General features: G+C 38.4%; 16 protein-coding genes across 37 annotated transcripts; 7 read left to right on the forward strand and 9 right to left on the reverse strand.

Annotated features, from left to right (window-relative positions):
• Positions 1-3,131: 3,131 nt before the first annotated feature.
• Positions 3,132-10,266, reverse strand: LOC110171849 (NF-kappa-B inhibitor delta). Of its 2 annotated transcripts, none has more exons than XM_020937645.2 (12): positions 10,076-10,266; positions 7,174-7,298; positions 7,074-7,104; positions 6,557-6,738; positions 6,295-6,476; positions 5,149-5,254; positions 4,913-5,059; positions 4,773-4,821; positions 4,486-4,631; positions 4,203-4,337; positions 3,928-4,092; positions 3,132-3,810 (listed from the first exon to the last, which is right to left on the reverse strand). In XM_020937645.2, the coding sequence occupies exons 1-12, from the start codon at positions 10,089-10,091 to the stop codon at positions 3,739-3,741; spliced, it is 1,356 nt and encodes a 451-aa protein (XP_020793304.1). In that variant the 5' UTR covers positions 10,092-10,266; the 3' UTR covers positions 3,132-3,738. The 2 variants fall into 2 exon arrangements, with proteins under 2 accessions (XP_020793304.1, XP_055020091.1); XM_055164116.1 differs by having other exon boundaries at positions 6,295-6,479.
• A 3,045-nt stretch (positions 10,267-13,311) lies between these two features.
• hcst (hematopoietic cell signal transducer) lies at positions 13,312-14,398 on the forward strand. 2 transcript variants are annotated; one of them, XM_055164120.1, is made up of 5 exons: positions 13,312-13,470; positions 13,685-13,752; positions 13,903-13,923; positions 13,997-14,131; positions 14,207-14,398. In XM_055164120.1, exons 2-5 carry the CDS (start codon positions 13,710-13,712, stop codon positions 14,248-14,250), a joined length of 243 nt encoding a protein of 80 aa, XP_055020095.1. In that variant the 5' UTR covers positions 13,312-13,470; positions 13,685-13,709; the 3' UTR covers positions 14,251-14,398. The 2 variants fall into 2 exon arrangements, with proteins under 2 accessions (XP_055020095.1, XP_020793309.1); XM_020937650.2 differs by having other exon boundaries at positions 13,313-13,470; positions 13,900-13,923; positions 14,207-14,391.
• Positions 14,399-15,140: 742 nt separating this feature from the next.
• tyrobp (transmembrane immune signaling adaptor TYROBP) lies at positions 15,141-16,640 on the forward strand. Of its 2 annotated transcripts, none has more exons than XM_055164008.1 (5): positions 15,141-15,286; positions 15,361-15,381; positions 15,892-16,044; positions 16,132-16,184; positions 16,252-16,640. In XM_055164008.1, exons 1-5 carry the CDS (start codon positions 15,250-15,252, stop codon positions 16,303-16,305), a joined length of 318 nt encoding a protein of 105 aa, XP_055019983.1. In that variant the 5' UTR covers positions 15,141-15,249; the 3' UTR covers positions 16,306-16,640. The 2 variants fall into 2 exon arrangements, with proteins under 2 accessions (XP_055019983.1, XP_020793311.1); XM_020937652.2 differs by having other exon boundaries at positions 15,910-16,044.
• Positions 16,641-20,064: 3,424 nt separating this feature from the next.
• Positions 20,065-24,338, forward strand: LOC110171496 (casein kinase II subunit alpha). The gene is made up of 15 exons (XM_020937207.2): positions 20,065-20,173; positions 20,934-21,024; positions 21,206-21,277; positions 21,361-21,489; positions 21,571-21,682; positions 21,753-21,854; positions 21,934-21,984; positions 22,059-22,118; positions 22,204-22,287; positions 22,557-22,667; positions 22,738-22,839; positions 22,919-23,019; positions 23,103-23,251; positions 23,335-23,424; positions 23,505-24,338. The coding sequence occupies exons 4-15, from the start codon at positions 21,389-21,391 to the stop codon at positions 23,618-23,620; spliced, it is 1,179 nt and encodes a 392-aa protein (XP_020792866.2). The 5' UTR covers positions 20,065-20,173; positions 20,934-21,024; positions 21,206-21,277; positions 21,361-21,388; the 3' UTR covers positions 23,621-24,338.
• Positions 24,339-24,881: 543 nt separating this feature from the next.
• LOC110171411 (serum paraoxonase/arylesterase 2-like) lies at positions 24,882-27,876 on the forward strand. Its single transcript, XM_055163838.1, has 9 exons — positions 24,882-25,116; positions 25,209-25,279; positions 25,347-25,402; positions 25,801-25,966; positions 26,049-26,175; positions 26,361-26,564; positions 26,655-26,736; positions 27,095-27,223; positions 27,299-27,876. Exons 1-9 carry the CDS (start codon positions 25,040-25,042, stop codon positions 27,458-27,460), a joined length of 1,074 nt encoding a protein of 357 aa, XP_055019813.1. The 5' UTR covers positions 24,882-25,039; the 3' UTR covers positions 27,461-27,876.
• A 546-nt stretch (positions 27,877-28,422) lies between these two features.
• Positions 28,423-35,037, forward strand: LOC129407183 (serum paraoxonase/arylesterase 2-like). Its single transcript, XM_055163736.1, has 10 exons — positions 28,423-28,617; positions 28,752-28,951; positions 29,051-29,121; positions 29,188-29,243; positions 32,667-32,832; positions 32,906-33,032; positions 33,392-33,595; positions 33,686-33,767; positions 34,123-34,251; positions 34,327-35,037. Exons 2-10 carry the CDS (start codon positions 28,875-28,877, stop codon positions 34,486-34,488), a joined length of 1,074 nt encoding a protein of 357 aa, XP_055019711.1. The 5' UTR covers positions 28,423-28,617; positions 28,752-28,874; the 3' UTR covers positions 34,489-35,037.
• Positions 35,038-35,112: 75 nt separating this feature from the next.
• kcnk5b (potassium channel, subfamily K, member 5b) lies at positions 35,113-37,791 on the reverse strand. 2 transcript variants are annotated; one of them, XM_020937522.2, is made up of 4 exons: positions 37,584-37,791; positions 36,821-36,932; positions 36,530-36,696; positions 35,113-36,225 (listed from the first exon to the last, which is right to left on the reverse strand). In XM_020937522.2, the coding sequence occupies exons 1-4, from the start codon at positions 37,611-37,613 to the stop codon at positions 35,374-35,376; spliced, it is 1,161 nt and encodes a 386-aa protein (XP_020793181.1). In that variant the 5' UTR covers positions 37,614-37,791; the 3' UTR covers positions 35,113-35,373. The 2 variants fall into 2 exon arrangements, with proteins under 2 accessions (XP_020793181.1, XP_020793180.1); XM_020937521.2 differs by having other exon boundaries at positions 37,411-37,786.
• Positions 37,792-39,625: 1,834 nt separating this feature from the next.
• LOC110171719 (uncharacterized) lies at positions 39,626-63,883 on the forward strand. 15 transcript variants are annotated; one of them, XM_055163722.1, is made up of 35 exons: positions 39,626-39,706; positions 46,317-47,710; positions 48,161-48,424; positions 48,506-48,610; positions 48,701-48,819; positions 48,907-49,125; positions 49,197-49,284; positions 49,553-49,705; positions 49,836-49,933; positions 50,135-50,307; positions 50,410-50,481; positions 50,978-51,130; positions 51,223-51,345; positions 51,424-52,170; positions 52,247-52,474; positions 52,604-52,708; positions 52,800-53,018; positions 53,095-53,163; positions 53,534-53,713; positions 54,346-54,576; positions 54,656-54,811; positions 54,898-54,975; positions 55,439-55,576; positions 55,656-55,847; positions 55,921-56,100; positions 56,598-56,803; positions 57,101-57,166; positions 57,286-57,330; positions 58,083-58,145; positions 58,995-59,174; positions 61,071-61,436; positions 61,872-61,991; positions 62,135-62,252; positions 62,327-62,403; positions 62,477-63,883. In XM_055163722.1, the coding sequence occupies exons 2-35, from the start codon at positions 46,325-46,327 to the stop codon at positions 62,504-62,506; spliced, it is 6,747 nt and encodes a 2,248-aa protein (XP_055019697.1). In that variant the 5' UTR covers positions 39,626-39,706; positions 46,317-46,324; the 3' UTR covers positions 62,507-63,883. The 15 variants fall into 15 exon arrangements, 13 of the variants coding, with proteins under 13 accessions (XP_055019697.1, XP_055019698.1, XP_055019696.1 ...); XM_055163723.1 differs by having other exon boundaries at positions 39,627-39,706; positions 54,931-54,975; positions 55,653-55,847; XM_055163721.1 differs by having other exon boundaries at positions 39,628-39,706; positions 55,653-55,847.
• A 101-nt stretch (positions 63,884-63,984) lies between these two features.
• LOC110171735 (casein kinase II subunit beta-like) lies at positions 63,985-65,596 on the reverse strand. The gene is made up of 7 exons (XM_020937507.2): positions 65,494-65,596; positions 65,153-65,225; positions 64,881-64,983; positions 64,690-64,805; positions 64,541-64,616; positions 64,269-64,458; positions 63,985-64,165 (listed from the first exon to the last, which is right to left on the reverse strand). Exons 2-7 carry the CDS (start codon positions 65,222-65,224, stop codon positions 64,075-64,077), a joined length of 648 nt encoding a protein of 215 aa, XP_020793166.1. The 5' UTR covers position 65,225; positions 65,494-65,596; the 3' UTR covers positions 63,985-64,074.
• Positions 65,597-65,778: 182 nt separating this feature from the next.
• LOC110171655 (allograft inflammatory factor 1-like) lies at positions 65,779-67,253 on the reverse strand. Its single transcript, XM_020937409.2, has 6 exons — positions 67,099-67,253; positions 66,945-67,006; positions 66,776-66,842; positions 66,653-66,694; positions 66,416-66,581; positions 65,779-66,178 (listed from the first exon to the last, which is right to left on the reverse strand). Exons 1-6 carry the CDS (start codon positions 67,112-67,114, stop codon positions 66,091-66,093), a joined length of 441 nt encoding a protein of 146 aa, XP_020793068.1. The 5' UTR covers positions 67,115-67,253; the 3' UTR covers positions 65,779-66,090.
• Positions 67,254-67,610: 357 nt separating this feature from the next.
• Positions 67,611-69,624, forward strand: LOC110171759 (junctional adhesion molecule-like). Of its 2 annotated transcripts, XM_020937535.2 has the most exons (8): positions 67,611-67,762; positions 67,848-68,165; positions 68,262-68,525; positions 68,607-68,642; positions 68,714-68,881; positions 68,950-68,991; positions 69,342-69,398; positions 69,490-69,624. In XM_020937535.2, exons 1-8 carry the CDS (start codon positions 67,705-67,707, stop codon positions 69,492-69,494), a joined length of 948 nt encoding a protein of 315 aa, XP_020793194.2. In that variant the 5' UTR covers positions 67,611-67,704; the 3' UTR covers positions 69,495-69,624. The 2 variants fall into 2 exon arrangements, with proteins under 2 accessions (XP_020793194.2, XP_020793193.2); XM_020937534.2 differs by lacking the exon at positions 69,490-69,624 and having other exon boundaries at positions 69,342-69,406.
• On the reverse strand, positions 68,988-72,513 carry LOC110171758 (uncharacterized). 2 transcript variants are annotated; one of them, XM_020937533.2, is made up of 8 exons: positions 72,365-72,513; positions 71,489-71,755; positions 71,122-71,403; positions 70,832-71,050; positions 70,499-70,762; positions 69,807-69,905; positions 69,700-69,725; positions 68,988-69,630 (listed from the first exon to the last, which is right to left on the reverse strand). In XM_020937533.2, exons 1-8 carry the CDS (start codon positions 72,429-72,431, stop codon positions 69,529-69,531), a joined length of 1,326 nt encoding a protein of 441 aa, XP_020793192.2. In that variant the 5' UTR covers positions 72,432-72,513; the 3' UTR covers positions 68,988-69,528. The 2 variants fall into 2 exon arrangements, with proteins under 2 accessions (XP_020793192.2, XP_055019710.1); XM_055163735.1 differs by having other exon boundaries at positions 71,489-71,758.
• Positions 72,514-73,807: 1,294 nt separating this feature from the next.
• On the reverse strand, positions 73,808-77,760 carry LOC110171770 (uncharacterized). Its single transcript, XM_020937548.2, has 7 exons — positions 77,620-77,760; positions 76,744-77,013; positions 76,377-76,658; positions 76,087-76,305; positions 75,754-76,017; positions 74,575-74,688; positions 73,808-74,501 (listed from the first exon to the last, which is right to left on the reverse strand). The coding sequence occupies exons 1-7, from the start codon at positions 77,684-77,686 to the stop codon at positions 74,470-74,472; spliced, it is 1,248 nt and encodes a 415-aa protein (XP_020793207.2). The 5' UTR covers positions 77,687-77,760; the 3' UTR covers positions 73,808-74,469.
• A 4,180-nt stretch (positions 77,761-81,940) lies between these two features.
• On the reverse strand, positions 81,941-85,500 carry LOC110171734 (steroid 21-hydroxylase). The gene is made up of 12 exons (XM_055163982.1): positions 85,383-85,500; positions 85,121-85,309; positions 84,954-85,043; positions 84,505-84,656; positions 84,332-84,427; positions 84,105-84,215; positions 83,945-84,031; positions 83,803-83,868; positions 83,364-83,477; positions 83,128-83,294; positions 82,862-82,965; positions 81,941-82,669 (listed from the first exon to the last, which is right to left on the reverse strand). Exons 2-12 carry the CDS (start codon positions 85,212-85,214, stop codon positions 82,422-82,424), a joined length of 1,329 nt encoding a protein of 442 aa, XP_055019957.1. The 5' UTR covers positions 85,215-85,309; positions 85,383-85,500; the 3' UTR covers positions 81,941-82,421.
• A 1,230-nt stretch (positions 85,501-86,730) lies between these two features.
• On the reverse strand, positions 86,731-92,661 carry tnxba (tenascin XBa). Its single transcript, XM_020937491.2, has 14 exons — positions 91,398-92,661; positions 91,212-91,313; positions 90,164-91,135; positions 89,970-90,092; positions 89,453-89,596; positions 89,256-89,375; positions 89,028-89,183; positions 88,844-88,953; positions 88,625-88,757; positions 88,101-88,252; positions 87,933-88,029; positions 87,688-87,849; positions 87,130-87,293; positions 86,731-87,037 (listed from the first exon to the last, which is right to left on the reverse strand). The coding sequence occupies exons 1-14, from the start codon at positions 92,659-92,661 to the stop codon at positions 86,939-86,941; spliced, it is 3,798 nt and encodes a 1,265-aa protein (XP_020793150.2). The 3' UTR covers positions 86,731-86,938.
• Positions 92,662-96,343: 3,682 nt separating this feature from the next.
• Positions 96,344-111,044, reverse strand: c4b (complement 4B (Chido blood group)). 2 transcript variants are annotated; one of them, XM_055163676.1, is made up of 41 exons: positions 110,921-111,044; positions 110,661-110,850; positions 110,417-110,591; positions 110,279-110,349; positions 108,919-109,007; positions 108,117-108,199; positions 107,934-108,027; positions 107,715-107,826; positions 107,500-107,641; positions 107,299-107,411; positions 106,732-106,881; positions 106,486-106,647; positions 106,228-106,419; positions 105,918-106,061; positions 105,719-105,842; positions 105,542-105,610; positions 105,244-105,456; positions 105,050-105,164; positions 104,742-104,812; positions 104,434-104,573; positions 102,442-102,657; positions 101,662-101,713; positions 101,488-101,577; positions 101,216-101,422; positions 100,896-100,980; positions 100,589-100,781; positions 100,423-100,518; positions 100,195-100,354; positions 99,975-100,114; positions 99,744-99,899; positions 99,609-99,668; positions 99,450-99,540; positions 99,215-99,374; positions 99,050-99,140; positions 98,886-98,960; positions 98,713-98,815; positions 97,232-97,321; positions 97,047-97,154; positions 96,892-96,975; positions 96,681-96,813; positions 96,344-96,604 (listed from the first exon to the last, which is right to left on the reverse strand). In XM_055163676.1, exons 1-41 carry the CDS (start codon positions 110,983-110,985, stop codon positions 96,469-96,471), a joined length of 5,040 nt encoding a protein of 1,679 aa, XP_055019651.1. In that variant the 5' UTR covers positions 110,986-111,044; the 3' UTR covers positions 96,344-96,468. The 2 variants fall into 2 exon arrangements, with proteins under 2 accessions (XP_055019651.1, XP_055019652.1); XM_055163677.1 differs by lacking the exons at positions 96,344-96,604; positions 96,681-96,813; positions 96,892-96,975; positions 98,713-98,815.
• Positions 111,045-111,675: the final 631 nt, after the last annotated feature.

Raw genomic sequence — 111,675 nt, forward strand, 5'->3', positions numbered from 1 at the left:
ACTGCAACAAAGACACCCACTGGATTTACTATGAGTTAAATTATATACTTAACTGCCCCCATTGTTAAATTTTGTCCTCCTTCTGGCCCATTTTTCAATGCTTTTGGGATTAACAAGTCATGGGCAATCACAGGGTTCCATTTTATATGTCTAGACAGGATTGTGGTCTCGAGTACCAAGATGGAGGATTATTCAACTATGCATGTTTTAGGTTGATTGGAAGAGTACCTAAAGGAAATTCTACTAGACACAGTAAGAACATGCAAACTCCACATTGAAAGGCCTCACACAATCTGGGACTCAAACCAGGGACGTTGCGATTGCATGGTGTAAGCAATATGTCACAATACTTTTAAATATACAAATTTACCCAGTAGACTATTTTTAAATAATTGATACGGGAGCACTCTAATATATATGCATCAGTGTCAGGGTGAAAAACAATAGCAGCAAATAGCTTCACTCAATTTGTCAATAAAATGCAGAAATCCACTAAATGTTTGATACTGTTGTAGTATCTCAGAGCAACCACCAGAGGGAGCCTTCCGGGTTCATTGAGGGTCTCCGCAGCAGTAGGAGTGCTTGGGTCTTTCTCCATTCTTACTGCAGTACGTCAAGTGCGGCCAACGACCTGCTAAGTTTCTTCAAGACCAGGATCCTGATCCTCTCCAGTGTGCAGCTATGACCACTACAGGTGCGTCCCACTCATGCTATAGTAAATTTAACTGAAACAAAAATATGTAGATCTGGTAAAAGGCTACAGAGTAGCATTGGGGGCTTCAGATTTTGCTACAAAGATGTGTGACATGTCTGTATAGTGCACAGTTTTAACTATTCAAAAATGTCTAATTCAAAACCTGTAGTTTTTTTATTTAACGTTGTGTATATGGAAACTCCAGAGACAGATCTTTATACTGCTATCTCATGTGAAATAAGAGAAGTCAGCAACATGTAACTGCAGTATTGATAATTGGCTGCAGGTAATACTAATATAAAATAATATTTTACAATCAAAAACTTAAAGTGTATGTTTTTTTATTACGTAATATTGCCTAAATATTGGTCTTGTGAATAGGGATATGGTTTTAACCCACTTTACCTCAGTGCATGTTATTCTGCTGAGCCAAGATGCTGCATCGAGTTGCTCATTGGGGAAAAGACAGAGGAGAGGAGTTATGAGCCAAGACTGCAGAGCTAAGGGGCTGCAACGCCTAGTGCCCACTCTGCTAATTGAAAGCTTTTTGCAGTCTACGCTTAGTCATGTGGTCTAACGCTTCAGTCATTTTTGCAGAATCCATGTTTCCAGACCGCAGTGACTTTGATTATGGTAAGTTTGTTTCAGCATATTTGTATTTTTGAGCGAAGACTCAAGAGCAAAAAAAAAAAAAAAAAAAAAAAATTTAAAATAAAGATAAAAAAAGTTTAAAGATGCACTGCATAACATGAGAGAGGAGAGTGAAGATTTTCATCACCTGATGTCTTCATGAAAATGTTATTGCTTTGTGTAGAATGTCACAAGGGAGACAAGCAAGTTACAGCAATACGCTACATTACAATTCAGATCTGTGGAGAGTCGGCCCTATTCAGTGGGGGAATTATTGTATTTCTGAGCTATAGAAACACCCATAATGAATAAATGCTAGATGGATAAGTCTTACCATGGAACATTCCAGGCAAAGCAATACATCAGCATACACCAACTGATGTAAATATTACACAGTTACATATTTATAGAACTGTACCAATTCAACCCATTGTTTTGAATATAGTGTTGTCAATGCTCTATTCCAAGATATATGAATGAAAGCTGACTGATAATACTAATACTTTTTGTCCATTACAGATTATGAAACATTACGAACCACTGGACTTATCCTCGCTATAGTGATGTTTGTTAGTGGCATTTTAATAGCTCTAAGTAAGTTGAAAATTCAGTCTTTTACAATGTTGCAAATGTTGAAAAGTTAATATATTACATTGTTCTCCAAACAGGTAAAAAAATCACAAAATGTGTAAGGCCCTCATCCAAGTAAGACATGTGCAAGGCAAAATGGATAAACTGGCTGCATGCAGAGTTTTGAGTGTGGAAAATGCATTTAATCTCTTAAACACATAAATAATATAATAATATTTTGTTTAAAAATCCCAAATTATAATGTATTACAAAAATCCCCCCAAAACAAACTTCCAACACATAAAGGACTTGGTGACTCCAATATTATCAATGAATCTGTTCTTTTTGTGTTGGTAGTTCATGTGTATTTAAGCTGACTGCATGCCGCTTGTCTGGCAAAACACTGACCTGCTGTTTGAAGACACAAAAATGCATCATGGTCCCCCAGAATGCAAAAGAATTTTAATACATGCTTTTAATAATCATTCTTTTGTTTAACATTTTCAGCTCATCTGGCATCCCAAGTGCAAAGACAGAAGGTGGGCATATGCGTGCTTGATATATATTGGTACAGTAAATACTATTCTAACCGTTTTTACGATTGTTTTTCTTTGCAGTTCCACCTCAGACTGTATAAAGTTGAAAGCTTGCACAGATGTCTCTACAGGGTCAACACTGGAGTCTACACACATTTTCTATGGCTTTTCCACACCAGCTCTCGCTCAGTCACTTCTATATCAGGGACTAGTGTGCTGAATGTAATGTTTAGGTCATGGATGTGTAAGCGCATGACTTTTATTTTAAGATGTTTTCAAATGAAACTGTAGGAAAAAGCATGTAGTATCTTACAGCAGATTTAGCCATTTGTTTGTTCTTTTTAAATTAAAAAAGACTCTAAATTCAATCTATATTATAGACTGTAAATGTATTACAGAATCTAGAATAAAGTTTTCTTTCAATTTGAATTACTATTTTGAACTGTGATTATACAATTGTATATTTACATGCTGAATTAGTTTTGTGTGTATCTAGTGAAGATTGCTTTGTGAAGGAAATAAATATGGTTTATCAAAGACAATTTCAGAAGGTGACACACCGTTGCAAAAATAACTGAAGTCACTCTGTGGCTGTTTGTCCGAAGTGTGGGTGGGGAAAATGTGTCAAATAAATTATTCTTTTAAATGGGCAACTTGGTATGTGACATCATGTTTAAAATGATAATCCACACATCAAAGCATTATGGAACTCAAGGTGAGTTTAATGAGATGACTCATAACAGAAAAGTACATTTTATAGCATGTGTCACACAACTTACTCAAAACAGACTCATTTTACACAGTAAATTATGTTTTTCAATGACAATGAATTGATCTGATATTATAAGTATGATACATACAGAAACAAGTCACACCAACCTGGACTCAAGTCAAAACTATGACTGAAGATGGAATTTTGACAAAAACAAATGAGTTTGAGGAACATAGTTCCCAAATTAACGATTTCACAGAAATCAACAATAAGTGGGAGTGTGGCCTTTCATCAAAAAGCAGCTCTTCAATAGAAGCTTTATAAGTCTAATGCATACAGTCTTCATATAAGATGAAAAAATAAAAGGTGAATCAGGCTGATCTCGCCTGCAAATATATAGTCACAGTGTTTAAATAAAATAAAAAACAAATGACATAAATATGTAAATATTGCTAGCCCTTGAGTAATGTGATATAAGGCACTACTTGTTTAATCCAATGTGAATTAATGTCTATGCTTTTGGTAAAAAAGACCAAGTACTCCCAAAAACATCTCTTCCCAACATAGGAAGTATGTGTTAGATTCAAATGAGGAACTCATTCTGGGTCCTGTAAGGACAATACACGGCGCCGAGAAGAGGTGTTGCGTCTCTTTAACAAGACCTTGAGCTGTAGGAGAACAGAAGCCATTAAACAAATATCAATCTACAGATAACCCTCACATGTTTGAATACACAGGACTACATCATAGAAATCTCATCTATTGTGCAGATGTGTTCAGCTCACCTGCTCTCCCTCAGGTCCTCTCTGTAGCAGGTGTGCCGCCTGGACATTCTCCAGGTTACGGATGCTGGGATCAGCCCCGCGGCTCAGCAGCAGCTGCATCATCTCCTTCTGATGAGGGTTACCATGGAGACCAGCCGCCATGTGTAAAGCCGTGTGTCCATGGGCCTATGGCACAGAGGGAGCATGAGTTTAGCCTGAGCTGCTGTAGGTGTTAACACTTACACTAACACTACAGACATTACATCATGCTTAACTGTGACTCACGTGGGACTTACTTTCATATTGACAAACTCTTTCACATCAACAAACACTTTCATATTGGCCAGTGGATTCCTGAGCAGAAAACGGACCAGAACAATGTTCCCCTCCTTCACAGCTAAGTGCAGCACAGTCTTATTACTCTTAATTTCCTGAAAAAAGACAACACAAACATAGAAATGGATAGAGAAAGCTATTTACATTCAAGTGGGTTAATTCTGTAAAACCCCAGATCAAGGTGTTGTTGTATTGTTGGAGCTTGTAACTGTTTTACTATTAAGTAATTAGAAAGTACCAAACCTGACTGAGCAGAGATGCCCCAGCAGTGAGTAGCAAGTCGACACAGGTCAGTTTCTCTGTAGCTCTTCCATCTGACAGTCCACCAGTATATATGGTTTTCATCTCTGCACAGTGGGACAGGGCTGCACAGTGCAAAGGTGTCATTCCTGAAACAAACATAATTATGTATATATATTCAAATCCAAATCCATGTTCTTTTTAAAGCACATTTTATAAGTTTCCAAATATCCGACCCAAACTAACCAATCTGTTTGTATTATTGATGCACGTAAGTAAGACAAATTTACCCTCAAAGTTGCGTGCCTCTAGGTTAGCAGAATGCACACTTAGTAGGACCTGCAATGAACAAAACATTTTTATTATATTATATATGTTAGAACATGTATTTTATTTACATGGGTTACACCAAAATCTGATATTATTTTACCTGCAGGACCATGCTGTAGCCATAGTGAGCAGCCAGATGAAGAGCAGTCTGCCCATTTATGTCACATGCATTAATATCTGCCCCCAGTAACAGAAGATCATGTACAATCTCTGGATGATTAGCAGCTACTGCCACCAGTAAAGCTGTCTGCAGATACATGCAAAATCAAATATTTATTCATGGTGAATGGTTTCATGTAAATATACTATATATTTTTTAATTATTTGTACACTGACCTTGCCCTTGTGTTCTTTTGCATCCAGCCTTCCCACTGATCTGAGTCTCTCTGCAGCAGCGTAGGCACACTCCCGGAGGCCTTTGGCAGTGTAGATATGCAGCATGCTAAAAGTAATGGCACGCACTATTGTTAGCTAGGGATGTAACGATATCCAAATCTCTTGGTATGATATTTTCATGATATACATCTCACAGTACGATATTTATTGCGATATTTTGTGGTGGCTAACAAAACTTTTTCCTCTTAAAAAGCCCTGACAAGGCTTAATCCAAAGAACTAAGATTTAAAAGTACTTATAACATTTATATCTTCATGTAGTCTAGTTTTTAGCTATTGCTGCACCATAACTATTAATTTAACCAAAGAGACTTGTAATTTGATATATTGTGATGGCTCACGATAATTGTGAGACCTTTGAAAATATGATATCACGATATTTCCATTATTGTTACATCTTCTGTTGACTATGAATGCCATTGTTTGGATAATTGTTATACAGTCATACCTTACATATAATTGTAATAAACATACTCTCAAAAAGCACGGACAACCCTGACATTTGATTGCCACAAAGGCAGCTAACAGATTACATTACTGTAAAGTTTAAACCCTCTCATCTAGGCCAGTCACAATCATTATTATATTGACTTTTTCAATCAATGATGGAACTATATTTTTTGGGACGGATGAACATTTACCCTCTGCACCTTTTCTTTGCACCACTGGGGAACTTTAATTTAAAATTAGGATGAATAAGAACATTTAAGCAGAAACTGAATAACTGAGTAACTTCTATGACTCATAATAGATACTTACTCACATCTTAAGGGTTTCATTCTGCTATGTATTTATTTCAGCTCATGTTTTTTATTTCACTAATGTGGTACATTTAAAAGAGGGCTTTCTGGGATTTCCCTGTTTTAGAGTTACTGTGTCAGTGGCCTATAGTAGTTTCAATATTAGTGTGATATTTTCTTTAGCCATATTGTATACCATTATTTAAAATTTGTTGTTGTGACAGAACGGTATATTCCCAACCTGCTCTACATTGCTAGACAGTTTATTTTTCTATTAACCTGAAATGTTACAGCTATAATTAGTAAGGCTTAATTTCAATGAAATTGTTGAGCAAAACTATACTCACGTGTCCCCATCTTCATCCTGCTCAGTGGTCCTGCTATAGTCCATTCCACTGATGAACATCGTGGCTTCTTGCAGTTTGTTTTCATCCAATGGAGTAACAAAATTCAATACTGAATTCTGGCTGGAACCCACCCCAACTACTGACCATGGTGAACTTAAATTCAGGTCTGTCATCAAGGGTTCCTGCTAAAAATATGACTTATCAATAACACAAATTTCCAAAATATTGTTAAATGTTATTATAAGAATGAGTATAATTTTACATATGGCTGAGGCTGTGTGTTGCCAAAGGTTGGGAGATGGGACAGTGGTTCATATTCTGGGGTGCCTGACAGACTGTACGAATGGGTGTAGCTTGGTCCTGGTTGTGATGAGGGGTAACTGCACTGTGCTGGAGTCCACATCTGAGAACTCACTGCCATTTCTGACTGTATGTTTGATCCACCTAAATCAAAAAAGAAAGAGAACTATTGCAATTGTATAGAGAAGAACTGTGTAATATTTCTTCTTTCTAGTGATAAGTGATTATCAACCATAATGGCCATACATGTGTGATTTGTTGTGGAATTCTTTCACATAATAACTTAATAATACTTCAACCCCCATAATCATCTACAGACTCAGAAGACATCACCAAAGCAGTAGTTTTGGAATTAGATTTGTGCAAAAATTAAAATCTCATTATCTTTTCAGATTCAGGTTCAGGTACTGCACAAACATGAATGGCCAGTATCTCCAAAACAACCATTGCAATATTATTATTATTAAGTAAGTATTTACCTGGACAATCTGAAGGTTCTCCTTCAGACAGCTAGAAAAAAACATAAAGGTCATCAACAGTTAATATTATTTGAAACCTGAGCTGTATGTGATGTCTTACTGTGTAAGTTGGAGGAGCAAGGCTGGAGTGGGAGCAAGATGGCAGCACTGAAGATGTTTCCCTCTTCCTCTTCTGCTCCAGGAGTTTCTTCACAGTGGGCTGAGTGCACGGCTTCTCCTTTGACGCTGAGGAAAAGACAAAGATGACATAGGTTTAAATACTATTTAGACAATGATAGTGGTGCAGTGCTGAGACTTCACTTTTATATTACACAATCGTATTTATTATTTCACAGTGGCTTAACTTGGCATGGTGCTGTTTAATGTCATGACATAATGTTCCAACAACATTAACACTGACAACTGACACTCTAAAACCTACTCCAGCATGTCAAGTGTTAAAGTTAAATAAAGCACATACAAAAATATCCTGGTGATAAAAAATACCATTTCCAGGTAACAGGAAAAGGAACTTAATAATCTTACATGACAGAATTCTAGTATTTCCATGTGACGAGATATGACCACAGATAACACTGTCAAAGTCAAAGATAAGACTTATTTCCACTGAGAGGATGGAACCAGCACCAAAGCTCTCTCTCCATTAGGAAGACAGAATCTGTGGCTGCCAAATCTTCAAATACATTAGAAAAACCTTGTGCCATGGGATTACCACTGCTCATTTTCTGTGACACCTTCCGCTCCGTTACGCTTGCACACAGACCAAACCACATCTTCCTGTCTCCGGTGAATCAGACTCGGCACTTTTGACACGTGATGCTGTCTTTTGCTTTCTGTTGCAATGGGGACACGAAAAGAAGACAACTTACTACTAGGTGATTTCTGCTTTCACTATTATCGAACACACCCACAGTGACGGGCAGATGGATGCATTTTCAAAAACATATGCAAATAAAACAAATGAGGCAAGGTTTAGATTTGTGTCAGACTCTTACAGTGTTGTCTCAAAACAAAAAATTCAAACTCAATTTTGTTTCAGTGAAAAAAGCTTGATATTAAAATGCAGTACAAGTACACTGATGTATATATAATATATGCATGTACATATTTATATATGTGTATAAAGGTGTGCCTTGTGGGATTATAATTTTAAATTGTGGAAAAAATTTAATTGAATTGAACTGATGTAGTCCTATAGTAAACTACCATATACCATACCGTATGCCATTTTCAACACAAAATAAAAGTAATGTGGCCAAACCTCCTTGTCAAAGCCTGATCTCTTCAGATCTCAGAATCTAAGCAAGGCTGATTAGTAACTGGATGGGAGACACCCCTGGGAAAATCAGGAGCCACAGCGGGGCACCAGTCGCTGTGTCCTTAGGCAAGGCACTTCACTTTTTCAGAATTGACACCTACTTGAATTAGTTAAACCTTTAGATTTAAATTTCAGTGTCATTTAGTATTTTTTTCCTGACAACCCTTGATAAACCCTAAATAAATCTTGCTATAAGTAATTACACACACACACACAAAACTATTGTAAAGACTCTAACCAATGTACAAAGGTCACAGTGAGAATAAATGAAGTTTAATAAAAGCCACAAAGGTTATCCACTTTTGATCTTTGAAAGCAAATGTCACCTTTGACTCAGATGATGTAATGCAGGTTTCACTTTTCTGCATCAGCTGAACAAGGTGGAAGTGAGCTAATGTCTGAGCTAGTGGTTGGCTATTGCAACATTGTTTTGTGTCACTGTATATTTATCTATTTAATAGTTTTCTTGGGTCACTATTTTTAACTATTTTGAAATTCAATCATTTTAGTATGTAATTATTAAAAGTCTGGCGCAATCAAAAAAGCTAATTTGTGTGCAAACAAAGATCAGACAAACACAAGTGCTGAATGATCTATCTGCAATATATATTTACAAACTTTTGATTGGATTTTTTTCTCTTTGGACAGGTTTTATCAACTGTTTTTATGCCTCTAAATCCCCCTCTTAGTGATAAATTCTCCTCTTTCTGTCTGGTTTTGAGTTAAATCTTATATCTTCTTCTGAAGAAAAAAGTTGTCAACATTGTCTGGAAAAATATGAATACTATAAATAGCTTATACTTCTAAAGTATTTGAAAGTAGTTTAATAGATACTTGAGTAACCATTTCTTCTGAAATAAAACTATATTGGGTATTCCTGCACTGTCTGCTGGGTCACTGCTGTGCTACATTCAAATTGGCCGGTGGAAAGCCCTGGATTTGACTCATGTGCGTGGGAGGGTGGGGATTCCGACGACCTTTCTCTTTTGGCTCTCTCCTCAGAGAAACTAGTGTGCCAGCCCTTCCTCTTTTGTGTTCAACAGAGACAGCACAGTATGCAATATGTGACCAGTAAAGCATATCATGATGTCAAAACGCTTCATGTTTAGGCATTAAGTAGAAGGAAGTGAAAACAAGAGAAGATGGGCGGAGGCTAAAGAGGGTTTCCCCAAGTGATAACCTCCTGGATTCACCAATAGCGCCAGTCCATGCAAATTATTAGACCTACAGTGTGTTCATACTGTGTACAAATGTTTTAAATCTATAGTCTGTTCTGTAACACAAAGAAATAAAAGAAAAGAAATAAAATAAAGATAGGCCAACTGATCCCTCATTCCCTAGTAATAAGCTTCAATTAATTCATCACATAGTATTGTACCATTTTAAATGGTACAAAACTTCCAAAAAGTAAACAAACCTTTAAACCAACACATACCCTATGCTTGAGTGAAATTAATGAGTTTATGAATGGATTAAATTTTCTAATTCATGCTTCTTTTTCAGATAATACTAATGTTAACTTACCAGTAAACCTAACACTGGCATAGATATAGATACGGATAAAGGTGAATTAGAATTATCCTACAAGATCAATGCTGTTATGTACAGTAGAATCACTAATTAGTAAATGAGACTTCAGAACACTCGCCATACGAAGCGGTATTTGGAGGGTTAAGATACTCACTTTTCTCAAAGTGCATGTCAGAATCAGTTGTGCTCTATAGTTCGTCTGCTTTGGATTATCGCTGGTATCGTCAGTGGACTTGTCTTCTCTCCGCCACAGTCTGGATGTCCCGGGTTTTGTCCGTGAGTGTCGCTGCTCCGGGCTTCTACCGCTCTTCTTACGCTGGCTCCGGTTGTGCCATTGACTGTATATAAAGAGGGTTGTACTGTTTATGAGGAGGGTTGTACACACAGAGCACGTTGTTCTCGTCCCGCCCCGCTGCTCCGCGGGCCCCTCCTCCCTGAGGGAAAGCCTCTATGTCACAACAGCGCGAAAACCACCTTAAGAGGAACTTAAGTCTTCTTATAAGGGCTATTATTATAGCCTACACAGATTACCGCATTTGTTTTATTTTTGACAATCAAAAAGCGTTCCCCTTTTTCTAACGTTATACATGAGAGGTCATCAATGACAAGTTACTACTGTAAAAGATCCAGGTAATTTTATGTAGACTCAGGTAAATTTAGTAAATCAGGGAAATTGAGTCATCAGATAAAAATAAGGCACATAAGTTTGGGTGTGCTCTTTAAATAGCTCCACTCTGAACCCACTCTTAAGTAGCTCTTTAAATATTAAATATTCACTGCCAGTGTATGCAGAGGGTCTCAATGTATTGCTTCTTCTCTAATCTACTAAACATTTGATTGGAGTGTGGGGATTATTGTGGGAGGGGGCATACTTCACATTCCGTCTACAGAGCAAAAAAGTGCACTGGCAGGAATGTCTAATTTGTAAACTATAAATTTCATAACGAAATATAACATGAATTTACAGCTACATAAATTATACAAATACATGTTGAGACTGTGTGTACTCATAACTGGAATTTACTCTGTCTAGCTCAGTCGTGGGCCAAACTAAATATTTACTGAAAAATTTCAATAACATCTGCATGTTTTCTCTTCTTTCGAGATATGTAATATTAAACATTTTCTTATTAAAATAAATGTTTAATAATAGGTTTGCTTAAACATTGAATCCAGAACAAGCATAATATAAAATAATAACAACATTTTAAATAAATAATGTCTCTATAGCCTTATCTGTAGCCGGCGGGCCAGCTCTAATAAATATTCAATATGATTTCAAGGGCCAAATATAATTATATCGTGGGACAAATTTGGCCCCCGGGCCTGAGTTTGACATGTCTGCTCTAGCTAAACCAGATCAGATCTATAGTTTTTAAACAGAACATTCTGATGGTAGCTCAATTTATCTTAATGGTATATTGCATGAGATTTCTTGCGGAGGGTCTGACACCTGATCTTTCCATGAAATGTTACAGCTTTGTTCCAGTACAGATTAAACCTTTCTATCACAAGAGAGACAAGCAGGTTACAGCACTACGCTATATTCAGATCTGTGGAGAGTCGCCCCATTCACAGAGAGAGTTATTGTGCTTTTGAGAAAAAGAAACACCTGTTATGAAGAAATCCTAGATGGAAATGTTTAAATGCACACCATGGAACATTTCAGGCAAAGCAATACCATCTCCATGGAGATAAGCATAGCAGAACCTAAACCAGAAAAGTTACACAGTACTTTTAAAGTCTTAAAGGGGCACTTTAAAGGTAATTTGAACCATGTCTTTCAGCTGAAATGGGCCACCATTATATAAAAGGCTTAGCAAATATTTTAATGGTTATAATTGTTTAAATAGAATGTATTGCAAATATATGAAATTTGTATAGCATTTTACACACATATATATATACCCAGTTGTAAATAATGCAGTACTTTAAAATCAGATTGCAGCACCATGATCATAGTCACATAGAGCTGTTTTGTTGTCATATTTTTGAGATTTCGCTCCTTTTCTAACTATTTTGACTATAACCACTGAAATCCAAAAACACTTTGTTTATATAGCACATTTTACAAGCAAAGCAGTTTCCAAAGTGCTGCACAGAGATCATACAATGAAGACAACAAAAAGACAACAAAAAGGAAAATTGCTAAAATTTAGTCATACCAGTCCTAAAACAATAAAACCAGTAAAATCAAATAAAAGCAAAACCATAAAAATCATAAATATAACAGTAAATAAGTAAAATAAATAAAATGAATAAAAGACACAGAGGAACACACAACTCATTTGGGGTTAAAAGCCAGACAATAAAAGTGTGTCTTAAGACAAGACTTAAAACACTCCACCATGGGGGCTGTTCGGACGTGGGAGTGTTCCAGAGCTTAGAGCCGGCCACAGAGAAGGCCCTGTCTCCCCGATTACCATGACTAAAACAGTTGTCCACAGAATCAGAGAAGCATCTTCATTTAAAAAAAAAAAGTTGTACAATACCTGCCTCCTGCTGCCTGTTCCAGTCGGTGGACAAGGCATACGGGAAATGTGTAGAGGTGCCCTGCACTGTGTTCCAGACAGTCTCAGGGCTGTTACATCCATAAACTGAAGCACAGGAGCTCTGAGGTTAGGTGAGGAGGACAAACATTTTCCTAAAAATCACTTTGACTCACTTAAGCTGTGTAATATTTTCTCAATTTCATCCCAAACTATAAGCAATAATCTTTAGTACCTATAATGACATTACATACAATTATTGTCTCAGGTGATTTATTCTACATTCTCGGCCTAGTAAACTGATTCTTTTTTCTTTTTTTTTTATCTAAGAAAAGAAAGGCCTTTAGCCTATTTAGAGCTCATTCTGCCAGTCCAAAATACATTAATGCAATGACATTTGTCTTGGTTCAAAAGATTAGGTCTTGGCCATAGTCCTATGAGTTTAGTATCCCGAGCTCAAGGTTAAATATAACCCCCCTTCTCTCATATTCAATTCTACTAAGATAAAGAGATATTTAAATGTGACCATTTAAATATCTCTTTCTACCTCCAATGGGCACTCAAAGCGCTTTACATCAAGGAGCTACTATAGCCTTCACCTTTGTACACAGACTCAGTGTCTTGCCTAAGGGCGCAACGAGAGAAACAATAGCTCCCATTTTATTATTAAATCATATTATTTTATAGCCTTTAAAAATGCCACAGGGTGATGTATGCAGTTCAGCCTAACACATAACAAGTCTGCAGTGAGATTGTCATGGCGCATGGCTCCCTCTGCTGGTACACCTGCATAAGCAAAATCAACTGAAAAAAGAATAGAGTAGACTAGTCTGCTGATTCAGTCATATCTCATCATGTTAAGGGTCAAATACAAACACACACACATCCATGTTTTCCTTTTTCAAATTAATATTTGAAAGAACATGTTTAAGTTTAATAATAATAATAACAAACTTCCTCCAGTAGGCTATAGGACCACCTACAGCAGAAGGCGGTACATTAAGTGAAACCTTTGCAGAAACTTTCTCATTGTTTCCAAAGACCTCAGAAGCTCAACACGGTATGAAGACTTTATGACAAATTTTTCTACCTTAATCTTAGTTAGATGAGTAACTGTTTTGGTAACTCAAGATACATACAACGCTCATTTCGAATGTCATTGCTTTCAGCCAACTACAAATATTATAGTGTACATACATTATTTAATTACTTCAAAATATTTAAGAATGTTTCTTATTAGAGACATTTTGTAATGCTTTGATCTGTTTTTTTAGTGAACACATTGAATTGCTTTTTAAAATGGCAATCAGCAAATTCTACTTTCTTCTGTTTTCTATATGCAGTAAGTATTAATCTTTTCTTGTTTTCACAATTTTCAAGTAAGATGGGCATACACAGGAAATGAAACCACACTAAATGTTAACAGGATGGAAACTAAAATGCTGCAGCATGAACAGTGATATTTTCTGTTTTGTTTTGTTTTTTGTAGCAGATGTGGCTGTGGCCGTCTCAGGTATGATTACAGGAAGTGAATACATTGTCTAAATAACTACTGCAAAGCCTCTCTGTGTGTTTGTGTGTGGCAGAGAACTCTGGGTCATGCTATAAGATTGAACCTGGGACAGTAGCAGGCATCATCTGTGTGGACATCGTACTGACCCTTTTAATAGTTATGGTAACCTACCACTGTGCCCGAAATCAGCTGCAAAGGAGTTATAAGGGTAAAGTCTTTTGTATATCTAAAATAAGTAGAACAATTATATTAACAAAAATCTCTCTTTTATTTTTTTTCATAGCTGAGAAAGTTTACATGAATGTCCCGGCGAAATGCAAGGCCTAAACTGATCACAAACATAACTTTTACTGTAGTTTTATAACATTTTCTCTTATGTCCTCATTTTAAATGTTTATGTTGTATTATGATATGGATTGCTTAATTACAACATATTCTGTGTCATCTGTGAATACAAATTTAATAAATAAAAAAAAAAAAATTCTCAAGTCTGTTTGTTGTGTTTTAAAGAGGTTTTAAAGTAAGATTGTAAAATGCTTTAAAACAAGCATAGGGTCACTGCTATTGTTTTGCACTGAAACAAGACATAGAAGGAGGATGGAAGAAGAAATGATTAAAAATTTCCAACCACTCATAACCACTCATGACAAAACATCACAAGCCTAGCCTCATTTTTTGTTTCAATCTTTAAAAACTAATATAGGCTTATAACATTCTGGCATCTTTTTTTTTTTTTTTTTTTTTTTTTGCCTGTCTGGTGTATCTGTGTGCAGTGGTCATTTTTGTCTCTCAAAGGTGGTTAATGAAGCAACCAGTCTTGAACCAATGAGGAGTTTTATGCTATAATTCTGATTGTAGTCTAAAATTTGATGGTCACAACGGCTTTCATTAGTTAACTTTCATTTTACTGATTATAACAGGTCTGAGGTCATTTTGTAAACCGCAGAGCATGAGGAAGTGTGGTGTCTTTTCTGAGATATGGGCCATAGCTGTACAATATGCAGGTGTAATGAACAAACAAAACCTTTTAATATTCAAAAAGTTTAAAGGTAAAAGCTGCACATGTATTCGTACATCATGCATTTTCCCATTTATATTATAATGATGTGAGGAACTAACTTGGATCTCTCACATGAATATGATACATGAAACAGGGACACTTCCTTTTTACTAAACTCCCCCTTCTGCTAAAACAGTCACATGATTTCATACCTCTTGCCATTGCTTGTGGTGGACAGTTAGTTGTCGCTTGTTTACCATTAAAAACAAGAGAAGAGAAGAAAACTTGGACCAAACATTTTCTCCGTCTGCATATACTGCACTACGATGCTGCCTGACACCTTGTGCGTTGGTTCCTTGTTTGGTATGTTGTGTACTTTTCTCTTCTATTGACTATTTGGATACCTTGAAAATTAACACTTATTTTTTTCTCTTTAGGAAGCACAGAGGAACAACAAGGTAGACACTGTTAATTTAAAGGAGCACTATGGAACTTTTCTGGCTGGGGGTGTGGCCCATGCTTATTTCCAAGATGTTATTGCTTTGCCTGAACATTTCCACAGTGGCTTTAAACTCTTTATCTCAATTCAATTATGGCTAAAAATACCTTGAAAAACACATTATTACTGTAAGTGGGCTTGTCTCTTAACAGATCTGACCTGCAACTTGGCCTGGTAGGGTCACATGCTTGTCTCCACTGAGATAAATACATTTAATGCCATAATGTGGACCATTCTAGGCAAAACAATATAATTTCCATGAAGACAAGACGGTGGTGGTCTAGAAAAGTTACATAGTGTACTTTTGGTAGAAATGGTTTCAAGGGAAGTAACCTAGACATGTTTAAATCAAGACGTTGTCCACCTACCTTTAAAACCTTTAGTACCTTGGACCAACCCTGGATGAATGAAGGATTGCACTGACTTTTGAATAATGCCAGTATATTTTGTTGCTGATTCTCAAATCCAGTGTGGATGTTTGTTGCAGACTGTGGCACCTGTTACCACATTAATATGGCTGTGATCATAGGGATTGTCATATGTGACATTTTACTGACCATCTTCATAATTATATCAGTAATTTGTTTTGTGAGATCACACAGGCAACAGGATTTTCATGATGGTTAGTATTTCTAGTATTTTTTTTAGTATGGTAACTACTATTAATAATTTTTGGGTGGAATAAGCAGTAAGTATTATTGCTTTACAGAAAGAACAGCACAATCTTCTGAATCAAAAGACGTCACAGAATCGCCCTATCAGGTAAAACAGTTTGCAAACATTAACATAGACATAAGGCTAATAGATTCATACATTATTTGTTTTACAGGAATTACAAGGCACCCAGTCTGATGTGTACAGTGAACTTAACCACTTTAGGTAGTAGAGTCAAGATAAATACTATAATGCACACATACTGTATACTAACTATACTGTATGTAACTAGTATATTATGTGAATTTTTTTTTTTTTTTTGGTAATTTTTGTCTTGACAATGGAGATAACCTTAATTTCAGTCAACAGTGGTTTCCAAGAATATGTACAAATGTATACCAAGCTATGTACTTTATAGGCAGTAAATCATAATGTTGTGCTTAAATAATATATTTAATAGCACATGACTGGAGTGTATGGTGAAGAAGCTATTTAAGGAAATGCATTAATCATATGTTTATTGTTAATTTACACTAATAAACATTAAATTACAACCACTTTCAATATTTATCTCACATATATTTTTTACAATTTGTTTTAAATGCAAATTCTCTTTATATACAATACCAGTCAAAAGTCTGGACACATCTACTCAATGTTTTTTATTTTTTCCTACTACAGAATACATAAAATATATGAAGTGAAGATAAAAAGGTAAATAACTCCACTAAATATTTTATATATATTTTATATACGCTATACCTTGTCGAAGAATAATTTAGTTGAGTTATTTGACTTTTTTTCTTCACTACATACTGTAATTAGATAATCTTGCTTCATATATATTTGATGTCTGTGATGTATCTAAAATGTAGAAAGTAGCAAAAATAAAGAAGAAAAATTGAATGACTGACTGAATGAAATGGTGTGTCCAAGTTTTTGACTGGTAGTGTAAATTACATGACATGATGTTTAGAATAGTCACAAAGGATCTTTTTTTAAAAATCCCAGCACGTGGATGTGGAATCAGCTTCCGATGAGTCAGCCACTGGGGGAAGAATTTACAGAACTTGGTGGAAAAAAATAAATATTGTTATTAAGAGTTTCTTATTATAATTTTACAACATATTTAAACTGCAGTAAATGATAACAATATTTTTATTAACCTGCTCAAACATGGGTTTAATACTTACAATATAGATTACTGCATTTTATGATTTTGCCAATGATTGTGTGTTCGACGATACTGGCTTGGTGGTCACTGCTACAGAGGGTAGGCCTTCTGGAAAATATAACATTAAAAATAATTAATAGAGAATTAATTAAAAAAAAAAATCTTGAACACCACTCCTACCCTCTTGAGGTATTTCATCACTGATAGCTTCTGATGTATCTAAGGAAATACAACTTGTTAAAATTGCGTTGCAAAATTAAGACAGTATTTAGTTTTCCTTTTTACCTTCATCCTCAAGGTCATCATATGTGTCATCGTTTTTATCTGAGCTGGTGCTGGCTGCCTCTGGTATGGTTTCCTCTGCACTGTCATCCTCCACTGACATGCTTTGGCTTGGCTCCTGCGTATCCAACTCCACACTACTTGCAATAGCTATTTTCTGTTTCCTGGTATCAATTCCTTCTTCACTATTAAGATTGTTGGGATGTTGTTTATGCTTTGGAGTCCTCTGTGCTGTCTGCTCTTCACTCACAGTCAGTGTATTTTCTGCATCCTTTGTATCTGGTTGCTCCTTGCTTACCTGTTCAGTATTTGGTGATGTTTTCCCTGCTGGCTGCTCCTCACTTGCCTGTTGAGTATCTGGTTTAGTTTCAGGTTTTTGCTGTTCTTCACTTGCAATTAGTTTTTCTGAAATCCCAGTTTCTTTCTGCTCTCTACTGACTGCCTGGTTCTTTTCTGCATTAACTTGCTCTGTGCTTGTTTGTTGGGCATTTGGTGAGATTTTGTCTGATGTTGTCTCCTCGCTCATCTGAGGAATTTTTGATAAGACATAATGGACATTTTGCTCTCTACTTATCACTTGGTCAACTCCAGGATCTGCTTGCTCAATGCTCGTTGGTTGTATCTTTGGTGTGATATCATCTGCTATCTGCTCCCCACTTTCCTGATGAGTATTTGGTGAGACTCTCTGTAGTATTTGTTCTTCACTTGCCTGTTTATTGTTTGCGGTGGCACCATGTGGCAGTTCTCCACTTGTTGCTTTTTTGTCCACAGTGTCTGCTTGCTCAATGCTTGCTAGCTGAGTCTTTGGAGAAAGACTGTCTCTTGTTTGTTCCTGCCTTGCTTGTTTTATACCAGGCAACGTCTTGGCTCCAGTTTGTTCCTCACTGGCTGCTGTATTCCACACTGCCCTGCGTACTGCCACCTCCCAACTTTCATGTTGAGGAACTTGTGGGATCCCATTCACAATTTGCTCTGCGCTGTAGACATGGACAACAGTGGGTGAGCCAGTGCCTGACGCTGTGTTGTTAGTGCTTCCTATTGCTTGATTCGCCAAACCAGCATGAAATATTGTGATCTCATAGCTTGCTGGATCTAGAAAACGTTTAAGGAAAGAAAGAAAACACTAAATGCATATGAACTATATTTGCTTCTATCAACTGGCTACTCTGAGACATTAAATCACATCAGATTTGAGGGTTACTGTTCTAATCCTAATAATGGTTTAGTTGAACATAAGATGAGTTTGTAGACTACATATTAAATTAATATAGAAACAGGCATATATTACCTTTCACTGGAACTGTTGCAACGAAACTGCGCCATTTCAGTGCCACAAATATCACACCACAGATGAAGCTGTAATAAATAAATAAAGCTCTATAAATTGACATATATTATCACATAAAATATAATCACTTACATGTTCATTGTTGCAGTTCGCCTCTGAGTCTAACAGCACAGCAGTGATTTCAGGTAAACTCTAGGAACGCACTGCTTTTGTACCTCTATTAAGTCTTGCCAGAGTTAATTATAGTTTGTGATGATGTATCAGATTTGGTTGTCGTCAAAGACTGTTGTTGTGTGTAACCATGTGTAAGACAGGTCAGCTGCTGCTCAGTTTACACTCAAAAGCCCATTCACTATTTCTGTTCACTTTTGAGGTTTCTGTTCACTTTTGGACAAGACTGAATAGACTTTTGTCTCTTTGTTTGGTAATTACAGGTGTCTGTGGGTTTTCTAGAAACAGGAGCCTTAAAATCTGAACACTGTTCCTCAGACATATCCAAAAGTAACACAAGAGCAGAGCCAACTTGTAATTTAATTAGAGTTTACTGAATTCTTCTTTGTGAGAAAATTTAGAAAACATATGTTGTTCGTTTACATTACAGAGCCACAGAAGTTAAACGTTCACTTTTCAACTTCAGATCAATCAAATAAAATGTGCTTTACCATCTCAAAGGGAAATTGGCAAAGTGCGGCGCAATGGCAGAACATACAACACACAGGGCAAACAAGACAATATTACAGTAAAAGACAATATTACAGTAAGCCTATTGCCACATATGGCGGAAGGTCTTGTTTTCACAATTATGTTAATATTTGCCCAGAATGTTCCTCAGTATGGCATAAAATGTTCAAGCCAAGTTATAGGTCAGATGTGTGCAGTGGCAATCCCTTGATAATAATGCAATGCATGTTCTTGAATGTATTTTTTTTAAAGCAATGAAAACACCCATATTTCAGGCAGCACACCCCCACCCAAAAAGTAACCTTTGTGCATTGTGCATGTTTTCACATAGGTCTTATATTGGAATTTAAGGTTTATTTTGCAGGGAGCTCATACCAGTTCATTCTAAAGAGAGAACTAATAGCCTAGGAATCAAATCAGATCTTTTCTGGAGTGATATCCCGTTTCCCTTTATGGAGCATGTGCTGTAAACCTAATGATTTCAGATACAAACTGTTAAGCAGTGTACTTTGAACATCCATTTTGAACTTTTTCCACTGACCTGTTGGTTGCTGCAGATTTCAGGTCTCCCCATCAATAGGAAAAGCACAGCGCCCTCTTTCGGAGAGGCTCTTCGCACTAAGCTCTTGATCCCAAGCTTCGCCATATTTGACGTCCTAACAACGCTGAGAGGTAATCGTGTTATTTACTCTAAATCGACGCTCTTCTTGATCCCTTGGTTGTTATTTACGTATGTAGGCAAATAAGGAACGTGTAACCCAGCTGGACTGGCGTTTGGCTGCCTGATCAGAGTGTTTGTTTGATGTTTTTTCAAGGCGTTGTCAGCCTCGCCAGCAGCAAGCTATTCCCACTCGTAGCTGCTAGCTTAGCACACATTTCAAAGAATTATTTCAGACCATTTTCTTTTATTATAGGCCGGTAGATAAAACTGTGCCTATGAAATTGATTAACTATTTGTTGTGTAGGACATGGGTGTCTTATTCGACCCTCAAGTACTCTATTGTAGCCTACAACTAAGTGACTTTCTACCCGGCTTTTCTCTATGCTAGCCAATGCTAATGCTAGTATTCTACAGTCCCATTTCATTCTACTGAAAGCGCTAACTAATGGCTAATGCTAACTAGGTAGCAGTGTAACCAGTGACCGGTTCAACTACCTGGTGGCGATTGTTAGCTTACATACTCATGTATCGCTACGGGCCTTTGGCCAGTGAATAGCATTCGCAGTAATTTATTTTGAAATGTATTTTTTAATGTTGCCAACTGCCTATATCTTTATGGATTAGCAATTCCTTCACTAAACTAAAATTATCGAACTGTATTTTGTAATTACAGTGGCTGGCACACTATCTGGGATAGTTAAGCTAACACATTGCTGCTTTACTCACAACACTGATTTTAATCAGCCTACATTCTGTCCTTTTATTCAACAGGAAACACTGCCGTTGTGTAGCCCCCAGTAATGACTGCATTGAGCCCTGTACCTCCTGATTAGACTGGTTGGATGCCCCCATTATCATTCAGGTTTCTCCATTTCACACTTCAACATATTTATAGACACAACTTACTTAACAGAGACATCATAACTATATGCTTGTTTACAAGTAAATAAATTAACATTCTCATTAGGCAGCACTTTATGTGTATTGCAGTAGGGACAGTAGATTATGTCTAATGTATCATTTCAATATCTTTGCCTATTTAGCCTCCTGACAACAAAGGCACAACTTTTACACAAACATCAGCATCTCTCATCATCCTGGAGGCCAACTGCCAGGTAATAAAATTTTATCTCTGATAGTTTATGTGGAAGATATTTTGTGAATAAGGGTTAACTCTGTTAATTCAATTTCCTTTTAGGACAATTAGAGACCTTTGTGCATAGAATATGTCTGGCCCTGTTCCAAGCCGCTCTCGAGTTTACCCTGATGTAAACACACAGAGACCTCGGGAATACTGGGACTATGAGTCCCATGTCGTTGAGTGGGGGTAAGAAAAATTTTACTATTTGTTTTTATTTTTTTCCCTTGTCAACAAAGCCACTAACTCACTTGTATTATCACTTTGCAGAAACCAGGATGATTATCAGCTTGTCAGAAAACTGGGTAGAGGCAAATATAGTGAAGTGTTTGAAGCCATAAATATCACAAACAATGAAAAAGTGGTTGTTAAAATACTGAAGGTAAGTGATTTAAAAGAGAGGGGTTCACTTGTAACAATGAATCGCTGATCTATTTTTATTGTGTTTTTAGCCCGTCAAGAAAAAGAAAATCAAGAGAGAAATAAAAATCCTTGAAAATTTGAGGGGTGGTCCAAATATCATCTCACTGTTAGATATAGTCAAGGATCCTGTGGTTCGTTAACCTTTTGTTTAGACCCATTTCTAAGTTCCACTTATTTCAAATGTTAAAATAAACATGCTTTCTATTTTAGTCCCGAACCCCTGCCCTGGTCTTTGAACATGTGAACAACACAGACTTTAAGGTAAGTATATTTTCTTCTTAGGCTTTTTTTTTTTTCTCCTTTACTGTACCTAATTTCATCTGCATCTCTTATAGCAATTGTATCAAACCCTTTCTGACTTCGATATACGGTTCTACATGTATGAAATACTTAAGGTAGGAGACTAATGCTCTAAATGTTTTGTTTTCTATTGTGGTAGAGCTAAATAACAACATAACCTTTTTGTCCTTTTTGGTAAAGGCTTTGGATTACTGCCACAGTATGGGGATTATGCACAGAGATGTCAAGCCACACAATGTAATGATTGATCATGAACACAGAAAGGTAGTGTCTTTAACTAAACAACTACTCCATTGGTTCTTGTTAGATTTTAAACTGTGATGGTGTCATGTTCACAGACGAGGGTCAGTTTTATGGATTGTCTTGATTATCAGTTTTATTATTTATGCATGTCTTATAGATGATTAATTACATTGTTTCAACTGCATAAAATTTTCTCACTTATACAATATTCACTGTAGTTGTTCCCCATCTCAGAAACACAACTTCTGTATGTGATGGCATTCAATTAAATTGACTTTTTTTGCTTCCAGCTCCGTCTAATTGACTGGGGATTGGCAGAATTCTACCATCCAAACCAAGAATACAACGTGAGAGTGGCGTCTAGGTACTTCAAAGGACCTGAGCTGTTGGTAGACTACCAGGTATAAGTTGCTGCAGTTTATCTTGCTGTGTAAAACGCTAGATGTTACATTTCCCGTAATTGTTTCACAGATGTACGACTACAGTCTGGATATGTGGAGTTTGGGGTGCATGTTGGCCAGCATGATCTTTAGAAAGGAACCATTCTTTCATGGCCATGACAACTATGATCAGGTGCAGAATCACTTAGTTATTAACTATAGTTATTATTATAGACTGTTTTGTGTTAATAACATGTTTTTTTTTCCTATAGCTTGTGCGAATTGCTAAAGTACTTGGCACAGAGGACCTGTATGACTATATTGACAAGTACAACATTGAATTGGATCCACGGTTCAATGACATTTTGGGGAGGTAATATTATCAACCCATCAGTTCTCCATTATCATTATCACATTGTGTATGAAATAACATTTGTATTTTTGTATTTTTTACAGACATTCACGTAAAAGGTGGGAGAGGTTTGTGCACAGTGAAAATCAACATTTGGTTAGCACAGAAGCTCTAGACTTCCTGGACAAACTGCTGCGCTATGACCATCAAGCCCGTCTCACAGCAAGAGAGGCTATGGATCATCCCTACTTTTGTCAGTGCACAACTTATCCGTCACATGTTATGAATATATTATTTGTAATCATTTGTTGAAGTCTGGCATGTTCTGTTGTGCAGATCCCATTGTCAAAGATCAGGGAAGAGGGGCTACTCCTGGAGGTATGGCTGCCAGTTCTACACCAGTCAGCTCCTCAAGTATGATGGCTGGTAAGCTCAGAGAAAATACCTACATTTATAACAGTTGCCTCAAACCTTTTTAATCCACACTGCATCTGTGTCTCTTTCAGGCATCACCTCAATGTCCTCTGCACAGCCAATGGCTAACATTGCTGGATCCCCGGTCATCTCTGCCCCCAACACTCTGGCCACACAGGTCCCTGCAGCCACTGGGGCTCAGCCCTGAAGCCTCTCCCTGTGTCTGTGTGCTCATGGCCATGCCTGCCTAGCCCCACTGTGGCCTAGGGCCATGGCTCCCCTTTTTATGTTGAAAATAACAAAGAAGATTTAAATTGCTTTTCACATTCAGTTATTTTGACACCTGGACTTGACAGAAATGTATTGTTGCGCCTGTCAGGATTATTAGAATTAATTTGGGTGTGTATTTGACAATGCTATTGTCGAGAAATTCTAATAAGATGTAGACATGAAGAGAATGGATAATAAAATTTATTTTGTATGTTCCAAATATACAGTCTTGCTTGAAACTGTTTGATGGGGATCCTGCTGTATTACACTGTGAACCTAAACACAACTTCACAAACTTGAGTCCGGAGTGTGGTGTGCCCTGCCTACAGTGCTCAATGGTTGCACATGATGTAACAATGCAGCAGATGTTGGTGTTTTGAAGTTGTTAGATGCTATCATTCATTAATTGGACTTTGTAGATATTCTACAGTTACTGTCAGGTTGCATGCACCCAACGCTGAGTATCACAGGGTCAATAGTTTGCCAATTTTATGTTTCTTTCACTTCTGTATGTGTATGTATGTGTTCATGTTTGTTTTTTATGAAGTCTCTTACACATGATTTTGATTACATAGACAATTTTGTAACTTTTGTTTTATGTTGGAAAGACTCATCAACTTCAAAAGCAACTTCAAAAATAAACAATTTAAACAGGGTTTTGTAGGAAGGACATGTTATTGCATACCCTCTGTTTGCGTGTCCGAATAAGTTAAAAGCAACATTGGATAGTGCTTATAAAACAAACTCCTTTGGTGTTTGTGAAATAATAAGATGTGTTTCGGCGCCCAAAACGTTTAAAGTTGCCCGTGAGTGAATGTACATTTGTAACAGTCTTGTAAAATGGTTTTACAGCTGTACCTGAGCGGGAGAGGAACTTATGCATAATTATGCAAAATACTTTTTTACACAGTTGGTACATATTGATACATAGTGGCGTGTAGAGTGATTACAATAAAGTCCATCATGTGGAAGCATATTCAGTCTGTGTGTGGAAGCAAACACTCTGATTCAAGTTTTGATGTGTGCTTAAAGCACTGGCTGAGTGGGAGTGAATTTTTGGACAATTTGCAGATATTCTGACATTAATCTACGTGTGTTGTTTTTCCCCCCTAATTTATAGTTAAGTAAAATATTGTGTTCTTGTACACCATTGATTATTATCATTCATTATTATTATTTTAAGAAAGTTACAAACCAAAGGATTTTTTTTTTAGTCCGACAGTTGTGAAGGCACCAGAGGCCGCGCCTGCTAGAGCACTGCCGGGGCACGCAGCGGGCACGCCTCGGTGTCGGTTCCAGCAGCAGCGCGGTGAGTGCTCCTAAATTGAACTCCTGCACGAAGTTTTTCAGTTTTGAAATGGGCAAAGTTGGCTTTATCTCGCTTTTAATCGCTGCCATAGCAGTGTTTCTCGGAGAAAGAATTGTCAATCTAAGGTAATGCACAAACTCGTGCACGGTTTCTTTCGACATGAGTGGCAGACTACATCAAGTTTTATTCGTCCTTATTTCACCTCTTATTACTGCAGGAAAAGGTCGCTCGCCACCCGGGAACTTGAGACGAACCACCTCCCCAACTGTGTTTTGCTTCCAAACTTGAGTAAGTAGTTCTATAACTTAGACTCTCAAGAAGTGAATGCTAAAAATGTAAATTCAACTCTTATCAGACGATGGCTCCGAGGATATCACGATACTTGGGAACGGCCTTGCTTTTATCAGCTCGGTAAGAATTTTAAAGCAGCTACTGGAAAAATCTAATCAGCAGAATCTGAACCATTTTGGACCGGACTGAGCAGTTTAGGGCGCAGTAGCGCGAGGCCTAGTGTTAAGGGCTTGATTTGGACTTGGTTAAATAGGAGACTAATATAGGTGTGTCCCATCTCTTGGAGGTTATTTATTTGTTTATTTACGTGGTCAGGATTAAAATGCTCCATGCAGGCCACCTATCCAGACTGCATGAGAAACCGTGTTGAGAAAGCCTACTGACATATCAGATGTGATGTCATATAACATAATGGGTTCATCATTCAATATGACAGATATTGTTGTAAATTTACAATTAATGTTTGAGAACTTTCTTTGATAGACACTATCACTGCATGCATTTCTATTATTCACTAGGGTCTCAGGTACCCTGGCATGCCCATCTTAGACACTGTGGTGGGAAAAATATATGTTTTGAATCTTGACGAACCAAGAATTAAACCAATAGAGCTACGAATGCCGAGGAACTTTGATTTGGAGTCATTTAACCCTCACGGCATAAGTGTATACACCGATCCAAATGGTAAAATACTTTTGCATCCAGAAATAATAAAATGTGGTATGTCTGTTTTATTTTTCTCGCTGTAAACTATGTGTTCTTGCAGATGGCACAGTGTATCTATTTGTTGTTAGTCACCCAGAGCACAAAACGCAAATAGAGCTGTTTAAATTTGTGGAGGAGGACTACTCTCTTGTACACTTGAAAACAATCAAACATGAACTTCTGTACAGGTAAATGAGAATACCACATGATGGGTTGTTAACACTATTTGGTTAATTATGATTAGCGTATTTATAGTCACAATATAATCTTAAGACCTAAAAACAACAGTGCAAACTAAACTGAGTAATTAAAATTCTTGTTAAATTTACAACTATTTAATAATATGAAGTAAGATCTGATTTTCACTTTCTAGTGTCAATGATATTGTTGCCGTCGGAGTGGAAAGCTTCTATGCCACCAATGACCACTATTTTGTGAATGAGTTTATGAAAAGCACCGTGGAGGTAATTCTGTTACAGCCCTGGACCAACGTTGTATACTACAGTCCCGAAGAAGTGAAAGTTGTCTCTGATGGATATTACTTTGCAAATGGCATCAATGTGTCACCAGACCAAAAGTATATACTGAAATTTTTTAAGTTAAGTAAAAACAAACACCACGTCCTTTGACTGCTATTAATTACAAGTCTGTTTTATTCATGTTACAGATATGTGTATGTAGCTGATATATTTGATCATAATGTGCATGTTTTGGAGAGGAAGGAAGATAATGGATTGGCGTTTGTGAAAGTAAGTACTATTACACTCCCACATCAACTACCTGGATAACCAGGTTAATGGTGACAGGCTCCTGTTGGATAATTATTGCATGTTCAGATGTCAGCAGCAGAAGTTACCCATTTATTTCAGCCCAGGCAGTGTAGTATTGGATGCAGTAATGTATAACAAAGTTGATAAAAAGACTAAAGATTTACTTAAATACTACAGCCACTCTGACAATTGATCTCACTTGTTTACAGCTTTGCAGTCTAATCATGTTTTGTAATTCCTAGTATAAAGTCATATTACTCCCTACATTTGAGGATTTAAGTATCACTAGCTTTATTTAATAATGTATGCAACCTATTTTTTGTCAATGTAACTTCAGAGTGTGGCTGTGGGATCTCTTTGCGACAACCTTGAGGTGGACCCCAACACTGGAGACGTGTGGTCAGGTTGTCATCCCAATGCATGGAAGCTCTTTCTTTATGATGCCAATAACCCACCAGGATCAGAGGTGAGTAGTAATACTTTACTTTCTTTGTCTTACTTTCTATAACCTGAGGAACACTGAATTGCTTTTTGTCCATAGGTTATCCAAATCCAAAACATTCTCTCTGATGAACCAGTGGTAAAACAGGTGTACGCTGATGATGGTAAAGTCCTCCAGGGATCATCGGTTGCAACTCCTTATGGGAACAAGCTTCTTATTGGTACTGTGTTTCATAAAGCATTGATCTGTGATCTGAAGTAGTGCAAATGACTGTGAACCTGTTCATCAAGCTAAATCAAAGTGACTCAGGTAAAAGATTTCTATTTCAAAATTCAACCACTACATAAGATGAACAGCAAACAGATGCAGGTTGTAAGAGAAGTTGAGTGAATGTGCTTTTCAAAATGCATGTTAGGGACCTACAGTTTTGTGTCTTGGGGTTTGGTTGGTGTGACATGTTAGGATGTTCCTTTTTTGCATATAATGATCTACTGTGACAGACAAATGGGCATATATATTAAAAACGGTTATTATTGTTAAGTGGGGGTTGGTGACGTGTGATCTGTTACCATTTAAAGAGAATGTTTGGGATGGATGCTTTTGTAATTTACACATTTTAGATGTTAATTCTTAAAAATATGTTGTATGATGTAATAAAAGGCTGTACTTAATATAAACATGTTTCCGTTATTCACAAATCACCATGTCAGCACTTGCTTAGTGTGTCCTTGAGCACACAACAAATGTAACTGTAAGGGAAACATACTGCGATCTGTAAATGCAAAAAACTGCTACCTATAATCCTGAATTGTGGATTTATTGTGACCTGATTAGCCAAAAATACTGTTAAGTTTTCTGTAAATAATTTCTGTAGATACTAAGGCACTATACCTCACAGCTAACCTTACCAGGTAAATCCCCCTCCCCCACCCGATACACGCATGCATACACCTTGCTCCCATCTTTCTGTCAAAAATAGTACACATCAACAAGGGCATTTATAAATAATGGAGAATGAATGGTCATCTTTTTTGGTAATCTTGATATTGTTATTATGAAATTAGTGTTAATGATGAGTTATGTATGGCCATTTAACATTTTCAAATGAATAACATCAATTTATCCCCCACTAGTTGTGAATGGTTGATGCTCCTGGGCATTGTGCCACTGTTCAGTATGGATAATCCAGCCTTGGAAGAGACTGTCAAGAAAAAGAAAATCAAGAGAAATAAAAATCCTTGAAAATTTGAGGGGTGGTCCAAATATCATCTCACAGTTAGATATAGTCAAGAATCCTGTGGTTCGTTAACCTTTTGTTTAGACCCGTTTCTAAGTTCCACTTATTTCAAATGTTAAAATTACATTTCAGTCCCGAACCCCTGCCCTTGTCTTTGAACAGGTGAACACACAGCTTTAAGGTAAGCATATTTCCTTTTTAGGCTTTGTTTTTCCTTGTTTTACCTAATTTCATCCGCATTTCTATTATTGTACTTTTTTTTAATCTTAAGAAAGCTACGAACCTAAGGATCTTTTTATTTATTTTTTTTTAAAGTCCGGCAGTGGTGAAGGCACCAGAGGCCGCACCTGCTAGAGCACTGCCGGGGCGCGCAGCGGGTACTCCTCGGTGTCGAGTGCTCCAAAGTCGAACTGCTGCACGAGGTTTTTCAGTTTTGAAATGGGCAAAGTTGGCTTTATTTCGCTTTTAATTGCTGCCATAGCAGTGTTTCTCGGAGAAAGAATTGCCAATCTAAGGTAATGCTTAGACTCGTGCACGGTTTCTTTCGGCTTGTGCGGTGGACTACATAAAGTTCTATTGGTCACTTGTCCTTATTTTATCTTTTATTACTGCAGGAAAAGGTTCCAGGCCACCCAGGAACTTGAGACAAACCATCTTCCCAACTGTGTTTTCCTTCCAAACTTGAGTAAGTAATTATATAACTTAGACACTCAATACTGAACTCTAAAAATGTAAATTAAATTCTCATCAGATCATGGCTCTGAGGACATCACGATACTTAGGAACGGCCTTGCTTTTATCAGCTCGGTAAGAATTTATTACCTGGGGGCCACTAGAGGTAAAAGTCTGGGTGAGGCTGGGTCGCATCAAGTAAGCTATTAGACAAAATATGATTTTAAGTAAATAAACAGAAAATCACAGTCTTCTCCAGTCTTCTCAATCTTTAATAAGACAGTTCAGAACATGAACATTTCTTCAGAATATAAATTTAAACTACTACTACTACTTCTACTTCTTTCAGGCTACCTCTTGCTGCCTGCCTCCTCTCTTGCTGAGATATTTGGCTTACAGGAGGAAATAAATGAGATCCTTAGTATAGTTTGAAGATGTTCATCACTGAATTTGGACCTGTATTTGGACTTACTAAAGTTCATGGTGGAGAACAGCTTCCTGTCCCTCCCGCATACCATTAGATTTTTTTCTATACCAGTACTTTAACGATACCTGCTTTTCGATACCAGTTCCTGAACCGGTTCTTTTTTTCGGTGCCTGTATTTTTTTTATGGAAATGAAAGACCAATATTATTAATAAAGTACTTTTCAATCTTTGAATTACTTTATAACTATGTTAATTCCTATTTTAAAACAGAGTAGGCTACTATAGATGTTCAGTTATAACTCCATACAAATGTGCATGCAAATGAACCAGAGCACACAGCTGATCCTCCTGTGGACTTTCACGAGCTTAAGTTTCTCTTTTGTTTTCTTGTATACCTCTATCAAAGGCAGCGCACGAAGCACGTGCTCTTTGTTTTGATAAATTCACTTCACGATTTTACTGCGCCGTTAACTGGATGGAGGAAGAGGACTATGGAGAACTTACACGCACTGGTTTGGTTGCGTCTTTATACTCACGGTGCCACAGTGAATATACTGTATACACCATGTTTGTGAATTGCGTTTTTACCAGGTTCGACGAGTAGGGGGATTTTGGCGGAGTTTTGGTTCATATTATCAGTTTGACTTCAACTATATGTGTTTGGCTGCATCTTTATGCAGACTACTCCACACTGGATATTACCATATTTATTTGGAAATTACGCTTTTACCAGGACCAGGAGTTTGGTTCTTGTTATCTGTTTGGCTTATATTTTATGCGGACACTACATACTGAAAAGATGTGGATTTATTATTATGCACTTTGACTTTGAGGCACTGTAAAGGACTGGATGTGTTTTCGAGTGGATCTAAGTTTCACACTGCATACTATTTCTTCATTTCTTCTATTTTACCGGTAAGATGTGACACCGCGCTTTGTTTGGACACATGTAAAACTGTTAAAACGTGAGTGCTGTTTGTCCCTTTGAGTTTGTTTAGGGCGCAGTCGTGAAACGTGAGCACCTGCACTGTTGTGAAATAGCTACGGTGTCGTGTGTGCCTCCGTGAAGGCAAGGCAAGGCAAAGCAAGGCAAGTTTATTTGTATAGCACAATTCGTACACAAAGTAATTCAAAGTGCTTTACAGAATAAGAAATACATTAAAATCCTAATAAAAACAAATCAAAACATATTAAAATTAAAAAGAGAGACATAAATTGGAGAGAAGAGTGCGGAATGAAAACCTTTCAGTTATATGCACAGTTAAACAGAAATGTTTTGAGCCTGGATTTAAACAGCGTCACAGAAGAGTCTGTCTCACATGTTCAGGAAGACTGTTCCAGGTTTTAGCTGCATGAACCTGAAACGTTGACTCCCCTTGTTTAGTCGTGACTCTGGGCACCAGCAGGAGGCCGGTCCCTGAGCTCCTCAGAGTGTGAGATGGTTCATATGACACTAACATGTCACAGATGGACTTTGGTGCTCGGCCATGGAGAGACTTGTACACAAGCAGAGCTGCTTTAAAGTCTATTCTCTGAAGCACAGGAAGCCAGTACAGAGACCTGAGCACAGGACTAATGTGCTCATACTTCCTAGTTCGAGTAAGGACCCGAGCTGCAGCGTTCTGGATGTTCTGCAGCGTCTCACAGCTCGTTTGGAGAGACCAGTGAGCAGACCATTACAGTAGTGTAACCTACTGGAGACAAACGCATTGATAAGTTTCTCCAAGTCTACTTTAGACTGTAAACCTTTGATTTTTGCTATGTTTTTTAGATGGTAAAAGGCTGCAGATGTTATTGATTTGATGTGGCTGTTAAAGTTCAAGTCTGAGTCCATTATTACCCCTAGATTTCTTGCCTGATTTGAAGGTTTTAGAGAGAGAGACTGGAGGTGACTGCTGACACTGTCCCTTTGTTTCTGTGGACCAAACACTATGACTTCAGTCTTGTCAGAGTTTAGCTGGAGAAAGTTGTTTTGCATCCACACACTGATCTGTTGGATGCAGTGACCAAGTGAGTCCACTGGTCCATAGTCTCCTGCTGCCAGAGAGACGTAGATCTGAGTGTCATCTGCATAATTGTGGTAGGACACGTTATTGCTGCTTATTAACTGACCTAATGGCAGCATGTAGAGATTGAACAACAGGGGGCCCTGGATTGACCCCTGAGGCACCCCACAGGTCAGGGCCATGTGATCTGAATGTGAATACCCTGCAGTGCGCTCCATTCATTAAACTCATGAGGTAGGATTTTTGCTGGATGGAGCATGGTCTTTGTCTTGCCAGCCAATTACGCCCAGAGAAGGGGCTGCATTGAGCACGTAACCGGCTGTCTGTGACCTGTTTATTACTTATCAGTCCCAAGTGTCCCATACTTATGAATGAGGGATTTTTGTCTGCACCTCCGTTGCGCTGTAGGCAAGGCCTGTAATACTTTCTGCACTGATATCATGGATGCAAGAGCAAAATGGTGCAAGGCGCAAGCAGAAGCACATGTACTAGCAAGTGAAAGTTGTTTAGGTTCTTCAGTGCTGTCTTATGTGCATGTGCACACGCATAAACAGATCCACCTGGACTCATAGCATCACAACTGCTGAAAGTTGAGTTTGGAATGTAAGGTGCGCAAATCTGCTTATGTAAAACTGCAGGGGTGCTGATCTGCAGCTTTGTCTGTCAGTGTGGCCCCCTACCGCAGGAAGCACTAAACTTTGACATCAAGTAGGGGGCCGCAAAATCATTCCGCGGGCTGCAGTTAGCCCTCGGCCCGCGAGTTTGGGACGCCTGATCTAAACCATTTTGCCAACATCATGGAACTGGACTGGACTGACCAGTTTAGGGCACAGGAGCGATAGGCCTAGGGTTATGGGCTTGACAAAATTCAGTAGGAGGCTTTAGGTGTGTCCCAACTCTTGGAGGTTGTTTATTTGCATTTTTTATGTGGTAAGGATTAAAATGCACCATACAGGCCAGTTATCGAGACAGCCTACTGACATATCAGATGTGATGTCATATAATTATCATATAATTATTATTATTAAATTTGGCAAATTTTGTAGCCTATGTGTTGTAATTTTGCAATTAATGTTTGTTTCTTTGATAGACACTATCACTGCATGCATTTCTATTATTCACTAGGGTCTCAGGTACCCTGGCATGCCCATCTTGGACACTGTGGTGGGAAAAATATATGTTTTGGATTTTAACGAAACAAGAATTAAACCAATAGAGCTACGAATGCCGAGGAACTTTGATTTGGAGTCATTTAACCCTCACGGCATAAGTGTATACACCGATCCAAATGGTAAAATACTTTTGCATCCAGAAATAATAAAATGTGGTATGTTTTTCTCACTGTAAACTATGTGTTCTTGCAGATGGCACAGTGTATCTATTTGTTGTCAGTCACCCAGAGCACAAAACGCAAATAGAGCGGTTTAAATTTGTGGAGGAGGACTACTCTCTTGTACACTTGAAAACAATCAAACATGAACTTCTGCATAGGTAAATGAGAATACCACATGATGGGTTGTTAACACTATTTGGTTAATCATGATTAGCCAATATTGAGACCTAAAAACAACAGTGCAAACCAAACTAAGTAATTTCAGTTCAATCTACACTCCAGAAAAATAAACCCAAATGTAAACTTTTAAAATGTGTGTCACATTAACTTATTTGATTTATGAAGTTTCATAACTGGTGACATAGTAGAGGAATAGAGACGTATTTGACAATAGGAATGAAAGGGAATATTGGAATTATGTTTTGCGTCATAGTAATTGTAATATTACTCAAATTATAATTGTGACATCCTACATCTATTTAATAATATGAAGTATGATCTGATTTTCACTTTCTAGTGTCAATGATATTGTTGCTGTTGGAGTGGAAAGCTTCTATGCCACCATTGACCAGTATTTTGTGAATGAGTTTATGAAAGGTATCGTGGAGCTGATTTTATTACAGCCCTGGACCACTGTTGTATACTACAGTCCTGAAGAAGTGAAAGTTGTCTCTGATGGATATTACTTTGCAAATGGCATCAATGTGTCACCAGACCAAAAGTATATACTGAATTTTTGAAAGTTAAGTAAAAACAAACACCACGTCCTTTGACTGCTATTAATTACAAGTCTGTTTTATTCACTTTACAGATATGTGTATGTAGCTGATATGGCTGATCATAATGTGCATGTTTTGGAGAGGAAGGAAGATAATGGATTGGCGTTTGTGAAAGTAAATACTATTACACTCCCACATCAACCACCTGGATAACCAGGTTAATGGTGACAGGCTCCTGTTGGATAATTATTGCATGTTCAGATGTCAGCAGCAGAAGTTACCCATTTATTTCAGCCCAGGCATAGTATTGGATGCAGTAATGTATAACAAAGTTGATAAAAAGACTAAAGATTTACTTAAATACTACAGCCACTCTGACAATTGATCTCACTTGTTTGCAACTTTGCAGTCTAATCGTGTTTTGTAATTTCTAGTATAAAGTCATATTACTCCCTACATTTGAGGATTTAAGTATCACTAGCTTTATTTAATAATGTATGCAACCTATTTTTTGTCATTGTAACTTCAGAGTGTGGCTGTGGGATCTCTTTGCGACAACCTTGAGGTGGACCCCAACACTGGAGACGTGTGGTCAGGTTGTCATCCCAATGCATGGAAGCTCTTTTTCTATGACGCCAATAACACACCAGGATCAGAGGTGAGTAGTAATACTTTACTTTCTTTGTCCTACTTTCTATAACCTGAGGAACACTGAATTGCTTTTTGTCCATAGGTTATCCAAATCCAAAACATTCTCTCTGATGAACCAGTGGTAAAACAGGTGTACGCTGATGATGGTAAAGTCCTCCAGGGATCATCGGTTGCAACTCCTTATGGGAACAAGCTTCTTATTGGTACTGTGTTTCATAAAGCATTGATCTGTGATCTGAAGTAGTGCAAATGACTGTGAACCTGTTCATCAAGCTAAATCAAAGTGACTCAGGTAAAAGATTTCTATTTCAAAATTCAACCACTACATAAGATGAACAGCAAACAGATGCAGGTTGTAAGAGAAGTTGAGTGAATGTGCTTTTCAAAATGCATGTTAGGGACCTACAGTTTTGTGTCTTGGGGTTTGGTTGGTGTGACATATTAGGATGTTCCTTTTTTGCATATAATGATCTACTATGACAGACAAATGGGCATATATATTAAAAACGGTTATTATTGTTAAGTGGGGGTTGGTGACGTGTGATCTATTACCATTTAAAGAGAATGTTTGGGATGGATGCTTTTGTAATTTACACATTTTAGATGTTAATTCTTAAAAATATGTTGTATGATGTAATAAAAGGCTGTACTTAATATAAACATGTTTCCGTTATTCACAAATCACCATGTCAGCACTTGCTTAGTGTGTCCTTGAGCACACAACAAATGTAACCGTAAGGGAAACATACTGCGATCTGTAAATGCAAAAAACTGCTACCTATAATCCTGAATTGTGGATTTATTGTGACCTGATTAGCCAAAAATACCGTGAAGTTTTCTGTATATAATTACTGTAGATATTTAGAACTTGATAAAAATAAATTTTATTTAAAACATCTATAGAAAACATGATATACATATTTTAGTACTTTTAAACAATTTGCAACAAAAAATAAAATAAAACTAACAGTTCTAGTTGATCTTGTATTTTCTGAAACATGCAATGAAACTGTAAACTAAAGATTTGAAATGTCTAGTTAAAACATTGTTGGCACAGGATACAAGTGGTACCAAACATACTGCTTTGGTTTATCATGGTTACTATATTCACCTGCTTTATTTCACATTGTCATCCTTTTCCTTCTTTATTAAGTAACAACTCAGTTTCAGCTACTTTACTGATTATAAACCTTGACTCACCAATACTAGGAGATTGTATCTTCTGTGTTTTTGAGGGCCCTATAATGGTTGGCACTGTAAAAAATATGCCCTCATTTTCCATATCTGATTCATTATTGTTACCTTTGCCATTAAAATCTTTATTTTCACCATCTTCCTTGAGGTCCTTGTTGGCCTCTTTTTTTGGTTTTACAGACTGTGGTACATTAAGAAACAGCTCACTTATGCTCTTCCTTCGTTTCTGTCGTGGAGACTCCTCAAGAGTCTGGATGTCCAAAATGTCACTGCAACTTTTAGACCGGTTTATGTTCTCTGGAGGTTTGGGTTTCTTTGCTTCTATTGCAATCTGCCTCATAACAGTGTTGTAGTCATCCTCATTTGTTTCAGACAGAAAATTGAAGATATCTATGACAGTCGGCCTAATTTCTGGGACTTGTTTTTCTTCTTCTGGTTGTTTTTCCTCTTCATGGTGGAGGCGATGTCGATGTCTGCGTTTCCTCAACACTTTGTGGGCCTCTACGACCATGTGCACATTCCAGCTGAAGAAGAGGGAGAGCCAAGCCAGCCCCATGTAGATCCACACCTCAACAAGCGCTCTGTACAGCCGCGGATACTGGATGTTGGGATTGACGCCTGCAACATAGTCTCCAAAACCAACGGTGGTGAGTGTGATGAAAGAGAAGTACAGGCCTTCCAGATAAGTCCATCCTTCCACTGACATGAACACGAACGGAGGGATCACCAAATGCACAATAAGGCCCCAGAGCAGAAAGCACACTGTGCAGGTAAACTGAACCTTTTTCTGCAACACAGTCATAACATAAATGTTGAAATCGTGTACATTGTAAAAATACATTTACAATAAATCATTGAAAAATACTATAATAGGCCCATCACTATTGCCTAAACGATGAAACTTAGAAAAAAGGCAAAAAAAAAGTTGTAAAAGAAAATATAGAAAACTCTACAGTTTTTTTTTTTTTTCTCAGAACTTCTCCAGGCTTCTCATCTTTTTGGTGTTAGTGTATTGCAATATCAATATGCATTAGGAATATATATGAATACATAAGAATATAACTATAGTCCTTAATATAACAAAAACTTACCACTGAGACCCCTTTGCGAATCATAACCTGGGACAAACGTCTTGCCCGATCTCCAAAGAAGGAGCCCAGCTGACTAATCCAAACCAGACACAGGGGGATGCCGCACAAACCGTACAATATGCAGAACACACGGCCACGCTCCGTTTTTGGTGCAACATTTCCATAACCTGGATCAACAGAAGAAGATGGGGAAGGAAAGTGTTGTCAGTGTGTTGTAATGACAATAGGCTATAAATTGAAACAATACTAGACTGAGACTGAGTGATTCTTGGAATCTGAAATTCCTCTAACCTATGGTGGTGACAATAGAAGCAGCAAATATGACAGAGTTTCCCCAGTCCCATGAATCCGGCTGCCTGTCCCCAGTGATGGCCACTCCTTGCCCTGCAGCTTTTGCAACTATCTGAAAAAAAGAGAAAACAAAGTAGGGTATATTAATTTTCTTGATGGAAGATTTTCTGTCCTGTAAACCAGAGCAACAACATGACACACCTAATTCAGACATTTAAAGTGGGTAGGATAGGGTTAGGCATGCGCACTCTTGCTCAAAGCTCAAAGCATTTAACTTGTGTATTTAACATCTAACATCACATTACACTTCGCTTGTGGCACAAGGGCTTGAGATCTGGGTCTTTGTTTTCACCCCTGCACCAGTAAAACTGGTTTTGCAGTTTTCGGAAGCCAAGAAATGTTGTGAATAATAAAAGTGTTGGCTGCCATGGCCACTTCAGTCAAAAAGCATGGCCTACTGTTTGGCATTTTTGTGTTCATTAAGGTCTCGCCTACAGACTTCAGTGTTACATTTTGTGAACTATTAAATCTGATGCGAGATGGCGCGCTCTCATTAAATCCATTTCCGTATAGTTATGATTTACACCTACCTCCAAAATGTCATCTAGAGCTTCTTTGGTCAAACAATCGTATTTTCTTAAGATATCTTTCTTGTCAAGTATATACTCGTCTTTTGCTGAATTCCAGTTTGGCTCTTCAAGAATCTGAAAAATTGCGCCACCAATGGATAAATAAAAAATAATACATGCAGTCAAAAACGGACCTTTATCGGCCATAGTCTAACTTCAGTCATAACTTTTGTTCCGAGGAGGTCATATTCCCACACAAGACTCGCGTCATCCAGCGCGTCGCTGTTGCTTCCTGGTACAATGGGAGGTTGTGGTTGGGTGTCTCCAACTTACGGGTAGGTTGGGACTAGCGCTGAAGTACCCTACTGTTTCTACGTGGTAACTTTGAATAACAGCTGTGGAAACTGAAGTTTTAGGGACAGATCCTAAATGTTGGGAGTGCAATAACAATAAACGTGGGTGTTCCCCTCTGCTTTTGCTTTCAGGTTACTGATTCTGGTCGACTCATATAACACAAATAAATCAACTTTTTGTCCTTTTTTTTTTTTTTTTTTTGGACAAAAAAACAAACAAAACGTGTTTATGCTTTTTCTACAGCATCAAGCTTGCTTGCTTGTGTAAACGTTGCATTACCAGGAGCGTGGTAAATAAGATTATGTTGTTGCCAGCCTTTCACATTTTGGTCAATTTTTTCACACCACTGACCCATCCGCCAGTCGGTAGGCTTCTTGATATGTTTTTTTCATACATATCCCAATACATCTATGTATTATTGGGCAGATTAGTTTATAACCGAGTCCACATCTTGGGCTACACAGTGTTGTAAATTGCCTTGGTTACTCTGCATTATTAGTCTGAAAGTTTATGAAGAATGTGTTTTACACACGGCTGTGAGGGCATGTGCTGCCTTGTGTAGATGCTGACCGTTGGCCTTATCTCAGAGTGAGGAGACTCCAGAAGTGTGCAGTCAGACTAATCACTCAGAAGGGTGTTTCCTCGGTGCACTTCTTGATAAAGCGGGGTCCCCCTTGCAGGCCCTTTGTCATCATCTGTGTGCCATTACTTTCTGTGTATTAAGGACTAGCTGATACAAGAGACCTCTTGGGATTTCAAGAGCATTATGTTATGCAAGGCATAGTTAATTGTACATCTGAAAGGGCGATGTAGCCTACTGATGTTCTGTTACTCAAAGCTCAAAAAGAAAACTGTAGGATCCTGAGAACTCTTAACTCAGAAGTATAAGAGCCATGCTGTAACTGTGTCTGAAGTTCAGTAGCGCACTCTAGTGGAGACAGTGGGTTGTGGTAGGTCTATAGATAATATGTATTAAATATCGCTGGGGAATTATGAGTATTGTTATAATTACGCGATTTGACCTATCCCATGATTCCGCTTGGTTGTAGTAAGCGCAGCCACAGGTGAAGAACACCTGTTCAAGCTTAAGCGTTTAAAGAAAGGTGATTAAGGTCAAAACCATTAACAGCATTGGCCCACTGTATGTGCGACCTTATTGACATGGATGGGCTATTTGTCCATGTAAAAGTTTAACTAACAGGCCTACAGTAACAGCATTTGATACAAGGTGTTGCCAGATATTTCTTTTTGGCCTTTTTTGCAGTGTAAGAAGGCGGAGGACTAACCGGGTCTCCACCCAACACTCAGGAGCTTCGTCACTGTGGTGCGTCACTGCGTCAGTCGGAAACCTGCCGATTACCTGCAACTTCAGGATGAGAACGCCACACCAGAAAATCCTATCAAACTAAAGGAGAAGAATCACTGAAGGGCTGTAGTAGGCACAGGTAAGAAAACTTAACTATTAACAATAAAAAAAATTTGCATGTCAAGGGCAAATCCAGGTTTACGTAGTCTAGTTGTCTCTAAATTTACGACATCGCACTTGGCAGGATTATTTTCAATTGCAGTAGGCTGTGTGAGGGATATTCCTGCTACATCCTCACAAAATTTAATAACTCAATAAACTGTTTACAAACAGGATAGTTTTGTCCATGTTATGTAATGACAACATAAAATTGACATCACAACTTAAAAGTAGGCCGACCTGTCAGCATTTCTGTCATTCCGTCTACACTCAGTAAACCAATTTAGCTTCTAAAGGGGTATAAAGGAAACATGTTTTTATTCTACTGTTGTCATGACATCCGTTTTGGCCGCTCAAATATTATAAATCTTTGTAATATTGTTATTTTCACTGACCTGTTTTATGTTTTGTTGTTGTTGTTGTTTTTTGTTGTTTTTTTTTGTTTGACCTGGTCACATCTGGGGCTCCTGCTGCTGCTATGGCCTTCATGGACATTATGTGAGTATCTGACTTTATTATGAGGGATAAGGGATGCTGGCGTTTTGCATTTCACCACTGACCATTAAATTACAATTTTATATCATGTTGTGTGGTAGAGAGAGAGATCCTTTTAACTCAGTAATTGCTATGGTAATAATACATTTTGCAAAGCTACTTTTGTAACACTTAAGACTGTGGCTATTTTTGGGAGGAGTTGATGAACTGCTTCTTCTTAAGGTTATCTCCTCCAAACACATGCTCCCAGCATGCATTGCTCTTGTCTGCTCCACCGTCAGTAAAATCTTGAGAGATACACTTATTCCACGTGATATATGCCCCCAAATGTGTCATTTACTGCATCACGTGGTAAGACAGTCCTTCTATTAACACTATTGGCTGTTAAGTCTCCCAAACGCAAGACGTGTTTATTCTCCAGTAGGTGGCAGTGTAGACCAAATGAAATTTGTTATTTAGACTGGATGATCAAACACAATGTAGCATGCGCTTATGTGGCCCAGAATGTCCAAGTTAATTTGTTCTGTGTTGTGAGTGCCTTAGGGGTTAGCACCGCCTGCTTCAGTGTTTCTTTCACAAATGGCATCAAGCGAAAATGCTGGATCTTAAAGTATCTCCTGTGATCCTCTATGTGACCGATGACGGATAAAACCTATAATTAATTAATAAGTGGATCTTTGTGTTTCTTGTATCTATGTTAAACTGTTTGTATTTTATAATTAGAAAGACCATAAGGACATGAGAACATAAGATGTGTTTGTCAAAAACAAAAACAATAAAAAAAAAAAAAAAAACTGAGCGCAACAGCAGTGGTTGGGGAAAAAGCAGGAGTGGTTCATAAATTCTTCATAACATAATGGGGGTCTATGAATATTTATGCAGTTACCATCAATTCTGCAGCACGTCTTGTTCTGTGTTGAGCAGCAGCTAGCTTAGCATTTTCTTAAAATTCACATATAAAAAGACCTCGATCGTTCATAGAGAATTTAAATTAGAAGTGTGGTATATAAATTTGTGTTGAAAATCTACAGCAAAATGAATTGTATGGCAGCACTTGGGCTGTTATATAATCACAGAGGGATGGAGCCAGAAAGGGATAAAGATGTTCCAAACAAACATAACCCCATGCACTCAGCTGGAGTAATGCTTTGCACTGTGATGCGTGTTTGTATCTGCTTTGAACAAACGAGAAAGAGTAATGAGAAAGAGTGATGAAGAAAGAGACATGCGTCAGTTGTTGGGTGTGTCTGTGTTCAGACTGCCCCTGTCCCCAGGGACAGAGCTCTCCTCTGGGGTCCAGCCTCACACCTGCTCCAGCAGTAGGCATGGGGCAGGAGCTCCTAGGCAACTGGCACTAACCTCTTTGTTTACCTCCTCACTCTTCCTCAGTATGGACCTGTACTTTGTCATGACAGAAAGGATTCAAATACAGCTCCTTTCTGAGCGCTTACTAGAGCTGTGGTAAATGTTTAACAGTACCATGGTAGCCTGTATCTTGCCTGATGTGTGCTCTGTGATCAGAAAGTCTAAAGTCTAAAAGCAAAAATGTGAATCGACTGTTACTGTGGTACACTGGGTGTGAGTCCCATGGATACTGCACCTGGCTGTTAGGAGCCTTTTTTTTTTTTTTTTTTTTTCTTTTGGAGATATCTTGTAAACGGGTAAGAATATGTTTATCATTTTTGACAGACTTCTCAACATGATCAGAGCACATGTGTTTACACTGGAGAGACTAATAAACCTTTCTCACCCCCTGTGCTCCATGTGGCTGTAATGAGGTCAATCAGAAGGGTGGACCCCAAATCAGGGTTCATAAAAAGAGCCTATAGAAAATGGCATTTTATGGCATTTTCATTGAAGCTGCATTGGCAGATTCACTTAATTGTCTATTCACAACAATTTTGGGTGTGATTTTGCAGTCGTGCTCAAGCGAGATTACAGATTCAGTCACTGGATGTTGCGCTTGTGTTGACATTGTTATATTACTGTAGGCCTATGCCTTCTTTGCCTCCCGTATGCTTGCTGTAGGCCTATGGGCTAGTCCATTTTAAACGAAGACCTGTTTATTTTAGGTTCAGCCATATAAAGAGCTGATGTTGTCTATGGTCGTGTAGACCTATAGGTTCTGGGCCTATGCAGGAAAAGAGCCTGTCAGTTGTTGGATGTGTCCCGCTCCGCGCGGCGCACGCGGTTGTGAGGCGTGTTCGTGGCTCGAGCTGAGCCTCGCGACAGGCTCCGCCCCTTTACAAGCGTCAGACACTTGAGCACAACAAAGCATGTGTCGCTCCGCTACGCTCTGACTCCCATCGACATACGGAATACGCGCTTTTATCGGATTTTGTGTGTTTTTTCTTCTACTTTGATGCAAATCTTAGAATAGGTAAGATGAATGTGTGGCCTATGTTCCTCCAGTGCAAGAGATGCTATTTATTTGTTTTGCGGCTCTTTCGGCGCCATTTTCATTCACAGATTGTTTAAATACCCTGGCACGCTCGCTCGCCCAATCCAGCCCCTTGTGGTTTTGCGGTTTATTTGAAAAAGTTATACATTTTTTCTGTTTGGTTAAAATGCATCCGGCCATACGTTTGAGAAGTATGTAAGCCTTATTGAATTGAGTCTGTCTGAATCTATAACATTATTGAACCGGGCTTAACAAAAGCCGTCTCGCTTAGCTTCCTCATCAATCACAAGTTGTCGTTTTATGTGTTCTCTGATTGGTTGTGCATGAATGAAAAGAATGGATAAAGGTGGTCTACTGCTCTCTATGAAATGTTGCAAGTTACTCTGGCCCGGGGCATGTTTTATAGGCTTCAAGTTCTGAAATTGCATAATTTAAAGAATGAAACACAGCCTACATTATTTCGACTTGATTGTAAAACGGCAGCAGTTAGTTCCGTCTAGTTTCAGGCTGCATGCGCCCAGCTGATAGTTTTACAGACTGATGCTTCTAACTTTAAAACAACGTATCCAGTGTGACCACAGTGCTCCCCCAACCTCTGAGGTGACAAAAAGCTCGTGGGAGTGTAATTATTAGTGCAGACTGTTGGTCACATTTGTGTTCGACTAATTCAGAGTTGGCACAAATTATCCACGGATATTAATTATTCAAAATCTCCAGAATGTCTTTGCAGAATCAGTGTGTGCTTGTGTGTACTTTGCTGCTGTGCATCTCTGGGAGTCTCATCCAATAAGCCTCATCTCCATTGATACTGCTGCATATAGTAAGATAATCTTTTATGGAGAGCGCAGATGTGACATAGAAAGGATGAGTTGAGTTGATGACGATGTTGAGTAAACATTACACTGTAGTGAGACTTGGGCTGAATTGTTTTGTTGACATTTCGAGGTGTGGAGGCGGGGATGCTGAAGGAGGATGTTTTGGATGTTTGTTGTTGTGAGAGTGAGGTCACCCAGGTCCCAGAGGAGCTGGCTGATGCTAATCCTCTTTTGGGAGTTATGATGCATTCATGCAGCTACATCACTACTCTGTTTGGTACAAGAGATTCATATCTCTATGCTCTTTTTACCACCACCAATGCCAGACAAACAAACCATCATATCCTACATATATATTTAATAATATGTCATATAGTTTCATGTATTATTTTACATCTTTACATACAAAATTTAAGAACACATTCAGCAATATCTCTGATCTCTCTTTTCTTTGCAGTGTGTTGAAGCAGTGTGATAGTATTACTCCAATTGGCTTTGGCTGTGAGGATATTGAAAATGGGTTTTGAATTGCTTTCAGGCCGACCGCAGTAAATCAATGAAGCTACTTCATTCTTTTCCCCAGTCGGTTCATGTTTCAGCATTGAGCTCTCAGACCATCTGCGTGTATTGATCTCTCCAGATCTTGGTTTGGAATAGTTTTACAAACCTGTCTGAAGACTAAGCTCCTCCCTTTGATCACTTAAGATACAGACTTATTATTTGCCTCAACAGTTAAATGTGCATTAGTTTTACTGAAAATTGAGCAATGATATGACATTTATCACATCACCTAAACTGTGGATGCTTATGATGAGGTTGCTAGGCAGGATTGTTAGCGTGCACATGTTAGCCTATGCTTTGGCATGTGTGTTTGTGTTTATTTAGGGAGGTTAATAGTGCAGAGGACTGATACTGGCCCTGAGTTCATTTCTGTTGATTTGGAGCCAGGTGGGCGGAGCACCCCATAAACCCATGAATCAGCACAGGCTACAAACAGAGCAGTGAAGGGAGAGCCATGGTAGATACTGCAGGCAGGTACATGAAGATAATCTCACTTGGGACCTGATTAACTCTAAACTCCTTCTAATTCCTTAATCCTACTCTCTGTATCCAGGAACTGTGGTTTCTGTGTGTCCTCTTAGTGTTCGACAAGGTTACACTATTTTAGGTGTTGTGTTACTCCACTGGGGGTGAAAGAACAAGTCATGAATTGGCCCAAAACTAATGTTCCCCATCAGCTGTGGCAGAGTGAATTTAACATGGAGAGATGGATCTGTGCAAATGTGCGTGCATGTGCAGTGCTCTGAACAAAAATAGATGTGAGCTGTAAATGCTAACTAATGAGACCATGTATCCTGGGCACAAGACCTATTTTTATACCACACCTCCTCACTGTGTTCTATGCTGGCTCATTCACTCCATCACTACATTTTAGATGCTTTCACAACAGCATCACTGACTGTCTTGTTTGCCATCAACATAATTGCTCAGTGCTTTCAAACAAGGCAGCATTTGATCACAATTTCAGAGTGAGAAACCTATTTAAATAAAATGTTTATTTTAAAATAAGCCTGTAATGTATTGGTTAATTTTGCCTGGTTATCATTTCTCTGCCATATTTACTGATGATCTGGGCCGGTCCTGCTCAGCTGGCAGATAGCAGAGATGTTCTTTGGAAACACAAAATGGAGGAGGCAGCAGACCCAACCTCAGCTGGTCCATTAGGGGCATGTCTGTTTTCTGACAATCACAATTGAGATGACAGAGCATTAAACAGCCCAGAGGAGCCCATGGGCACTGAGGCATACTTGTGTGTGTGTGCTGACCCAGGCAACAGATCTATGGGGGGGTCTGTGGGGGGAAGGGTGCGCTGGATTAGGTTGAGAGAGTCGCACAGTTATTGGTCACTGGACACAAACAATGGGAGGGCTAAAGAGGATTTGGTTTGTGTGTGTACCCCCCACCCCTCCTCCTGCTGTCCCGTACCACCAGTGGGAAGTGTGCAGTGAGGAGGCCAAGCTTTACCCTTTGGGACAGCCCTGTACATCTGGAAGATTGGCCTGTCTGTGTCTCAGGCCCCTCCCCCACCCTGTGACAGCCAGGCGACTTGAACTACTTATGGAAGGGCAAATGCAACCATATTAGTCACCAATTAAATCAGGTCCCATTCGTTAGCATGCTACTATACAAAAAGGATGCTTTAGTTAATTGGTCCAACTGAAGCTACAACAGTCTATCTAAAGTAGCTAACATAGTGTCTTTAATATTTGATTATTTAAAAGGCCTTCCAAAATCTCTCATAGTAGGGCTGTATGCATATGTCTTTAGTTGTTTGCTCCTAATTATTGTTTTTAGTTGACTCGTGATTTTAAGGATTAATATGGAGAACAGCAGAGTGGAGAATGCATGGAAGTGACTGAATATAGCAGCATTTTCACTTACAGTTGTTTTTTTGTGTGAGCTAAACAAATTTGAGAGCTTTTGCTAGCCCCCACCACACCCCCTTTTAGTCAATTAATTGATGCCCCAGTCATGTCTTTAGTCGCCCAGTATTTTCCTTGACTTTCCCTAACTCGCAGTTGCATTTATGTTGTAGCTGCGTAATAACTTTAAACCACTTTCCTGTACTACCTCTCAGTGTTTTGAGTGCCTCAGATGACCTGTGAAGGTTGGGGCGTGAGGCGTGCAGCGAGGCATGCTGGGAGATGTGGATCTGAGCAGTGCTAATGGGCAGCTCAGGAGGAGAATGGTCCCTTTGTGTGCGTGGACTTTAATGAGTCTCTCATTGACAGTGTTGTGAGTTTGCGGTCATATGTCAGTATAGACAATGACAAACTGCTATTGTTATTGCTGACAATGTTCGTGTATGTGGCATTTTAAGAAGAGAGAGTTTAATAGACATTTAAATTGGATACAGACTTTTAAGTCAGTATTATTTTTACTTCATTAATAGCTCATGAATAATTAATAAATACAAAATATACTACTAAAAATTACACCCAATTCATTATGATGATGCAAAGAAAAATACCATCTCAAAACAAAAAATCAAGGGCAAATAAAATGTACCCAGATGCGTATAACTTGCCTGAAGTTAAGCTGTGAAATTAGTGAATGAAAATAAAATGCACAGTGACATTAAATCTGTGGTTAACAGTTAGGCTAATCACTTGTCATTTAAAATATTAACTGAGTAATTTATGAATTAAATAAACAAAATATATCAGAATGTACACCTCTATCAAGTTTTGTAAGCCCCATTTATGCCACGTGTACATACATTTCCTGGTTAAATAAAGGTCAATAAACAAATGCACTGTATTACTATTGCTTGCTACCATTGCCTGTTTGTTTATGTGTTAGCTTGTTTGACCTTCTCTGCCTCTGTCTCCTCCAGTGGCTGCCATGACGACAGAGGCGAGTGCTCTGAGTGAAGCGGACACTGAGGGGAAGCAGACAGCCAGTCCCACTGAACCTGAACCAGAGAACAAACAGAACCCAGAGCCAGAGGAGGGGGAGTCCTCCGCTGCCAAGGCCCAGGCCCAGGAGCAGGCCTCTGATCCTGGGCACGCAGAGGCAGCAGTCACCCCCGAAGAGGAGCAACTGAAACCACGCACCAGGACCTCTGCTGGTAAAGGCCTGTCCAAACTCTTCTCCAATTTCCTCAAGCGACGCTCACAGTGCTCAGAGGGAGACGGCTTTGAGGTGGAGAAAGCCAAGGAGGACAAGGCTGACATAGAGGCAAAAGTTGAGAAAGTAGAAGAAAAAACGACTGAAGAGAAAAACGAAGAGAAGGAGAACAAAGCACAAGAGGCAGCGGCCGAGGTGAAAGAAGAGAAAAAAGAGGAAAAGGTAGAACCTGCAGAAGACAAGAAGAAAGAGGTGGAAAAAACTGAAAAGAAAAGCAGCAAGAAAAAGAAAAAAGAGGTCAAGAAAAAAAGTGAAGACAAGACGAAAAAAGTAGAGGATAAGGTCAAAACAGAAGCTCCAAACTTAAAAAAAGAGGATGCAACCATAAAAAAAGAGGATGCAAATGTAAGAAAAGAGGATGAAAAGGTAAATCTAGAGGAGGTAAAAGTAAAACCAGAGAAGGAAGAAGCAAAGGAGGAAACAGTTGCTGAAAAAGTAGAAGAAAAAGTAGAGACAAAAGTAGAAGCTGAAGAAGAAGGGCCTGCTAAAGAGGAAACAAAAAAGAGTGAGATTAAGAAGGAGGTAAAGATCGACAAAAAGGAGGCAAAGAAAAAGGAAAAGGAGGAAAAGGAAAAGAAGAAGGAAGAAGAGAAAGCAAAGAAAAAAGAAGAGGAGAAGGCACGGGAGGCTGAGAAAGCTAAAAAGAAAGAGCAGGAGAAAAACAAGAAGGAGGAGGAAAAGGCAAAGGAGGCCAAAAAGAAAGAGGAGAAAGCAAAAGAGGAGAAGAAGAAAGAGGAAAAAGTAAAGGAGGAGAAAAAAGAGGAGAAGAAGAAAGAGGAGGAAACAAAAAAGCAAGAAGAGGAAAAAACAAAAGAAGAAACTAAAAAAGAGGAGGTGAAAAAGAAACCAGAGGAAAAACCAAAAGAAGAGACTGAGAAGAAAGAAGAGAAGTCAAAAGAGGAGGTGAAAAAGGACGAACAGAAAACTGACAAACCAAAGAAAGAAGAAGAAAAAGGGAAGAAAAAGGACAAGGGCAAGAAGGGTAAAAAGGGGTCTGCTGTAGAACAGGTCAAAGCGCCCATCGCAGATCCAGAACCAGAGCTCAAAACTGAACCAGACATTGAGCCAGCTCCAGACCAGCGCTCTGTCGGCAGTGCAGAGGTAAGACACACTGTATATGTAGTACTATATACACTTGGCTGTAATATTACACACCGCTCTCTCTTGCCCTTCTTATCTCTGTCAATAATTCCATATAATCTTCAATATCATATTTATATGTAATTAGTGGTGGGCGATATTGAAAACATGCCTGAAATCATTGTTATGGTTGAGGTTTAATTATTGCTGGCAAAGAGAAAATTACTCAAAAGGCGCAAAAATATACTTTTATGTAACTAAATACCCAATGTACAAATTTTGCAAATCGATTTCAATAAATTATATAGGCCGGTTATATATATATTTCTAGAAGTGCACCTTTCCAAACTTGCCAAACTTTCACACAAAACCTTAACCTATACTAGAGTTATTTTGACCTTATGAACTATGACCTAACTATTTTCCCTAAATGTATTTATTCTTAGATTTTTTTTATTTATTTTTTTATAGCAAGCTCCTGGGGAAGACAAAGAGGATCCTGAAGTAAAGGAGGAGGCAGGGACAGAAGAAGTGAAGGAGGACGGCGAAAAGATTGAGCCTTCAGCAAAAGCTGAAGAGAAAACATCGAAGGGAGAGAAAAAGTCTAAACCACAGGCAAAGAAACCTGCTAAAGACAAGAAAACAGAAGAGGCAAAAGGCGCCAAAGGCCGACAGAAGACCATGCAGTGCAAAGTCGCATTACTGGACGACACTCTGTTTGAGTGTGAGCTCGATGTGAGGATTCAGCTGTGACATTACTGTATATGTGTTTTATTCTATTGTCTGTACAATTCACATTTATGTTTGTTTGTGCAGAAACATGCTAAAGGCCAGGAGCTGTTCACTAAGGTGTGTGACCACCTCAATCTATTGGAGAAAGATTACTTTGGTCTTGCACATTGGGAATCCTCGTCTAGTAAGGTAAAGCACTTCGTTTCATATATTTGATGAATCATCTGTTATTAGAAATATGTTAGTAAAATATTTCTAATATCTCTTCCTTTACTTTAGACGTGGGTTGACCTCACAAAAGAACTTCGAAAACAGGCCCCAGGAGGCATTTATGAGTTTACATTCAACGTAAAGTTTTACCCCCCTGACCCAGCCCAGCTCACTGAGGATCTCACCAGGTTAAGTGTTTCTATACTGCAGCCTTCTGTTTGTCTTCTACCTCAAACCCATTGTAAATCCATGCTGATGGCATTTTCTTTGAGCAGGTACTGTCTATGTCTCCAGCTGAGGAAAGACATCCTGCGTGGGGTTCTGCCCTGCTCCTTTGTGACTCTGTCTTTACTGGGCTCCTACACAGCTCAGTCCGAGCTTGGAGAGTATGACCCTGAGGTCCATGGGACAGACTATGTGAAGGATCTGAACCTGGCTCCTGGACAGACCAAAGAGCTGGAAGACAAGGTCATTGAGCTACACCGCACATACAGGTGGGACTTCTGAATACAAGATGTGGTTATTGTCATATATCACACAGCTCTAATTCATATAACTGTTGTAGGTCAATGAGTCCAGCCCAGGCAGACATGCTGTTTCTAGAAAATGCCAAGAAACTCGCCATGTATGGAGTGGACCTTCATCAAGCTAAGGTAACCTAGACTTTGATTTTATGTGTAATACGTTATTTTTGCAGACTAGCTGCATGATGCAAGTTAGATTACATTATGCAAGTTAGATTACACAATTATGTGAGTTACACACATATTATATAATCTCTTCTTGTAAAGACTAAAGAAATCCATTAACTTTCATAACATAATGTCTGCCCCCTGGTGGCTATATTCTGATATTGCCTTGAAGGTTAGATAAACGATTCAGTGGAACCTGGTAAAGTCTCTTCTCCTCGTCTTGTTTCAGGATCTTGAAGGTGTTGACATCACACTAGGTGTTTGTGCCAGTGGACTCATGGTTTACAAGGACAAACTCAGGATCAATCGTTTCCCTTGGCCTAAAGTGCTGAAGATCTCCTACAAACGAAGCAGCTTCTTCATCAAGATCAGGGCATCAGAGGTAAATAAACTTTCTGCTGGTTTAATATTTAATCTGTAATCATATATTTCTTATATTGAGTTATCAATTATCTACTAGATTGAGTATTCCTACCCCCCTACCCCCCCTAAATTGGTTTGTTTCCTTGCAGCAAGAACAGTACGAGAGCACCATTGGGTTCAAGCTGCCAAATTATAAAGCCTCAAAGAAACTGTGGAAAGTTTGTGTGGAGCACCACACCTTCTTCAGGTAAAGCCCTTCTCTCTCGGTCACTTCTATGGCTTATTACCCTAACCCTAACCCTGACACCACAGCTAATCTGACCCGAGGTTAAGATAATTGGCTCCTAAGGCTTAACTATACTCTGTAGTGTGTACTGGATTGTTGATGTTCACTGTAGCACTGCAGATATATGTTAAAATAAAGCAAATTAATGTTTTATTTTCTCAGAGTTTCATCAGTGGAGCCCCCTTCCTCTCGGCGCTTCCTTGTGTTGGGTTCAAAGTTTCGTTACAGTGGACGCACTCAGACTCAGACCCGCCAGGCCAGCTCCATGATCGACCGGCCTGCTCCTCGCTTCACACGCTCCGCCAGCAAGAGGCTGTCCCGCAACCTGGATGGAGGTATGTGCCCAGTGTGGATACAAGTGCTCCTGCTGTTTTCAAAATAAAAAGGGGTCCATATGTGATGTATGCACCGTCACATTTGCTCGCTCTGTGTATCAGGCAGGTGTGAGGAGGATGACTGGTCAGACTATCTGCAGTCCACCAGAGTCCAGTCTCCTCCTGGGCTCTCAGGTACTCAGGCTATGTGGAAATGTATAACAAACTTGCCCCACTGTCCTCTGCTTTGTTTGGGCTTATAACATTTGTCACTGAGCTGCTTCATTGTCTTCAATGCTTGTGCTTCTCATTTGTGGGCAACATGATTGATCTTCTAGTCCTTGATCTTCTAGTCCTGTGGACTGAGTGAAAACCTGACATTGTTTTAACATTGTGCTTGCAGTGCCACTTTAAACCTCATTTTTATGAAGCTGTGTTTTGCATAACCTGCATGCTTTTGTCATGCAGCTATCTGATGTGAGCCTAGAAGGCTGACTATTATAGCCTTAATGCTTTTGTAACTTCTCCACTTGAGTTGTGTGTTGAAAAATAGCATGCATTTTACAAGTGTTGCTTTAACATACTTTTACTGGACTGAAATGGCCTGGTAAACGAGCCTTAAACACCATGTGGGCTTCCCCGCTCCCTCAGCTTGATTACATAATGTCTTAATGACATGATTTGTCCACAGTGACAGAGGAGAGTGTACAGACTGACCTCGGAGTCAGTCAGACGTGGCCTGAGCTGCTGCAGCCAGGACCAGGGAAGGACGAATGGACTACACTGCTCCATCGACACCCTCCTTTTCCTTTTACGCCATCATTTACTATGGTTACACAGCCAGGTATTTTTCAATGGCAGCTGTTTCTGTCACTTAATTCTGGCAACTCTATGAAATTGTATTTAATTTATTTTTTTTTTACCTCAATTTGTCAGTGGAACTTAATTTGACAAAGATGAACTCTGTAGAAAGGCTGTTTCAACCTGTGCCAAAGCAGACAGATGACTGGTTCTTGTACTTTGACCGCAGTAGTGTGTTGAAAGGGGGCACTATTTCATGTAAGTGTATGAGAACACATTTTAGTTAATAACCAACAGCACATTATAATGTTCTACCCACAATTTTGCTTCTTCTAGACCAGCTCCAGCAAAGGGAAAAGCTCTCTGTAGAAATAACCACTGAGGAAGTGATTGAGAGGAGACAGGAAACAGTCACTTTAGTGGATACGTTGAAGGAAGTGGATGTTTTAGAAAGACGCCTGAAAGAAGTGAGAGATTTAGAAGATCGACTTCAACAAGTAGATGAGCTACAGGAAAGACTTCAGGAGGTCATTGAGGAGGAGCTAGGAAAAGAAGAGGTGGTTAGGCTCAGGGAGGAGGAAAAAGACGGCGAAATACGACTAAAAACTATTATACGAACATCAAAGAAAACAGAGGGAGATGTGGATGAGCTGGAAGATGAAATTAAAAGGGTATTTCTCAAAGATTTCCTGTCTGAAGAAGAGAAGGCCAGGCTGCAGCAGGGCCTAATGGAATCTAGAGACCAGAGCGTAGGTATGGAAAGTTTGAGGGAAAAGCTTGGTCAGATAGAAAAAGAGTGGAGAGAAGATATGGAGAAGGAGCTTAGCCTGTCAGATATTGGAACCACTGCTGTTGTAACATACCAGGTGGAGAGAAGGATGAAGAAAATAGGGACACTTGTGGATGAAACAATTGAAATAAAAGATATGCCAAAAGGGAGAGTTGAGACAACATCTATAATAAGGAGGACAGAAGTGCTTGAGGAGAGGGCTAGTAGCTTTACAAAACCAAGCCAATCTGACAATAAAGATGTCTGGTTTAAGCTTTTTGATCGTCTTCCACATAAGACTGTTTACAAGCCAGGTACAGTATGCCGTTGTCAATCAACATGTTTCTTACAATAACTCTGATTTTTCCAACATGTAAATTGTTTTTGTAGTGGTTTCCTCTATGAGAATGATGCAAACCGATGCAGATATTGTTTCATCAAAGCCACAGATTTTGGAGAAAGAGGAAATTTTTGTTGAAGAGATGAAAATTGAAGATGAGGGGAGAGTTGTGCAGACCCCTCTGTCCCCTCTGTCCCCTCTGTCCCCTGTACTGAGAGCTGATGACTGGTTTGTCTTGTTTGATGTTGTTCCAAGAATTGTACCCCAAAAACTACCAGGTACAGACATTGCTTCTTGGCTCCAACATTTGCTTTGCTCAAAAATCATCTGCTTAGCTGTCAAGCATTTGCATGCATTTTTGACATAGCATTGTTTTTAAGTATCGCACAAATGTTTTCTTGCACTAGCTACTTCTCTCCTGCACGTTATGGAGAGGGAGACTGAAAAGAAAGATGTGCCAAGAGTTCAAATTGTTGAAGAAGTAATAGGGGTTGAAAGTGACAAAAAAACAGGTACTATAAATTATCCTCTACAAATCTTTGGTTTGATCTTAATTTCCCCTTCTAATTATATCATTTTATTATTAATCTGTAACTGAAATAGACAAGCTTGCTGTTGATGACTACCGCAGAGAAGAGATTTCTTTTGAGACATTGGTATCCTCAGAGAAGGTTGTAATGCAGGAGAGTGTAATTGTGAAAAAGGGGTCATCCAGGATTAAAACAAACGAGCAGACAATCTCCCAACCAGCCCAGCAAAGAGAGGATAACTGGTTTATTTTGTTAGATGTTGCTACCAAAGCATCTCCATACAGAGCACCAGGTAGCTCTTTTTGAATGGTACGATTTTCTTTGCTTTATAAATTAGTATTTGGTTCTAATGCTGCATTATTTCTCAGTGGCAGCAGTGACTTCTTATGGTCAGGCCTATGTTGCTGCACCCAAAGAAACTTCCTTTAAACCTACAGGTACAATTATTCACCACATTTTTGGACACAAATGCAGTACTGTGCAAAGGTTATAATGTGATAGACAGGGATATTACCAAATCAGATTTGGGAGGACTTTGTGCAATATTTAGTTCTTGTTGGTAGATTAGGTAATCGTAGATAAGTAATATAAATGATCTGATGATGATGACATTTGCCAAGGGGATTGAGTACATTTGGTTTGCAGCAAATATTAACATTTCATTGTGGCTGAACTATTCTCAATCATTTGAGCACTCTTCTATTTCATTCATTTATAATGCTAAAAACCTTTCACAGTGCTGTATACTAATGATAACTTGCCCATATGTTGATTGTATTTGTAAACAATCATTTGTGGTTTCACTAGTGGGGCCTCTTGCTCAAATACTTCCAAAACCTGAGCCTAAAGTTGAAGTTGAAGTTAAAGTGGCAGAGAAGAGGGCTGATGCAGTGCAGATAAAACCAAGGCCTTCTCAGTCACTGCCACAGAGAGAGGACGGCTGGTTTGTTCTGTTTGAGTCCAGATCAAGGTTAATCCTCCCAACAGGTACATGCTTGTGGTTATTACAATTACTATTAGGGATGTAACAATACACAAACCTCACGGTGCAATGTTATTGCCTCACAAAACTATATATATCTTGATATTGTGCTGAGGTTAATTTTATTTTTTTCCTTCTTTTATTCTAAAAACCCATGATGAGCTTTTAAGGTGCACTTTGCACTATGTAACTTATCTGATAGGTGGCCTGCCCCCTACTTATCTTTATGAATATGCTATTGTTTGTCCTGGAATGTTCCACAATATGGCATAAACACTGTCTGACTTGTAACTTTGTCACGTAGCTTTATCCAAACATCTCCTTAGAGACGAGCAGGTGACAAACCCTCCATCAGGAAAATTACATAGTGCACCTTTTGAAATGTTGTCATAGACCATGGTCCTTGCTTAAGACTATCATCTGTGTAGTTCCCTTATTATTACAGAGCACTGCTGCAACAAAACAGTGCTTGGCATCTTTTAATTGATTGTGTTAATTAACTTGATCCAGTCCAGACTTCTCAATTTTCTTGCAATATCTCAAGTTCACATTGTTGCATCTCTAATAAAACTATATTTATGCTATATTTATTGTTTTATACAAGTGTCACTGATTGTATCCAATCTACTGGCACTAGTGCTTCCTGTTAAACCTCCGGTGGGTATAAGAAAAACTTTGGATTCGAAAATAGAAGCCACAGAGACCCAAGTACAGGAGTTGATAATTGGTGTGGACAAAACACAAGCTGAAACACGTTCATTTGAGAGAAGACCTCGTCCAATCAGAGCCAAGTCTGAAAGAGAGATAGTAGATGATTGGTTTGTCCTTTTTGACATCATCCCTTACAAGCCTGTCGCCAAGCCAAAAGGTATTGCCCGTTTTGTCAAAGTTGATTTAAACTTGACCATTAGCTCCCATGTGTTATTAAAATGTCTTCTTTGTGTTAGCTATTGTGAGAGAAGTTGCAGCTGTTGTGCCAAAAGCCAAACTAATTTATGATGAGGTAAAGCCACCAGTGTCAGTAACAAGGGTAAAAAAATCACTACCAAGAAAGATCGATGAGGACTGGTTTGTCCTACTGGATGTCGAGCCTAAACTAAAAGGTAGTTTAAAATTATATCAAACTGTTGTGATTTGCTGTAGCTAATTGCTAAGTTTTCTGCCTGTCTTCATAATTTGTGGCCTACAGCTGTGGCTAAATCAGTTCGTTTTTTCCCTGAAGTAAGAACAGCCAAAACAGTAGTGACCAAAGTACAAGAAACAAAAGGTATTACTATTTTTCTTAAAGTTAAAGGTCCTATATTACACAGAATTTACTCTTGTGAGTTTTAAGCTGTGTTATAATGTTGTTACCTCATGAAAAACATACCCAAAGTTCTGTTTTGATTCATTTACTCATGTTTGAGAAGCCCTTTATTATGAGTCTGTAGTGAAGAGATGGGAAATTCCAGGGCTGATATCATCCAAATGAATCTAGTGAAGGTGTAAAAAACAGTAGAATGTATTACCACATGACATCACAAAGTGTTTTCCATTTGAGAGAAGAATTTTGTGTGTTAAACATGTGTGACCAAAAACAAAACACAACCAGCTATGTTTTTGATGAGGAAATGACATCATAACATAGATCAGAAAATAGCGCAATATGGGCCTTTAATGTATATTTGACCATTGGCTCTGAGTCCTTGTGTGTTGTTAAACTTGCTTTTTTGTGTTAACTGCTGTCACAGAGGTTGGAGCTGTTGTGTCAAAACAGATTTATGATGATACAAAGAAATTTGTGACAGTAACAAGGATAAAAAAATCACTACCAAGAAAGATCGATGATGACTGGTTCATCCTTATGGATGTTACATCTAAAATAAAAGGTAGTTTATAATTGAGTTTAAATTGTTATGATTAGCTGTGAAGAATTGATGAGTTTTCTGTATTTCTGGCCTACAGCAGTGGCTAAACCAGGCCGTGAAATAAAAACAACCAAAACAGCAGTAACCAAAGTACACAGAGCACAGCAGACAGCAAGAGTAACAGAGATGAGGTGGCAGAGAGCAAGTATGGAAAGGAGAAGACTTCCTGCTACAGTGAGAAAAGTGGCTGATGATTGGTACATTCTCTTGAGCAAGATCGCAAAAGCACCAGGTATATTCAGGTTATCCATTTCTCTTAAGTTGTCTGTCTCTTCTTTCTAATTTATTCAAATTACTTGATATAGTATCTACGCCTGCTCGTGTCCGGTTTACCACCAAAGAAAGCAAAATTGCCACTAAAACGAAGGTGACCATTTCTGAGATTCGTCCACGGTTTGAGAGGCGGGTTCATAAGGAAAGACGCCCCCCCTCTCACAGAAGTGACGATTGGTTTGTTCTGTTTGAACGGGGCCTCAAGAAGTCAGGTATCTGATCACTAACGGGTTTGTGACTGCGCTTCTAACACTACGAGCTTTGAGCCAGAGTGGAAAAACCTCTAACAACATCATATGGAGTGACAACTTTGTGGCTGTGGCAATAACTTCACTCATTTATGGCTAGTGCTTTTGTACGTTTTACACTTTAAAAAAAAAAAATTGTACTTTTGTAAAAGCTTTTAAGAGATTCTTTTGGTTTTTGCAGCCTACTATTTTGCTTTTATCTCAAACCTGTTGTTTGAGTACTCATTTGTGGCATCTTGCTGACTCTCATTATGCTTGATTGTTCCTTTAAACCATTGAAGAATTCATATCAGGTACAGTATGCATCATAATGCATCCAGCCATCCCACAGTAAGTATGGAAGCTATCTTTAAACATTGTTTGACTAACTCTTTGGGTTTCAGTTGTCTTAAATATGTTTCTGTGAATCTAATATGCTGCTGCCTCAATCCTATGTGTAAATGTATTTATCTTGTTTGCAGTGGTGATCACACAAAGAGGCGCGCGTCCTGTCAGTGCTCCAGTGTTCTCACAGGCTGCTCTGGCTGAGGCAGGGATCCCCATGGCCCCTCTGGACCAGCCCCAAACCTCCACCCCCATCAAGGGCACCCGCCAGGATGAGAGGCGTCTGGAGGTTACCGTAGAGACAGAGGAGATCACTAAAATGGAGACGCTGTCCGAGGTGAAGGTATGAACTTAAACAATTATCTGTATACGGTCATTTTTACAGGTTAATCTGAAGAATATGTAAAGCTCTTTTTCATCACAAATCCCCGCTGTTTGAAAAAACAAGTTTGACGAGTTGGAAAGTGAATATTTATTGTGACTACACACTATTTGTATTGTCTTAATACTTGATTTTTTGAGCTATTATCCCCAAATAATTTCCCTCATGTATCCACATAGCATAAGTCTTCAGTAATCAGCGTTGTTATAGACAATATTTTATTTCTATCTGAGAATGTGAACTGTGTGTACTCTGTAGCCAATATGGAGGGACCGTAGAGAAGTACAGTCAGCCCTGATAACCACTGTCAATGGGGACCTGAAGGTTAGTTTTGAGTGTGGCCTGGTGCATGGCTGTGTAGACTTTGGCTTTGCTATGTCACTACAATATCAAAGCCAAATGCACAGGATGCTAACACGTGTCCCTCTCTCCTTCCGCGATAGCACGAGAGAGAAGTGGCGAGCTCCGAGGTGGTACGATTGAGACAGGTCAGAGGCCGAGATGTGTGGCAGCTTTTGTGGTCCATAATCCCACTTCCATTTTCTGTTTTTAAAGGGCCACTATGTCCCTTTTCTGGTGGGTCTGGGGATTTCGTTGCCTGGAATGTTCCACAGTATGGTATTAAACCTATCTTAACATCCTGGAGGAGTCATCTTCTTGTCACCATGGAGTTTGATATGCTTAATGCCATGCTGTGTAAAACTTGACAGTACTGACATCACAAGCAAACAAGTATCGGGTCCTCCACCAGAAAAATTAGATATTAGTGCACCTTTAAGCTCTTAGGTCAAAGTCTTTTCATGTGCTCCCATACAGCTAAAACTTTAATGACACCATCTGCAGTGTATTTGTAAGAAAATATGAATTTGTTATAACAGGAATAATTACTGTAATATAAGTATAGCTGTTTAAATTACAAATGTCTCCTCATTGCTTGCTGTTGTTGTAAAACCTAGAATGCAAAAGCATGATCCTCCACCAAGACTCACTTTGGGCATGATGTGCTTTTTTTAGTTTCTTTTTTAGTTTATGACACCGTTTCTTTTCTTATTATGAATTTAAATATTTCAGCTAGTTCAGTCTCTGGATCATTTGCTTATGTTAGCACTGTCTACTCTTTGCATGTTCTTCATAACTCTTGTTCTATTAACATTATAGCCTTGTTTATAGATTGCATGTTTACGTTAGGGCACTTTGATGTGAAACAAACCCATACGTTTTGTTCTTTTCATTTTCACAGAGAAGGGCAAAGAGAATTGAGGGTGACTCAATTTATATCAGACATAGCATTTTAATGTTGGAGGTTTGTATCTCTTCTGGAAACATCTGCAGCTGTTTGGAGTTAATTTTGCTTCTCGCTCACTGGCTGCTCTATAATATCACGCTCTGCATGTTGCATGATCCGCATTTGTACTTTGCATGACTTCATTGCTTTGTATATAACATGTTAGTTGTGTGTCAGGAGACTCCTGTTGGATCATGGGTAAATTAGGTGTTTTGATTTTACATGTAGGAGTGAGTTACATTTTACAGATGTATCAGGTGAATATTGATCACTTTAACTCTTGTTTGCTGAATGTTATAATGGATCACCAGTATTCTCCTGTCTCTGCTTTTGCTTCCTCACCCAAATGCAAAGGTTTGGCTCTATGGTTGATTGATATGAACTGATAATTGAGAATTTTTTGATTTGGTAATTTAATGAACTGTAATAAACTCTAACTTATCCCTAAAGACAAATCTATTTTTCTGCACATACCACATTGCTGTTTTTGTGGTGTATATAATTGTATTTATGTTTTGCCATATGCTTTGTCTGTCTCTGCAATCATCAGCTGCTCTTGGATTAGAGCCTGTGCTCAAATGACTTGTCTAATTTAATATAACACATTAGAGATTTGACTACAAATAATAGTCATTTTGCTAATGTTATTCTGGACAGACATTCTGACAATCACACCTGCACCGTGTCAGCACTTTGCAAAAAAGTTGCCAATAACCTGCTTCAAGATTAAAATATCTGATAACATTACAGAACACTTTCATAACTAAGATATTTTCATCTTTTTCTCCATTTTTCCCTTTTACTTTACCTCCCCCCTTGTCATATCTTGACCTTCATTGCACTCCTCTGCGGCTGTGGATCATGTAGGAGTTTGACAAACCCCAGGAGGACCTGCTCAGACACCATGCCAGCATCAGCGAGCTCAAGAGGAACTTCATGGAGGCGCTGCCCGAGTCGCGACCCAGTGAGTGGGACAAGCGTTTGTCCACACACTCTCCTTTCCGAACGCTGGGGGTCAACGGCCAGCCTCTGCCTGGAGCTGATGGGGTAAGTCTCACTAGTGGCTTCACATCACTATATTTTATTCTGCAGTTTCTTAATAATGCTACAGCTTATTTAGTCACTGTCTAAATTTTTTGTCAACTATTCTTGTTTATTATGATGGCAGTAAACATTTAAATGTATTGATAATAGTCAGGCTGTTGAAAAACGGATGTGTCTGCATGTACAAAGCATAATGTTGTGATATGCAAAGCATGCATGAATAAAAGATGCATCTGGACCTAAACAGTACTGACCACACTGAAGTCTGTGTGGGAGACATCTTGTGTCAGATGTCTCTGAGCCCTGTCCACACTGCATGACTGACTGAACCAGACCAGATCAGACTAGACCAGAGCACACCAGAGCACCTGCTGCATGACACTCAGGAACATTTGGACCTCTGCATGTTCAGACCCAGCATCCTTCCTCTTGCTTCACTGCTCCTCCTCCTCCCTCTTATCCCTCCATACTTCCTGTTCGGCATTTTCTCTTTGGAATAAAAAAGACAAGACCTCATTCACAGCTAATATTTCCCACTGCTATTTTACTTGGTAGCAGTTAGTTCACATGCTTTAGATGGAACTGCTAAGAATAACTTAATTGCCCTATGGCATGGTATTAACTCTAGAAGAAAACTTTTTTTAAAATGGTGGTATTGAAACCCATCAAATTGTCTGAGTCTTCTGTGTAGCTCATACGTTGATCCTTGCCTTATATTTTGTGCACTACATCTAACAGACAAATCAGCTTTTATTGACACCTGTGGATGAACTTCTGTCTTCTCACAGCAGCTCCGGTCATTAGAAGGACTGCATGTTAAAATGCATGTCTTAAACCCTTTCCATGCTTTCTACAGCAAGTAACCTATTAATGATTGTGTCCATGCTCTCGCCTATTGATTATAAAGCAGTTATTGTTGAAAAGTTGTAGTTCACTGTCAGCCATTTCAAAAGTCCTCCCTGTCATCTCTCTCCCCGCCTCAGTTTGTCACCCGTCTCCCTCGCGGCCCCCTGCTGGACTTCTACTCCAAGCGCAGCTGAGGGGCCGACAGTCGCGAAGACCCCACTAAGGTGTGAGCTGCGGATCACCTCTCCTTGTCTGCTACCCATCAACCACTCGCTTCTTCTTCCTCTGTCCCTCCTTCGCTCTTCAGCATCACTGTCGCATCCTCACCTCCACTCATCCTCTGCTCACCTGCAGAAGCTGCCTTTTACATGGATAGACTTTCACTGTTTTCCTCTCTTCTGCTATTTCACTTTTTCCTCATACCACAAAGACTGTTGGACTTGAATTATAGTGTTTACGGGGACTAAAATTAAACTCATCTGGACTTTTTTTTTTTTTACATTTTTGGTGTCACTTTTTACACAGTTTATCAACGCTTAAAATTCTGATTCCTAAAGTGTAGCTTTTGTGGTCCTGAATGTTTTGTATTCAAAATATTGTGATAGTGTAGTAACAAATGTCATAATATCTTAGGGCAGCTTCTTATAATATTTGTACTTGTTGCATGACAATCAATCAGTGACCAAATAATAAAAGACATTCCATATACACTACATTGGATCTTACAGCAACTTTTTCAATTCAATTTATTATTCAGTTATATATTATAGTCCCACATAGACACACACACGTATACATATACGTAAGTATGTACAGTCATTTGACACATTATGTATGCCAGTATGTGAATTTGATTTTGTATTTGATCATTGTCATGGGTCAAAAATATCATTCTCATCTACATTTACATTACATCCCTACATTAATGTGAATCAGATTACATCAGGCATATACATCAGAGCTGTCATGTTTTGAAAACGTTTGTGTATGAATGTCTTATGTTTCCATTATAGGTTGTAGCTTTCATTGTTACTGTATTATGTCTTGTTTTAGAGTGTGTGTGATAGCCCTCAGTGCAGTGAGTCTAGGACAAACACTACACAGGAGGAAACCAGGAGTGTGTTGAGCTTTTCGGGTGCCTCCAGTCCCACAGTCAGCCACACGAGTGAGCCTGACAGATCGCAGGACTCTGCAGTCGAGTTGTGCGATCAAGACGTGGTTGTAGTTTTTGAGACGTCTCTGGTGCCTGTTGTGGAGGTGGAAATGGCCCAGCTGCCCTGTAAAGAGTTAGATGCAGCACATGTGAGGGAGCTCCAAGAGTCACATCCTGCAGAGGAGGACTGCTCTGGGACAATAGTTGGATCGTCTCCTGTCTCCTATTTCAGGAGTGATGGTCCCAAGGTCATGCGCTGCTTTCAGGTAGCCTCCAGTCTCTGAGTGACTCTGTCTCTGCTTGGCCCTTCATTATTAATGGATTCCATTCCTGAACACACCTTTGCAGCAGCTTTTTCAGAGCCTAACCACAGTACAAACAACATAGTACACTTGGCTTTGATAGTACTCCCATACAATGCTGTACAGGTGTGTGCAAAATACTTGGTGATGGGCAACTATATTTGACATATTAACTTTGACCTTCCTCTTCTATTCTAAATCACTGACTGCTGAATGATACTATATAATTTCCTGTCCTCTTTGTTAATTAATACTCTTGAATTGCCTGTTTTTTGAAAAAATGCTTTAGTGAAAGGATACATTATAATATAGATCAGAGGGAGTGGCTTGCATGGTGTGATCCAATTTACTGAGAGGTCTGTTAAACAGCCACTCAATGGGCTTTGCTCCCATCCACAGCCCCCCTTGGTGCAGACGCAGACAGTCACCATCACAGCAGAGTCCTCCTTTTCCAGTGGCATCTCCACCACAGAGGTCCCTATCGTCCCAACCCATTCCATCACCTATGAGTCTTCAAAGGTAGGGGCTACAGCACCCGCTCAGCCCAGCTCTGTACCAGCACAGGCACATGCTCATGTTAAATGTATGCCGGCCAGGGCTGCTCTGTTAGGAAGAGGAAAGCTCATTGTAATGATTATAACGTAGTGTTACCTTTCTCGCAGGTGGATGGAACAGACGAAGACAAAGAGGTTTCATCTGAGTCCAGCTCCAAAACGGTGACGTCAGAAACAACCAGTGGCACCACAGTCACCACCACCACAACTCACATCTCAAAGGCATGTGCCCAAAACTCCATCACTGGTTTGAGTCATAAGGTTTTGTATTAACACTAACTGTACTGCTCCTCTAGGTAGTGAAAAGCGGATCATCTGAGACTCGTGTTGAGAAAAGAATCGTCATAACTGCAGACTCTGACATTGATCAAGAGAAGGTATTTATACATTGTCTAAATTTGTAAAGGAAAAACAATGCACACTGATTTTAAAACATGGATTGTTTTACAGGGAAAAGGATCTGGAGCCTCTGCATTGTAACTGATTGACATTTCTTATATTTTCGTCCATTGTTTTTCATCAGTGCGTCTCACAACACTGTGGCTAGCTCTATGCCCACACATATCAAGTATCTCCCATAATTATTGTTGTAGACAAGTTGTAGATGTTTTTGTTTTGGTTCATTTATACTAGAAAACATTTTATGTTTTCTTTGTTCAGCAGCATTTCCAGTGGTCATTTTTCGCTTTTACAGGATTTTATGTAGTTGTTTTTACATCTTTTTTTAAACTAACCATTTCCTTTGTAGCTTTAGACCACTTTATAAGCATTTATTTCCTTGTTAAACATTCAAGGGAATTTGTGTTGTTTACATGTGTAATAGTTTAGGTTTTCAGAAATACATTTTAAGTGACATACCTCGAAACAAAATGTGAACAAATATATTCTGTGCCCAAAGGTGGGCTTTGTTCCAGCTCAGGTACAAAAGCAGATCTAATTAATTTCTTCCCTGACCAGCCAAGAACCGGTAGCGTACTCATTATTGTAAAGTTTAAATTAAAAATTGTTCTATTTTGAAATATTTCTCTATTTTATAGAATTAATGCTTTTATAGTGTTTGTACAAATTAAGGTTTTTAAGTTATACATATCCATTTTCTCAAATTGTGGGTTACTGTTGTGTTGTGTATTATTTGGCATCATTAATTTTTAACATCGTCTTGATTTTAATTAGTCTTGTTTGCTCTGTAAATCCACATACCTATCCTGTCATTTACTCAACATATCTTACACTGGTATGTTTCCCTCAACTTAATGTTGAAAAATGTACATCTGGTTTAATTTATCATCACTGGTCTTTGTATCTCAGGTTTTGTAACAGACCCTTTCACGATTGTATGAAGAATGTGTTTGTATGTCCCTTCTTGCTCTAAATGTGCATCTTTGTTGTGTCAATGATAATATGCACATTCAAAGTGAAGATTTTACAGTGTGTGTGGCTTTTTCCTAGAAACACATTTTCTATGTGATTCATATAGCAGAACTGTGTGGTTTAATGTAATGCATTTTTCAACAGAAGCATGTTTGAAGGCTCTTGTGACTGGACACCATGTTAAATGTATTTGATTCCAAATCAACTTTGTAAAGCCTTGTACCACCATCAACATAGATCACATGTCACTTGGTGTTTTCTGTACTTCTGCTGTAGAAGAAACGTACGCTTACAAAATATCAATTCTTTGTAATAGCATGTTAGCACATTTTTAATCCCCTAAAAAGCCATTGGTATTGTAGCAACTTGGAAAATTTATCAGTAGTTTCCACTTAAAAATGTTTTTAGACTATGAAAAAATATTGTTGGGTTGTGATTTATCCCTGTCTTTTTATGAAGAAAAATAAAATGTGCATTTTGCATTTACCTGATTGAATATAGCTTATTTAAAATATAAATTTTCTTTATCAGAAAATATATGGAAATGACATGTGACAAATAGCATATTTAGACATAGACACTCAACACCAAACTGTACAAGCTTTATTATAATACAGTATAATAATTTGTTTCAACAAGAAGTAAACAACATTAGTGTCCACTGACAACACTGACATCTAGCGGTTGCTTTTGACTGGGCTTTTAAAACTTGAGGCAGCCTGGAGTTGAAGCTGATAGGCCATTGGGTGAATTTTGAAACCATATAGCCTGGAAGAAATTAAAACACAGAACAGGTTAAATGTTAAATCTAATTTTAGTACCTGAAAATCTGACTCTATATTCATATTTTAAAATGAACAAAGTCAAACACCTTGGCACAAACTGGTTGGCTGGTCGCTTTGGACGATACTCGGGGTGCACCATATACAGCATGTGAGGGAATCCGGTGCCAAAATAGGCTCCATCTGTGTGGTGGTGTTTGGAGGACTTGGGTGTGTACACATCCATGCACTTTGGACAGTAAAGCTTTACCATTGCTTCACCAGGAATGTCTGACAATCCTGGAAAAAATAAAAAAATCTTCACTTCCTAATAGTGTTCATGCTTATGGGGAGATGAACAATATAAATTTGATAATCATACCAATGGGTAGCATAGTTTGGTTTTCACAATAGACTCTTGGACAATGTCCAAAATCACCCTGCTGATACTTTTCCAGCTGTGGAAAAAAGTGATCGGGTGATTTAAAATAAAAGAAGAACAGTGTATGCTGTTATGCTGTTATGACCTACCATTTGTGCGATGCCTCTGTTTGTGAGGATGTACCGGGCATGTATAAGACCATAAAGCATTTCTGCTGCTTGCTCTATCAAGTCACTCTGGTTGGGGTTGTCTTCAAGTTCCTCATCTGCACAATAAACACACTGTTTAAATAATCACACATTTATTACTGTATATGTCATGTTAATACCTGAATTCTCACCTGGTTCTAAGTCAAGGATCATGTCCAAAGCCTGTCGGTAGTGTGGCACCTGTTCATTCAAGCCAGTCAGGTTAAACTTGTCCTGAATGTAGTCTTCATCGACCTAAAGATAAATCAATACAAGTGAATATATTGTTAAAAAAAAAAAAAAAGATAGCTCATTCACTTTTCCGGTGTAGCTAAACATGAGTTATAACTTATGTTACAGGCGTGTTATGAAATAGTATGGCATGAGGTGTTTGAAAGTTAATAGGAGAGTTTATAGACCGAACCTCGCAGAAGAACTCGTTCCCCCTCAGTCCACAGAACCAGGAGATCCAGGACACCTCCTCTGAGCTGCTCATCCTGATAAACAACAGGAAACGCCGTAAATTCAGGGTTTCAGTCTCGACGTAGCACAGGCCTTTAATGTATATCTTTGTTAACGTGTTTTTACATTTACTCCGCTCTACTGGATTAGCAGGTTAGGCAAGCTTTCTAGGCTAACATGCTAACTGTCTTGATTTTAATGCACTGTATAAGTAATTTGTTAATTTTATTATCTGACTGACGCCCTTTCTTAAACACAACAAACTGTGCTATATGTCAACGCACGACAGCGACAATGTATTACCTTAAAAGTTATAATCAGGTCATATATCAACTCCAACCTAGCTTTACTTCCTGACCCTCTTGATGACTAGCGGCGTTTCCGGCCATTTCCGGTTGTTTCAAAATAAGATTTACTTTCGCATTTCATCAGATACCATGAGAAATTACTTTATTACCAGCAGAAGAAAAGAGGCATCAAAAATAAGGTTTAAATAAACCTTTAAATTAATAAAGGTTTAAATTAAATAAAACTGTTTAAATAAAGCATAAAATATCAGTAGCCAAAAGACAATAAGTGCAATAATAATGTCTGTATCAATCAGTGCATATTTTATTGGATAGTTTGTTCCAACTCATCATTCAGTCAATATAAATATAGTTTAGTATTTGTTTTCAGAATTGCATAGAGATGCAAACAAAAAGTGTAGGGGTACAAAGACTAGCCTACTTATAATGCCAGTTCAGTCCCTAACTAACTTAGTTCCATTATGAGAAGCAGTGTATTAAACACAATTGCAACATTTGTCTGGTTTGTTCACCTACTTTTGTCAGTAAATGTTCAGTAGGTTTACAACAAAGCCACATTTTAAATGTTATTGCTGATTAAGTGAGTTCTCTTTCAAGGCAGGTCTGAGAAGGTTTTCCGACACGGTGGACCAGATTGTTTTGGTTCCTGCTCCTTTCCCATGCCTTCAAACATCAGGATCCTGCAAACACCAGCTGAAGTCATTGTGGCATCAAGAAATTCAAGGTAATTAACTCCTAGGACCTTGAAAAGCTACACAACTATTCAACTCATCAAGGTAGAAACATAGAGTCTATGGCCAGAACAGATTAATGAAGTTATAGAACTACTTAGGAATGATTAAATAAATATGTTTTTCACATTCATTTGACTAATAAATTGCTTGCAGGTTATTTATATTTTTTGTGTATTTACTCACAACTTTAAAATAGCATTCCTCTTTCCCAACATCATGTTGAGGAAGTCATGGTAGCATATGGTGTCCTTTGACGACCCTCCAGCCACTTCTGACATCATCTTCTTCAGTTCTAAATGTGTCTTGGCCAATCCAAGTTTCTCAAGCATCCGCTTTAAACCCATTAGGTCTGCAAATATGGTGCAATAAAGGAAAGTTGGTCACCAGAGGTACAATTTTTTAAATTATACTGGATTTTACCAATTTCGCCATTGTCGTTGAGGTCAAATTCCATGTATTTCTCTGTAATATAAAAGAAAATAATACAATACTACAATAAAATTCTTTATCGTCATATATTTGCACAAAAACATTTAAACAAACTTTTAAACAGTTCCAGTTTTGAGGCAAGTTCTTCCTCTTCTGCATATTTTTCGTCAGATAGAAAAGCCTTGAATACATAAAGATGAAAGTTAAAATAATCTGTTGGTTTGTTTATATTTGCAATAGTTATACATAAAGATATTTTTCCATAATTAAAAATGCCACTCACTTCATTGATAGAGTTAAGTTTTTCTTCTTGTTGAGATTTGAGCAGACCAAATGCCTTGCCACCTGCGCAGATAAAACAATGCAAAAGTCTCAAGTTGTGTGTATGAATGAAATAAAAATTATGAATACTATAAAAAATAAAGAGAGAAACTGACCTTGAAGTGTGTCCATTTTATGCTGAACTGTGGTGCTGTGAAAGCGGTGCAAGTGTGAACCGCCCTGAGAGTGTTAAAATGAAGCAGAAGAGGAAGTGAAGTGAATGAAGTGGTCCTTATGAAATGTATCAGCAACAGTTCACATTCAGTAACATGCACCCAGAATAAAATAAACCAATACAGCAGTCTGTCTATTATTACAGAAATGCAGCTCTATATAAATATTTCTATCTATTTCTATTTCTTTATTTCTATCTAGCTGATGTGTCCTTTTATTGTTTTGACTATCTATATGAATTGTAAACAATAAAAAATAAAAAACTGTTAGACCTGTCATGTTTGGACTGAAACATGTGTTTGGTCGATAAAAGTTTTTTTTTGTTTTTTTTGTTTTTTTTTACAATATGTCAATCAACGCCCTCATCATGTTGCCACCACAGACTGCCACGTTTATGGCTGCCACACAGAGGTGCTAATGCACAAGTAAGACATCAAGAGAAAAAAACTGGGGGAACTGAGAATAAGTGGGTGCAGACATACCTTAAGGAAACTGATTTTAAGTTTCTGTAGGACTTGACAATAGCCTACTACACACATGTTGCAGAAATGACTTGTTTTGTATTTTGTATCTTTTTTATCTGTGTAGTCCAGTGTTACTGTGTAGGTAAGTACATTTGAATTATTTAAAATTATTCATATCCATTGTAAGGGCGATGTCTAACTATATTTACTGATTTCTTGTATGCCAGATGACACAATAATTTTGAGGTCTGTAGATGAAGATGCATCTTTTAATTGCTCTCATTCAGAGCTTTTGGATAGACAAAGCTGCTCCAGGATAAAATGGACTAAATATTCCTCAAATGGTCTCAGTTCAAAAGTTATTCTTGTTAGTCCTGAAACCCCAGAGTTTTCTAATGCTAAACGTATAAAATTGCAGCTCAAAGACAGACAAAATGTCCTCTTACTTACTAAAGTACAGAAATCAGATGAAGGTGTATACAACTGTGAAATCTGGAGTGGATGGGAGTGCATACTTGCCAAAAACTTCACTTTGAAAATAAAAGGTAGGCTAAAGCTTACCAAATAGCTATTTTTTGTACTATTTTATCTCTATTTTTCTTACTTTCTCTATTTCTCATACTTTCGCTTACTTTTATCAGATTGCTCAACTCAAGATAAGAAGGCACATGTTGGATCCGTTGTTACTTTGAACTGTTCAATGGGGAACCAAGCCAGGGTCTATAATACCTCCTGGTCTATGCTCAAGTATGGCAACCCAGTCCCCCTCCCGAATACATATCAAGTGAATGGGTCAACAATATTAGTCAGATCTGCGCTGACCTCTGACAGTGGGTGGTACCGCTGTAATTACAGTCTCAGAGACACTCAACAGCGCTGTGTAGACATCAATCTTCAGGTGCAAGGTGAGACTTTTTCAATGCCACCTTTTTCACAAATTGCAATAATATACTATTTCTTTAGTAACTTCTTTTCATATTTTGCAGAATTTTCAACAAAATTCGCAATTAAAGTAACTCAAGGTCAGTTTGACAATAAATGAATACTAATATTAAATCTTTTAGTATAGAATAAATGTTTTTGTCCTGTACAGTGCCAATGGTCAACCAGACTGCTCAGATCTCCCATAGTGGAGGGGGCTTTGCACCAGTACACACAGTTGCAGTGTTAGCTGGAGTTGTCTTCATTAGTGCCCTGGTAGGAGCAGCACTTTACTGGAAACATATCAACAAAGAAGTCCCACAGGAGACACGGGAATATGGTCAGTTTTGCTTGTTTCACATTTTGAACTAAAATTGCCATTAGTTGACAGTGTCTTCATCTCTTCAGATTTTGTGTATGATACGACATATGATGTTGTTCATGAACCTGGTGAGCACATTTTTTTCTTTATTTTTGAAAACCTTTCACACATATCTTCTGCTATTTTTGCTACTTTATTTTATTACTGTTATTTATTTTTTGCTCTTTGTTATTTATTTTGTAATCTGTGAGCTACAGATAATTATTTGGTAAATCCATTGCAAGTAGAAATAGTCCTATGCATTCAATTATGTTATATGATTATAATTTCACCAAATTCTTCAAAATATACTGTTTGCGTGCTAAACAGCATTAAATGATATACACAGTAAAAAGATGCAAATGAAATGTATTTCCACTAAATATGTAATGTTTACATAATATTTACATCCAACTATACCCAATGTTTTACATTTTAGTGTTTACCAACCAACCTTTTTCCCAGCAACAAGGCCAGGATGAGCAGATGTGCACTTGTGAGTAGCTTGTAATGAAACAAATATGAATAAATTAAACAACATGTGTAATTTCTAATATGTCTTTCTTTTCTTATCTTTTTGGCTGCAGTCTAACAGCTTGAATTTTTCATTGCTGTGGGAGAAGATGCTAGTTCACAGCCTGTAGTAGATCATAGAAACTGTCATTTGAGGTGATGGCTTCTCTTTTACACTTGGGACCACAGTCTTGTACATCCTCATAAACATTTGTCTGTAAAAGAATATTATTTGTCAAATATATGAGTTTGATTTAAAAATTTTGTCCGTGCTTTATTCTTACCAAACCAATATTTGCTTGTAGATTTTCTGTAAATAACAAATGTCAAAGTTAATGCAAAGGGTTATTTTTATTCGATTGTAGTTTGAGATTTAACCCGTCAACTGTACCTGGATACTTGTTGTGCTTCCTCTTTCTGTACAACAACAGTATAGCAGCAAAGCACAATAAGGCTATAGGAAGGGTTATCCAAGCAAGGCCATGTAGAGCTGTAGGAAGTGTTTTTAAAAATAGTTTTATGCAGTGATACTACTTCACACATCAATCAAGACATAACATTAAGACCACTATTAGTTGGAGTCAATTCGATTGCACAGATGGGCAAATTATAGTGAATTTTTAAAGCAGATTTTAGTTTAGCTGCTTGGTGTAGTGTGTATTTTATGCCTACAAATATTCACATTTATATTTTTCCACTAGATAACTAAGATAACTGGTCTATTGTGGACAAACAGACAAAAGACCTATGTTTCAAGTTGGCTAGTGATCATAATGTTATGCCTTATTTGATAAATTTGAATTTTCACATTAAAGATGCATTATGTAGCTTTTCTGGTGGAGGGTTCATCACCTGCTTGTCTCATGATGTTTGCCTGTAATATTCCTAAGGAGTTAGCATTAAACCCATCTATTAATGCTCAAAAATACATTGGAATACACAGTCTTGTCTTCATTGCAGTAAATAAAATTTTAAGTTTAATCTATTTCAGTCAAAGCAATACCATCTCCACGGAGACCAGGAGACACTCCTGCAAAAAAGCTACGCAATGCACGTTTAATAGAATTATCACATCTTACTTACAGTTGCTATAACGCCACGTCTTTGTTGCCACTTGAGCACCTTCTCTAAGCACTGAGCACACACTGTCTCCAGTGCCCAGGTGAACCTTTGGGACTGACAGTTTGTTGATGAGACTCCTGTTTCCTTTTAATAAACCACTTGTAATGTAAGGCGTATCATCTTCAGACCAGGTTAGATTGAAGTCTGTGTCACAAGTGGTACTGGCACAGGTTAGCACACAAGTCAGTGTGACATTTTCTCCTTTTGAGTCCATCTCTGAAATGACTTTATAGAAACGTATCAAACTATTAATATTTGAGTCATTTACAGTGTGGCTGATGTTTTTGTACTCACTGTCAACTGTATGGAGCCAGATTTTTTTTCCTTTTCCTTTATCTTCACACTGGTACTCTCCTGAGTTTGAAGCACGAACATTTCTTATTATTGTAGCTGAAGCAGTATTTGAGAAAGAGGTCGACGTTTGGCTTTTGTCAGTCAAAGCAAGAGAGGAAACCTTTGTACAAGTGAGAGATACTGACTCACTCACTGCTGCGAAAACTTCCTCTATGCCATCTGTTGAAAACAGAGCGCAAGTTACATAATACAGTACTAAATATATGCATACGTACATATTTATACTTTACCTGAAACTGTTGTTTGGTAAGACGTTATGGCTGTAGCTGAGCCATTTAGAGAAGCTTGACATTTCCATTTTCTGTGATGGTCAGTCTTTTTAGGTTGAATTTTAAGTTTTGAAAAGCAGTTTATTTTGTTCTCAATCTGAAACCGCTCCCCTTTGAGCTGTGTATTGTCCTCTGCAAACCAGCTGATTTTTAGTCCAGTCTTGTTGCAAGGCCTTATAAGTCCTATATAATTGTTTAAGTAACAGTGGAGCTCAATCTTGTCTTTGTTCTCCGTTTCAGCAACTGACAAAATAACAACAAAATATCTCACGTTAAATAAGATGATATGATAGGCTACTTGTGTACAATGACTCAAGTTTATACTTACTGATGAGGCACTGAAGGTCAACACTTGAATTCTTGTTTCCATTATAACATGTGTAAATGGAGGCGTTATCGTTCTCCATGTAACTTATGTGCAGAGAGCAGTCTTTGAGCAAGGTAATGTTTGGAGCCACCAATCGCCCCTCTCTCACAACATCAATTTCAAAGCCATTATGGTCTTTGGTCCATGAAATGGACGAGCACCTTGACCCAGAGCTCACGTTGCATGGTAAAGTCACACTGTCTCCCGATGCAGCAAACACAACTAAATCTGCTACATCAAAACACATAATACATGTAAACAGAATTCACTCATGAGTTGATTTGAAGTTGTTATAACATGTAAAATCAACATAAACTATGGATATGCCCCCCTGGCACAGATCTGACTCACCACACAACACTGCCCTAACCTAACACAGACTTTTGTTAATTAAACTGTGAACTGGATAAAATGCATGAACAAAACAACTAAGGTTTTAAGAACTTAGAACTCCATCCAACAGCATTCCCCAATTAGGTAGCTGAAATGAAAGCTGGTTTTATACTACTTAGGGGAGGTGCTTAATCTAAACATGAGACTTGTCTTATCCCATATTCATTCATTGCCCACAGAGATATACATACATTTACAGGTTATACTGTGGTTTAAGATCAACTGATAACAATTAATTTGTAACAATGAACTGATAGCAATTAATCAAATGCAATTTGAGATGTAGACTTTTTTATGTAAACAAAGTAAGTATAGTTTCCCTCAAATAGCTTCATACTTCCCTCACCTTTGACCCAGCTACTTTCTTTTTAAATTAATATCACAGGTTACTATCACCAAGGCTATATCCATGTTGTCTACAGCTACTCTAGCCAGAGTGTTTACCTGATGAATGAGGAGCCGTTCCTCTCAGAATAAGAAATAAAAGTCCAATACTAAATAAAAAAAACATCGTGACACACTTGTGGTCAGCTTCTTCAGTTTTGCTATAAGCAAAAATGAGTGACCAGAAATGGTTTCAACTTATTTCAGGAAATGACACATATCACCCCAGAACTCAGTCACTGTGAGTTCACTTACCAAAGTAAACTGAAAGTATTGCTTCTCATTATTCTCAGTTGACAACAAAAAACAGTGCAACATGTTATGTATATATTAACTTCTTTTAAAATCAAAAGGAGAGCCCATCAGCAAGCAGTGTATTTATAATAATGATGTATCAATAATGATGCATTAGTCAGATATCTCGCTTTTTCACATGCTCCAAGTCACTTTACAATTTTGTGCATTATTCATTCATTTCATTCCCAGTGGTTGGTAAACTCCTATTGTAGCCACATGTGCCCTGGGGCAGACAGAAGGAAGCGAAGCTGACAATGTGCGCTATCAATCCCTCCGATCACCACCAACATTCACATGCACAGCCCTTTCAAACCAGGCAATATTTATTTTTTTTAAATTGTATTTATTTGTAAAGTGACAGCACATATTAATGACTATTTAAAATGTAAATATGTAAAAATTATAGCCAACGTGGCTAATTTCCATCTTCAGTCCCTCAGCAGATTGATGTCACATCATCTACAGGACTGGGAAAAGTACAGCAACAATCACAGAAAAGTAAGTACCTGCAACACCACACAATTCAATACAATGTGGCTGATGTGTCTTGCCTAAAGACACAATGGCAGTTTTTTACTACCGGCACCCCACTGTGGCACCTGGACTATCCAGCTTCTCCTATCCAAGTACCACCCAGGCCCGACCCTGCTTAGCTTCTGACAGCTGATGAGATCAGGCTTTGAAATGGAGGTTTGGCCACATTTTGTGTGCACATTTTGTTTGTGTGCACATTTTGTGTGCACATTTTGTATTACTTCGGCAATACAAAATGTGCACACTAGATGGTGCTATGAGCTGTCATCCACCAGAGCAGCTCACAACTAAAGGCTGACACATTCAGTAAATAGAAAATGTACAATTATAATGGATGTTTTTCATATTTTAGAATGATGATTTCATTCTTCCAGACCCAAATGGGGCCAAGAGACAATTTCCCTTATACATTAATCTACATTGTATTTTCTATTTAAAAGGAGAATTTACAAATTTTTTTCATCATAATTTCTTTAAGTTACTAGACCCTAGAACTCCACATATTACATGAAACATATGCATTTTAATAATATTCGTTTTAGCTGCTGCCCATACAGGCCTATTTACATTTATTGGCCTGTTCATGGCTTTCAGTTTGAGGATATACCAAGCCAGACAAGGGGCATATGTGGGGGATTAAATAAAGCAGAGTCCAGAGGAAGTATCACACAATCCTGTGAAATGCGCATTCATTTATTGAGGAGGGAAGCAGCGTGCTGAAGCACCTGTCCTTGGTGCAGAGTGAGAAGAACAGAGAGTGAAGGATACACGGAGCAGAGCAGAGAAAATCAGGGCTGTGGGAGGCCCGCACAGAAAAATTTACTATAATAAGTTGCTAATAATATTGTGTATTAAAGGCATCACATCACCGCTAGTTTTACAAAACTTTCTAGGGCTGGAGGCATAAACTACCGACCATTTCTGCATAAAGCACCCACGTGGCAGCGGCCCTGAGTGCGAGGTGCACGCGTCTGCGTCACCCTGGTCACATCTACTGTAGCGTTACCATACTGTGCGTCACCTATGCCCCTTGCCGGACTGTGTAGTTATGCAACGTTTCGATTTTTCCCCCCATTCAAAATATATAATATTTAAAGACAAACCACATCTATATAACATGTCGTTTTCGCAGTTACAGAACAGTATGAGTTTTAGTTGAAATGTCCCAGGCTTAATAGGCCGCAGTCACGTCCTTCAGGTCTGGTGGAGAGATCCTTGACAGGAACAAACTGAAAATGTTTCAGCAGGTACCAGTGTTGTGAAACTGTTCCACTATGTCCACATAGCTACTCAAATAGGTTGTATCAGCTTGATTTCGTATTTTTGGTCCATGTTCATTGCAAAGTGATATTTTCTTGCAGAGTTTCTACGAATAACAAAAGTTCAAGTTAATCACGTGTGTTAGTCATGCTTTAGTTTTAAATGTAACCAAACAGTACCTGGATCCGTGGTGTGCTTCCTCTTTCTGTATAGCACCATTATTACTACTGGGGTAATGCACAATAGGACTATAAGAACAGACCGAACGGCTATCCAAGTAAGGCCATGCAGAGCTGTAGGCAGTTTTAAAAAGAGATATATTTTATGCAGTGATATTTTTACACATATCAATCATGACATAACACTGAGACCACTGATAGGCATTGAGACCTAATAGGCATGGCTTATTTCACTTTCATTAGACTAAATAATGTTGTTTTTAAGAATGCATTTATCAAGATAAAAATATACTCAATTATCTGATAGATTTTGTTGCCCAATATAACAGGATTACACATGTTGGCATATATCTCTCTTTGTACTAATAAGCTATCTTCATCAAGTAGCGAAAGTGCCAAATTATGTCAGATAGCTGATCCAATTCTCTTGTGGAGTTTATGGATCTTCAGTGGACAGTAAAAAAGTTCAAACACACATGCAGTCACAATTTAAGGTAGACTGGTTGTCATAATGTTATGCCTGGTTTGATTGCTGCATTGAAACCTGACCTGTATTATCACAGTAAAGTTGTACTATGTAACTTTTCTGGTGGAGTACGTTTTTGTCTCATGTGATGGCTTTTCTTGAAATGCTCCACAGTATGACATGAAACCCATCTGTCTGACATTTATTCAATATAAGTTGGCTTTATTGCTCAAAAAATAAATGATGAATGATCTCTCTGTATTTTTCATACAGATTGACCTCCTTTAGGTGATTGTGCAATTAGATTTGTTTTTCCTCTGATGCATGTGAAACAAAGGAGCTCATTGGTCATCTTTTTATTTATTTATTATATATATATATATATTTTATCAAATTGATTTCACCTCTGATTAACACTGTGCTTCACTCATTGATTCTGCAGAACTGATATGGACAGACCACGCATGTCCCTGATTGGCTAATCCACCTGTCAATCACACTCATCTAAAAATGGGGATTCACCAGTGACCAGACTCACATTTTTGTAAAGCATTAAAGAAGTGTGTATTCTGGATCTCAGGAAAACGTTTAGTGCTAAAATATGGAAAATTACAGGCAAAGCAATAACATTTCCATGGAGACCAGGAGATAGCAGACCCTCTTACAAAAAACTACACAATGCACCTTTAAAATAAACATCACATCTTACTTACAATTCCTATAACGCCACGTCTTTGTTGCCACTTGAACACCTTCTCTAAGCACTGAGCACACACTGTCTCCAGTGCCCAGGTGAACCTTTGGGACTGACAGTTTGTTGATGAGACTCCTGTTTCCTTTTAATAAACCACTTGTAATGTAAGGCGTATCATCTTCAGACCAGGTTAGATTGAAGTCTGTGTCACAAGTGGTACTGGCACAGGTTAGCACACAAGTCAGTGTGACATTTTCTCCTTTTAGGTCCATCTCTGAAATTACTTTATAGAAACATATCAAACTATTAATATTTGAGTCATTTACAGTGTGGCTGATGTTTTTGTACTCACTGTCAACTGTATGGAGCCAGATTTTTTTTCCTTTTCCTTTATCTTCACACTGGTACTCTCCTGAGTTTGAAGCACGAACATTTCTTATTATTGTAGTTGAAGTAGTATGTGAGAAAGAGGTCGACATTTGGCTTTTGTCAGTCAAAGCAAGAGAGGAAACCTTTGTACAAGTGAGAGATACTGACTCACTCACTGCTGCGAAAACTTCCTCTATGCCATCTGTTGAAAACAGAGCGCAAGTTACATAATACAGTACTAAATATATGCATACGTACATATTTATACTTTACCTGAAACTGTTGTTTGGTAAGACGCTATGGCTGTAGCTGAGCCATTTAGAGAAGCTTGACATTTCCATTTTCTGTGATGGTCAGTCTTTTTAGGTTGAATTTTAAGTTTTGAAAAGCAGTTTATTTTGTTCTCAATCTGAAACCGCTCCCCTTTGAGCTGTGTATTGTCCTCTGCAAACCAGCTGATTTTTAGTCCAGTCTTGTTGCAAGGCCTTATAAGTCCTATATAATTGTTTAAGTTACAGTAGAGCTCAATCTTGTCTTTGTTCTCCGTTTCAGCAACTGACAAAATAACAACAAAATATCTCACGTTAAATAAGATGATATGATAGGCTACTTGTGTACAATGACTCAAGTTTGTACTTACTGATGAGGCACTGAAGGTCAACACTTGAATTCTTGTTTCCATTATAACATGTGTAAATGGAGGCGTTATCGTTCTCCATGTAACTTATGTGCAGAGAGCAGTCTTTGAGCAAGGTAATGTTTGGAGCCACCAATCGCCCCTCTCTCACAACATCAAATTCAAAGCCATTATGGTCTTTGGTCCATGAAATGGACGAGCACCTTGACCCAGAGCTCACGTTGCATGGTAAAGTCACACTGTCTCCCGATGCAGCAAACACAACTAAATCTGCTACATCAAAATACATAATACATGTAAACAGAATTCACTCATGAGTTGATTTGAAGTTGTTATAACATGTAAAATCAACATAAACTATGGATATGCCCCCCTGGCACAGATCTGACTCACCACACAACACTGCCCTAACCTAACACAGACTTGTTAATTAAACTGTGAACTGGATAAAATGCATGAACAAAACAACTAAGGTTTTAAGAACTTAGAACTCCATCCAACAGCATTCCCCAATTAGGTAGCTGAAATGAAAGCTGGTTTTATACTACTTAGGGGAGGTGCTTAATCTAAACATGAGACTTGTCTTATCCCATATTCATTCATTGCCCACAGAGAGATATACATACATTTACAGGTTATACTGTGGTTTAAGATCAACTGATAACAATTAATTTGTAACAATGAACTGATAGCAATTAATCAAATGCAATTTGAGATGTAGACTTTTTTATGTAAACAAAGTAAGTATAGTTTCCCTCAAATAGCTTCATACTTCCCTCACCTTTGACCCAGCTACTTTCTTTTTAAATTAATATCACAGGTTACTATCACCAAGGCTATATCCATGTTGTCTACAGCTACTCTAGCCAGAGTGTTTACCTGATGAATAAGGAGCCGTTCCTCTCAGAATAAGAAATAAAAGTCCAATACTAAATAAAAAAAACATCGTGACACACTTGTGGTCAGCTTCTTCAGTTTTGCTATAAGCAAAAATGAGTGACCAGAAATGGTTTCAACTTATTTCAGGAAATGACACATATCACCCCAGAACTCAGTCACTGTGAGTTCACTTACCAAAGTAAACTGAAAGTATTGCTTCTCATTATTCTCAGTCGACAACAAAAAACAGTGCAACATGTTATGTATATATTAACTTCTTTTAAAATCAAAAGGAGAGCCCATCAGCAAGCAGTGTATTTATAATAATGATGTATCAATAATGATGCATTAGTCAGATATCTCGCTTTTTCACATGCTCCACGTCACTTTACAATTTTGTGCATTATTCATTCATTTCATTCCCAGTGGTTGGTAAACTCCTATTGTAGCCACATGTGCCCTGGGGCAGACAGAAGGAAGCGAAGCTGACAATGTGCGCTATCAATCCCTCTGACCACCACCAACTTTCACATGCACAGCCCTTTCAAACCAGGCAATATTTTATTTTATTTTTATTTTTTTTATTTGTAAAGTGACAGCACATATTAATGACTATTTAAAATGTAAATATGTAAAATTATAGTCAACGTGGCTAATTTCCATCTTCAGTCCCTCAGCAGATTGATGTCACATCATCTACAGGACTGGGAAAAGTACAGCAACAATCACAGAAAAGTAAGTACCTGCAACACCACACAATTCAATACAATGTGGCTGATGTGTCTTGCCTAAAGACACAATGGTAGTTTTTTACCACCGGCACCCCACTGTGGCACCTGGACTATCCAGCTTCTCCTATCCAAGTACCACCCAGGCCCGACCCTGCTTAGCTTCTGACAGCTGATGAGATCAGGCTTTGAAATGGAGGTTTGGCCACATTTTGTGTGCACATTTTGTTTGTGTGCACATTTTGTTTGTGTGCACATTTTGTTTGCACATTTTGTATTACTTCGGCAATACAAAATGTGCACACTAGATGGTGCTATGAGCTGTCATCCACCAGAGCAGCTCACAACTAAAGGCTGACACATTCAGTAAATAGAAAATGTACAATTATAATGGATGTTTTCATATATTTTAGAATGATGATTTCATTCTTCCAGACCCAAATGGGGCCAAGAGACAATTTCCCTTATACATTAATCTACATTGTATTTTCTAGTATTTAAAAGGAAAATTGACAAATTTTTTTCATCATAATTTCTTTAAGTTACTAGACCCTAGAACTCCACATATTACATGAAACATATGCATTTTAATAATATTCGTTTTAGCTGCTGCCCATACAGGCCTATTTACATTTATTGGCCTGTTCATGGCTTTCAGTTTGAGGATATATCAAGCCAGACAAGGGGCATATGTGGGGAATTAAATAAAGCAGAGTCCAGAGGAAGTATCACACAATCCTGTGAAATGCGCATTCATTTATTGAGGAGGGAAGCAGCGTGCTGAAGCACCTGTCCTTGGTGCAGAGTGAGAAGAACAGAGAGTGAAGGATACACGGAGCAGAGCAGAGAAAATCAGGGCTGTGGGAGGCCCGCACAGAAAAATTTACTATAATAAGTTGCTAATAATGTTGTATATTAAATGCATCACATCACCGCTAGTTTGTACAAAACTTTCTATCGTTCACACTTTAAAGGAGGGTTGGAGGCATAAACTACCGACCATTTCTGCATAAAGCACCCACATGGCAGCGGCCCTGAATGTTGTTTTTAAGAATGCATTTATCAAGATAAAAATATACTCAATTATCTGATAGATTTTGTTGCCCAATATAACAGGATTACACATGTTGGCATATATCTCTCTTTGTACTAATAAGCTATCTTCATCAAGTAGCGAAAGTGCCAAATTATGTCAGATAGCTGATCCAATTCTCTTGTGGAGTTTATGGATCTTCAGTGGACAGTAAACAAGTTCAAACACACATGCAATCACAATTTAAGGTAGACTGGTTGTCATAATGTTATGCCTGGTTTGATTGCTGCATTGAAACCTGACCTGTATTATCACAGTAAAGTTGTACTATGTAACTTTTCTGGTGGAGTACTTTTTTGTCTCATGTTACGGCTTTTCTTGTCATCTGTCTGACATTTATTCAATATAAGTTGGCTTTATTGCTCAAAAAATAAATGATGAATGATCTCTCTGTATTTTTCATACAGATTGACCTCCTTTAGGTGATTGTGCAATTAGATTAGTTTTTTTCTCTGATGCATGTGAAACAAAGGAGCTCATTGGTCATCTTTTTTTATTAATTTTTATTTTTTTTATCAAATTGATTTCACCTCTGATTAACACTGTGCTTCACTCATTGATTCTGCAGAACTGATATGGACAGACCACGTGTGTCCCTGATTGGCTAATCCACCTGTCAATCACACTCATCTAAAAATGGGGATTCACCAGTGACCAGACTCACATTTTTGTAAAGCATTAAAGAAGTGTGTATTCTGGATCTCAGGCAAACGTTTAGTGCTAAAATATGGAAAATTACAGGCAAAGCAATAACATTTCCATGGAGACCAGGAGATAGCAGACCCTCTTACAAAAAACTACACAATGCACCTTTAAAATAAACATCACATCTTACTTACAATTCCTATAACGCCACGTCTTTGTTGCCACTTGAACACCTTCTCTAAGCACTGAGCACACACTGTCTCCAGTGCCCAGGTGAACCTTTGGGACTGACAGTTTGTTGATGAGACTCCTGTTTCCTTTTAATAAACCACTTGTAATGTAAGGCGTATCATCTTCAGACCAGGTTAGATTGAAGTCTGTGTCACAAGTGGTACTGGCACAGGTTAGCACACAAGTCAGTGTGACATTTTCTCCTTTTAGGTCCATCTCTGAAATGACTTTATAGAAGCGTGTCAAACTATTAATATTTGAGTCATTTACAGTGTGGCTGATGTTTTTGCACTCACTGTCAACTGTATGGAGTTGATATGAGTTGATTTGAAGTTGTTATAACATGTTAAATGAACATGATTTGAATAAACTATGGATATGCCCCCCTGGCACAAATCTGTCTCATCACACAACACCGTCCTAACCTATACACAGACTTTTGTTAATTAAACTGTGAACTGGATAAAATGCATGAACAAAACAAAAAAGGTTTTAAGAAGTTAGAACTCCATCCAACAGCATGTTTGGTTTAAGATCAATTGCTAACAATTAATTTGTCATATATAAAATGCAATTTGAGATGTTTACTTTTTACTTTTTTATGTAAACAAAGTAAGTGTTGTTTTTACTTAAACAGCTTCATACTTCCTCCACCTCTGACCCAGCTACCCAGGACTCAGCTACTCAGCTAGAGTTCTCTTACCAAAGCAGACTGAAAGTATTGCTTCCCATTATCTTCAGTCGACATCATAAAAACAGTGCAAAATATTATGTATTTATTAGCTTCTTTTAAAATCAAAAGGAGCACTAAACCAGTTTTTGAGGCTGACATTTGGCCTTTGCCAGTCAAAACAGGAGAGAAAGCATTTGTACAAGTGAAAGGTACTGAGTCACTCACTGTTGCAAATATCACCACATATATACATACTTATACTTTACCTGACATTGTTATTTTGTAAGATGCTGTGGCTTTGGAGTAGCAAATAAAAGTCCAAAACCAAATGATAAAATCATTGTAACACACTTGTGATTAGCCATAAATGGTTTTAAAAATTGCATCTATTTCTCCAGCCACTCTAAGTTCTCTTACCACAGCAAACTGAAAGTATTGCTTCTCATCAACTGACCACAAATATTAAGTGTAAAATGTAAAATGATAAAAGAGGTGCTAGAGGTGCTCTACGTAACTTTGCCAATGGAAGCTCTGCCAACTGTTGTGAAATGTTATTGCTATACACATTACAAGTGTTTTTTTTATTGCTACCATCAAAACATGTCTTCTTCTGTGAGCTATTGAGATAGAAATGGTTTGATGCCATACTGTCAAACATGGCATCACAGTAACAAGGTAGTTGTTCCAACAACCTCCTCCTTCCTTCCACTACAAATGTTACATAGTGCACCTTTAAAGGTCCTATTTTACACAAAATGACGAAATTACACAAACTGGCTCTTATAAGCTTGTAAGCTATCAAAACATATCCAGTGTTGTTTTATTTCATTTACACGTTTGAGTAATCCTTTATTATTAAGGACCTGCTCAAAATGCTGCCACCTTGTGATGTCATGCAGTGGCAGTTTTCAGGTTCATTTTTTTACCTTTAGTTTAGAAGAGATAGGCCATTTCAGATCTGAAGTAATTGTAATTATTTGAGTGAAGGTGTATGGAGTTTAAAAACACAGTGGAGCACTTTCTGTATCACTATGTGACATCACAAGGTGGAACAGAGTGTTTTCTGTGTGTGAGAGAAGAACTCACTCTAAATGTGCAAGGTTTGTTTGTTAAACATGTGTGAATGAAACAAAACACAAGTCCAGGCATGTTTTTGATGAGGAAACAACATTCTAATTTAGATTTTAATAAAAAAAAAAAAGAGAGAGTAATCTGAATCTAAACAAGCAGTCTGTCTGTAAACTGCCATCTCAACCTGCAGGCCACAGTAAGACTGACATGTGGTTGATAGAAAATATAAAAAAATATGTTGCTACTAGCTCTATAGCTTTATGTCTTTTCAGACAGTCCTCTTCTCTATGACATGTATAAGGGTTTTCATAGTTCATAGTTCATAGACAAATGTAACTTGGTAGGCTTACATAATTCAGTTTTAGCTGAAATGTCCCAGTCTTGGCAGTGCTATGACTTTGAATGGTTTGACCTTCAGCACGACACTAGCCACACCCATCAGGTCTGGTGCAGGGACTTTGTCAGGAAGAACAAATTGAAAATCTCTCAGCAGGTACGCAGTGAAGAGGAACAGCTCCATTTTGGCCACAGATTCCCCTAAACAGAGACGTGCCCCTCCTCCAAATGGGACCAGGGCCCGAGTGGCATTACTTCCCTCCAAGAAGCGCTCTGAAACAGAAAAAGCTGTTTGGTTGGTGAGAGATACTAGGTAGTATGCTTCAGAGGAATATTCTTCTGTGATTGATCTTTCAAGTGATGAAGTTTAAGAAAATGGTAATAATTTTGGTTGGATTATTATGGTCAAGGTTTAAAAAATAATTAAGGTTAGGCTTTGATTAAGGTTATGAAAAAATCCATTACCTGGTCTGAAGCTGTATGGGTCAGGCCAAACTGCAGGGTCATGGTGAGCGCCAAAGAGGTTTGGAATGATCACTGTGTTTTTCGGGATGAAATAACCCGCGATGCTAAAACCGAGAATGAATTCAAGATTTTAAACAATACATGGAGGTTGGATGGCTTGTTAAAAAAAGTATTTTCTGTCTAGTTAGAGTGCTCAATTAATAAGTTTACTAACTTTTTACACAATTCACATAGTTAGCTTTCTATACATGTTTGTACCAGAGTACCTGCTGTCTCTGATGGCCCTGTGAGGCACTGCTAAAGGAGCAACTGGCCGCAGCCTGAGCACCTCGTGGATCAGAGCGTTGAGGGTGGGCAGTCGGTGTCTGTCGCTATATTTGGGGTACTGTCCATCCAGCACCGTGCACATCTCCTCATACACTCTGCTCTGCACCTGAAGAACACATATGTTTAATGTGATGTGTCTGTATTTGAGTGTATTTCATTTGTGGTTTGGACGTGCCTCTGGTCTGTGCAGAAGAAAGGCTATGGTCCAGTTTAGCCAGGCCGCAGTGGTCTCAGTTCCTCCAATGAGAAGGTCCACAGTGGCCATGTGAACATGAGTGTCTGTGAGCATCTGTGGAGTATAATAATTATTTATTAACATGGAAACTGTTAAATATTATAACATTCAAAAATGTCTAATTTAATTTTTTTTTTTTTTTAAAGACAATGCATGGCTCACAATATGTTAATATCCTGATTTTGCAACACATAAAGTACTTTTCACAGTAAAAAGAAAGTTAAAAGGTAAAAATATACGGGCCAATGGGCTGCACGAACATTGGGCTAACTCTCGAAAACAGCGACAAAATCACATGTACTGTTGTATGTACACAGATAATTAAAGTAATTCAGTTACAATCATTAATATTATTCAAATGTTCCAACATGGCGCTTACCGTGTTCTGTTCAAGACCATGCAGTAATGAACCAGTTATAGCATCTTCACTTTTATTTTTTAGGGACTACACAAAAGAACCAAATGACACTCTGATCAAACACTGACATAGCTATAACTTTTTATAACGTTTTTATACCAACTTTATAATCATTGAGATGTTTTTGTATGATATCATCTCTCCGCACTACCTCTTTCAAAAGGCGTGCAAACACAGGATTTGGTAGTTTCTGTAAAAAAATAAAACACACATTGAACTGTGAACATATATAAATGTGAGTATTTGAAAGAATTACTGTTTACTCTGAGCAGCGGGAAAGAGTCCAGGGCAGAGATCCACGACGAGCCCCACAGAGCCACAATCTCATTCAGACAAGTGTGCAAATGCTGCAGCTCAGGGGAACTTTTATCATACTAGACATAAACAGAAGGGCGATGTCAGGTAATGTTTCAAAAATACGTACATGTTGAGCAGATTGTTATATGTACTTCATATCAAATCAGCCAGAGAAAAGTACATGGTTGCTTACCTCTTTTCCAAAAGCCAGAGTAGTGATGACATTACTTGCAGCCACAGTGAAATCCTCAGATAAATCAACCGCTGTGCCTTTATAGTTCATTAATACCTTGAAGAATGAAAAAAAAAAAAAAAACTGCATGGTTTGTTTTGCTGCTGATTGTTCAAAGTATTTTTCTCTTGTACCCTTCTCATGTGCAGTGCATGCCTCTCTATGACTTCGTGCAGAGATTTCTGAGAGCATCGCTGCAGTGCACTGTGAACCAAGCGCCGATGTGCCCTCCATACCTCAGTGTAGTCACCCAGGGAGATGGAGCACCCTCTAGACACTACGTTTCCTGTAACAAATATACAATGATAGCTTTCCCAGTGTACATCACCAAAACATTAATTTTGAAATGTTAAACCCCTGACAAAAGTTGAAAGGTATATTATTTGAGTAAGTAAATAAATACACAACACTACAGTAACAAAAAACATTATAAATTAGAGCACCTGCTACAGCTAAAACACAACCATTAAGACTTATGATATCCACTGTTGATAAAACTATTACAATATCTTACATCTACTTCTAATAATCTAATAGTAGTTTTATAAAAGCACTTGTGGCCTGGTGATAAAGCGTGACCCACCTGTGTAAGAGTCTGGTCTTCCTGCAAAATCTGACCATTTCTTCACCAGTGCCTCTCTGATGACTTCACTGCTGTTCAGAACTACAATGGCTACAAGAGACAGACACAGTCCTTCAGATCTATCAAATAAGGAATATTCAAAATGCCAAAATGTGAGTGTCTCTTACTGGTGTTTCCACATATGAGACGGTAGATGCTTCCATAGCGTTGAGCCAGGTTGGTCAGGTGAATAGGCAGGTGATCATGAGCTAACTCCATCATGTTGCCAATGAGAAAATAGCTTGGCGGTCCAGGGAGAGAGAGGGATGGGCTACCACACACTAGCTGAGTAACATATTGGAGCAGGCGTGATTTAGCTGCAAGGAAACAGATAATGAAAATACAGAAACTAGCTTATAAACTTTGCATAAATGTAATTAATGTACTTACTCCCTTTGTGTTCTGCATTGTTAGTTTTGTTTCGCGTTAAAAATAGAAATTAGTGCAATCAGAAAAAATAGCAGCAAAAGCAGAGCTCCCACACTGAACACACTCAGCTGTATTGCCATTCTTGAGAAAGCAAGTCAGATCCCTGCGAGCCCATTATATATTGTATCTTTGTTGTTTTGTTTCCCTGACCTCGAGATGTTTCATTTTAAGATAAGATCAGGACTCTGTGTAATTTGTGTTCTGTAAACACAGAGGGTGGAAGGAATGAAGGGCAAGATAATAGTCACTTAACAAAATATTTTCTCATCGCAGGAAAATGTTTCTTTCCAGTGTGCAACAGTGACATCTAGCGTTTGCAAATAATGTAACATGTCTATTCCCCTGGCGTTGAGTTTACACCTTGGATCTATTTACACTGAAGAAAAAAAAAGTGGCAGGAAAAGGAAAAGTGGCACACGCGGTTCCCTGATGTCCAAACTCACATCGTACATGGTTGGTTAACTGCAGTAGCCTATTAATCCATGTGGAGTAAAAAGTATTCTTTAGTCTACATTTATTATTGATGAAATACATAGCGATAACCTGTCATATATTTAGTTTATTGTGTTGCTAACCTCATAACTTTCCTCCAGGGCCAAGCCTGACTCATCGTGCTGTTATCATGGAAATATAATTCTTACTTTAGTTCCATGGGTGTTACTGTCACAGTTTTTTTTTTTTTTTTTTTTTTTTTTTTGGCCACACCTATTTTTCTTTTCCTCCATTGAGAGTCTAGCTGCCATAGTTGCCCTGCTTTTGAAAAACATTACTTTCTGTACTTATCCTTCATACTTGTTGGATTTGACCTACTCCTTCTGTAGACTCTATGAAATAAATATAGGTTATAGTTGATATTTTAAAAAATCTATGCCTATAGAAACAGTCTAGGCCAGTGTTTTTCGAACTGTGGTTTGAGGACCCCCGGTGCTACACAAGATCTTTCTGGTGTAGTAGCCTACATGGCTCTTACTGCATTTCTAGTTTTTGCTTAACATTACATCCTTTTTATCCTTCAGACCTGGTTTAAGTTTATGTAAGAGGTAGATCTGGTGCTTGGAAAAAAATAATAGGCTATTTTCTTAGACCTTAGATCTACTTGATGTAAAAGGTTTGACAACCACTGCACTACACCACTACCCTACACCATTACCTACCTGGCCAGTCAAAACCAAACACTTTGACAGCAGAATGTAGAAGAGATTGTCTGTTCAGTCATTACTTGACCATAAGAGTTCAAATAGGCTATGCAATTTTAGCTTTTGCCCTCATGCATAAAATAAACATAAAATTAGACCCACAATGGCCACATTTATTCAATTGGAGCGGGACAGTGCATACTTAATTACAGTAGTGAAGTACCATTGCAGTACACATGATGGTGTTAAGGCTAGAACACTGAAATATAGATGAATCTAAATGGGTCTTTTCTCGACAAAAACATGAACAATCAAAACAATGAGACGAACAGGATGGAAAACTTTTAACATTCAACTTTCTCGGGCACAAAGTGAGTGTTGTTAGCCGTGTGTGGCCGGAGAAAACGTGGAAGGTCGGAATTTCATCTCGGTGAATGGAATGGAGGAGTCTTTGCCTTTCCAGTCAATCCACACTATTCCCTGTTAATTGAAACACACAAAACAATAACACAGTATTTTATTATTCGGTCAATAAACAAATATGACCAATTTTGAAGTTGGGAGATATGTACCTGATTGTTGCTGTTGATGCCATACAGGCCATTGAGGTTGGTTTTGTAACAGTTCTTGTACCACCAACCCCCCATATAGGCCCTAGAACAGTGAATGCCCAAAGGATCTGGGTCCTTGTCCCGGGCTGAGAATGGGCGGCCATTGTGATACCTCATAGAGTCACCTGATGGACATTTAAAAGTTAGTTATATGGGAACAATTGGCAAAAAATGTATATCCTATTATATATTTTGATATGACATAGTGAAATTATATCTTTGCAGTCCATCAGAAATGTGCTATAGTAGGTATAGTGGCTGGCTACTGGTGTATTCATTGAGGTTCAGGTATTGGATAGACGTGAAATACTGTAAAAATAATCACAAAACTGTATAAATATCCGATTATGTCCATGTTTGAGAGATTATAATGCATGTTCCTGTTCCTTAAGAATGTTTCAATTCTTGTTTTTTATGTTTTGTAGATTACATTGCTTACTTTTAGTTTGACACTATACAGTATACATTTTTTACATTGTGACAGACAGTAACATGTTTAAGCTTAAGTTTCTGGATCACCTGCGTTCCCTGAGTATCCAGATAAAGTCAGGGTGAAGTGCCTCTCCTCTGGGCCGATAGAGAAATTTGCATAATGAGCAAACGCAGTGTCATTTCCAGATCTCATGTCCACTCTCAGACTGACCGGGCCAACGCTGGTCAGGTTGTGAAGTAGTCTGTTTCCTGTTGGCACACATTTATATTCATCATGTTACAGAATAGGTCATATCTGAATAAGAGTACTGATTTTGCTCATAAAACTATACCAAGCCAGAACTCTTCACTGATGTTCCCAAAGCCGCTGCTATACTCGTTCCATGTTCTGTAGAAGTCTGTCTTTCCATTCATTCTCCGTTGGAAAACCTAAAACGTGTTATATGTTAATGAATGTGAGTAGTTTATGTGCGTAGTGTGATTGAAGCAGTTTCTCTTACTGTCCATCCACCTCCATTGGTCTCCATGTCACAGTACACTCTGACTGCTGGGCCCTCTCTGCCCTGTGGGTAAATGTCCACCTCTCCAGACTGAAGAGCCCCATTCAGCAGCTCCTGGGAGCATTCAGTGGGGAAAGGGAAGCGCAGTTTTCCTAAAAGGATTCAAAATTTCCATAAATACAAGTAGGAATATTTTTTATTTATTATTTATTAATGACCACAAATATTCCTACTACTTGCACAAGAAAACTCCCTATCTACCAGTTAGAACTACTAAATTATATGTTGGATCTTTTTAATGGTGCACTTTATGTACAGTTGGGCCTGGAATGTTCCACAGTATGGCATTACACATATAGTACAGGCCCAGGTCCAAAACAAAACTGACTGAGGTGCAGTTGATTATTAGTATAAATGTCATTATTTAATGTGTCAGAAATGAAGGGGCAAATAATTTTTAAATTGATGAAGGTATTTGGATTGATGAAACTTGTTGTTGTTAGCTTAACTCTCCAGTACTGTACCTGTGGTGAATTCTGCAGTGACAAGGGAAGTGTAGTGCCCATCTCTTTCACCTTGTACCAACACTGTATATCGAGACATGGGAATCAGGCCTGTCAGCTTGTATTCAGTGATGGTTGGATCCAAAATAATCTCCTGAATCGAATACAAATAGTTATATTATTAAAATCACTGACCTTTGTCTGAAAGCCTTATAGGTTGAGAATACAAAATGATTTTACCTTTGCCTCTTCTCCAAACACCTGGTATGTGATTCTGTAGCTTTGATAAAAAGTGAAAGTTTTCCATGTTATGGTAGCATGACGAGCACCTATTTCACTGGGTCTGACAGCTGCAACACACAGAGTTGTACATAAAGAAGCAGTAGAAAATAGAAAAAAATAGTAATTGTAGTTGTAAACTCACAATTAGCAGTAGTAAATGTGGTTGACATGCTGTGACTCTTGTAGTTGTCTTTCTGACTGAAGATCTTAACTGAATACAGGGTTCCTCGTAGCAAGCCTTTCAGCTGGTGTTCAATGGTGTTGCCAGATAGCATTACTGTCACTGTCACATTTGGAGCTGGAACAAGGCAAACATTAAATTAATTTTGTTACTATATATTTTTTAGGTTGGTCATATTTCAATACTCACTTTTGGACGATTCATAGCTGATGACAAAACGATCAACCTTCCCCAAACTGGGCGTCCACTTCAGGAGAGCCTTTGTGTCGGAAACCTCTGTAGCTTGGAAATGCGTCGGAGGAGCAGGCACTGTGGAAGGGACAAGGCAAAATAACTTTTGTTTTATTCTCATAACAAACCAAGGAAAATGCTTTAAAATTATTTACCTGTAGTGATAAGGGTGGTGTGGGGATCGCTCTGGACTCTGCCATATGTAGTATACACAGTGACGATGTAGGAGGTGCCAGCAGACAACTTGGACAAAGTGAAACTGGTATATTCTGTACTGAGAGTCACAGTTTGGCTTTCCCCTGGTAAGAAAAGTGCATGTTTAAGGATTCTTTTCTGTTTACCAGTGGTGAAAGAAGTACTCCTGTCCATACTATAGACTAGAGCTGTAACTATAACTATAAGTGATACTAAAATGTGGCAATAAAAAAATAAAATTAAATTGTCATCTGATGATTCTGTGATTGTTAGATAGATTATCATATTGTCATTTAGTGCTTTTAGTTTAATGCAGTTCTATTCTCAAACACACACTATACTTACTACTTAATGGCAGATAAAAAAAATACTAATTGCATGAAACATAATAAAATCAATGTAAGAAAAATGGAAGAAAAATATTCACTAAGCACATGAAAAAAGTATAGACTATGTTTGCTCTTGGTGCAGACAAACCTGTAACGATGTTGATGTATGTGATTCTGTAGCCGGTGAATGCTCCCTTTGGTTTATTCCAAGATACAGTGAAAGAATTCTCAGTGAGGTCACCGAACAGCACCTCCTTGAGTGGCTCTGGACCTGGGGAAAGGAAATGGATGCATGTCAAGAAACCTTCAAAATGTTGTCATTAGTTTATCTAAAATTTGTACCTGTTGTAGCTGTTACTCTGTGCATCTTGGATCGTCTCTCTGCCCCTGAACCATAGATGTACAGCACATACCGCGTGTTTGCTCTGAGGTTACTAAATTCCACTGAACGTGTGTTGCCAGGGACGACCATAGAGATCCTCCTGCCTTCTGCTTTGGTTCTTGTTGCCGTCACTTTACCAGAACTTGTTCCATTGATAGCGATTTCACTTTGCACTTGTACTTCAGTGAAATCTGTTTTGTCTTTTTCAAGGACTTCCTCTTCTTCTAACTCTCCAGCTTCAGGTTCACGGCGGACAACTGTAAAATTCTTGAACATGCCGTGTGGGGCAGACCAAGTGAGGATAAAACTATAGGAGGAAACATTGGTTACCCTTACCAACCCTAGCCCTCCTGATTTTGGATCTTTTCCTATGTCACTTTTGGTTTGCTGAAGTCCAGTCTCCTCTGCCGACTGCACATTTGTCACATTCACAATATATATACTCTTTACAATCTTGCCATCACCAGCTTGTTTGTCATCGCTTGCCTTTTCTTTTTGGCTCTGCTGTGTGGTAGACGTCTCTGTCATTGTAGATTGCTCCATCTTGGTTTTGCTTGTTTCAGTTACAGATTTTGTTGTGTTATTGACTTTCATTGTTGTAATATGTGTGACATTAGTGCGAGGCTCATCTTTGAGTTTGCCGGATTTAGATCTATCTGCAGATTCTTCGGGCTTGGCTATGAATATGGGCTTATCTGTGCGCAATTCTTGCTTCTCTTCAGTCAAAGGTATCTGAGTCTTCGTAGTGTTACTCTTTTTAATGTTTTTAGTGTCAGATTTGGTTTTACTTTTTCCTTCTTTGGTTGTAAAGCCAGATTCTTTGGCATCTCCCTTCTTGGGCTTTGTTTGGGATGCATCTTTTGCACTACCATCTTTTTTCATTGACGTAGAGGCTGGTTCTCCTGTAGTCTTGGGCTTTTCCTTGACAACTTCTGAAACAGCAACATAATAATTTTAAATGAGATTCAAAATATTTGGGCATGATTCAGTTTGATGCTTTGTACTTACTGCTGCAGTCTGAACCAGTGAAGCCTTGTTGGCAAATACATTTCCCTCTGTCACATTTTCCATTGCCACTGCAGTCATTAGCACAGCTTGCAGAACATGCACCTACAAAGTACCAAAGACAGCCCAGATGAAATAAAAACACATATAGACAAATAATATGTATGTAATTTTACCAAGCATCCTTACACTTTTCTTTTAGGGATGACATTTCTCTTTCCAGTAGAGCCACTCGTCCCTCAAGGGCAGCCATTTTGGCCTCACACCCGCCCTTACAGCTGGTGGGCACCAAACTGATCTTGTGTGTCATCACCAGAGGAGCTCCAGGCTTCAGCTCCATCTCTTCATCCTTTTTGCTGTTGGACTCACAACCATCAGTGATGACCACCTTGATTGGTGGGGTGGGGGCAGCACTGGGCTTGGGAGATTTGAGGACCATTGTTTGGTTGGCTGAGGGCTGATTCTTACTTTTTGGAGCTGTGGTAGGAGCTTTTGTTGGTGCTTGTTTCACTGTCTGATTTGTGGAGCTGGTCTTCTCTTTGGGGGTCTTGTCTGTGCTGGCCGAGGGTGATGACGGTTTAACTGTCACAGAAAAATTCTCTGCAGACACTGGCTTTTCTTTGGAGGTTTTAGCAGCTCCACCTGAAACTGATTTGGCTGAAGTTGACTGCACTTCTTGGATTGTTGTAGTGGCCGCCTTCTTTGTTATAGTAGCATTAGTAGATGTAGGTTTTGTTGTGACCGTTGCTGCAGGCTGAACCTTCTCTTTGGTTGTCTTTGAAGCAGCCTGAGCAGTTGTTGATGTTCTTGAGGCAGACTTCTCTTTAGCCACCTTTCCTTCAGTTGTAGTTTGATTTACTGAGGGCTGAGCTTTGTTTTTGTTGAGTTTGTCTGTTGCAGCGTTGGAAACAGATTTGGCTGAAGCACTCTGGGTTACTGACACTCTGTCCTTGGTGTTCTTTACACTACTTCCTGCTGCTGCCTTAGCTGGTGTTTGTGGGACATTTGGAACTGTAGTGGGGGCAGTTTTTTCTTTGCTAGTCTTAGCCTCAGCAGCAGCCTGAGGTTTGGCTGGGGCTGTCTGGTTCACTGAAGCTGAGAGCTTGCCTTTGTTGGATCCACTGGAGGCAGGAGCGGTCTTTGAGGGTGCTGCTGGAGTGGTTTGAATCACCGGTGGGCTGGGCTTAGTTTTGGCGGGTCCGGTGGTGCTGACCGTTGGGGGGTTTGGGGTGGTGATGGGAGAAGTTAAAACTGCCTGACTGACCGTGCTTGGCTTTGAGGCAGAGCGAGCAGCAGCTTTGGCAGCTACTACAGTGGTTTTTGGTTTTAGTAAGGTAAGAACTGCATTTGCTCTGGTGCCTTCACTTCCCAAAGAGTCCCTTCTGTCAATGGTCGGGCTTTCAAATGAGGGAAGTGGGGCGAGGAGTAGGAAAAGTCCAAGAGTAAACAGCATGTTCAGCCAACGCTTTTCCCTTTCTATATGTGCAGTTTAAATAGATATATTTTAATGTCCTCCCTGGTTTCCCTCCTGAAGATTACAAAACAAACAAAAATATTAATGGCTAGAAGCTTTTTTATTGAAGACATCATCAATCAATGGCTTTAGCTACCAGGATTTAGCAGCTTGCCAAAACTGTAAAAATCTGCCCAGGAAGGAAAACGTGTTAAAAAGGAGTTAATATGTGACAGGAAGAGAGCAGCAACAGAGCGGCAGTGTGCAGGACTGTGGCACTCTATACATCTCATGAGGTTACATAATTCTGCAATTTATGCCTAGTATTGACTGGAATTTGCAATGAAAAATAAGTAGAAATATTAATGAAACAATTAAGTACATTTTTTACAACTAAGGCAAGCATGCTTAATCTTGACTAAAAGTCATTTGCTAAAAATCTGTTAATAAAATAAAATAAAATAAAATAAATTAAAGGACAGCATTGAATCACAAAGACTTACCTTAATATTGACGTTGACCTTGCTTTATGACTATCTTAGAGTCCATCTGAATGAAAAATCTCCCAAGGCTCTGTAGATGGTATCGGGAGAAAGAGGTGAGAGAAAGAAGTAGTACTAAAAGGAGGAGAGATATAAGTTTGCCCGTACTTAAGGACCCCCTCCTTCACCACAAGTGGTCCCACTCTCCACCACTGCGGAAAATATTTGCACAGGACTTCCAGAAAGAGTAGCATTTTACATCAATTTATATATCAAATCAATAAATAACCAAATTGAATTATGTAAAATTAGAATTAAAAACACCAATAAAGTAACTTAATGAAAAGTAGCTTAATGAATACATAACTGGAATATTATTCACAGTAACATGTAATTTTGGTCTGTACATTTTCAAACAATTGTTTGTCTCTTTGTTTTGGATATGCACAATTTCTATGGTTTACCACAAAGATTCCAATCCAGTGTTTCTGGAAGGGCATCTGACACAGAACCAGTCTGCACAATCAGTGCTCGGAGTGCTGAGAGAATTGATTCAATTTATGAGATCCATTTGAAGTACACATACATGAATTTCTGTACTTCACTGTTTGATTTTCACCTCAGAAAACCTTACAGAAACAGTAAGTACAATTGTCTTTTGTATTTAGTGGAGATTGTTTCTTTGGAGCATGCATTAGTGTTAGCAGGCGCAGACAGGCAGATTGATGCAGGCTTTGGGTGGATAAAGGCTCGGTGTGAGAATCATGATTCAGCTGGAATACATAGTACATAACAGTGCAGGTATTCAGGCAGCACTCTTGGGGACAGGAACCGCGCGCTTTATGAATTGGCTGCTTGTTGGAGGTAATGAGATGTAACTACGTGGGAGTTATGTAAGTGACCAAGTATCCACCAGATTTAAGCATGCTCTGTCAAGGCCCTGCGGCTCTGACCAGTTGGCCACCCACCATCCTGCCTTTTGTAAACCACATGAAGACGTGAGGGCTTTAGAGTCACCACCTTTCCAGCAATATGCACGCAAACTTTACTAACTACAAGAATTACATTTCAGATTTTAAGCTTCATGAGCGCAATTACACGCGATTACATTGCAGACCTAATAGCTGCTGCAATGAGTTTCAATAACCACAACTAGAGGTAGAAATAATATACATTAATTAAAAATAAATGTGAGACTTTCACCTCACAGCATGAAGGTTCTGGGTTCAATTACCAGACAAGGCATTTCTGTGTGGAGTTTGCATGTTCTCTCTCTGTCTGTGTAGGTTTTCTCCAGGTGCTACAATCATCCCTAACTCCAGCTTTGTACAGAATGACTAAAGCTCCTTCCAATCTACTAATTACATTACATTTGATTACAGTAAGTAGTGTCATTCTTCCAGTACTGCCACCTTTTATTAAAAATGTACTAGGTAACTTTTCTGATGGAGGATCCATCACTTGCTTATCCCTATAGAGATGACATTGTGGACAATGCATTCAAGTACTCAATAATAGGAGAAATTTTAGATAAGAAAGTATTGTATACAATATATTGGACTGCAGACTCTACAAACATCTAAAACAACTTGTTTGTTTTAAAACATGTTGCAACATGTTTTATTCAAAGATGCAGACGATAGACTGGACTGTGTGTCCCTGCTGCGGTTGTCCTGTACATGTGAGTGCTCTCATGGTGCAAGTTATATTTGCATGAGGATATATTTGTTGCAACATGTCTAAATTAACATGTTTACCTTGGCACAGATGGTCTGACTCTATCATGCACCCTAAAAAGACCAATGCGGCAGACAGTAAACAGAGAAATAAGTAATAGAGTTTAAATACATCTGATTAAATAGTGTTCTTAGACAGATTTGGCTAAAGGACGGGACATGCTGTTCATGGCTGTAAGGTGTGGGACCATGTTTTATATTTTGATTTTAGACCTGAGCTTAGGACAGTTTGTTTCATGTACCGAACTGTGAATAGTATGTGAAAAATCCATACTTTTTTCCCCTTTGATCATAGTTTACCTGCTTTAGTGGCCATGTCAGTTTTATCAGTCACATTAGTAGTACAGGAAGCAGATTACTACATTTCACCAATATATTACACAAATCTTTCACAACATTAAGAACCCAAATAATATTGTGATTGTTAGCTACTTTTATATTCAACTCTAGATTCAATACTACTACTATTATCTACTGTGTGGTGCTTTTCTATTGCAACTTGTTGACATGTACAACCCTGTTCTGTTATCTTGTCTGATTAACATGCTGAGTTACTGACCACTTTTAGTTCTATTTGTAATTAAGATTGCCTTAGATGTGGTTGAAATTTTACAATCCACAATCTATTTAACTCATGTAGCGCATATTCCCAAGGATAGTGTTAACTGTTTGCTCATTTTGAGACAAATTTGGTCATCATACCAAGCGTTTGAATGAAAGGATACAGATGTGGTACAAATAAGATCCCTTATTAAATCACAATGTTTCTGTTGGCAGCTGATGGGGATTATGTCCGTAGTCCAAGTCAGGTCTATATATCTGGCCCTTATTGATTTATGTTTAATGAACTGTCTAATAGCAAAACCAGCGACACTGTGGCCATTGATACGGTTATGATTGAAGTGAGCGTCAGTACTCCCTGTGTTGCTTACATTAGGCCAGGCCTCAGAGATTAGAATAATATAAGTGCATAAGCTCTCACTTGTTCCACTCCTCCCCCTCCAGCCCACATACCCCCCTCGCCTCAGCCCCCTCCCACTCACCCGCTCCATCTTTCCTCACCTTTAACTTGTCACACGTTACATAATGACCCATATCTTCATGCATGTATTCATAATGACACACTAAGTACTTTTCTATCATCTTCAGTCAGTGTAAATACTTTTCGTTAATTAGTCTTATGTGCTGGACCACTCCAGATCACAAACTCTCCCTCCTTACGCAGCAGATGTTGAAGAAAGAGGAGGGGTAGCCTTAAGGGGGCTGTGTGGAGTACAGAGCACCCTCTCAGGTGAAAAAAAAATAATAAAAAATAAAAAAACGAAAACGAAATTCAGCGAAAATACCAAAGCTGCACACCAAAGTGAATCATGGTATTTAGATAAGACTGTTTATATATGGACTATTTTCTCAGATTTTGTGTGATTGGATGTGTTAAAGAACTGTGTCCATCTTTAATGCCAGTTTATGAAATAATGTGTATTTTATTTATTCCATTTATAAGGTACTGATAACAATTACTACTTTAAGAATGGATACATTTTGAAGAACAGATGTATTTTTTTTAGCAAAATAAATGAATATTTTATTCACTGTTTGCATGAGTTAATCTTGAAGTCTTCCACAAAATTTGTAAAGTCATTGCATGCATTTTCATTGTCACTGCTGTCACAATCAAACGGTTTTGGTTCAACCCAAGTGTTCACGTCCAAAAGATACTGTTTCCTACAATGTCAGAAAATTAGGTCACATTAGGCCATTATTGTTGATGATAGAAGACCTAATGCTGACTAATACTTACTTCCCGTGAGCGTCAGTAGTGGTGCCATCTTTTCCCATAATGAGGTACTCCATTCCTGCTTCTAAACTGCTTTTACAATGTCTTCTTTTGGCAAACACTCGATGAGAGCCAATCTTCACATCATGGTCACCCTCTAAAAAGGCAAATTGAATACTTATACTACTAACAACATAAATCTGAGAAGTACTGTCTGTAAGGCCTTTTTACTTACTGATTTTCAACACATCAGTCACAGTGGATTTGTACAGTTCAAAGTTGTTTTTCTCAGAACATTCTGTGACAGTCACCATGTATGCTAATGAAAAAGAGAGAAGCCAGTGTCAATACAGCATTATTGAAAGCTAGTTTAACTGACAGTGTGCTGACCATAATCCACAAGAGGGTAGAAGCAGGCGTGGTTTTGGCGGTCGTCCATAGTGATCGCACGGTCTTCTTCAGCGTGCCTGAATGTATTTCTTATTTTGTGACAAGGCCCTTAGACAGAGTCATCAGACATTGTCAATATAAGTAAAAACAAGACATCTGATATTGTATTTCACAGTTCAACAGACTTTCTGCGCACTGGCACACATCCCCCGAACACAGCTTGGAGATCACCTGGCTTCTCCTTGGTGCTGAGTAGAACACTGTACACTTCTGACCTGCACCAAACCATCATTAGTATATGACACTCTGTATACTATATATATATATATATATATATATATATATATATAGCTTCAAAAATAATAATAATTTAAGGAACACTTTGAAAACACATCAGATCTCAAAAAAGTTGGATATCTATACAAATATGGACAAGGCAATGTGTTATGAACCAAAGGATGCCACCTCTTTTAATGGAAATGAACAACAGGTGCACTAGAGTGCCAACGATGAGACAAAAAAATTAAATAAAACTGGTCTGGGTTCGCATGTGGAGGTCATTTCATGTTTCTCATTCTTGGCCTTTTGGCCTGGTTTTCAACTAGTGCTGGCTTTGACTAGGGTGATTATCACTACTGGGAGTATGAGGCCGTTCCTTAAACCTACAGAAGCTGCACAAATAATCCATGGCACATCCGGACGTGCCGTTGCAAGGAGATTTAATGTGTATCCCAGCACAATCTCCAGAACATGGAGGAGATTTTAAGAGACAGACAGGGCCGAAGATTGTCCTCAACCCATCAGTAGGACCTATATCTGCTGCTTTGTGCAAGGAGGAATAGGCTGAACACTGCCGGTGCCATGCAGGATGACTTCCAGCAGGTGTGAATATCTCTGCCCAAACAATCAGAAATGGACTTCATGAGGGTGCAACATCCTGTGGTGGGCCCTATGCCAGTACCGAGGAGTTTGATTGGTATTTACTAGATGACACCAGAATTGGCAAGTCTGCCACTGGTGCTCTGTGCTTTTCACAGATGAGAGCAGCTCACGAGCACCTGAGCACTGATAAAAAGTGAAAGAGTCTAGAGAAGGCAAGGAGAACGCCATGTTGCCTGCAACATGGTTCAGTATGAGCAGTTTGGTGTTGGGTCAGTGATGGTCTGTTGAGGCATATCCGTGGAGAGACGCACAGACCTCTACCGGCTGGAAAACAGCAGTCTGACTGCCATAAGGTATCAGAATGAAATCTGTGAACCCATTTCCAGACATCATTCTGGTGCAGTAGGTCCTGGGTTCCTCCTGATGCACAACATTGCCCGGCCTCATGTGGCAAGAGTCTGCAGGCAGTACCTGGAGGATGAAGGGATTGATACACTTGAATGGCCCTCACGTTCACCTGATTTAAACCCGATTGAACACCTCTGAGGCATTATGTTTGGATCCATCAAACCCTGCCAGGTTGCTCCTCAGACTCTACAGGAGCTCAGTGAAGCCCAGATTTGGGAAAACATCCCACAAGACTCCATCCATTATCTCATTAGGAGCATGCCACAACGTTGTCAAAAATACATACAAGCACATGGGGGTCACAAAAGATATCACGAAGCATTTTCAGTTGCAGAAATAACATCTTGGCAAAACTGACTAGCACTCAGGCACTGACCTGGCTCATAATAGTCATAAAAGACTGCAGGTGCAGGCTGCAGAAGGCCAACTGTGTACAACTGTTTAGCATCGAACTGGAAACACTGCTTTTGTCTGACGAGCTGTAAACAAGTGTGAGTGTTTTTAAGTGTGTTTTAATTAGCAGTTCACAGACTATATTGTAGTCTTTACCTGATTCAGGTAGATCAGAACTTTACCAGGTGACAGTTCATAGTGGGAGATGTACTGTTCTGGTGGAGCTGTAAGCTAAAACAGTTTGATATAATTTCTTTTTCAATTTTTAAAAATAATCATAGTTATTATTGTAATATATTGTAAGGAGCTGAGACACTTACAGTTTCCAGGTCGTTTGCGTCAGCCTCAAACCCACTCAGGAGTGTAAGGTCAATAATGGCCATTCCTGTGAGATTATAGCTGGGGCTATGCCTGGAACATTACAAGATTTTCAATACAGTTTCATTTATTATCTCACTCATGCCTAGTACTGTAACTATACTAACATGACACAAACTTCATAAGTGACATCTTGATCACCGATCACTTCTCTTCGCCTGCGTGTGCGAATATCAAACCACTCAATGGCTGAACGACGCACTCGGCTGTAATCACTTTGTTCTGTATTGTCGTCATCATAATATTCATAATTATCTAGGATTGGAGCTGTGGATTCAGGACTGAGAATCAGGGCCGTGTTTTTTAGGTTTGTGCTATTTGTTTTGGTTCAAAGTTTCTTACCAGTGTACTTGACTTTCCCCTCCACTTTCACTTCAAGCGACAGTTTATCACAAATGTCTTTTGGCTCCATCAGATGGAACACTTTCATAACCTACACACACAACAATCATTTGTCTTTTTTTCAAATGAATACACAGATGATTTTTCTACTAAACTCACTTTAACTTTGGCTTTTCCGTATCCCTTGAATACTGCTATAATATCATTCCCAACAAAGCGCTATGATAAATAATAAAGAAAAGTAATTATATATTTTTCCTAAAAAGCTGGATTTTAATCCTTGTTGCTGTATACCTTTAGGTCCTTTTCCACCTTCTCTTTGTTGTCCATATGTAACTTTTCAACATGATTTTTACCTTGAACTCTGAATACTGCTTCAACATTTGTTTCAGATGTGGTTGGTACCATCATTTCATATTCTGAAAGAGCCTCCAAAGCTACTAAAGTATCCTACAAAGACAGAGATCACTTTCAGACCATATGCAATCAATGAAAACTATAAAGCCATTTGTATTTTCTCTGCACCTGTGAGGAGTAGAAGCCATCAAAGTAATTTTCTTGTGTGCTTAACCAATGTGCTAATTTATGTGCTTGTTGAACTTCTTTGAGGGCCACTGCAGTCAGCAACGCATATGCTGTGGCCTCTACTGTGATTGCAGCCTTGTCTGTAAAATAAATTAAACAAATTTAACAGTTATAAATGAACACACTGTTTTAATTTATGCATTACTGATTGATTGGTTACCTGTAGTTTCAAATTTTGCCCAGTTAATAGTGCGTCTGACCTCTGGTGCATACTCTTTATGTTCTGCGAGGGAGTATGCTGTGATGGCAATGGCTAATGGATGTTTCAGTTGGTTAAAGTTTGACCAAAGATATTGTGTTGCTTTTGATATGACAGTTTCCTGGTATGAGATCATCAGTATTATTCATCATGCTTCACTGGGTTTATATTCAGTAAACATTATTGTACCGTAGAACTCTTGTCTGGTTCCTCCAATAAATCAAGAGCATGGGATAATGCTAGAGTAGCAAAGGCTGTCATGGATGCCTTGCTGTCTACACCTGTCTAAAATAAAATAAACAGGTAACAAAGTTTTCCGACTATGTGTGGACACATAGTTTTAATTTCAGTTTACCAAGATGCCTCTATGTAGAACAGGATTTGCATCACCGAATGAACCATCTGTTTCCTGTTTAGAGCTCAGATATCTGACTCCTTCTGTAATTTCCTGTGTTGGTGCGTTTATACTCTTTCTTCCCTCTTGATCATAAGTGAACAGCTGCCGTTTCGCCAGCATTGACAGAACTTTCACCACATGGGAGGTTAACCTGTAAAACAGCAAAATAGCATAGTTTATATATTGTATATTATACATTGTATTGTATTGTATTGTATTATATTTATTATATTATATAGAATGATCATGAGAAGACATATCCTACCAGGTGCTGGGTCGATGCCTGGGCCATAACCCATAAGCCCCCGGTGTTTTGTTTTCCCTTAGTAACTGTGTAATTCTAGCAACACCTGAAAAGTGTATGAGGAAAAATTATGTTGAATATTTAAAATGGGTATTGGATAACACATTATTTGATGATACCACCATACTGATCACTAAACTCACAGACATCCAATATAAATCATTTTATAACACACTTTTCGCTTTGTGTATTATAACATTTCAATGCAACAGCTCAGAATGAAATACAATAGTATGTACTATAGCTCTTCATGATATATTAATAGATTTGTTTTGTTTTACCTTTCCCAATGTAACTAACTGCATCATCTCGGGCTCTGGGAGGCATGGTGAACCACTGATCACTCATATCCAGGTAGCGCACAGCCACAGCTGTTGGAGTGAGAGTCCTAGTTGTCTGCTCCAAACAGCCATTGGGCAGTTTAATGAGTTTAATTGCTTTTTCTGGATCAATGAGGTTCCTCACACGTGATCTGCTAAATCCATCCTCTGTAAAAGACAGATATTATTTAAGTGCAAAGAGTCACTCACACATGAATGTTTGAATGACATACCCTCAACTGAAATGAAAATATTGGATATAGAACCAGGGACTGTGTCATCTGGTAACTTTCCATCAAGTTTACGGTTCAAATCATTTGTCCCTTTGAAAATAAAAATAAAATTATTTTGTGAATGAATTAAGAGAAAAACACAACACACTAAAATAAAAACAAAAAATCACAAACCATTTAAATGTATTATTGTTGTTTCTTCTTCAGTCTTTTCAACTCCCTCTGTCTACAAAAAATAAAATAAATAAAACACAGTGTCCTGGTGCTCTGCTTGAGATGAACACCAATCCAATACAGTGCTACTACAGGCTCAAGAGCAGGAGTCTCCAACCTTTTTCTCCAGTGAGCTGCCTTTATGAAACAAAAATGCCAGAGAGCTACCAATTTCAGCAGTTGCCAAGAAACTGAATAAATATAAGAGCCACAGCAAGTCTTAAATGAGGAATAGTTAGATGCTTATAAAACATAAACCATTATCCATTTATTGGTGCACCAAGTTAGGCATCAAAATGATACATTTACAATGGAAATTAATCAAAGTTTACTTATTATCCACAATACATAGAATTCAGAAATTCCTTGGCGAGCTACTTGGAAGGGGGTGGAGAGTTACTGGTAGCTCCCAAGCTACAGGTTGGAGACCCCTGCTCTAGAGCGCCTAAGATCTCCTAACAAACTCACACCAAAATCACTTTTGAGAACAGTACGAGTGCGCCTTGTGTTACAGGGTTAGTTTATTTATTATTTTGTTATTTTAATAACCAGTAACCAATTTTTGATAAGGAACAATTCACATTAATAAAGATGTTTGTAAATATACTAGTGTTAGCTATACAACCACAGTATGTTTTGCCACTTCGTCAAGTTAAATGTATTTGTTTAGAACATTTAAAACCACAGACTAAACAGACAGTAAACCTCAATACACACAAAGAGGAAAACATTTACACTTACCAATACATTCAAAGTCTTCTCAATGCCATCTATTTCTGACCTTTCTCTGATGTCATACAGGCGTATTTGAATAGGTATTGAGCCACTTCTCATTGGGACAGCAGAAAATGTGACTGTCTGTGAAGACCCTGGGCCCACGGTAACGTTTACAAACGACATCAAGGTGGCTGAGCCTGGAGAACAAAGTCCTTCACTCTGGGACATGTGCACTGCCACCTGTTACAATAAATAATGTATAGTTACGTATGTACTGCCACTTGTTATAATAACATTAATAAATAGATTTACAGCCATGTGTTATGTTATAAGAGATATTTACATGTTTAGTTCAGGAGACAGATCTCTCCACTGCGAGTATTTTTGCTACCTTTTTCTTACTATTATTTTTCATGAGTGTACACCTTGAGCCATTGCGAGTTTGGGATATTTTTCCCTGTTTGGTCTCAGGACCCCCAAAATCCATTTTGTGAGACCCACCTTGTGCTAAATGATATGAGTCTATTAAATGAGGTGCTATAGTCTTATACACTGTCATATAGTCATGAAATTTGGAACAAAGAATACTGACATGATTTACAATTATTAGACCATTTATAGAAAAGAAATGCATTCTCAAGGACATATCCTCTCCACAAACTGACTGTGACACATCAGCATGAAATTACAGTTTCATATGTAAAAATATCATCAATTTGTCAGCTTCATATTAAGCCCAAGATGAGCTCTGGTCTCCAACACCTGCTATAACAGAAATAATGTTCCATACCCCCCAAACGGATGGAGAAAGTTTGGCCATAGAATGTATATGCAAATTTCAGGATACAAATTCAACGTAACTTTCATGGATTTTATTCAAACTTGGCACAATTCATATTTATATATGAAATATTATATAAGTGAAATTTGAGTCTTATATATTTTAAAATGTTGGAGTTTTAGGCAAGTTTAAAAGAGGAGCATGGTCAAAATCAGACTGAGAATAAATAATAACTAAGAATAACTAAGAAACTAAAAATAATAACTTCCCGTCATAGACTTTAACTGTTTGTGGCTGTGTAGCATATTATTTATCATTTCTATGATAACCCTATGTTTTCTACGGTGGGGCAATCTGCTATAAAACCCTTAATAGGGCATGAATGCTAGCAGCTAGCGTCCTTATTTTTTATGTTCAAATGCAGTGAACATGTCTGAGGTGATCTGTTGGGGACACAAGCTCATCTTGGGCTGGGGAAGTTTTCTATTTACTATTTTCTATTTCTATTTATCATTCCATGTATGAATGCAATTTTTGGTCCAAATGTCATGATTATGTGACAGTGGATGCCAATATAGCAAAAATGTTTATGAATCATATAATTTTGCACAAGGTGGGTCACACAAAAGGGGCTCTGAGAATCTTCAGACTGAACAGGGCTGAGTTGAAAGAAAACAACACAAACTCGTAATGGCTCAAGGTGTACACTAATGATTAATAATAGTAACAAGAAAGTAGCAAAATAATCTCGGTGGGGAGGTCTTGGTCCTAGACTAATATGTATTATGTGCGATTCACAGAGATTGAATCAAATCAAGGTCCAACCATTTTAAATAATACATGATCAAATCTTGATCCGCCCAGACATCAGAAGAAACATAATAATAATAATAATAATATAATAATAATAATAATACGCTTTTTCAGGCTTGTTGCCCCTCAAAAATGCTACACTGAAGTCTTTATTCATTCACAATGTACTGGGTGGTGGTAAGTGTCTTGCCTAAGGCAACGACAGAACTTACAGAACATATAAACTCCATACAGAAGGACCCAGGCAGGAGTCAAACCCGTGACCTTCTGGCTTTGAGGCAGGAGTGCTAGTCACTCAGACACAGTGCTGTTCAAACTATCGTGTGAAATGACAGTAATTAAAAGTGTGTCTTAAAGAAGCATTGCCTCATGCTATAACAGAAAGCATGCAAATACAATCTCTCTTTCACTCTTTCACTTACATGAAGGTCAGCATCAGTACCATAGTTGTAAATCACTGGAGCAATATACATTTGTTCATACTTCCTGACTGTAGGAAGTCTCAGAGACACAAAAGCTGGTTTAAACGCCCTCAGGAGAGTTGGCTTTGGGACACACAAACCTGTAATTCAGACAGTGGAGTGGAGTTAAATCAGCTTAATTTGTACTTGTTATTTAGTTGTAATATCAGAGTATAATTTTTTTTTCCTGTGAGAAATTTTGGTCTTGAAATAATATAGTGTATTGTATAGAGTCATAGAGTCATAGAGAGTAGAAAAGGTGCTGTCACCTGATGATCTGGACAAAGTGACGACCTGAAGCTCCCATGTGGTGATAGAATCGGGCATACCTAGGTTATAGCTTTTAAGATTTAAGGTAAAAAATAATTATTGTGGACATTACAATTATTATGAAATTGTAACTTTCATTGCCTTTTAATTACTTCACAAAGACAAACTTCAAATTGTTTTCTGGCTTTTAACAGGAACCACCAGAACATCCCACATCATTCTGGTTTTATCAAAAAAGTATTTGGTTGACTGGGTCTTATTTTATATTATCCCCTGTACTTTATATATATGGAGGTTACTGCCTTACCTTATTTTGCCCTTCACAGGAAATGATTTGAAAGCAAATGAAGAGGAGAAAAATTTCCTGATGAATGAATTGTCTGTGTTCAGGAAGTACTCTTCAATTTCCAGTAAACTTGCAGCTTTAATAGAGAGGACAAAGCTCCTGTTACTTGTCGTATGGTTATGATTGGATAATGTAATTTAAAGAGCAGGACTCACTTCTGGACAGTCCTTTCTTAGCCTCCTCTTTGGCCCTCTGCTCTCTCAGGCGCTGCCCCTCCAGGCAGCAGTCCTTGAAGGCCTGAGTACAGGAGGTGTTCCCCTGGAGCTCAAGGACCCTATTAACCCTCTCCTCACATGACCATTGCATAGGGATAAGAAGGAACCCACGAGCACAACAGCTTTGCAAATCCTCTCCTTCATACTTGGATTCTGAAAATAAAATGCAAAAACATAATTTGTAATGGTAAACTTGTACTGAGGAAATATGAATTGATAAACCGCATATACTGTGTACTTAATGCCATCATTTCTTGTTCAAGGTCCACAGATCGCTTTTGTCGTACTCTGGAATGGCAATTCAAGTCTAAAAGCAAGACAATTTTTTTTTGTTTATTTAGTTATATTGCATAAATATTACATTCAGAATTCAATTACAGAGATTACATCTGTATTTTGTCTTAATCACTCGTACCTGTTCTCCAAACGGCGCGAGGCTGGATTGCAAATGCCAATCCGGCTTCTAACATAGTAGAGTCAGGATCTTGTCCTCGACCATATGAACAGCCCAGGTCATAGGCCTCCATTGAGGAGTACACCTGTTGAACCAAACAAATGTTCTCTGTTTCTGTTTAGCCTAGACTTTAACTAACTGATTGGGAAGGTAGAGTTACCTGCTCCTGAGTGAGTTTGTTATCTGCATTAAGGCTATGGAAAGCTGTGTCCACTGCCAGCAGAGCCACTGTGGCTTCTTGCCCATTCAAATCAATATCTATCATTGACAGACGTCGTGGTTCAATGTTTCCTTTAACTGTTATCTAAAACAGATATACCCAGAGCAATTACTCACACAACATTCATGCAGAGGTGCGGGGTGTAAAGTGTCTTGCCCAAAGACACATTGGCAGCATGCTGTCAGCTGGTTTGTAGATGACATTATATTCACACACTGATGATGCATTTGTCAGTGTTTTTTTTTCTTACCATCACTTTGTCCTCACAATTGTCTTTGGCAGCCAGCCACACAGAGTCACTGATGATGTCATTGTTTTGAGTGTAGAAGTAGCCAATCAGACGGAAGGATGGCACCATGTTTTCTGATATCTGCAGGGTGCGTGTGAGTGATCCTCCCATGTTCATATGACCCGTCTGGACTATAGATCCTCGGCTCAGCACCTACAGCACAGAGGATTCAGTCATAAATGCTGACTGATGGAGCTCTGTTACAGAGGCTGGTCATACCAGGAAATGTATAAACCCAGTCTGTGGAGGGTTTTTAGTCACAAACGTCACTTTTAGTTCATCTCCAACTGTGTACTCTTTATGTTCTACAGCCAGGTAGAGGTCAACTTGAGATTCAGCAGCTTTTATAACTTTGGATACACGGCTGTCATCTACAGACACCTGTTAGAAAAAAGACAAACAGGAAAAATGAAACTGAGCTTCATTTAGCATTAAGTTATCTGTCTGGATCATGAGCCTGTTTACTGTAAGAGTCGCTTCCGTCCTGGACACAGCATTAAATGTATAAAACACTGCCCCCTGCAGGTTAGTTGTACTTTGCCCTGTTTGATCCATTAATGTCATTGTTACTGGCACTTTCTCTGCAGGAGAGCCGTCTGGCAGACGAACCAGCGCCTAATACAAACACACAAAACACAAAAATAAAGAAATAATGAAACATACATTTAGGCCTGTCACAATAATTATTGACTTATCTTTCAATATATGAACTTTTTGGTATTTTTCTGCACTACGATGTATTATGAGCTGTAGAGTTTGAATGAATACTTTTTATGACTCATATATACAAACTCACTGCTAAAGTGTTTCATTCTACCATTTATTAATTGCAGCTTATGTTTTTAGAATAGTTTTTGAGTATAATCCTGATTTTTGATTATTGTGTCAGTGGTATAAATTAATTTAAATATTATAGTTTATCATCTACATTTTCTTCACCAATATATGACATTTAAAAATGTCATATTGTGACAGGCCTTCATACATGAACTTGTTTTTGAAAGGTGTACTGATGTCATTACTGAAACTTACTGCCACATTAAATGGAAATCCAGATTTGAAATAAGAGCCAGTTCTTGAAAGGTCAATCCTGTATTTGTGAGACACTACAGGTAAAGATATATGTCGCTGTTGAATTTCACCATCTGCAAAAACAAACAGTTAACAGATTTCACTAGTTAGCATCAGGCTGAACAGAATTTATAAAAGTATAACAGTAACAGAGTGTGTTACTTTGTATGTCAGTGACAAGTACTCCCAAATACAGAAGTAGCCCGTGACCCTCTAAGTCCGACAAGGTGAGGTTCTTCTGGTTTAGTATTTTTTGGCTTAATTTTGCGATATTCACTGAAACTGATGCTGTTCCATCCTTAACCTGTGCAAAAGTAATATATTCTTTACAAAAGCTATTTTTTATGTGTCAAATGTGGGCTGCTGTAGTGTCTCACAGATCCAGCCTGCTCCATGCCCATAATCAAGCTTGGGTTTCCATTTGATTCTTGTTGAATTGTTCCAAACTGACAGTGGTAGGCTCCGTTCACTGGGTGTGCATGTGTATACCTGAAACATGCAATGGTAAATCTCCACTTCTATGCCTGATTTCCTCTCAAAATACTAACACTAAAACATTAATTGCACTACATTATGTGTCTTCACAAAAAGGTTACCTTGCCAAGATTCTGAAGTTTATTTCTTCTTCTTTAGCACTGACTAAAATATACTTATTCTCCATTTGAATGTTCACATCAAAACTTGGCATCACTGTAAAATATATAAAAATGTACAGTAAAATATAAAATTGTTTTGAGGTTTGTTTTATATGAAAGTAAACAATGAAAATTATAGCTCACCAAACTTTTGAACTTTAAACTCTTTGGAAACAGCATGATCTCTATCCCCTTCATAGTGTGCCACAATCTTCCACATGCCTGTTCTTTAAACATACACACTGAGTTTGTTTACATGCTCACTATTATCCCAGTTATTAGCCTTATCCCGATTATGACAGTATTCTTGATATGGTGTTTACATGCTCTCAGAGAAACCACCATACTCATATCCCTGTGTACGTGCGCCGTTAGAGTATCCTGGATATTTAGACTGGTTGCTGTGGTATCTATGGCATAGTTACCACTTCAGTAAAAGTCGTTTTTAACAGAAAAAAATACAACACAGTGTCACAGCTCAGTTTCTTTCAAGATCAACACAAACAGCCACAAAAGTGAGCCTGGTGTTCACATTGGCTGTGTTAAAGAGTAGACTGCTTTATTTTGTTGGCAAGTACAACTTTTGACTTATTACTACTTTAAAAATTCTGGTTGGAGTTTGAGTCGTTTTGGGAAAGTAACTGCTCCTATCATATCTGTTATTTTAGTTTGCACATGCTCAGTACAGCACCAGTTTTGAGAAATCAGGATACTGCAGCTACATACCACAGTATCCTGGATACCATCTGAAAAACCCAGTAAGAGAATCCTGATTTCTCATACCTGGCATATCCAGAATACTGAAATCAGGATAGTGTGTCTACATGGACACTCACACATAACCAGGATATTCAAAAAGCCCAATCGTAACTGATACTCACACTACTACACATTCACTATTAACTGTGCTGAGGTCAGGCTGACTCATGCCTTCAGTAACACTTACTTAGCCACATCTGGGAGGACAAAATGGTTTTCAAATAGGCCTCCCTTCGTAGTGTACATTGCTTTCAGTGCTCTATTGCCAGCAGCATTCTGCAAAAATAAAGCCATTAAGTAGTTAATATTTCCATTGTGAATACATTTTGAGAAATTAGTTGGATTTTCTGAAAGGGCAACGAATTCTCAATTTTCAGAAATATATACAAATTTGAGATTGACCTATATGGGTTTTTGATGGTTGATGCAGATCCAGGTCAGCCGATAAGCTCTACAGATATTTTGAAGCCGAGCACATTTTGTGGTGTTTTGGCCAAAAATATTCTCTAAACCAGGGGTGCTCAATACGTCGATCGCGATCTACCAGTCGATCGCCAAGGTCGTGTGGGTAGATCGCCGTGTCTCGTCTCGGACTCGCGTTTGGACTCGGTCTTGTCTCTCACTCAAGGTCTGACACTCAACAAGTGTGATCATATTTCATTACGGCCGCTGCTGTTGGCAGTAAACTTATAGCGGGGTGCAGGAGAGTGTGGGGCGTCTCAGTGCAGCCTGTGCGCTCAGTGCAGCCCGCGGAGACTCTACGGCACATCACAAATACACACGCTCCCTATGCACGGCTCGTCTGCAACAGCGTGTGCCCTCGTGTACCAGCGTGCATCACAGGGCAGGTTAAACTTCCTAAACATCCTACCTGTCCACCTGCCTCACGTCAGCACGCCGCCCCTCGCCTTTTCACGCTCTCGCTCCTTCCTGCGTACAGCGAACACAAGCCCCTCCCACAGTGCGGCTGATTAGAAGAGCAAGACCAAACGTGAAGCAAAAACGAGTCTAAATTTGTGTTGCAGTGTTGGCACAAAGCAGGTCTACAGCATAGAGCAGATCTACAGAACAGACCTACTGCCACATTTGGCTGAAGTTTGTCTAACAAAAGTGCAGAAATGCATCTGTGTTTGTCACGATGTGCGTTTGGTTTGGTAAATGTGCAGAGGCTGGTAAATATCACTGCAAAACCAGAAAAGAATTGGAACTTTAAAAAACAGGTTTAAAAATCTTCCTTCACTTTTTTCACAGTTTTGTGTAAAGTGCCAGAGGAAGTTCTCTTAAAGAAGTGGTTCTCAAACTGTGGGTGAGGGTCCAAAAAAGGGGCACAGAGTGTTTCAGTGCAGTTTGCTTGGCTTTGTATTAGGTAGATCTTTATGACTTGGTCATTTTGTAAGTAGCTCGCATGCTAAAAAAGTGTGAGCACCCCTGCTCTACACAGTGCAAATATAGGCCAGTATCGGTCAATATATTGGTTTGAACACAACTGCTCTATTTCTAGTTCGAAATAAATTAAACTTATTATTTTGCAGAGAAAAGATACTTACATACAATAACAGGTGAAAAACTCCATCTGATGGCCTGAATGTGTGGTCAAGAGTAAATATCCTGAATTTGACTACAGGGGAAACATAACTCTTAACAAAATGAACTTGTCTTTATGCAAATGATGATGAAGACTGTACCTGTGTCCATTGGCTTGTATAGAGGCTGGTCAGTCTGAATAAAAATGTAGCCTCTGTGCATGGAGAGCAGTACCTTGGTTGAGTGGCGTTGGCCCCCGGAAAGGCCTTGTACCACCACATTGACATACATAGGTATCACAGCAGGTCTCAGATTGCGGAGCCTAGTTTGGTCTAACTGTAAGCATAGTTTAAAATAGCATCAGTCTAATCATTTTAAATGGTCAAATATATCGTAGTGTTTTACCATCAGCTCCACTATCTCCCCCTTCTCTTCCTTTGTACATGTAACATGCACTATATCTGACAAATAAGAATCTTCACTCTCACTCGCCAAGTAAACCATGAGATTTCTGTTTAGATGGTTTTTGCCCGTCTGTATAAAGACTTTCTCTTTCACTCCCACATGGAACACATTTGGAGCTGAGATGAAGAATCTGAATAAACATGAAATGCTTGTTATCACCTTTGACCTTAATGTGTAGTGTGCATGTATGAGTGTGTTACCTGTTGTCAGGTGAGGCGTCCACGGCCACGCCCAGCAGCAGAGCAGACAGAAGCAGGAGCATCATTCTTCCTTGTTTGTCTCCTCTGATATTCCAGATTTGCACCCGGTTTTTATAAGCAGTCCAGCCTTTATTTCTCAATCCTCTCACAGACACTTTCCAACCCCTCCCAGTTCTGTTTTGGCCCAAGTCCTTTATACAGAAAAAAATGTTCTCAATTGTGTAACCAATTTAAAACAGTTTGTGTACCATAAGCTTAGGACTTTTTCCTTGTATTAGGGTTAAGGTTAGAAAGTGTGTCATTATAATTTATAAATTGAATAAAAATACATTGTCCAAAGAAATTATTATTGTTAACAGTGTATTTACCACATACATATTATATAATCACCACATTACATGCATTCATATTTTTTCAGAATTTTGGTACAAAATCATTTGGCATTGGAGTATATTAAAATACATTGCACAATAAGTGAGCTATTTTGGCAACTGCTTGTCTTCTTCATTTCCCCCAAATCATGTGATTTACAAGAAATCGTATTTGTTAAAGGGAGGAGGGGTCACTGTTTGCTGTTGGCTCTTTGCTCACAAACAGACAAAACATGTACACAAACTTACATTTTCATTGTGCCAAGTCAGCTATATAAATTGAAGTTTTATAACTTGTTTGTTTAAATTACATATTCATCCATGTTCTTCTTATTCCTGTAAGGGACAGCTGAAATCTGCAGTTTTCCTGTGTCTGCATTTGAC

The sequence above is a fragment of the Boleophthalmus pectinirostris genome, unplaced genomic scaffold, assembly GCF_026225935.1.
Source record: "Boleophthalmus pectinirostris isolate CB_2022bp ecotype Guang Dong unplaced genomic scaffold, ASM2622593v1 HiC_scaffold_6, whole genome shotgun sequence".
In the NCBI taxonomy this organism is placed as follows: domain Eukaryota; kingdom Metazoa; phylum Chordata; class Actinopteri; order Gobiiformes; family Gobiidae; genus Boleophthalmus; species Boleophthalmus pectinirostris.

What these genes read in the sequence shown, in the direction of transcription:
- LOC110171849 (XM_055164116.1), bottom strand. An exon ending in ACACACAGCCTCAGCCATAT is followed by an intron (nt 6,480 to 6,556) that starts GTAAAATTATAC and finishes TCATATTTTTAG; the next exon opens with CAGGAACCCTTGATGACAGA. An exon ending in AAGAGTTTGTCAATATGAAA is followed by an intron (nt 4,093 to 4,202) that starts GTAAGTCCCACG and finishes TCTGTGCCATAG; the next exon opens with GCCCATGGACACACGGCTTT.
- hcst (XM_020937650.2), top strand. Translation starts at nt 13,710, where the DNA reads ATGGCAATCAGCAAATTCTACTTTCTTCTGTTTTCTATATGCA. An exon ending in TGTGGCTGTGGCCGTCTCAG is followed by an intron (nt 13,924 to 13,996) that starts GTATGATTACAG and finishes TGTGTGTGGCAG; the next exon opens with AGAACTCTGGGTCATGCTAT. An exon ending in GCTGCAAAGGAGTTATAAGG is followed by an intron (nt 14,132 to 14,206) that starts GTAAAGTCTTTT and finishes TTTTTTTCATAG; the next exon opens with CTGAGAAAGTTTACATGAAT.
- tyrobp (XM_055164008.1), top strand. Translation starts at nt 15,250, where the DNA reads ATGCTGCCTGACACCTTGTGCGTTGGTTCCTTGTTTG. An exon ending in AAGCACAGAGGAACAACAAG is followed by an intron (nt 15,382 to 15,891) that starts GTAGACACTGTT and finishes TCTCAAATCCAG; the next exon opens with TGTGGATGTTTGTTGCAGAC. An exon ending in TCACAGAATCGCCCTATCAG is followed by an intron (nt 16,185 to 16,251) that starts GTAAAACAGTTT and finishes TTTGTTTTACAG; the next exon opens with GAATTACAAGGCACCCAGTC.
- LOC110171496 (XM_020937207.2), top strand. Translation starts at nt 21,389, where the DNA reads ATGTCTGGCCCTGTTCCAAGCCGCTCTCGAGTTTACCCTGATGTAAAC. An exon ending in TGAACAACACAGACTTTAAG is followed by an intron (nt 21,985 to 22,058) that starts GTAAGTATATTT and finishes CATCTCTTATAG; the next exon opens with CAATTGTATCAAACCCTTTC. An exon ending in CTCCTCAAGTATGATGGCTG is followed by an intron (nt 23,425 to 23,504) that starts GTAAGCTCAGAG and finishes TGTCTCTTTCAG; the next exon opens with GCATCACCTCAATGTCCTCT.
- LOC110171411 (XM_055163838.1), top strand. Translation starts at nt 25,040, where the DNA reads ATGGGCAAAGTTGGCTTTATCTCGCTTTTAATCGCTGCCATAGCAGTG. An exon ending in TGTTTTGCTTCCAAACTTGA is followed by an intron (nt 25,280 to 25,346) that starts GTAAGTAGTTCT and finishes AACTCTTATCAG; the next exon opens with ACGATGGCTCCGAGGATATC. An exon ending in ATAACCCACCAGGATCAGAG is followed by an intron (nt 27,224 to 27,298) that starts GTGAGTAGTAAT and finishes TTTTGTCCATAG; the next exon opens with GTTATCCAAATCCAAAACAT.
- LOC129407183 (XM_055163736.1), top strand. Translation starts at nt 28,875, where the DNA reads ATGGGCAAAGTTGGCTTTATTTCGCTTTTAATTGCTGCCATAGCAGTG. An exon ending in TGTATACACCGATCCAAATG is followed by an intron (nt 32,833 to 32,905) that starts GTAAAATACTTT and finishes GTGTTCTTGCAG; the next exon opens with ATGGCACAGTGTATCTATTT. An exon ending in AAACATGAACTTCTGCATAG is followed by an intron (nt 33,033 to 33,391) that starts GTAAATGAGAAT and finishes TTCACTTTCTAG; the next exon opens with TGTCAATGATATTGTTGCTG.
- kcnk5b (XM_020937521.2), bottom strand. Translation starts at nt 37,596, where the DNA reads ATGGCCGATAAAGGTCCGTTTTTGACTGCATGTATTATTTTTTATTTA. An exon ending in CTCTAGATGACATTTTGGAG is followed by an intron (nt 36,933 to 37,410) that starts GTAGGTGTAAAT and finishes TCTTTTTTTCAG; the next exon opens with ATAGTTGCAAAAGCTGCAGG. An exon ending in TTCGCAAAGGGGTCTCAGTG is followed by an intron (nt 36,226 to 36,529) that starts GTAAGTTTTTGT and finishes ACTGTGTTGCAG; the next exon opens with AAAAAGGTTCAGTTTACCTG.
- LOC110171719 (XM_055163721.1), top strand. Translation starts at nt 46,325, where the DNA reads ATGACGACAGAGGCGAGTGCTCTGAGTGAAGCGGACACTGAGGGGAAG. An exon ending in GTCCCGCAACCTGGATGGAG is followed by an intron (nt 50,308 to 50,409) that starts GTATGTGCCCAG and finishes TCTGTGTATCAG; the next exon opens with GCAGGTGTGAGGAGGATGAC. An exon ending in AGGTCATGCGCTGCTTTCAG is followed by an intron (nt 61,437 to 61,871) that starts GTAGCCTCCAGT and finishes TCCCATCCACAG; the next exon opens with CCCCCCTTGGTGCAGACGCA.
- LOC110171735 (XM_020937507.2), bottom strand. Translation starts at nt 65,224, where the DNA reads ATGAGCAGCTCAGAGGAGGTGTCCTGGATCTCCTGGTTCTGTGGACTG. An exon ending in GATCCTTGACTTAGAACCAG is followed by an intron (nt 64,806 to 64,880) that starts GTGAGAATTCAG and finishes TTTATTGTGCAG; the next exon opens with ATGAGGAACTTGAAGACAAC. An exon ending in CCAAACTATGCTACCCATTG is followed by an intron (nt 64,459 to 64,540) that starts GTATGATTATCA and finishes TATTTTTTCCAG; the next exon opens with GATTGTCAGACATTCCTGGT.
- LOC110171655 (XM_020937409.2), bottom strand. An exon ending in AACTTAACTCTATCAATGAA is followed by an intron (nt 66,843 to 66,944) that starts GTGAGTGGCATT and finishes TATGTATTCAAG; the next exon opens with GCTTTTCTATCTGACGAAAA. An exon ending in CAACGACAATGGCGAAATTG is followed by an intron (nt 66,582 to 66,652) that starts GTAAAATCCAGT and finishes CCATATTTGCAG; the next exon opens with ACCTAATGGGTTTAAAGCGG.
- LOC110171759 (XM_020937534.2), top strand. Translation starts at nt 67,705, where the DNA reads ATGACTTGTTTTGTATTTTGTATCTTTTTTATCTGTGTAGTCCAGTGT. An exon ending in CATCAATCTTCAGGTGCAAG is followed by an intron (nt 68,526 to 68,606) that starts GTGAGACTTTTT and finishes CATATTTTGCAG; the next exon opens with AATTTTCAACAAAATTCGCA. An exon ending in CGCAATTAAAGTAACTCAAG is followed by an intron (nt 68,643 to 68,713) that starts GTCAGTTTGACA and finishes TGTCCTGTACAG; the next exon opens with TGCCAATGGTCAACCAGACT.
- LOC110171758 (XM_055163735.1), bottom strand. Translation starts at nt 72,431, where the DNA reads ATGTTTTTTTTATTTAGTATTGGACTTTTATTTCTTATTCTGAGAGGA. An exon ending in GACGTGGCGTTATAGCAACT is followed by an intron (nt 69,906 to 70,498) that starts GTAAGTAAGATG and finishes CACTTCCTACAG; the next exon opens with CTCTACATGGCCTTGCTTGG. An exon ending in GAAGCACAACAAGTATCCAG is followed by an intron (nt 69,726 to 69,806) that starts GTACAGTTGACG and finishes TGTTATTTACAG; the next exon opens with AAAATCTACAAGCAAATATT.
- LOC110171770 (XM_020937548.2), bottom strand. Translation starts at nt 77,686, where the DNA reads ATGTTTTTTTTATTTAGTATTGGACTTTTATTTCTTATTCTGAGAGGA. An exon ending in TTACCAAACAACAGTTTCAG is followed by an intron (nt 76,306 to 76,376) that starts GTAAAGTATAAA and finishes TGTTTTCAACAG; the next exon opens with ATGGCATAGAGGAAGTTTTC. An exon ending in GAAGCACACCACGGATCCAG is followed by an intron (nt 74,502 to 74,574) that starts GTACTGTTTGGT and finishes TGTTATTCGTAG; the next exon opens with AAACTCTGCAAGAAAATATC.
- LOC110171734 (XM_055163982.1), bottom strand. Translation starts at nt 85,214, where the DNA reads ATGATGGAGTTAGCTCATGATCACCTGCCTATTCACCTGACCAACCTG. An exon ending in ACTCTTTCCCGCTGCTCAGA is followed by an intron (nt 84,032 to 84,104) that starts GTAAACAGTAAT and finishes ATTTTTTTACAG; the next exon opens with AAACTACCAAATCCTGTGTT. An exon ending in CCCATACAGCTTCAGACCAG is followed by an intron (nt 82,670 to 82,861) that starts GTAATGGATTTT and finishes TTTCTGTTTCAG; the next exon opens with AGCGCTTCTTGGAGGGAAGT.
- tnxba (XM_020937491.2), bottom strand. Translation starts at nt 92,661, where the DNA reads ATGCTGTTTACTCTTGGACTTTTCCTACTCCTCGCCCCACTTCCCTCA. An exon ending in GTCATCCCTAAAAGAAAAGT is followed by an intron (nt 91,314 to 91,397) that starts GTAAGGATGCTT and finishes GGTACTTTGTAG; the next exon opens with GTGCATGTTCTGCAAGCTGT. An exon ending in CACCACCCTTATCACTACAG is followed by an intron (nt 89,376 to 89,452) that starts GTAAATAATTTT and finishes TCCCTTCCACAG; the next exon opens with TGCCTGCTCCTCCGACGCAT.
- c4b (XM_055163676.1), bottom strand. Translation starts at nt 110,985, where the DNA reads ATGATGCTCCTGCTTCTGTCTGCTCTGCTGCTGGGCGTGGCCGTGGAC. An exon ending in ACTTGTCACTGACATACAAA is followed by an intron (nt 107,412 to 107,499) that starts GTAACACACTCT and finishes TTGTTTTTGCAG; the next exon opens with ATGGTGAAATTCAACAGCGA. An exon ending in ACTTATGAAGTTTGTGTCAT is followed by an intron (nt 99,141 to 99,214) that starts GTTAGTATAGTT and finishes GTAATGTTCCAG; the next exon opens with GCATAGCCCCAGCTATAATC.